The sequence below is a fragment of the Lissotriton helveticus genome, chromosome 9 (genome assembly GCF_964261635.1).
Source record: "Lissotriton helveticus chromosome 9, aLisHel1.1, whole genome shotgun sequence".
Classification (NCBI taxonomy): Eukaryota; Metazoa; Chordata; class Amphibia; order Caudata; family Salamandridae; genus Lissotriton; species Lissotriton helveticus.
Window position 1 is genome coordinate 1071749950 of NC_136070.1, and position 144179 is coordinate 1071894128.

Consider the following 144179-nt stretch of genomic DNA (forward strand, 5'->3'; position numbering starts at 1 on the left):
CACTTCCCTGGTCCCTAAAGGTGCATTATTTGGAGAGAACTGACACTAACGGCCTCCCTCTTTCTGGTCTCTTCTATGTAACGGAGCTGGCCTGGGTCCCGCGAAGAACATACCCGACGTCCAACTACAGACGGGAGGAAACAACAGCCACGGATCCCAGTGCATACTCCCGCGACCGATTGACACAGAGGAGGAGAAAGACATTTGTGTTTAAAAGCTCACTAAAAATAAAACCCTCTTTGCCCGCAAAACCTGGTGTCAAGGTCGTCCCTTCTCCCACGCCCACACTAATATACTTACACACTTACACACCAGTGCAAACCTACATAGTTGATAGAGTGCATGCTTGTTGGATGATCTATCTGGGGAGCCCTGTAAGTTGTCTGTTAGCATCTCAGAACTGTGCACTGGTCTTGCAGCTAATAACTGGCCCTTCACATATTTCTGCCACAAAGACGTGCCAGATTGATAGAGGTGTCCTTACAAACCCACACAGTGTTGGTTCATAGTAATCTTTCACATGACTGTGACAGAAGCTTTGTCCTGCTGAGAGAGCCCTGGGAAAGTGGAAGAAGTGCTTCATATTCCACAGTGCATGGAAAGACTGGGTGGCAGAATTTTACCCAAGTTAAGATTTCTCTTTTGGATGTGTTGAGTTCAGGTGGTTGGAATTCATCCTGGCCAGACTGCTATCACAAAAGCGTTATTTGTGTAAGTAAATCACTGACTATCTCTTTTGGATGGTGGCAGCGCTCTGTGGCTGAGCAGCGGCGGAGTAGGAGCGAGGGCACTGGTTTTCTGATGGAGCTCCTCTAGTTTTCGGATTACCGGATCACCGGTTTACCGGACTATCGGATTACCGCGCAATTAATGTCTCGAGCTGACGGAGACAGAGAATAGATGCCGGTTTACCGAATGCTGCTGACTCCCGCTGTGTTCCGACGGCTTGCGGCGACGGGTGCTGTGCTCTGCCTGGAATCGGAGCCGGGGTTAGCTGTCTGCGGAGCTGCCTGCGGAGTGCACGGAGTCAGTGGGCGGAGCGAATCCAGTGCATGCACGGTCGTCGTCGGTGGAAGAGGGACGCCGTGCCTGGCTTCAAGAAGTAGAAGGGTGAAGGCGTTTTTCTTCAGGTCGTTATACCGCTGCAGTGAAATGGCTCCCAAAGCTAATAATGCTGGGAGGACTGCCAGGAAGAAGAATGCAGGCGAAAACGCAGGTGGAATCATGGAGATTACTGATGGCAGCTCTGGACGGGTTCAAGAGCCGGCAGTGACATCAAAGGGCTCAACACCAGGGCGAACCCAACCCCCAGTGAAGGAGAAGGAGTTCAAGCCTGCAGCGGCCAGGACTCGTCAGAATACCGCCACTACCGCAAACATCAGCATAGTAGAGATGCTACGAGGCGGTAAGGAGAAAGGGGGGAAACTGCCTGCTGAATTGGATATGGCAGCGACTGATGTACTTGAAGCACCGGGGGGAGCACCCATGGGCAAGACATTGCAGGGCACTCAAGAAAACCCTGAGGGCATGGAAGTAAGACTAAGAGACACAGCAATAGCTGCAGCTGATTTACCTGAGGTACCTGTCGGGAATCTAACGCAGAGCGCCCAAGACGTTCATGAGGGCAAGGAAGCCAGAGCAATAAATCTGGAATGTATAAACGGGTTTGGTGCAGCGGGCTCCTCTGGCTCGAAAAAGTCAACAATGATTGAGGTCACGGGCGTGTCTGAGACGCTTCCTGATGTTCAGTCTAATGAAGCCAGCACTCAGGTGGACATCATTACAGATGCTATTGTCGTAGACGCAATGTCGGCTTTAGTAGGGGGTCCATCTAACTTGCCCACAGGCCTTACTCCAGATAAAAGTAACACACAAGTAGTCATTCCTGTGGCTATTGCTGGCTCAGATCAGGTAATACTGATGGTACAACAAGAGGCCACGGAAAGTTGCACTAGCAAAAGGCAAGAGGGAATTGAGGTTATTCCTCCTGTAGCTGATATTACGCTTGATGCCAACACTCTTACTGAGCGGTTGGAGGCAACGAGTAACACTGAAAGTGAGAAGACTTCAAGTGAGTGTTTCCATTCGGTGGCCGAGGAGGCAGACTGGTCGGAAGATGAGGGGGGAAACAGCTCAGATATAGACGGCAGTAATCTAGAATCAGATACTGATCCAGAGGAGGTTACCCCTGCAACTACAGTGAAACCAGCAGTCTCCTTAAAAAAAAACGAGCAAAGGGGGCTAACCTGGGATCATTCACCCACTACATTGCTCCAGGGGTCACCAAACCAAACTCAGGATTTTGAATCCACCCAACGCTCCATGCTGGAAGCAATCCACCAGGAAATAATCGCGCATCGGGAAGAGACCAGGCAGGACAATCGTAAATCCCAAGCAGCGATTAGGAAGATCAAGACTGTCGTGAGGAAACTTTCAAAGGCATGCGCGACAGTGGACGACAGAGTCTCAAATCTGGAAGAGAGAGTGGTTTCCACTGAAGCAGAATCTGCTGCTGCTACCAGTAAGGTGGAATCATATGGGGCACAAGCTGAGGACATACAGTGGAAGCTCGAGGACCTTGAGAATAGGCTTAGGAGAAATAATCTTAGGGTCCTGGGAGTTCCGGAAGGACTGGAGGGGGGACGCGAGAGCCTTCATCGTGAAAGTATTTGCTAAAGTATTTCCCGAATTGGAGAGCTGGTGCTGGGACTCAGAGGTTCAACGAGCACATAGAACCCCGTTTAAGAGGAATCGAAATTTCAGGGAAGGAGATAAACCTAGGGCAATTTTAATTTTCCTGGGGAATTTCCTTTTGCGCCAGTCTATAGCAGAGAAGGCTAGACCAGATGCTAAGAAAACATTTGAGGGGTTTTCATTTTTTGTCAGACCCGATTTCTGCCACGTGGCGGTGGAAAGGCGCTGGAGGCTACGACAATTGATCAAACCTTTTCAGGACAAAAAGGTTCAAGTCTATCTCATTAACCCAGCCCAACTTAAGATAATTCATCATGGAAAGACCGTTTATTTCTCATCAGAAATTAAAGCTAAAGAATTCTTAAACTCTATATAGATTTCACCCTGCGGATCCATTGCCCCTGCAGTAGGGTGCTGGTGGGGGGCTGGCGACAGCAATAAGTATGTATCAGTAGGTACCTAGAAATGAAATAAGTTGGTATTTGTGAATGCATACTAAAGGATGTAGGTATCGCAAGGTTGTCGTTATGGTTTAGGCAATGAAGTGAATTGATAACCAAGGTATTCCGCCATACTAACTATCTGCATTTGGATCTAGGAAATTTGAGCTCAGTGGTCGAGCCCATTTAGGCTACTAAGCGGTTTAAATTGAGTCCTCGCTGCAACGCTGCTCCCATCATATGCACAGACTTAGTCTGAGCACCCCACAGAGGTGGGCATGTGGCCAGGGGGCCAGCAGGGGAGGGGGGTGGGGTGTATGGGCACAGTGGGTGGGGGGAGGTCTGGGGGGTGTGGGGGGTGTGGGAGTAAACAAAAAAGAAAAAAGAGCACGTGTTACTAATTTACATAAAAACTCAATTCCAAAAGGACAAATGAAGAAATGCTGTAATTTTGTTTCAAAAAAGTTATTTTGTTGTTTGAGAAGCTGGGAAGGGATGGTCCAGAAAAATGCCTAAACTCAAGATAGGCTCTATAAACATTAATGGCCTGAACGACTGGAAAAAGAGGCTCAGATTCGAGGAATACCTTAAAGTAATAGATATAGATATTTTAGCAATACAAGAGACTCACCTGCCATGGAAGAACAAGCATTGGCTTAAGTTAAAAGGGTTTGAGATCTTGTCCTGTACCTCTCAAACGTCTACCATAAGGGGTGTGGCTATTATTGGGAAGCTGGGCCTTGGTGGAGCAAAGCGTTATAAGGCAGACGCCCTCGGTAGGTGGGCTATATGTGAACTGAACCTGGGTTGTACTATCTGTTCAATTTATGGAGCTAACTCGGATGATCCTGGCATTTTTGATTCTATCGAGATAGAACTGATAGACTGGCCAGCTCCACTAATAGTCTGTGGAGACTGCAATCTTTCGGCAGACTTTAGTAATGATATCCCATACACCGGACGCAAACCCAGTGTATATAGAGCCATATCCGCGCTACTGCTATCACACGGGCTAAGAGATGTTTGGGGCAATAAGGAACCATTGGATACTGGTTTTACGTACTTTTCACACCCCTTTAACAAATATTGCAAATTAGACTACTTCTTTGTTTCAGCCACAGAAATAAATAAGGTCAAAATCAAGAAACTTCCAATGATAATGTCTGACCATAACCCCTTGGTAATGATAATGGACGTTAATCGACCTTCAAAAGGACCAAGACCATGGACTTTTGATAGGAAACTATTAACTGATAGTGCCTATATTGAACATATTAGAAACTGGTCTAGGGCTTTTTTCGATGCCAACAGATATAGTGCATCCAGGGGGGTAGTCTGGGACACTTACAAGGCCGGCTTAAGAGGGGAAACTATTAGCTACACTACTAGACAATGGAAAAGAACCAAGTTGGAAAGGGAGCTATTACTGGAAAGTTTGAGTATTGCCGAAAGGCAGCACCAAAGGGATATAAGTCAGGGACGGCAAGGACTGGAAACTCTTGAGAGGATTAATGCTATAAGAGCGGGTATTCAGACTCAATTGGCAAAAAAATCCGCGGCGGAATATCATACAAACAGAACTAGGCTGTATGAGACGGGGGAAAAGGCCGGAAGGGCATTAGCGCTGCGCATCAAACAAGTTACGTCAAAAAATATAATTACAAAAATAGAGGAACAAGGGAGAGTATATGAGGAGCCCGCCGAAATCTTGGAGGTTTTCAGAAGGTTTTATCAAGATCTATACCAGGAGGAGGCGGTAACAGATACCCCAATTAACAGTTGGGAAAGTATAGGTCAAAAATTGGGTCAGCAGGAGAGGGAGGAGTTGGGACGGGCTATAACCATTGAGGAGGTAATAGGTGGATTGCTAGGTCTGGCAGCAGGGAAGGCTGTGGGCCCGGATGGGTTACCACTCGAAATATATAAATGCTTGCGGGAGGAAATATCCCCTCTTCTCTTAGACCTATTCAATGGGATTATGACCACTGGAAAGATACCCGAGTCATGGAAGAGCACCAATATTGTGGTGTTCCATAAAAAGGGCAAGCCCAAAGAAAATCCAGGGTCCTACAGGCCTATCTCCCTGGTCAATGCTGATAATAAGCTGTATGCCAAGATATTGGCTACTCGTCTTGGGAGGATCATCGCGGCCCTGGTCTCACCCTGGCAGCATGGGTTCATCCCAGGAAGAGGTACGACGAATCACATTAAAAGAGCGATTACCATATTTGATATCTGCGCTGCCGGGGGGGAGGGGGCCGCGATGGTCCTTCTAGACGCAGAAAAAGCATTTGACCGGGTGAGGTGGTCTTTCTTATGGAAGGTTTTAGAGGAGAGGGGGTTCGGGCCAAGGTTTCGACAGGCCCTACAGGCAATGTATTCTACTCCCTCAGCCAGGATCCAGTTGATGGGTGGGAGTTCTGGGAAAATTAATATAACGAGAGGCACTCGGCAGGGTTACCCCTGTTCTCCTATCTTATTTGCCCTGTATATAGACCCACTAATTACACAGATATTATCCAACACAGAGATACAACCAGTAATTATTAAAGGATTTCAAACTAAATTGCTAGCATATGCAGACGACCTAGCCATTATCACCAAAGATCCGGAATCTGCTATGAGGGAAATCGCGAGCATGACAAATTTGTTTGGGAAATTCTCAGGTTATCGACTGAACAAAGCTAAGACTCAAATTCTGTGCTCTGAGAATATAATTAAAAAGGATGCTAGGTATGTCAACTCAGTGGTGTATCTTGGTATAACACTCAATTCACAACCAGGGAACATAATTGGAGATAATTTTACACCCCTCTTGAAATCAATGGAACAAGAGCTAAGGAGATTGAATACACTTCACTTATCAATAATAGGCAGGGCTAACGTCATTAAAATGACTATGTTCCCCAAGATTCTATATAAACTTAGATCCATCCCATTTAAATTGGAAGATAAAATAATAAAGGAAATCGAAGCAATCTTTATGAAATTCCTCTGGCAATACGGCAAGATTAGAAGATCAAACAAGTATATGTCTTTACCTCAGGAAAGGGGAGGGTTAGGTATGCCTAATATCAGGAATTACCACTGGTCTTGCCTCCTTACAGAAATGGCAATCCTCTTCGATCAAGAGAAGGTGACTCAGGAAGGGGGCCCTGATGATATTCCATCGATATTTCAACTGGCATTGGGTGATCAAGCATTTGGGATACTCTTGAGGAAAACGGAAAGAAGGTATTATAAGAAATCACGGTACAAAATACTCGAAGGTATAGCTGGGGTCTGGGCATCTGTGCAGAAAGTAATGGGTATTCCAAGGTATAACCACCATACTCCTTTATGGAATTCTGGTCTTTTCCCAAACCTGTGCATGGATGGATCCTGGAGACACTGGGAGCAGCAATGCATTGTAACACTTGGGCAAATAATGGTGAAGGATGCATGCAGACCACTGTCCGATCTAAGGTTGCGATATACATTACAGGAAGGGCAAGAATATAAATACCTCCAGGTGGTAAATACAATCAGATCAGTAAGACCGCGAATTATTTTGGGGAAAAGAAGTAATTTATTGGATTATTTGAAGGGAGGTGGGCGGAAAATTAATGGACTCTATAAAATCCTAATGGAAAGCTCCCCTGATGACATGCTCAAGACCGAGGCAGCTTGGGCTGAGAAATTGGAGGATCCAGAGATTGATTTGGATAGAGCTCTTACTTTTGATAAAAGATTTCTGCGCTCCTCTAACCTTAAAGCTCAACATTTTAAAACCCTATTTAATCTGTATTATACCCCATCCAAGCTGTTTGAGTGGGGGATGAGGGTTGATAGTGATTGCCCCAGATGTGGCAAAGGTCCAGCAGACATTATTCATATGTTATATGGTTGCGAGAAACTCAACCCTATCAAAACGGAGATATTGGTTTTCTTAGAGGGGCTTTTAGAAGTCAAAATAACTTTATCCCCAACCCTATTCATTTTTGGATGCGACATTAATTTAAAATTAAGGATTGAGGAGGAAGCTTTAATTTTTATAGCAGTAGCAGTATTCCGGATATTAATAACAGCAGCCTGGAAAGATTTAGAGGCCCCAACATTCCAAATGTGGATATGTAGGCTGTTGGGCATCCACAACATTGAGGGTGCTCTATACGAGCATAAGGGTTTAAAAACAAGAGAGATGGGGCTACGATTGTGGGCACCAGTGGCCAGATGGAGAACTTTAAGGATGAGTGGTCAGGGGAATGAGAGTTAATATTGGTACTAGTTAAGACTTAAAAGGACCTAATTATGAAAGTTTTTCTCCCATGAGATTCCATGTTTCATATATGCATCGTTATGTTTATAATTTGGTTAGGATTGTTACCTCTTGCTATATTGTATGTTCAAATCAGGAAACAAATGGATATTGTTTTGTATTATGTATACACGTGCTCTCAATAAAAAAAAAACAACAACAAAAACTATCTCTTTTGGAATCCTAAAAAGTTCCCAGACGTTGTTCAACTTCAATGTTCGTCCTTCAATCCAAACGATTTGATCTTTTGGTTGTCTTCCTATCTCATATGTGTATTATTTACATCAGGTTATATATCTCAACTATAAAGCACCCAAACCCACTGCCAATCTGATTACATGCCTGTAAGAAGTTCTATTGTGGATGTAGCAAACTTCCTTCAAGCTTAACACTAATAAGAAGGAACTCTTATTCGTTGGCTATGCAATTGAGCACTTTGGCCTAGGAGCATGTAAAAGCCCTTCCTCCTGGTATTAAAGTAAGAACCTTAGGTATTCTTCTGGATCAAGATCTTTCTTCTAAATCTCAGATTATTGAAGTTTCATCCTCCTGCTTTAGCATCCTACATCTCCTAAAAACATCCTTCTATTCATGCCTAGACATCTGCACGTTAGGTGGTCTCAGCCACAATCCTTTAAAGAATTGATTACTGTGATGTCCTCTACTTAAGCCTCTCAGCATCTTCCATTGCCCCAAAATATAAAGAATTCAAGTCTTTGCAATTCAGCTTTTATGCAAATTATGGAAATGTGATCATGTGACCAAGGTCAGACTCTAACTGCTCAGGTTTCTAGTCAAGGAAATAATTATTTTGAAATGTCTCTGCTTCATGCACAGGTTCTTTTGTGATGCAAACCAACCTCCCCTCATGGAGTGATTATCCTGCTACAGTCCTCTAAGAAGCCTCTGCTCCACATCGCAGGTTTTATTTTGGGTTCCCTATTTTAAAAGATCCAGAACAGGTGATCACACATCCTGCTGATTTTGCTTTGACTTCAAATATGGAATAATTTCCCTTAACACATAAAGATCATTTGTCATATCTAGCCTTCAGGAAGGCAGTCAAAATCCCAAACCATTTTATAATATCTTGTTTATTTCTTTTATTGTAACTTCTTGCCAAAAAGGCTATGTTATCTTCGAGCGCTTAGTAAAATAAAACAAATCAAATCAAGTTATTATTAGATTTATTTATTTATTTATTTATAAAGTCTTATATAGCGCGAACGTGACCCACGAGGGTATCAGAGCGCTTTACAATAGAAGAATAAGCCATGGAAAAGGTAGTCAATACAAACAACATGTCAAATTGTCATAGTAGAGCAATAGCATCTGCAGAACAAATTACATTAGACATTGTGCTATCAGCCGCACAGATCTATATCCCATGAAAAACATTAATTAGCAAACAATTGTGGAGCAACATGGGATGTGATAAAAGACATGCAGCCATATAAGTCCCATACTTGGATTTAGGACATTAGTTTGTTCATTAATATACTTTTTACTTCCTTTTTGAATACAGTAAGGGATGTGATTCCACGCACTCTGGGTGGAAGAGAGTTCCAGATCTTTGGAGCAATCCCTGAAAAAGCTCTACAGCCTGTTCTCTTCTTTCTGAAGGATTGGGGTTTCAGAAGTAGAGTGGTCGCACTTCGTAGTTGTCTGCAGCCACCTGATTTTTCTAACTTTAGCGCCAAGTAGCTGGGTGTATTGTTGTGAATTGCTTAGTGCGTCATGCACGCCACTTTAAGGTGTATTCTTGCTTCATAAGGCAACCAGTTCAGTGCTTTCAAGGTTGGTGAGATGTGATTGTTTCTTTTGGTTCCTGATACCAGTCTAGCCGCAGCATTCAGAGCTGCTCTCAACGGTGCAAGCCTGTATTTCGGGAGACCAGCGAGGGTGGTACTTCCGTAGTCTAGTCTAGGTAGTACCAGAGCTTGTACAGCAACTTTTAGGTCAGCCTGGGTGAGGAAGGGTTTAAGTTTTCTTAATATATTCATTTTGTGATTAGCTCCCTTGGTGGCAGTAGAGATGTGCGCCTGCATATTCAAATGTTTGTCAATGGTGACACCTAGGGATTTAGCCGAGTCTATGATGAGGGGGACACAGTCAAAGGAGGTTAGGTGTTTTAACCAGAGGTCTATCTTTGGGGTGTAGTTTGGTGGTGAGATGAGGATGAATTCCGTTTTTTTGGTGTTTAGCATGAGATGGTTGTTGGTGAGCCAGCTTTGCGTGTTCAGAAGCGTAGTGTTAAGAGCAACGAAGTCATCTGGCGAGGAGATTTTAAGGTATAGCTGCGTGTCATCCGCATAAAGGTGATATAGAATGTTCGCAGAATTCAGAGCATTCGCCAGGGGCTCCATTAACAAATTGAAGAGAATGGGTGAAAGGGCAGATCCCTGAGGTACACCAAGAGTGACCAAGGATGGTTGCGAGAGTGAGTTCTTCATCTTGAATCTTTGAGATCTGTTATTCAGGAAGGAGGAGAACCACTGTAGCACAACGCCCGAGAGGCCCATCCTTCTTTCCAATAGGGCTAGGAGCTTATCGTGCTTGACCGTATCGAAGGCGTAAGACAGATCAAGGAGTATTAAAAGGCATGATTCATTTCGATCAAGCATGATTAGTATATCATCCATAATGTGCGTGAGTGCAGATTCAGTGCTGTGCCCACTACGGAAGCCCGATTGGTGACTGTCTAAGAGGTTGAAGCTCTCAATGTGATTGCATAATTGGATTTGAACACATTTCTCCAATAGTTTAGCCAAGGTGGGGATATTGGTTATAGGACGGTAGTTGTTAGGATCAGCTGGAGAAGCATCAGCCTTCTTTAGTATAGGAGTGACCTGTCCTATTTTAAGGCAATCCGGAATGACACCTTGAATCAAGGAGGCGTTTACAATTTTAGACCATATATATAGTGGAGGCCTAGATGATGGCTGCATTTTGTTTGTGAGGGTGATTGTTTAAAGTCTGTCCAGGAAGAATGAGGAGATTGCTGCCAAAACAATATTCCAACCCCAAGTTCCTCTGCTCAGTTTTTAATAGGGATGGCAGACTGTGTCAAATGTTGCTAGGAGGCAAAATAGGAATAGTGCTATCAACTGTTAATGTAAGGTTATACCTGATGGCAGTCTGTGAAGACACAGTGCCACACCTCGCAAATTAACATGTAACCCAATCGGCCATTAATAGGTAACAATTATTTAATATAACCTCAACCAGATGGACCTAATTCTAGTGCTTGTGCAAATTGACTGTGGCTGCGTTCAAATGAGAAACATGAACTGTGAGATTTGTTTGACTCCTGTGGCAGAACACAGTTCAAAAACGTAGGAGAAATTGTTACATTTTTGCTGAGATAGCATTCACTACCTGAAGTTCCCCCCAAAAACCACAGTGCTCTAATATAAAGATGTACTACAAATCCCAAAATTCCCTTTTCAGAACCAGCGGTTCAAGAAATCCACTGCACCACAAACACAAAATTAGGAGTCATTTAGAATTGCTTTCTTCTAGATATTAAGGGGCTATACTCAACTATTGCATTTTGTAGTTCTACAGGACTACTAGTAGAGTACTACACAATGATATTCACAAACCTACAAGTTTAAGTTTCTACCTTCCCCTCCTCTTTTGTGTTGTATATGGGGAGATCCTCACACATGAAAGTTTACTACTAAGGGCCCGATTCCGATCTCGGTCAGAGATGCTCCTGACGGCATCCATGATTTACGGACGACTCCTACCGCTTTACGAGCATGCTAAAATGATGTGAGGATAGCCTCGAGCTCTGACCGACTCGTACCCATCTGCAACGCCGTCTGGACGACTCTGACTTCATCGATGCGCACTACGGAATGGGTCCGATTCCCGAGCGAGTAAGTACTATGCGTGCATCGAGTAGCCGGATCGACTCGGACACTCTGACTCGAACGTGCTCCGGGAAGCAGACTTTGGAGGTCCGTAGTGGGCACCCTTTCACCCAGGGCCATACAACTCGATCACTGGGGGGTCCAAATGGTCCTCCCTACACATGCATGCATGGTGCAGGTGGGACCAAGGCGTACCCGCGACAGGGGGCGCTCTTGTCTGAGGAGTGCGCTGTTTGTCTATTGGAGCCTATGTTTGCAACGTACACCAGGCTCCCATAGACTTCAATTGGGCTCCGAGCGACTCGAGTCCGTCAGCGCTGCAGCGTATCGTACTCTTTTGCTTGGAGCCCAGGAGCACGAGTCGGTCGGAAAGCTTTACGGGTGCGAGTCGGCCTTAGGGCTTTTCCAGCGAGATTGGAATCGGGCCCCTAGAGCCTGACGGCATTTGCTTTGTCCAAACTAGATCGGGAATGTGTCCTTCCGACCGACTTGGGAAAGTTTCCGACAGACCGAGTATGATGCGAGTTAGGCGTTAGGAATATCCCAATCCCAAGCAGACGACATTTGGAATGACCGTGCCGTACGGGGCAGAATCGTGCATCTTTATGGGCCTTGTTTCCGAACAAACGAGTACGATGCTGGATTTGGACAGCCTTTCTGAATCGTACCATCTGACTCGAATCAGCAGTCGGAATCAGATATATACATAGTGGGCCCCTCTGCACCCAGAGCCTTCCCAATCTGGCCCGTGGGGGCACCCATGGCCCCCCTTACCAGCCATGAACAGTGTGACAGGCCCCATGGCGTGCCCGCCACAGGGTGCCCGATTTTCTGTAGGCACCCCTTTCTTCAGTGGGAGCCTATGCATTAGGTCAGAACAAAGGCTCCCAATGAAGTCAATGGGAGTCCAACCACATCGTGTCTGGAAGTATCATACTCGGTCAGTTGGACTCTCCCAATCCAATTTGGTCGGAAACCATTCCCAAACCCATTCGGTCGGGAAGCTTTCCAAACTGCATCCGAATCCTGCACTAAATAGTGAATGTAGAGAGACCAAGGGGCGTGGCTGAAATATGGGGCATATATACTACAAAATAGATCGGGTTTAGGAAGGAGTAAGGAGAGGGTAGGAGAAGGTTAAGATGGGATTTAGAGAGCGGCATGCAACCTTCTACAATATAATAAGACAGTTGCTACTGTAAGGTTAATACTGCCAAAAAACAGGTCCCAAAATAGAAATAGGGGTAATCCAGCTGGGAGGTGGAGAATGTCCGGCACCCTGCATGGCCAACCACTGGTCCTGCAATACCCTCTCATAGAAATCTGTGGAGGTAGGGACTTAAAATATAACCCCTTAGGAAATAATATTAAATGAAATTAAGGGCCTGACTATGAGTTCAGGGGTCCCACCACTGCAGTCGGGTCGGCGTCAGATGTTTTATTTATAGATACTTTTTAACATAAAATGATTAGTACTTATATTTTAGATAGCTTAAATAATTTGGGCCTGAATACGAGTTTGGTGGTCCGACAATCCGTACCGCTGCGGCAGGGGTTGGAAGGAGACCACCACTGCAGTGGTCTTGCGCCCAACGTATTACAAGGTTACCGATGGGCCAGCTGCAGTCTTTCTGACAGCAGGGAATGTTTTTTCATATTTGCCAATGCATGTGTGTATCTTTTCACTGCACAAGTGTTGAATGTACACATATGTATTACATGTTAAAAAAAAAGACATACTACCCCTTGGTGGAGTCTGGCCCATATGTGACCAGTGCAGTCAATGAATGAATAGTACAAAATGGATCTCAGCACCAACAAGGTTGTTTTCTTGGCGATAAAGCAGCTGCTGTGAAGGGGGACCTGGTGGAAGGGCTCCACGTGGGAGTCTAAAGGTAAGAAATGGAAATGGGTGAGAATGTACCTCAATTCCTTTCATTTTGCTGACTCAAAGCAGGTGGTCTTCCTGCGACATTCGGCTCATCGGAAAACCAACTCATAATTCAGTAGCGGTGAGTTTCTCTGTACCGTTCTCTGACAGCGTCTTTTCCCCTACCACCATCGAGGCAGTCGATGAATGGCTAGCATTGGCGGCGGTGCTTCTCCTTCATCAAACCGCCAACATCGTAATACATCGGCAGACTGCCAAATGTGAGGTGGGGTTTCTGATGCCATTTTGACGTCAGTTCGCTAGCTGCCAAGGTCATAATCAGGCCTTTAATGTTTATCACATAATACTAAATGGAGATTGTGCAACCTATTACGATATTGGCGGTCCGACCATGCATTCCAATTTTACCACCAGACTGGCGTTGTTGCAGCAGCAGTGCCACAGCAGCGACATGCTTTGGCTCATTGATAGCCTACAGCACATGCTGCCGCCACTTGCATGTAGGTGCACTGTGTATCATGCACCATGTCCTGCATGGCACACAGTGTACGCACAATAGTGCGTGTATAGGGGGGTACAACATGTGCTCTCATGCACTTTTCTTAATGGGCAAAATTGCCCTTGGGCGTTGTTTGGGGCTCCTTTCCTGCCTTTCTTCCAACCTTTGCATGGCGGGGTCCCCGCCATGAAAAGGTCAGTGGAAACGCAGGTCATGAGGAGAACAGCAACGAGCATTGGCACCGCCTCCCATCCCCACTGCTTATCCCACTGTCGCCGCCGCTGGAGCAAGGATCCTAGTGGTGGCGGCTGTCTTGGGGCAGTCCAACCGCAGTGGTCATGTTCAGGCGGTCAGACCACCACCAGGAACACGGCGATCTTTGGACCACTGTACTCATAATCACGCCCTTTGTCTTTCCCCCACTCCTTTGTTCAGAGCTGATTTTTAGGAAACATGCCCCCACCTGTAAAGTGAGACTAATTCTTAACTGCACTGGCATAATGGGTACTATACCACTCCCCAATTCTGAAGAGTTTGAAAGCAAATGTATATTGTTCATTTTACATATAACTCCCACACAACTCCCACAATAAAATTAACCAAAAGGTAGCCCATTATATTCAATAAACACACTTTCTTTGTGTAAGAAAGTGGCTCTATATATACTGAAACAAAGTAAGGTACAGTGTGTAAAGAGTCCCCAGTCTCCAGAGGTATGACAGAGGTTACAGTTAGATATAACCTTACTCTCTAAAGTGGTAGCCTGGTCGAGCAGTAAGGCAGTATCAGAGGACAGTGTAAAGCATTTGTTGTACACACTCAGTCAGCAAAAGGTTTCACACACTCAAGAACTGAACTCTAGGACAATTGTTTTATGTCAAAAGATATAGTTGTTTTATTTTAGAACCAACAGGTATCAAAATATACTTTTCTCAATATGAGTGAATTTAGGTAATTACTTTGCAAAAAGGCAATAGACTTTGTAAGTACAATAGCTACAGTGGTTGCAATAGGCAACACAACTTCAAACACAATTTAACATTGAGCTCAATGGGTTTTTCTACATAAATGCAGTTAATTACTTTAAGGATTACTTTTCTAACCAAAAGACTGGATCCTGGTTTCAGTCCCGGGACATAAGCTGCAAACAGTTAAGTAAAAGCGTTTTGGTTACAGTTGGGATTTTTAAAGAATATAAATGTATTATCAAAGTTGACAACTTTTCAGTGAAAACCAACCAATGTTATCCTATGGGATGTAATTCAAGTCACAGGTAAAGTAGGTTCTCGTTACTTTTGCAATCCAGTACTGGACTCCTAAGTTCAGCACTGGGACCTCTACCAAAGACAAGTAAGTAATTACGTTTTGGTATTTGGGACGATTTTTAAAGAATATTTGTAGTTTGCAAAAATCGACAGAAGAAATTTCACAGAAAATCAGTCAATGGTTTCCTATGGAAGAAAATGCAGGTTACTGGTAAGTACAGTTATGATTACTTTTGCGGTGCAGTACTGGGCTAAAAGGTACAGTACTGGCTCCTCTCCTGATCACAGGTGTGTAATTTGGAATTCGTTATTCGGCTGATTTTAGATGAATATATTAAAGTTTCGGAAATCGACATGTAGAAGAAATTTCAAGTGAAAACCAGTCAATGTTAACCTTTGGAAGGAAAGTGAGTTATCTGTTTTTAGGTAAGTACTCAACTGGTAGAGTTAAGGTACTGGGCATAGACTCAGGGGTCTCCCAGGGTCGGAAAGGTACAGTTGTTACACCCTCAGTGGCACAGGGGCAGCTGTGTGCTGAGAGAGAAGGCCCAATGCAATTCAATGGAGGGTAGGGGGCCTTTGGTTGGTGGCTGCAAGCAAGCAGGCCACGCGGCTGTGGGAGCTGAGCTCCAGGTCACTTACTCAGGGCAAGTGGTGAAGTAGAGTAGAGTAATAGTTGCACTTCCAACGGCACTCGGGCGGCTGGGTGCAGGGTGCTTTTGAGTTGTCAGGGGCTCAATGTTATCCAATGGGAAAGTTAAAAAGTGGACAAAGGCTGCAGATTCGGGGACGGAGATTCTGCAGGTGCGACCACCACTTCGAGAGGTAAGTTGGGATCTTGGAGAAGAGGTAGGTACCACAGAGAGAGGCACAGGGGGCCGCAGGGCACCGGGTGCAGGGGTGTCTTTTGGTGTCGGGAAATCTTACCCTCTGCTGGTCGCGGGGGTCCCTTGTTCTGAAGTTGCAGGCGTCATCTGGTTCATCATGATGGTCTTTGGGCACTGGGCTTCTGGTCCCAGTCGCCGGGGGGATGTCCTTGGGGTCTTGGATCACTCAGGCACGGGCCGGGCTTGGGGGATGCAGAGTGGGCTAGATTTGCGGTTCCTGGCACCAAGGGTATTGCTGTTTGAGCAGAACCACTGCTCGTGGGAGTCCCAGTCTTTTGGAAGGTTCAAGGCAGGTAGGTCCTCCGGGGTTTTTGAGGTTGCTGTCCGCAGGAGACACCGGAGTTTCGCAGGAGCCGGTTCAAGGTTCAACAGGCCTGTAGGGTTCTGGGGCCATGTCAGTGGGCATTGTCCTTTTGTTAGCAGCTGCAAGGCAGGTCTTCTTGTTTTTTGTTCTTTGTCTTGTTGCAATCGGGATCTGAGGAAGGAAGGTTCAGGGTGCCCCTAAATACTAAATTTAGGGGTGTTACAGCTAGGGCAAAGGCAGGGAACAATGGGTCCCTGTCCTGGGATGTGTACACCCCCTAGCCTGCTCCTCTCCTGGGGGTGGGGGGCAGGAGCCTAGCTGTGATTGGGCAGGGCTCCCCATCTTCAAGATGGCCAGGGCCCGGAGTCGTGCTTCACCTCGCCTCTCCCACCTGAGGGGTGGGGTTGGCATACGCTGGCACACGTCCTTTCCTCACTTAGGGTTTCCCGCCGTTCTTCCCGCCAGAGTGGGGGTCAGAACCGGTGGGGGCCAGTTGCTGAGTACAGCAAGTGGCCTGGAGAAGCTCACAAAGGCGGTATGCCTTTGAAGCTTCCCCTGCCCATCCTGGGGGAGAAGGCCTGGCACCTCGTCCCAGGATGTGCATTGTTTCAGACCCACGAAAGTGGCAGGCTCTCGACCCAGGAGTCCAGAAACATGTCTGGTGGTGGCAGCCTCGGTAGCCACACAGACAGGACACTGGGAGTTGGTTAGGTTTCAGGGGGCACCTCTAAGATGCCCTCTGTTGTGCATTTTACATGAAATCCCACACTGGCATCAGTGCGGGTTTAATGTGCTGAGAAGTTTGATACCAAACTTCTCAGTCTTCAGTGAAGCCATCATGGAGCTGTGGAGTTCGTAATGACGAGCTCCCAGCACCATATACTTTTAATGGCAGCACAGCACTTACAGTGCCCAGGAATGACACCACTGGCATAGGGCACCCAGCTAGTGGGGTGGCATATGGATGCCAGGGCAGTGAGCTGGTGGGCGTGGCACACAGGGATGTGTGCCATGTCGTCTCTCTGTTTATTTCTGTACTTAGACACTCAGCCTGCAAAGGCAGTGTGTGGGTGCCAGGGTACAGGACCCCTAAGGGTGGCACAATAAGTGCTGCAGCCCTCAGGGGCCTTCTCTGGTCGCCATGCCCTGGGTACCTAGGGTACCATTTACTCGGGGCTGGCAGGTGGCCAGAGATGCCAATTGGGTTTTAGTTTCAACACAGTTTTAGGGAAGGAACACAGGCCCTGGGCACCTGGTTGGCAGGAGCCCAGGGCACTCTCAGTCAAAGCACATCAGCAATTCAGCAAAAAGTGGGGGCATACCCATGCAAGAAAGATGGCACTTTCTCACACTTTGATGTTAAAAAATATCATATGTTTTAATATAAATGTTTATGTTTAGTATTAGAGCTCATCTTTCTTTTGAAATTAAGGAGTATAGTCGTTAAGAAGAACCCCAAAACTCAGATACCAGGTCAAAATATCAAATTTGTCATCACCCTTTGATGGGGAAGGTGTTGTAAAATTTAAACAAAAGTTTCATTTTCCAGGAACACACAAATTTAACATATTGGAGTACAGAAATTATTGAAAGTTCTTTCGCTTTGATTACTCTCATCTGGAACATTATTTGATATAGTTGAAGTAACTTTTTGATAAAAAGCATTTTGCAAAAAAAATGGAGACTGTAAACTACTGTTCTGTTACTGAATTATTAGAGGGCTTTGTAATTTATTTTGATCTTTTTATTATGTTTGTCAGTGGGTTCATATGAAAAGGGGAGCCCCCTGGTATTTTAAATGTGGATTTTGTGGTGTTAAACACAATTATTGGTAAAATAGAAAATATTTGCACAAGCACCACAATTAAGTCAGAGTGCTTGGGGTTATATTAACTATTTGTTAAATATTAATGGCTGACTTGGCTCATGTTTATTTGTGATTATTAAAGCTTCATACTCAGAGAGGCGTACAGCAGCAGCGTAGCAAGATGGCCGCTTGCTAGACATCCTCCGTCACACCAGAGATTCCATGACCTTGTACGGAATTGTATTCCCCATAATGCTGGCATATTAATACGGTGGAAGGCGCTGAAAGTCCCCGGGAGCGGCAAGGTAGGTCCACAGACCCTGTAGTGGTCTATTTTGCTTCAAGTTAGCCTTTTTTCAGCCGCTCCCGGTGAGCTCTGTTACGCGTCCGTAATTTAGCGAATTTCTCCTCAGACGCTGATGCTCCCACGATTTTTCTTCATTATTCATCATTCATCATTTGACCAATAATGGTGCTTGGAAACACATGGGGATTTCTCCCCAAATGAAGAAGTTGCTTATTTTGCTTCTCCTCATGATCTCATTATTCTGTGGGCATTTTACGTGGGCAGCACTCCTGTTATAGCTATTACAGATGCATTGTGTGGATGAATTTATTGGCAATTTTTCCTCTCTTCTAAATTGACATATTGGTGAGACTCCGATAATTTTTTATTGCCTTCTCATTGGTCTGCCTCCCTGTTCTTTTAATTAAAATCATTAGGATCCTGTTTTTGTGGATCCTGAGAGAATATACAAGCCATTTTTCTTCAATTCAACAAAAAATGAAGATGGCTCAGTCACCCAAATCTCTATCAGCAATTCCAATACCAATTTTTGCAAAGAATCAGTAGGCAACGCTAACAAAAGAGTGAAAAAAGATCCCCCGTCTCCTAACAAATCACCTTTGCCTTTAACTCTGGAAGACATTATGGATGAATTAAGAAACATAAAAACTTTTATGGCAGATACTCATGCGTCGCTTCAGAGAATTGAAGATACATGGTCTCATTTGGACTCTAGGCTTACAGAGGTCGAACAAAGGATTAGCGATGCTCAAGAAGTGACCGGAAAGGTATATACTCTGTCCAAAGAAGTGTTTCAATGAAAGAAACTTACTGAGGACCTGGAAAACTGAAACAGACGCAATAACGTACGTATCTATGGCATACCGAAGGTTCAGAAGGTAATGACATGATCAACTTCTTAAAGATCCATATACCAAAAATAGTTTGTCTACAGACCCCTGCAGACCCCAGACGGGCCAAGGGCCAGGAGTTATGCCCGACTCAAGCCCTCATCAAGCTACTTTGATTAGGTACACGAAGGATGAGCTTTTATCCCATAGAACTTTGAAGTATGCCACATGCTGCTATATTGCTAAGGGGGGCAAACGTTTTAGAGGATGCAGAGTCTGCCAACCAGATTTTGGAGAAACCATCCCCACTTCCCTGCGTCGTCTTGCCCTGCTGAATTGCAGATCCCTTCCCTGCCACGCTACGGAGATCAACTCCCTACTCCTGGACCACAAGGTTGATGCCTTGTTTCTTACTGAGACCTGGCTATCTGACACCTCGGGTCCGGATGTGGTTACAGCGTTGGCGCCGGGATATTTGATCTACCATCTTGACAGAGGCGCAGGGAGGGGGGGGGGCGTGGCCATTATCTATAGGGAGTCACTGTGCTGCAAAGCTCGGGAGGCAGGGGTGAAAGATTGTGAGAGCTGCCAATTCTCCCTTAAATTCTCCCCTACCTGCACGCTGACTGGCCTCCTAGTCTATCGCCCACCTGGGAGTGTGGGTGAGTTTACATCTTCACTTATGGAAACTACCACTCTCCTGGCCTCGGCTTCGTCCAACTTTATGCTGTTGGGAGACCTCAACTGCCATTTCGATGAATCAACCGATCCAATGGCAACTAATCTGATGAGCGAGTTGAGCGCCCTGCAGATAAACTTGATAAATACCGGGCCCACACATGTTAAAGGGCACCTTTTAGACCCCTTTTTTACGAATATGGTGGGTTTATCAGCTATGCCCCCTCTCGTACTTCCCTGGTCCGACCACTCACTGATCATGGCAAACTGGGAGGAAAAGGATGATGATACCCCCCCACCCAGGAAATTTAGAATGGACAGGGCATGGTCAAGGCTTCCGGTAGAGGCTTGGAAAGCCCGGTTGGAGGGCTCCCAGCCTGAGAAAGGTCAGGATCCGGTGACTGCAGACGCTATGATGAGGAACTGGCTGACCAACGCTGTGGACCATGTGCTTCCACTCAAGAAGATGCTTATTAGGGACAAAAGAGTGGGGTCCGCACCATGGTATTCCTCGGAGCTTAGAACCCTGAGAAAGAATTGTAAACGGGCGGAGAGATTATGGAGGAAGAACCCGGAGATAGAAAGCAGGGAAAAATATTGTATGGAGCTAAGGATATACAAACGTGCAATACGTGCTGCAAAGGCCTCCTTTTTTGGGGAGAGAGTGAGTCATGCTGCGTCCTCATCCAGGGAAGCCTTTCTAGTGATGAAGGAGCTTCTTAAACCGCCGGCTCCCATTCTTGTCCACGACAGACCACAGGAAAAATGTCTGGAATTGGCCACTTTCTTCAAGAATAAAATTGACACCATTATTAGCTCTCTCCCCCTGGTGATAGGAACCCCGACCTTGTCTGAGGACCTGAGCACGTCGGAAAATCTATTGACGTCTTTTGGCCCCGTAACCTCAGGCGAAGTACTGAGGGTCCTTGGGAGCTTGAAGAGTGGCTCGCCTCGAGACCCAGTCCCAATGCGGTATTTAAAGCAGGCTGCCTCATCGATAGGAGAGCCTTTGACCGATTTGGTCAATCTCTCCCTCGCTCATGGGACCGTACCGCCGGACTGGAAAAGCGCAGTCGTTAAAGCGCTTTTGAAGAAGCCTGGCTTAGATCCACATAACTTAGCCAATTTCAGACCCATCTCCCTGCTACCAGGGGTTAGTAAGGTGGCAGAGAAACTGGTCAACCGCCAACTATCCAATTTTCTCGAGGAGAATGGTCGGTTGAGGGACTCCCAGACGGGATTCCGACCGGGTCATGGAACCGACACGGCTCTGCTAGCAGTAGTAGAGGAGGCCAGGAGCACTTTGGATTCAGGGGGGTCAGTGGCAGTGATCCTCCTGGACCTAAGTGCGGCCTTCCATACTGTTAATCATGGAGTGCTGATACAACGCTTAGCAGAGTCAGGTGTCACAGGAGTGGCCCTGGAATGGTTGGCCTCTTTTCTGGAGGGGCGTACCTTCGAGGTTTGGGAAGGTAACGCGAAATCTCCTCCCTTCCCACTTCACCGTGGGGTGCCCCAGGGCTCATCCCTGAGCCCCACGTTATTTAACGTGTATATGGCACCATTGGAGGGAGTGGTGTCTCCGTTTGGCTTTAAGACCATAAGCTATGCTGATGATACTCAGCTAGTGGTGGGTCTGACACAGCTGGAGAAACAACCTGAGACGCTCCACTCATGCCTAAGAGAGGTGTTTGACTGGATGTCCAGGTCATCGCTCAAATTGAACAGCTCAAAAACGGAGCTGATGATCTTGGGCCACTCAAATTTTGCCCTCTTGCCGAGCAGCTGGCCCAACTGCATGGGCACCCCGCCTGACCCAAAGAAGGAGATAAAGAGCCTTGGGGTCTGGCTGGAGCCTGATCTTTCCTTTAGGACACACGCCAAGAAGACCGCTGGCGTGTGTTATGGACTGCTCCGATCGGCCCGTAAGGTTCTTACCTGAACCCTCCCGGAAGCTGTTAGTCCAAGGTCTAATCATCTCACGCTTGGACTACAGTAATGCACTCTTTTTCGGAGCACCGGAGTCAACGTTCAAGATCCTGCAACAAGTGCAGAACGCAGCAGCGAGGCTGTTGCGGAACGTTCCGGCCAGGCAGTCAGCTAGACCTGCTTTAAAGGCACTCCATTGGCTTCCTGTCAAAGAGAGAGTGACCTTTAAGGCCCTCTGTATTGCTCATAAGAGCATACAGGGGAAAGGACCAGCTATTCTGAAGGACATGATTCGGCCCTATAAGTCCACTAGAGCTTTACGCTCCGACAACAAACACCTCCTTCAGATAAAGAGAATCAGGAGAGCCCGTTCAGGTGGCAGGAGTTTTTCTATCCATACTGCTTACGCCTGGAACTCTCTCCCACTCTCATTACGATCTGAACCAAATTTGCTTAGGTTCCGGAAACTTCTCAAAACTCACCTATTCCCAGAATAATTTCAGCTTCTGTTCCGCTCCATACAGGCTGCTTGCTCTGATTCTCTATTAGCGCTGGGATGCCCCTGGGTAACCGTGCGCGGTACAAAATTCTTTAATAATAATAATAATAATAATAATAATATCCAAAGGGTTCATAGGATTGGTCCAATGGGTGCTTCATCCTCACAAAATCAACGAGGGATCAGCGCCTATTTTCTTAAATACACAGATCTTATGTCGATTCTCTCTGTAGCTAAACAACGCAAACACATTCTGTGGTCTGGACAAAAGATTTTCTTCAGCCAGGATGTTTCCAGATAAACGGCACACTGCCGAAAGGAATTCTTTCATCTCAGACTATGTTACGGTCTATGAAGGCTCACTACGGCCATATCAACTCTTGCTTCTTCAGGATCACCTACAGAGACAGAACTATCACCTTTGCAGACCCCTCCGAGCTTAAGAAATTCATACATATGCATAAAGGAGAAGTAATGGTACTTAGTAACCCCTAAAATGTTGTCAATCTAATTTTTCTTTCTTTTGCAGGTCCCTAGCATCTTCTTGTTTTGATGTCAGTGTCTGCGTTCAATAATGTTATCCAGCCCACTGTTTATGTCTTGTCTAGCTATGCTGTTCCCCTACTGTTCAGTAAGTCATAATAGCACTGTGATTTTCTTGTCTTCTCCTTTTATATTGTTCCTGCTTCATTGGATGATACTTCGTTTTTTTTTCTGGTGTTTGATCTCTTTCAGTGGTATCTTTCTTCTCTTCATTCCACCCCGCAACATTAATGTCTCTTTTGTTCGTTTATCTTAAGACTAAAGTCTCCCAGCTTTCTGTCATCTCTCCTTTCAATTTACATTAGGGAAGAACCCCATTTCCTTTTCCTTTTCTTCTTCTCTTTCCCCCATCTTCCTCTCTCCTCTTTCCCTCTTTCTCTTTCCTCTTTTCCTTTTTCCTTAAAATGTAACAAGCTTTCTTTAGGCAATTTTTTCTCGTAGGACTCCTTACGGACGGTCACATTTCATTTTTGTTGTGCTATCTTCTTTCTACTTCTCTTTTATGTATATTACAGTGGCTTTTGTTTTACACAAATTTGTTTCAGTGGTTCACTATTATTTTCTATCTGGTCTGCTCTGTTTTGAAATCATTTTGGCTGTATTGTTTATTTTTTTAAATCTTTATCCGATTATCTCTCAACTCTTCTACTTTAATATTACGTCCTCGTTTATTGATCTTGATCTATATATTCTTTTATTCTTTTCCTCATGAGTAATTTACGTATTGTGGTCAAAGGTCTGCGTAACCCAGTTAACAAGCAAAGGCTTTTGTCTCACTTATCAACATTGAATTGTCAAATTGCTTTACTGCAAGAAACTCACTTGAAAGAACAAGATATAAATTCCATTAAAAAACAATGGGTGAGAAATGTGTTTAGATCCTCTGCTGTTCATTACAAAAATTGTTTTTTATATTGTTTCATAAGTTCAGTTGTTAAATAGATTTAAAGATGATGCTGGAAGGTGACTTTTAATAGATGTTAAGATAAACAATACAATTTGTAATGTATATGGTCCAAATAGAGTGGATCTATTATTTTGGAATAATGTGTCTTCTATGGTATCCTCACACGCCTCAGAAACCCTTATAGTTGGTGGAGGTTGCAATCAACTCATGAATCCCTTTCTGGACCGCAGATCTCAGACCAGATTTCTTCCCACCAAAATGCATAGAGCCTTTCAGAAAGCCATATCCGCTAGAGGGTTGGTTGATGTTTGGAGAGCATCAAACCCTGATGTTTTGGAATTCACTTTTTTATCCCCTGTTCATAGTTCCTATTCTATAATAGACTGCGTATATTTTACCCAACATACACTTCAATTTTTAAAACATGCAGAAATAGGTTCCATTCCCGTCTTGGACCACGCTCCTTTTATTGTAGACCTGGATTATCCCAGTCCCAACCTCCCACTCGCAGAAGGAGATTTAATAATTTCCTTTTCTTGGATCAACAATTCACAGAACAATTCACAGTTGTCCTACATGAATTTTTCACCAATAACCTTCCCTCAGATACACAAATGAATATTGTTTGGGACACCTTTAAAGCAACTGCAAGAGGTTTTATAATAGGCTTTGTAGCTAAAAAAAAAGAAAATGTTTTTAAAGATTCCACACAGCTTTAAAACAGATTAGAACTTTAGAACATGAATACTTCTCTTCCAATGGCAATGACACATTAACAAACTTATTAAGGCGAAGTTGCAATACGATAAGCAATCCTGGAATAATGCTTGTTATATCTCACTTCATATCAATGCAAAAAATGTATGGGGTTGGAACAAAGTCAGAAAATCCTTGGCAAACTACCTTAAAATGAAAAAACTGAAATCATAAATGTTGCCATAACAGATTCAACTGGGGTCTGTCATATCAGTGACTCAAAAATTTTAGATTGCTTCTTGGAATATTATACCAATATATACACACCCCTAAATCATTTCCTTCTACTAAACATTAGATTGTTTTTTTTAATCAATCCCTAAAAACCCTGGTAGTAAGGTTGATTTATCCTCTCTGGATACTCCTCTATCTGAACAAGAATTACTAAATGCCATTAATCAACTCCCCAAAGATAAAACTCCCGGACCTGATGGCTTTACTGTACACTTTTACTCGCATTTCATTCCCAATGTATTACTTCTTGCCAACCATTTTCTGAACTCTGGACAGACACAAGGCTCTTTTACTCAGGCCATGCTCTGCATACTCCCTAAGAACGATAAAGACCTCTCTCAATGTGGTAATTAAAGGCCTATTCTTTGCTCAATACGGATTGCAATATTTTGCTAAATTACTGGCTCTCCGTATTAATTCTGCCATTCCAGATTTAGTTAATGTGCATCAGTCAGGTTTTGTGAAGAGAAGATCTATTTCAGATAACTCTAGAACTTTCCTTAACATCATTCACTTGGCTACCAAGCTTAATTCCCCCCAAGCTGCTATAACGCTCGACGCTGAGAAGGCTTTTGACTGCGTGAATTGGGAATTTATGTTTGGTGCTTTGAATTGGCATGGTTTTAGTCCTCACTTCATTCAATACATTAAGCTATTATATTACACACCTTCTACCTCTATTTGGGTCAATGGCATACAATCCCATTACTTCACTCTACGTGGAGGAACAAGGCAAGGTTGCCATTTTTTTCCTCTTTTATTCATTTTAGCATTAGCACACTTTCTCGAAACAATTTGCAGTTCCCCTACATTTCCTTGGTTTTATTTTAAAGATCTGAGTATTAAATACACAGCTTATGCAGATGATATTTTATTATATATATCCAACCCCTCTACATCTTTACCAGAGCCTTTTTCATTATTAAATACATACTCCGTCATTTCAAGTTATAAACTTGATATTGATAAATCAGACGTTTTGCCACTGAATAAATATTGTCTTCCAGATATGTTCAAGGATTCTAGTTTCAAATGGAATTCAAAGGTATTACATTTTTAGGCATCCTGTATTCCAACAATATTAATTGACATTTTTAAGATTAACCTTAACAAGATTATGACTAAAGTTAATGCTTTAATAGATGGTTGGTCCCCTTTATTTTTGTCATGGTGGGGTAGGCTGGCTACAATGAAAATTATGTTGTTACCTCATTTTTTCTTTAAAACCATTAATCGTACTATTATTCAATTTTTATGGAACAAACGCAAACCCAGAATTTCCCTAACCTTAGAGATACCATTCAGGCTTCACATTAAAACATATTGGGGTTTCCCTTTGTGATACTCAGACAGACTCATCAACAGTTTGGGGCAACTTGAACACACACACGTTTCACCATTTACTTTCAAGGATACGGTCCGTATCACCCCACCTCCAAAAGGGGTTATTTCCCCTATACTCACCCATTCCATAGCTATTTCCAAACCTTTGATTTTCTCTTCTAATGCTACTTCAGAAAATACTTTACAATCCCCTATTTTGTTATAACACACACATTAAACTAAATAATAGAGTTCTTGTTTGGAAAGAGTGGATTAATAAAGCTATTATTACCGTTGGACATTTAGCTTCTAATGGTTCTCTGATAGAGTTCACTGAGACACAGAGAAAATACGACATATCCACCAAATATGCTCCTCTTCTGCAGCGATTTAAACCACTTCTCTCCTTTAAATCTCAACAACCAGATATAGCTCCAGACACGCATCCCCCCCTTCTCCGAATGATTTTTCCTCACAAATGAGAGCTCCCAGCATATACAAATTATTGCTCAGTTCCTCTAAATTATGTACAAAATCTAAAACAGAGCTTTTAAGGGAATCAGATCTACATCAAGAATTTCCTGCTCATATTTGGAAATTACTATGGGCCAAGATTTATACCTCGTCCTGTTGGGCAAGCAGAACACAAACACTATATTCTTTTTACAACAGATAATATATCAGCCCCATGAACTTATACAAGACCTCCTACATATATATTTCGAATGCCCTCTAATCAAAATGTTCTGGTCACAAATATGGGATAAACTGAATAATATTTTGTCCACAGGTTTTCCTTTTGATGTCATACATATTTTCTTGGGAAGTGCCTCCCCCTTTGGACTTCTCAGCGGATGGTCGAGAAATTTGCCCACCTAATGTTTGCTTAGCATTTCAAATAATCACATCTAACAGGAAAGATACAACTAAAATGTCCTATTTGGGATGGGGTAATCTGTTATATCATCACCATTGTATGGATCGAGCCCATGCTACGTCTCTCCCTTCAAAGATTAAAAAGACTTATGGTCACCCCTTACCTCATTTCTCTCTAAATGTATGGCTCGACCCGTATCTAAGGTACGTAACTACGAACCTACTTAAATAATAGAGTTGTTTATTTGTTACTTATTTATAAACCACAATAATTAATTGTCTTATTTAATTCTAATCAATACATTATTTCTCTCTCTTATCTTTCCTCCTTTATCTCTTTTCTCTCTACTTTTTTGCTCCCTTTTCCTTCTTTTCTTTACCGTCTCTTCTCTTTCACTCTTATAAAATAATTAAAATGCACTTATATTAACATTGCATTCATGTTGTTTAATCGAATTTACTATGTACATAATCAATCTTTATAGGATATGTTTACTTTGTAATAATACTTACACTGTCATTTTCTTCTCTCTATTTTTAGAATGCTTTATTATTACACTTTGTATACTCTTCCATTGCTTGGATTGATCTTCAGATGTTTATCTTTATCTGATGTAATTGCCTTTTGTTATCTAACGTTCTTCAAAAAAGCATTTTTAAACTTAAAAAAGCTTCATTCTCAGTCACACCCCATACTTGAGTGGCAAGCCCAGAACTCAACCTGGTTTGGGCATCAGAGAGGAGTTTATTTTATTTGAATATGTTTGATATTTGCTGGAAGCCTCCTCTTTTGATCCTTCTGTCTATGAACTGTTATTTGGAGATGGGACTGAAGTTTGTTGGATTGGCGGGAATATGTTTTTTAAGATGTTCTAAGAGTTGAGGTGAGCAGGTGAGCCAGACTTGCCACAAGATTTGACAATGCCTATGAAGGTTTCATAGGGCTAAGGAACAGAAAGATGCATCAATGCTGGGAGAGATGTTTGTATAACTGTGATGATCTTAGAATGGATCACAGCTTTGTGTGGGTAGATGGCTATTGCTTTGGTAATGAAGTGTACTGCTATTGTATTCTTGAGTGGTTGAGTAGGTGGCATCTGTGATGGGGTTCCCTTGGTGCGAACACCTCATGATGATCTTGTGCTGTTCAATGCAAGGATAGGTAGAATTACTGGTAGATGCCAAATAATGCTCTCTCTTTCATTTTCCGATGGGTACCATTTATGCCTTTGAGTGACACGAGAGCTACAGCTTGTCATCTCCATCATACACTTTCTTCCATGATCTGTCATGACCTTTGCCTTTGCTTTGATTTCCTTGAAACTTGTATTAGCCAGTCACAGAAGAACTGTCTTACAGAGGGCCTTACTGTTTTGTAGGTATCCCAGCATTGAGGGTTGAAGTTAGTCATCTATCAAATAAATCTGCATGTATTCTTTTGGCATGTCTTTTCCCGGCATTGATGTTCTCCTTATTGGCCCCTTCTGTGTGTCTCACTGCCATAGCCTACTCCATTGCCCAAACTGTCATAGGCCCTGTTAAAATGTCACTTGCAGAAATAATACATCTCACTCCCTCTCGAGTCAATTTCCTGCTCTTCACTATCATATTCCTCATTCACAAGGACCAGAACATTCCTCAAATGAGTCCTTTGTCTGCTTCAACTCCGGTGGATCTAACAATATTTTCAGCTCCTCCAAAATCTGTGCAGGACTTCCCGGTTACAGTGAGAATTGGTGACCATCTTGGGCACGGTCATTAGTATTCAAACCACACCCAGGAAAACATTCTCCTTTTGGATTTGAAGACTGTGGATATCTTCAGCCCTGGAGTTTGCTTCTGTCCTCCCCGTTACATGGTTTCTGGATATCTTCATAGTTCTTTGCTGCATCAGTGCAGCATCGGTCCTTCACAATATCAATGCAGCACTTTATGTGGAAGAAAAGAAAATGACACATAAGTAAGAGGCACTGAATGGCAGCCCCCAACTACAGCAGTGCAAACTAATACCCAGCTAAGACCAGTGTCGCTCTATGGGTAATGCCAGATGCCTTGTGGATAAAGTTAAGAGGTGCTAAATAGGCAGGTGGTGATTAGAGCTTCTATTTTTGAGGAAAAAATGTGGGGCATATTTACAAGGAAATGACAGTGTGGGGATTTGCAGCAAATTTTGCAGCAATCCACCATTTCCAAAACGCAGGGGTGCGCCGTATTTACCCCAATACAGCGCACCTATGTGTTTTCCTTAGCGCTGGTGCTAAAATAGCTGCCTAGCGCCAACACAGACACCCGTGCACCATAGTCCAAGGGTCCCTGCGTTGCAGTAAATTATTGTTTATGTGCAGGAAGGTGTCCCTTACTGCTCATAAACAATCAATAATAGCGATTTGCTGCTTCTATGTGTGCCGCATTCTGCAGCACACACAGAAGTAACAAATTGTCATTATTTAATGATTCTTCATGTGCAGGCAGGGACACCTTCCTGCACATAAACAGTCAATAATGGTGTTTTGCTCTTTCTATGTGTGCTGCAGAATGCAGCACATATAGAAAAAGCAAAAACGAGGAGAAATAAAAGTATTTCTCCTAGTTGGGTCATTCTAAATCCTGCTATTGCATAGCATTAATTTTTAGCACTTCCTCAGATTTACAGATCCTTGTAAACCTGAGCTAGCGTCAACAAGCAATGGGTGTTGCAGTGGAACGCCCACAGCAACACCCATTGCACTCCACTTTCATGCAGATACGTGCGTGAAAGGGTCCCATATTGACAAAGTGGTGTAAAAGTGGCTAAATGGCACTTTATAAACAGGGTGCAGCGCATTGTGCCACCGGAACGTCAGTGAAAGTGATGTTCCGGTTGCGCAATACCCTTGTAAATATGCCCCTTTGTTTGAGGAAGTAGGAGTTAGATTCTGTGGTCATGCAAAAGTTTCAGATGCTTCTGTGAAGGTTGGGTTGGAAAGAGAGAGTTTACATATTAGCAGGAACAACATTACAGCCATGTGTGATAGCGTGGATATAGCTAATAGTGACTCAAATTCTTCAGGTGAGAACAGTGAAGCGCAAGTGTCAGTGAATGATGCTGTTCATGTCGACAACAGCAAATCCATCACCAGTTTCTTCGGATGTGCCGCCCTGTACATTGATGTTATATTGTGGAGGCGAGTGCAAGGTGCTAGGACAGATTAGTACCATGCGTCCTGTAATTCGATGACAACCACACATGCCTCACATCTCACCATGGAGTTCTTCTCTCAGAACTTGAGAGTCGTGGGCAGGCAGCGAAGGAGCATTCAAGGTTGAAGATCTTATTGTAGAGGGTCATATTTGATTTGGTGGCGTTAATACAGAATAGGACTCAATTTTGAGTGAAACAGCAAGTCAGTAAACACTGAAAAGTGCGAATCTGGAACTCCTTTCCGCCTCAGCTCCGGACCACCGCCTCCGCCCAGGCCTTCAAAAGGGACCTCAAAGTTCTCCTCCTCCAGAGACACCGCCAAAAGTAACTCACGTCCTCTCTGTTATCTGAAGGAAGACCTCCGACTACTGAAAATTTCCTCTTTCCATGACCATGGAAGTGCCTTCCCAGTGTGTTCTTGTGGTTGGAGTGTTTGCCTTTTACTGCAGTATTATCCATGTCTTGTGTTTGGTACCCTCTTGCAACATGCACTCACTACTTTGCCCTATTAACACACAGTTTTCTACCTCGTTCATGTTTTTACCTTTGATACTTGCACAAGTACCTCCTTTGCCTACCTAACGTTTGTTCTTGTGCCTGAGTGTCTAGCATATATTGCAGTTTTATACCTTAAATCATACTTTGTTTTCTCTTGTAACCTGCACACTTGTCACTTTTTATTCTTGTGCGCTTTTTACTACCTCATGTATTTTTGGTTGCTCACAATTTTTACTACCTCATGTAGTTTTGTTTGCGCACAATTGTCACTGTACCGTATGTTACTTAACGTTTGCTTTTGTAATCTGTTCTCGTGTAATGTTTTCATCCTGTATCATTTCTGTTCCTATTGTGAAGCGCTCTGACACCTTCGGGTAAAGTCCGCGCTATATAAAATTGCATAAATAAATAAATAAAATAAATAAATAAATTCACCCAGAATCCAACCTTTGTAGTTTACAGAAGTGGTGTGCCATCTTTCCCACAAGGGGTACATATGCTGTTTAGACTAGAGCAAGGGAAAACACCTTATATGTTCTATCCATGAATTCCTCCTTTTACCAGTGCTGCTTAAAGACACAGGGGCAGATATATGAAGGCCTTGCGCCGCCGGTGCGTCACTTTTTCCCATGTTAAAAATGACGCACCGGCGGCGCAAGGCCTTCATAAATCTGCCCCACAATACTGTCGTTTATTTTGCAGCCATTAAGGCCCTGACTCCGTATTGTACAGGAGCTAAAGTAAAATTGCATACATGTTTACTATTACCGCCTGGTAAAATTGCCCCAGTACTATACATTCATCAGTAAAACCCCATGGAATGGGGAATTGGGGTAAGGGACTGATATTTCTTGATGTAAAACTTCACAGAATTACGATTCCTTGCAGTTTTACTGCTTACTTACCACTTGCTCTGAGCAGGTGGTTAATCTAAGCCTGGACCTGTTAGTAGGGTGGGGGAGGTGGGTGGGAATAAAAGATTAGGAAACGGGAAGTTTTTTTCTTCTGAAAAAAATGCGGAATGAGTCTTGGCTGCTGTCACATCCAAAGCCTCGTGTGATTTATCCAGCCAGAATTACCGGCCAGACACCAGACAAATACAGGTGAGGAAAAACCAAAGTTGTCATCATCAACCAGAGTAAATTAACATATAAAAGCATGCGTTAATTTCGCTTCACATAACTTGTAATCAGGGCTTAATTGTTTTAACTATTTCTAGAGTAATACATTCCCTGATGATACAGTGCAGCAAACACAATTGGTGATTGAGCGGTATTTGCTATTCTACATCCTCTTTCCAGGACATACAAGTGGACTCCACCATCTGTTCATGAAAAAAACTATTTTGGAATATAACCCTGATTATGGAAATGGTACACATGCTTTCAATACAAACATGCTCATCTTTAATAGGACATTTGGCAACCCTTTCCCTAATATAAGCTGAAATTGTTTCATAATTCTGCAATGCAGGCTACTATGAAATAACAACTCTGCTGTATTTGGTTTTTGTAGAGATTTATAATTCATGCTGAAATATTGCCATCAACTATTTTCGAACTTTAGACTTAATAGGAGAGCAAATCACATAACAAACTTCTATTTGTTGAACAAGTGGCCCAGCAGGTATACTTATAGCCTTGGAGGACACACTGAACAGACAACAGTATTAAACTCACTAGGTGCCCTTCCTCGTTAGGAATTTATTATAGGGCTGTGTGGGATCTTGCCCACTGTCTATTTCACAAGCATTATGAACTGTAATGTTTTTTCTAAGGATCTGTGCCATCACTCCCTTTTGACATAATCAGGCAAACATTCTGTCATATATCACGGGTACACACAGTATTAAAACTTGCATATAATCAAAGACCCTTTAAGCTCTCAGTCTCAGTACACAAATTGGGCCTGATATACAAAGGTAAACGTACACTTTTTTGTAAGTTTACGATTTTTTGCAATTCACAAAGCAATTTTATGAGTATTATTGTTACGATTGCATATCTTTCTATTTTCAGAGACTCCACAGTCGTAAAGATACTACTCGTAAAAATCATTTGTGATTTGCATCAAATCGTAAACTTACACAAAAATGTAAGTGTGTGTTCGCGAATCAGGCCCGTTAAGTGCCAGATTTGGGGTCGAGTCTCCTGTATATCAGGCTCTCAATCTGCCTGCTCTGTTATGAGTGGGGCAGACTGTCATCTTTCTGACTGCAGCGGCCCTTCTGTTTCATGATCTGGGACCCCCCTCGAGCTGTGGGGGTTGGATATCTAACCTCCTGGTGGAGGGACTTGGTTCAGTGCAACAACCCATATTAGAAATCCAGTTGGACTGTGACCCACACACAACCTACTGAGCAATACGGCACAGGTGTTCTTTTTCTGGTCACAATTATTCCCTCTAGATGAGTTCAGGAACACAATGGAACTCTAAACTCAACAAAACACTAAGATTGTGTCTACTGCATTGCTCATACTACTCCTGAATGGTCCTGCTGAAAATGGGCAGGGTTGCCTCTAGTCTGTACTTGCAGGAATATGGGAAGATAGGCTCCATCTTTAACATCCTCTGAGACTGGCCGGTAATACATGTTTTTAGGTGAAACTCGCGGTTACATGCGAGGGGTGGTAGGAGGGGACTGATGAGCTTAGCAAAGAGATGCATGCTTAATGTATGGGTGTAAGTGAAGGTAACTATATTTCAGAAGGTGGGGATGACATTGGGTCTGCTGGTAGCAAAAAGGAATATTGCAAATGCCTGGGAAAGTGGATCCTCTCTGGATTTGGATACCAGAAAGCCAGATGAGGACTAGTGTATGCTAGCGATAAATAGTGATCTATGAAGGCAGGGGCTGTCCCAGGATATGGGAAGAGATCTGGAGCAACTGGAACTCCATCATGGGCTGATTAAGACTGGAGAGAATATGAACTGCAAACCTCAATCGACTGCGGGGGCGCTCCCACTTCAGCGGAGGCCCAGGAGGCCGAGGAGGGGGGGAATGGTGATATGGGGGGGTAAGACTAGGGGGTCCAAAGATGTCCATAAATGCAACCATTGTGTATGCAACAGTGAACGTTGTAAATGTCACGGTTCCATCTGTGAAAACTCTAATAGAAAGATGTAAAAAAGTAGCACTAACGGCTAGGAGATACACTTTAAATGTTTATTTCTAAAACCCCAGTTTAATGCATATGATACATATGGTACCACACAGAATGAGAGCAAGAAGTAATGCATGACATAACCAGCAAAAACAATAAGAGCATTCGTACATGGTTAGTAAGTTCCTAACTTCCTAACATCCAATAGCTACTTCAAAGCACTATACTAAGAGTAGGCTTTCCTGTTTTCAGTTTCTATTTTTGGTAAATTCTGGTGGGGTTTTTTCCAGTGTTTTCAAGTGATTTCAATACCTTAAAAAACAGTGGTTTTCAGTGGTTACACATTTTCGCGCCATTAAAAGCTACAGAAACAGTGTTTTTCCGGTGTTTATGGAACTTTTTGCTTTTACTATTGCTTTCTTTCTGCACTGACAGTGCATGGTATATAGACAGTGTATGTACAGTGTAAATGTCGTCCAAATACATTTTTACAAACCAAACTTATCATAGTATACCATACAATACTTCAGTGAGTCTTTGGACGTGCACACTCATTCTTTCCTTCCCATGTAAACTTTTATCTGTGAAAAGGCCCTTGAGACAGGCAACGCCAAATTAGCAAGTATACAAGTTGCTAACTCTGGCCACTGACATAACTTTCCATGCCAATACTGGTGTACCTGAAAATTGTGATTCTCTGCGACAGGTTCTGCGACATATACGTTGAACTGGGTGCATATGCAATCAGAGTTATTGAAGAGGTAAAAAATGAGGCAGCACTTTTGAAAACTGCGGAGAAAATTTCCCTTTACAGAAGGGTTCTATAACTTGTGCAGAGTACTACAGTGAGGCATCAATGACTTCAAATGCCATGGTTGGTGAAGGGCTATTTTTCATACATTGTAAAATAAACGTTTCTGAATTGCTCCTCAACATTTCTTTGCTTACCAAGTGGCAAGCACTCTAACATGGAATATGTTGCAGTGCCAAAGACACTAAAGTGTCACCTAGCCTACTCTCAAGGAGATGTTTCACATCTACACCAATTATGCTGAACACGTGGTAGACAAGGGTGTTTTCAGACTCTAGTTTTTGTATTATGTCCACTATAGCAGCCATGCTTTCCTGTGAAAATCTAAGAATTCAGTAGAGTGTACTTTGTTTCAAATCACTATCCATATGTGATCGAAGATCCTCACATTTCTTGCCTTTGGCATCATTACTCAGCAAAATGTTCTGTAAACAGTTGCCACATGGATAATGTAGCATTCATGGCCTCTAGGAATGAGAGCCACCAGCTAAGTGACACAGTTGGGATGACTCTTTCTTTGATGCCAGACAAAGCACAAAATGTGAAATATTCGCATTTTAGTTTCTGTGCATAACAAAACAGTGCACCGGAATGGACTAAAAATTCAAGAGCATTCTTCATTAACTCTGAAGATTGTAAAGATGTTTTCAGCATACCATCTAACAAGTGGCAAGGATCTCTTACAGGGAAGCACTTAAGCTCAGGTATCGATTGTGAAAGGTTATCACACAAAATTTTCATGTGCGTAGCTGAATCACTGCAAATAACAACAAAATCACTCCAATCTTTGTTGAACTTTGTTAGAACTGTTTGCAGCAACATTCCAAGTGACACTGCGTTCCATGTTTTCCAAAAGTTTGGTGCCATATTTTCACCAGTATCCCAGATGCTGTGATTGCGCTCTTTTCACATATACCTGCCACTATACCTTGCATTAAATGTTTAAAGCCTGGGGTGTTTGGAAACTCACCTACTATCAATACTGACTCACTAGAAAAGGGGGCTCATATATCAAGGGTTTTACCCATTCTCTGTGGGTAAATGTGATGTTACATATTGTTAAAGATTCTCATGAAACCTAATTTTTTCCTATCAGTGAAAAACTCAAATGTAGCCAAAAAATCAAATATGATTTTGATATTTCCTGATTCTCTACAGTTTGTAAAATAAATAAACAACACCTAAAACATGCTTCTACCCCCTATATCTTTAGACCAAAGACCACAAAACTGAAAAATGGAAGAAGAAACAATATTTTAGTGACATCCCTAAACAACAAAACCCAAACAGAATAATCCAGTCTTTCTTACTGCTACCTATTATAACAAAGTTACATTGTATTGGCCTCTTCAGGAAGAAATAAAAATGGCTCTTTCACTCTCCTTGTCCTTTCTTTGAATGGCCAGAAACCGGTCCTTGGGTGCTTGATTCCGGTCTGGGAAAGACATGGCTTGGTAGTTCGGACTGGACTGCTCCCATGAGGTACAGGGTCAGAGCTGATTTGCATATAGCCAGTGTCTAACCCAGGGTGGTGTGGAGTGTAAAAAACGATGGATTTAGGCCCAGATCCTTGTACTAGGGTGAATGTATGACATTGTTCTACATTCTGTCCATCAACTGTGTTTTTTGCAATTTTCACCCCGAGTGGGCTGGGTTTGCTCAGACGTGAGTCCCAGGCTCTCCACACCACTGGAGTCAAGCTATCCAGGCTGATGAAGGCTGATAGCCAGAAACCGGTCCTTGGATGCTTGATTCCGGTCTGGGAAAGACATGGCTTGGTAGTTCGGACTGGACTGTTCCCATGAGGCACAGGGTCAGAGCTGATTTGCATATAACCAGTGTCTAAACCAGGGTGGTGTGGAGTGCAAAAAAACGATGGATTTAGGCCCAGATCCTTGTTCTGGGGTGAATGTATGACATTGTTCTACATTCTGTCCATCAACTGTGTTTTTTGCAATTTTCACCCCGAGTGGGCTGGGTTTGCTCAGACGTGAGTCCCAGGCTCTCCACACCACTGGAGTCAAGCTATCCAGGCTGATGAAGGCTGATAGCCAGAAACCGGTCCTTGGATGCTTGATTCCGGTCTGGGAAAGACATGGCTTGGTAGTTCGGACTGGACTGTTCCCATGAGGCACAGGGTCAGAGCTGATTTGCATATAGCCAGTGTTTAACCCAGGGTGGTGTGGAGTGCAAAAAAACGATGGATTTAGGCCCAGATCCTTGTACTGGGGTGAATGTATGACATTGTTCTACATTCTGTCCATCAACTGTGTTTTTTGCAATTTTCACCCCGAGTGGGCTGAGTTTGCTCAGACGTGAGTCCCAGGCTCTCCACACCACTGGAGTCAAGCTATCCAGGCTGATGAAAGCTGATAGCCAGAAACCGGTCCTTGGATGCTTGATTCCGGTCTGGGAAAAACATGGCTTGGTAGTTCGGACTGGACTGTTCCCATGAGGCACAGGGTCAGAGCTGATTTGCATATAGCCAGTGTCTAACCCAGGGTGGTGTGGAGTGCAAAAAAACGATGGATTTAGGCCCAGATCCTTGCACTGGGGTGAATGTATGACATTGTTCTACATTCTGTCCATCAACTGTGTTTTTTGCGATTTTCACCCCGAGTGGGCTGGGTTTGCTCAGACGTGAGTCCCAGGCTCTCCACACCACTGGAGTCAAGCTATCCAGGCTGATGAAGGCTGATAGCCAGAAACCGGTCCTTGGATGCTTGATTCCGGTCTGAAAAAGACATGGCTTGGTAGTTCGGACTGGACTGTTCCCATGAGGCACAGGGTCAGAGCTGATTTGCATATAGCCATTGTCTAACCCAGGGTGGTGTGGAGTGCAAAAAAACGATGGATTTAGGCCCAGATCCTTGTACTGGGGTGAATGTATGACATTGTTCTACATTCTGTCCATCAACTGTGTTTTTTGCAAGTTTCACCCCGAGTGGGCTGGGTTTGCTCAGACGTGAGTCCCAGGCTCTCCACACCACTGAAGTCAAGCTATCCAGGCTGATGAAGGCTGATAGCCAGAAACCGGTCCTTGGATGCTTGATTCCGGTCTGGGAAAGACATGGCTTGGTAGTTCGGACTGAACTGTTCCCATGAGGCACAGGGTCAGAGCTGATTTGCATATAGCCAGTGTCTAACCCAGGGTGGTGTGGAGTGCAAAAAAACGATGGATTTAGGCCCAGATCCTTGTACCGGGGTGAATGTATGACATTGTTCTACATTCTGTCCATCAACTGTGTTTTTTGCAATTTTCAGCCCGAGTGGGCTGGGTTTGCTCAGACGTGAGACCCAGGCTCTCCACACCACTGGAGTCAAGCTATCCATGCTGATGAAGGCTGATAGCCAGAAACCGGTCCTTGGATGCTTGATTCCGGTCTGGGAAAGACATGGCTTGGTAGTTCGGACTGGACTGTTCCCATGAGGCACAGGGTCAGAGCTGATTTGCATATAGCCAGTGTCTAACCCAGGGTGGTGTGGAGTGCAAAAAAACGATGGATTTAGGCCCAGATCCTTGTACCGGGGTGAATGTATGACATTGTTCTACATTCTGTCCATCAACTGTGTTTTTTGCAATTTTCAGCCCGAGTGAGCTGGGTTTGCTCAGACGTGAGTCCCAGGCTCTCCACACCACTGGAGTCAAGCTATCCAGGCTGATGAAGGCTGATAGCCAGAAACCGGTCCTTGGATGCTTGATTCCGGTCTGGGAAAGACATGGCTTGGTAGTTCGGACTGGACTGTTCCCATGAGGCACAGGTTCAGAGCTGATTTGCATATAGCCAGTGTCTAACCCAGGGTGGTGTGGAGTGCAAAAAAACGATGGATTTAGGCCCAGATCCTTGTACTGGAGTGAATGTATGACATTGTTCTACATTCTGTCCATCAACTGTGTTTTTTGCACTTTTCACCCCGAGTGGGCTGGGTTTGCTCAGACGTGAGTCCCAGGCTCTCCACACCACTGGAGTCAAGCTATCTAGGCTGATGAAGGCTGATAGCCAGAAACCGGTCCTTGGATGCTTGATTCCGGTCTGGGAAAGACATGGCTTGGTAGTTCAGACTAGACTGTTCCCATGAGGCACAGGGTCAGAGCTGATTTGCATATAGCCAGTGTCTAACCCAGGGTGGTGTGGAGTGCAAAAAATGATGGATTTAGGCCCAGATCCTTGTACCGGGGTGAATCTATGACATTGTTCTACATTCTGTCCATCAACTGTGTTTTTTGCAATTTTCAGCCCGAGTGGGCTGGGTTTGCTCAGACGTGAGTCCCAGGCTCTCCACACCACTGGAGTCAAGCTATCCAGGCTGATGAAGGCTGATAGCCAGAAACCGGTCCTTGGATGCTTGATTCCGGTCTGGGAAAGACATGGCTTGGTAGTTCGGACTGGACTGTTCCCATGAGGCACAGGGTCAGAGCTGATTTGCATATAGCCAGTGTCTAACCCAGGGTGGTGTGGAGTGCAAAAAAACGATGGATTTAGGCCCAGAAACCCATGTACTGGGGTGAATGTATGACATTGTTCTACATTCTGTCCATCAACTGTGTTTTTTACAATTTTCACCCCGAGTGGGCTGGGTTTGCTCAGACGTGAGTCCCAGGCTCTCCACACCACTGGAGTCAAGCTATCCAGGCTGATGAAGGCTGATAGCCAGAAACCGGTCCTTGGATGCTTGATTTCGGTCTGGGAAAGACATGGCTTGGTAGTTCGGACTGGACTGTTCCCATGAGGCACAGGGTCAGAGCTGATTTGCATATAGCCAGTGTCTAACCCAGGGTGGTGTGGAGTGCAAAAAAACGATAGATTTAGGCCCAGATCCTTGTACTGGGGTGAATGTATGACATTGTTCTACATTCTGTCCATCAACTGTGTTTTTTGCAATTTTCACCCCGAGTGGGCTGGGTTTGCTCAGACGTGAGACTCAGGCGCTCCACACCACTGGAGTCAAGCTATCCAGGCTGATGAAGGCTGATAGCCAGAAACCGGTCCTTGGATGCTTGATTCCGGTCTGGGAAAGACATGGCTTGGTAGTTCGGACTGGACTGTTCCCATGAGGCACAGGGTCAGAGCTGATTTGCATATAGCCAGTGTCTAACCCAGGCTGGTGTGGAGTGCAAAAAAACGATGGATTTAGGCCCAGATCCTTGTACTGGGGTGAATGTATGACATTGTTCTACATTCTGTCCATCAACTGTGTTTTTTGCAATTTTCACCCCGAGTGGGCTGGGTTTGCTCAGACGTGAGTCCCAGGCTCTCCACACCACTGGAGTCAAGCTATCCAGGCTGATGAAGGCTGATAGCCAGAAACCGGTCCTTGGATGCTTGATTCCGGTCTGGGAAAGACATGGCTTGGTAGTTCGGACTGGACTGTTCCCATGAGGCACAGGATCAGAGCTGATTTGCATATAGCCAGTGTCTAACCCAGGGTGGTGTGGAGTGCAAAAAAACAATGGATTTAGGCCCAGATCCTTGTACTGGGGTGAATGTATGACATTGTTCTACATTCTGTCCATCAACTGTGTTTTTTGCAATTTTCACCCCGAGTGGGCTGGGTTTGCTCAGACGTGAGTCCCAGGCCCTCCACACCACTGGAGTCAAGCTTTCCAGGCTGATGAAGGCTGATAGCCAGAAACCGGTCCTTGGATGCTTGATTCCGGTCTGGGAAAGACATGGCTTGGTAGTTCGGACTGGACTGTTCCCATGAGGCACAGGGTCAGAGCTGATTTGCATATAGCCAGTGTCTAACCCAGGGTGGTGTGGAGTGCAAAAAAACAATGGATTTAGGCCCAGATCCTTGTAGTGGGGTGAATGTATGACATTGTTCTACATTCTGTCCATCAACGGTGTTTTTTGCAATTTCCAAACAAAAGATGGCGGCACGGAAGTGACGCTATGCTGGGTGGCTCTCGGCACGTTGGTACATGCAGGCACTACTCGGCAGCGGTGAGGAATGAAGGAGAGAGGATGTATTCAGGGAATCAGTTGCTGCGCACGGCACCAAGAAGACGGTAAAGTGTGTGAGCAGTAAATTAAATGAATACAAAAAGTAACTTTCACCACTTGCCTTAAGGTAGTCACTCCAGCACAGTAAAATAAAAAAATGCAGGACAGAAGCTCCGATGACTGGCGTAACGTGCAACTGAAAGTGAAAGTAAATAGGCTCAAAGTTAAAGTCTGTAAAGCGCAAGCATGAACAGCGCACAACATAAATTCCATACTTCTTGAGCGGGTTGCACCCACAAATGAGAAAAGGCAAAGCAGGCAAGGTGCTCACACCACAATTGGCAGAATGGCAAATTAGATCTCCAGTACACTTGGCAATATACAAACAAGGAGGCTGTAACTTGAGAGACCTCTGGAAACTTCACCAACGGTAGGCACACTCCCTAATCAGAACGACAGAAAGGGAGGCAGGCAGGTGAAGATGTCACAATAACTAGCACAATTGATTGTAGCCGGGAACAACTCATTCAACGTAGCAGGCAGCTGAAAAAACTACAGGAGAACGAGCAGGAAAACAAAAGCAGGGCCTGGCACAAAGAAGTAGGGGCGACCGTTGGAAGGTCAATGGTGGGGCTCAGTGGTGCTAGTATGCTATAAATATATTTATCATGTAGTTTTAAAATGTTCTTTACCTTGTCTTAAAATTCATAGGTTGTAGTTTCAAGGGATTCTTGTAGTTGCCTTCTTCAGATTACAACATTTGTTCTCCATCAGGTACTCATAGATTTTTCCAGATTGTCACCAAATGTGGCAATGATAAATAGTAAATAAGTCCATGTAGCTGAGGTGTAGATCAATGAAGCAGGTTTATTTATGAAGATCATAGTTGGTATTGAAGGTAGAAGTAGATCATAAGGTGAGCCCCACCAGGAGCAGCTCCCTTGCTGCTCAGCCCATACTCCCATCTGACACTCATCCACCAGGCATCCCCAACATTTCATTACCTCACATGCACCAGTATTCCATAACACATCCACACTAGCTGAGCAGCAAGGCATAGAAGCAGGAAAGATGCATAGCACTGAGAACCTGATATCACAAACCTCTATCTACATGCCCATTAAAAGCCCTTGGGGAAAAAGGGGGTTTGGGATTTATGTATATAATAAGTTGTAATGCTGTGGTCCACTTTCAAATTGTTGGTGAATGAATACAAACGTTATCTGACAAACAGTAGGCCTATTTGGAACAAGTTGTGTTGAGCAAAGCCCTGAGGGATGTCTTTAAGTTACAAAGAAGGTACACAGAAGGATGGGATACCCAATCTACATCATGGTCAGATCACTTGCACTATGATAGAGGTGACAGCTAGAATAACAGGACAGAAACTGCTCACATCTTTGGTCTCCTGTCTTCCATACAATGAATAATTCTCACCATACATATGTGACAAGCTTATGGTAGTTAAAGGGAGAGCAACTATAAGGCATTACAGGTATGTTGATAGGTACCGGCGTAAGAATATTTATGTATTATACACAGCATTTTACGCAGAGTTGTATTCTGCTACAAGCAAATGAGAAGCTGGATTGTACATCTTGTTATCCAACCCAAGAGGAAAAGCACAATTTCTGACCTTTCTTATCACCTTCTCAAACTTCCTAGCTTGGTTGGATGCATTAAGAATCTTAATGCATCTGGGACTGAACCTAAATGGAAATATATTCAGCTGTGGGAAGACACATTGGACAGAGCACCCATCGATGAAAACTTGTGCAATTATTTTAAGGTGTAATAAAAAATATATTGCCTGGCAGTTCAAAACAAAGATTGCTTGCAAAATTATGAAGAGGTGGTCTGTAACATGAGATAGGCTGAAGAATATGTATCTCCATAAAAGTGGCTAGTGCTGGAGGCAATGATGGGGGGTGGGCGTCTCCATCATACATATATAGTGAAAGTGTTTCCAACTGTGCATTTTTGGATGGAGATCTTGGTGACAATTAGACAGATTAAGGGCTTTCCCATTTCGGAAGTCTTAAACCTTTGCAATGGGAGAAGGTGAAGAGAGCTAGTTGGAAACTTGTGTATTAACTGTTTATATCAGTTAAGCTAATCATAGCTGGGTAAAGGAAGTGAGTGGCAACCCTGACATTCGCGTTATGTGTTCTAAATGTATGGGAAGTATAATGACGGCAAGGCTACTCATTTTCCTGAGCAAAAAGCAAAGATAAGTTCTTACTGATATGGCTCCCTGTAGCTGAGTTAGAAGTACCTCTTCTCTTTCCTGGTTGTCCTATATTTTCTTTCTGGCGTTCGCTGTTTATCATGCATGCTTGTCTGACCAACTGGTGTGTACTGGTGTACTCTGAACGTTTTGTCCTGTGTTCTTATCTCTGCTTGTGCTTGTATTACTGCGCGTTTGGTGAGAATTATGCTTTATTCTCATATTTTTCTTTCTCATTTAAGTGTTTCCTTGCAACATTTTGTTCTCCTTCAGCCTTTAACATGTAAAAATTAGTTTTTTATTGTTTGTTTCAGGGTTTGTATTTTGCATTTTCTTTTTATGTTTTACTACGAAAAAGGGAAAGATGTGTGTCATGATTTCATCTTATGTATTTATTGATTGCCTTCCCGTGATTTCATCTTATGTATTTATTGTTCTCCTTTTCATTAAATGGTTTGTGCTGTCTATTTTATATTACATTGATGGCAGCACACTCTCTTTGTTGTTGTTTTGTAAAGAGGGAAGATGTGTGGTATCTGGTTCTCAGTGCTATGCATCTTTACCGCTTCTCTGCCTTGCTGCTCAGCTAGATTGGATTTGTTATGGAATGCTGGTGCATGTGAGGTAATGGACTGTTGAGGATGCCTGGTGGATGAGTGTCAGTTGGGAGTATGGGCTGAGCAGCAAGGGAGCTGCTCCTGGTGGGGCTCACATTTTGATCTACTTCTACCTTCAATACCATCTATGATCTTCATCAATAAACCTGCTTCATTTATCTACACCTCGGCTGCATGGACTTATTTACTATTTACCATTACCACATTGTTTCCTTGTCATAAAAACCATAAGATTCCATGTGTAGGGTCTCCATGAAACAATCTTAATTGGGAGGGCTTCAAATGCATAAGGAGATTGAAGGGTTATGTACATATTCAGTATTCAACCCCACCAAAATGTGAACATCTTTTGTCACCTAATCACGTCAGTCCCAGAACAGAAGTAGTATTCCATACATGACACACACCATTGTTGTCAAGGAAATATCCAGATACAGGGGCGAATTTATTATCATACGTTAGGGAGTGGCCTCCAGATCTATGAGTTCAGTCTTAAACCCATTAATCTTAAAACCCAATATCTCCCATAGTTCTGGCATATCCTCATCAGAGTTGGGAGAGATGTTTCCATGTCTATGCATAAATCCATGTCCAAAGCATAATATTATCTAGACAAAATCTATGAAAATAACAACCATGAAGAATAAATCTAGGAAAATGTCATGGAATCTTATCCGGAAGATCGGAGGTTCAATTGCCATAACAAATAAAAGTGGAAAGGGGCACACCCGTTGAGTGCCTCTACCAAACAAGACTGGACCCAAAAATATTCCATTATCCACAACTCTTAAGGATAGGAAGGTAAACCCCACCATAACCACGGAGATAAAATATATTGGTAAAACAAATCCTGCCAGTCTACACCTCACAAGGATTCAATCTACAATGTTGAATGCCTTTTCCGTATCCAGTGAGATAAGTGCTACTTTCTTCTTATGGTTTGTGACCTTTTCAACAAGATGGGTCAGCCTCCTTCTATTATCAAAGGTCTCACTGCTTTTTTTTTTTTTAAAACATGGAGCGAGGTCCATCAGGAAATTTGCAGGAAATGTAATCTTTATTGTTTAGTTAATTAAAACCATAACAATTTGATTTACATCACACAACCATCATTAAAATATTTAAGATTCTCTTTAAAAAGGAGAAAGAACATTTAGTAAAAGAGGAGTTAAAACTAAATTATTATCCTTCAGATCAAGATAAAAAAAAACAGTCAGGCAAAGAGTAGATCATTAACAGTTAAAATCTTCCTGTTTGTTTTTAGACGTTTCTCGAATGCCTGCAAGAACTTAACCAACTTGCAATGTATTTTGAGGGGCAGTCGCATGCAAGCCTCCAATAATGGCAGATCTACATGTTCTTAGCCTCTCAATCTGGAAGATATGCTTCAAAAAATATATCCGTTCCTTGGTCATCATCTTGCAATGACAAATTATATGTATTAGATCTTCTTTGGGGCTACCACATAGTCGGCATGTGACGGCAGCGTGCTGTTTCCAAGCTGGTTCCTCAGCCAGGATTGGAAATTTACCAAATCTCAATGCCATCAGCTTTTTCTTAATAAAAATGGAGTAAGTTGTTTCCAAATAGAATGCTGGTGTTAGTGATTTGTAACCATTGATCACAGCCCAAGAATGAGAACGATGGGAAAAAGTTTCTTTGTCCGTAACCAATGAGTGAAATTTGGCCACTTTATTTAGTGCCTGCTTTAATGCTGGGAATGGCAGATTTTTATCCCAAAGATTTATTGAGCATGTAACCTTCAAAGCATATGTAAGGAATTGATTTGCTTTTGACTTTTTGTGTGATTTCAACTCTTGGCATAGGTAGGTATTAAGATTATTGTCGGTTGCTTTTTGCTTAATCTGGTACCACACCTTAATGTATGAATATAGTCTGCCCAGCCTTTAATTTTTTAAGCCAAATTCACGTCGCATTTGCGCTGGTGAGTACATGATGGGTAGTCGAAGAACTTTTTTATAAATTTTATTTATTACATTATTTAGTAGGTCCGCATCCTTTCCATGCATTGCCACACTTGCATATGTCAGGGTGGGAAGAACCTTGTTCACCATCACAATTAAAAGAGGTTTTAATGATGGACCCTCCAATTTCTTCACCAGAGTACTTAGACCAAATATCAATGCTCCTGCTCTTTGCGTCAGATATTTCTTCTGGTCTATTAAATCAAGCTTGTCATCTATAAAAAAAAGCCCAGATATTTATAGTTTGAGACTTTCACTAACAGTTTTCCGTCTAACCAAATATCATGTTTTGATACACAACGATTGATTATCAACATTGTTTTAGTTTTTGTGACGTTTAAGGCCAATTTATTTGCCGACAGGAAAACTGGCGGTTCTTTTACTAATCTGGTTAGGCCCACCTTTGTTAGGCTCATGAGAACAATATCATCAGCATAAGCCAGGTGTGTGAGCTGTAGATCACCTAGTTTTGGAGGATGTGCATTACAAGCATTTAAATGGCCAGAAAGATCTGAAATAAAAAGATTAAATAAATGAGGCGCAAGGACACACCCTTGTTTAAGACCAATCGATGTAAAGACTTTTCTCGACAGCCGTGAACCATCCCCTATTTTGACTTGGGAACAGGTATCAGAATAAAATAACAGCAAACCCCTCAGAATATTCTACGGTATCTCCCATGTTCTCAGTTTCGACCATAATAGGTTACGATCTACACTGTCGAAGGCGGCTTGAAGATCAATGAAACACAAGTTCAAGTCCTGTTTACTACTCATGCACTTTTCCGCTATCATAATTATGGATAGGATATTTGATGTTGCGCCAATCCCCCTTCTGAACCCTGTCTGGTTAATGGGGATCAGCTCTCTTTCACCTGTCCAGGTAACCAGGTCGTTTAAGAGAAGCGATGCAAAATATTTTGCCTCAACGTCCTGCAACGCTATTAAACGATAGTTAGTCGGGTTTGATCTTTCACCACCTTTATAGATTGGCATGAAAATGGATCCTTGCCAGCTTTCAGGTACTCTGTTGCAAGTTTGCACATCAGCAAACAGTTCGGCCAGACGTGGACCTCAGAATTCTGGTGCATATTTGTACGCCGCTTGGGGGATGCCGTTCGGGCCTGGCGCCCCATTAGATTTCGCTTTTTTGATTATTTTAATTATCTCTTCATCCGCGTATGTATTATTCTGGAGCTCAGAACTTGATGCGTTGTGAAGATTACTAGTTGATGGCTGACTCCCTTGATCTTTAACAGTGCATATTTTATTGTAATATTTTGAAATAGGATCATCGCCTGGAATTTTTGTCAAAGTATCAGTAAACTTTGTGGCAAGAAACGTAGCGCACTCGGATTCCTGCACATTAGATGCAAGTGCGTTACAGGGTCTTGTTAGCTGATTTATTGTTTGCCAAAATATATTTGTGTTCTGAAGTTTTGAGCTGAAGATTAGTTTGGACCAAAAGCTCTCATTGGTTATCCTTTTTTGTTCCCAGACCTTATTTTTATATATGTTTCTTTGCGCACGAAAGGTGACCCACTGACATCCACCGCGGTCAGCAGACTGCAACTTCTTACGAGTTCGTCGAAGTGACCTTCGCAGCTCTTGTAACTCTTTCGAAAATGTTCTCTGTGATCCGTCTATTCCGGCTTTTATGACAGGTGGCTTCATATTTTGTTTTAGTTTTATGAGGAAGAGAGACCATGCATGAATCGCATTCATTACTGCATTCCCTATACCATTCAGTGTATCCTTCATTATCATAAACCACTCGTTTTCATTTGTGTTGGACCAATTTATACGTTTCAAATTGACAGACCTTAGTTGACCTTCTAGTATATATGATGGTTGCAATCTTTCCTTGTTAAGGTTGAATTTGGTGTGCTGCATTGCATGATCGCTCAACAGAGAAAACTCGATATGAAAACTAATTACTGAAGGGATTAATGAAAGGCAAACAATTGTAAAGTCCAAAGTTGATTGAGCATGTGGACCATAGTACGTTTTACTAGGGGGTTGATCTTCAGAGAACCTTCCATTCAGTACACGCATACCGAGAAATTCTAGTTCTGACACTAATTGGATTGCTAGTTGGTCCTTCTGTGTTCCTGCTACACCTTGTGTCTGGTGAGGTACACCCCAATGGATGTTATCAGCTGTTAATTTATCGTCTTCTTCCAGAGTGAGAATCAAGTTGGAATTAAAGTCGCCAGTGATTATAATATTAGATAATGGGTCTGTAGTACGTAGGTCCATGATTGCGTTGCGCAATATTGCATTCTTTGTTTTTTTCACCCAAAATTTGGGTTGCGTATACTAGTTAACCAAAATTTTTGACTTGGTATTGGTGGTATTTTGATCAGTTAGTTTAATTAATAGGATACTTGGATCTGGGGATTGTAGTTGTTCCAAGTTAATTTTTATAGACGTTGACACATATACTGAGAGACCAACGATGGCACGGCCATAGATCTTGCATTTTTCAGCTGCTACACTATGATGTTTAAACCCAACAAGAGCAATTTCTTCTCGTAACCAAGTTTCCTGAAGCGCAATTATGTCACATCCGCTCCATTCTTCCAATGGTGTTCCTCCTTCTAACAATCTTTTTGCACCTGCTATGTTCCAGAATAACACATGTATGTCCTTGTTAGTATTTTGTTTCTGTTTACCTTTAAACGGTCAGATATTCCGTTTATCATTTAACATACCAGGAAGCCATTTCCAGTTATCCTTACTACTTTGCAATTCCCCATTACACAGTTCTGTTCCTACACATGCAATGGGGGCTTCACTTCTGCCCTTTGCGTTATATAGAATTGAATAGACTGGCTTTTGAGTATTTGGAAGAGCCTCATTGATTTTCCTAATAATTTGAACGCCACCTGACCTCTTCAATGGGGGCGGGTAGCGTGGTGAAATTGGGTGTGATATTTGAATACCCCAAGTTAGAAAAATGTCAGATTTCCCCATAATTGCTTCAGCTATTATCGGTGTTTTCCATGTTGTCAAAGTTTGCTCGGTTGATGTGTCATTAGGGCCTTTAAGGAATTGAACCAGCTCAAGGTCGGTTGTTTTAATTTCTTTTAGGTCCTCAAATTCAGCCAAAAGCTTCAGGATGTTGCTACTCTTCAATATGTCATGGGCTCCCTGTGTCTTATACTCTGGAGACCAAATAATTTTATGCAGCTCTGTGCCGGTTTTAGGGCTAATTGACCGTGTCACGATGCCGGATTCCTTCATTACTTGTGCCACGTCTGTATTCATTACACAAAATTTTAGAGATCCTTGTGCTGAGGTACTTAATGACTCTACGGAAACTCCTTGTTGCTCACGGTAAAGAGTATCCATTCTAACTGGAACTTCCAGATCAGTTTTCATTTCAGTAGTTGAGACTGAAATTGCCTTTGCCCCTTCTTCGCTACACAATGACCGTTGTGCATGGCTGATTAAACTATCTGGAGCGATATTTTTACCTGCTTGCTGATCATCAACCTTCAGTTTGAATGGTATTGTTTTCAATGTAATGCCACTTTATTGAAATTGCCCCTCCTTGTTATCATTATCCGAGCATTGGACTGGATCATCAGAGGTCTTGATCTTATGCTTTACTGCTGACTGTGTGCACTGTTCACCAATTGTATTGCACTTTTTGACAAGAGTTGGTGTGGACAATTGATTTGTGCCAAACATCCCAATTCGCTGTTTTTTTGCAATGAGTGAGGGATTGGCCAGAGTGCTTATTTGTTGGAAGCTTTTAGGGGCATTTTTTAACATCGACTCTCCTCTGTTAAACATATCATCGCTTACTATTGGCTCGGAATGACTTTCACCAGTGTCAGCATTTTTAAATGATCTTTGGTGCAAGTTAGAAAACATGTGATATATTCCATTACCTAAGTTTAAGACTGCCTCACTTTTCTTGTTTCTAGCTTTCCTCTCTTTTTTCCTTTGTCTTTTTGTTAAGGTTTGCTTTACGGACTCAACGTTTCTGGACTCTTTCTCGGCTATTATATTGGTGACATCGCTCGTGTTTGACTTTACAAATGCCAGATTGTCCTCAATGATGGATAACGCGTTTGAGTGATTTTCATCATTCCGTATGTTTACTTCAGATTTAGGACTGATCAGCCCATCCAGCTTGTTGTCCGCATTTATCAATCTTTGATTTAAGGTGAGTATCTGTTCTAGGATAATAGGAAGAGAGCTCAATTTGTCCAAGACGGGTCCACAGGGGCAGGAAGATTGAAATTGATATGTATGTGCTTGTGCTTGTGCTCTATTTATTAAATTATTCATATTGTCCAACTTTGTGTTTATCCCTGCAATATTGGACGCAATAATGTTCATTAAATCGATTTGTATGTCCAGCTTATCAGATTGCATTATCAAAGTTGATGTTGACATTTGCAATGCTTTTAAAAGAGGGGCGGCCAGATTCACAAACGCCGTATCTATTTGGGATTTAGACATAAGTTCCTCATTTGATGGTTCCTTAAAGCTTGAATTGACTGTTGCCATTTGTACCTCCCTCTGGCCCATTGTCCTTTGTGAGTGCTCAACATGGCACCGACTGTCCAAATGCTTATTCTCTTTGGGACTCTCATTTACTACTCCCCCCACTAACTCTCCGTTGCCTGGACAATGCTCATCCGGATCAACCTTCCCTTTATTTTTATCAAAAGAGCAATTTGTGATTGGACAGAAGAGGGCCAACTCATCCGGACCCGGTTCCATTAGAGCCGCGCCTTCGTGCTCCAGATTTATTGTTGAGTATGTTTTAACTGAGCTTGGATTATCAGTTGTTGGAGTTTTTGAATACTGTAGTTTGGATGACATCATAGGTTTGTCCTCGGGGGTAGTGTTTATTAATGCTGCTGTCGTTAATCCACATTTTTTTCCCCCAAGGACCTGTTATGTTTTCAGTGATTTTCAAATGATCAGTATATTTAACGGAATCACAAGTGTCGCTAGTTTGAAAGCTTTGACTCCCTAGGGCTGTTGTGGAGGTTGATGTTGAAAGGGCTTCATTCGGTTTTACCTCCACATGGTCCCCCGGGAACGTCATAATATTGGGGGCGATAGGAGATGATAAGCCCGGACTCCCTCCGTTGAGGAGAACATGACTGTCCCGGGGTCTTTCCGAAACTGACATTGCAAAAACAACAAGTTTTTATTTAGAGTAGACTTTTCAAAGAGGGAAGCAATTGGTGAGATTAATGGATTTTGCAATGGACTATTTGCCTTGTTAGCATTCAATTTGTCAAGTCTTTTCCGCTTTAGTGCACCTCTTGAGGCTGGTATCTTGTCACCTGGTGCCTTCCTCACTTTGCCTGACCTCATAGTGTATCCTGAGGATGCTAAATCTTGTCTTGTCTTGTCTTAATCCAACCTTTAGCAAACAATATATGAGATTAAGCGAAACTCTTGCTGCACTCTCTTTTATTCCTTACGAGGATTTTCACAACAAAGGGCTCACCGGATCTTGTGCCGCTTTCCAGATGGTGGAACAATTTGCCGGCAGGCAAGGCAATCACACTCGTCAGCTCGCCAGCTCACCAGCTCCCCAGTTCACCAGTTCACCAGCACACAGGACACTGGACACTGGACGCTGGATCACTGGATCGCAAGCCAATACCCGGCCGGTCCTTCCCTCAGCCCGCCGCACGCACCGAGCCCGACCTGCTGACCCGACCGGTGCTGCACCGGGGTGAGAAAGACACAGATACGGGTGACAGGCACGAGGAAGACAGCCGGCAAAAAGAACAAGCCAGCAAAGGGAAAAAGCCAGGGGGCTCTTGTGGGTTTTCCGAGGACTCGGAATGAGGAGAGGGCACATCGACTATCGGCTAAACAGCGGCTAAGTATTTAGCGGAGCAGAACAACTCGTTTGCTGCTACTGGTAGTTCAAAATGGCGATCTCTGGCGTCTTCTCTCTACTCTCTAGCGCACTCCAGTGGCGAAGTATCACTCGCCAGCCGCCTGGTACTACAGGCTGTGTGCAGTGCCGCGATTCTAGAACCGGCATCTAGTGCTGGGCACCAATATAACACCAGTGCGACTGCTTCTCTCTCAAGGCTCAGGGCTCGGAGCTTGGGGGCTTGGGGGCTTGGGGCATGAGGCTTTTTGGGGTTGAAACTCAGACTTGCTGCCTGTGCCCCCACCTTGACTGTGCCAGGCCTCCCCCGGCCAGCCAACACCGTGCTCCGTGCCACTGACTCACCGGCTCACTAGTCCTCCGGCTCCTGGTTTCCAGACTCTCCCGGGTTGCTCAGTGCCGCAGAGCCTCAGCGGTGGAGCTGATGGGGGGGCCAAACCCTTGCATGGGACGGCAATGACCCCCCCTCCTGCTGCTGCAGCGGTGTTGTTTTCACAGCGCTCGACTCAGTGCTCACACATGATTGCCGCTACCAAACTGCTGCGAACATGCCACCATGCAGCGGGACTTTCAAAATGGCTTCGACGGCTCCAAAAACGGCTTCTCGGCTAAACAGACTGTGAGCTTGTAGCCGGTAGCCGGTAGCCGGTAACCCGTTCTTTTTCCGCAGCAGCAGCAGCCCGTTCAGTCCGTTCGGAATGGCGTTCAGGCGTTCTGGCGTTTTTCGCAGCTCTCCGCGAGGTCCATCAGTTCCAATAGCACTATTAGCAAGGACTTTCAGGTAGAAGTGTGATAATTATGGCGTAGTCAGCCTTGTTCCTACCTTTTCTACAGATTACATAAATTTTAGCTTTAGGCATCATAGATGAGATTGCTCCCTTTGAAAGGAAATCATTGAACAGATCCATCAGCAGGTTATAAACATCCGGTCAAAGGTTTTATAAATATTGCCTGGTGTTTTGTTCAGTTTCAGAACTTTCAACAAAACTCAAACCTTCCTCCTGGGATATCACAGTCGATGGAGTCTTCTTCCATTCTGTTTCCATCTTCGTGATGGGCTGAAAGTCCTCCTCTCAGTTACTGTTTTCCCTATTTCAGCATAGTGATTTTTATACGATATTCTGAATATGCTGGCTGTACTGCAAGAAATGGGATTACCAATATATGGCATTAAATTGTTGTTATAGGATCTATTCATTCTGTCTTTCAGTTTGTCGGCCAGGATGCCCTGCGTATTTTTGTCTTTTTCATGGAACCTTTGTTTGCAAGGTAATAACTCCCTATCAGATCTGTTAATAAGCAGAATACCCACCAGTGCCTTGAGCCACCTCATGGTCCTGTGTGTTTTAAGAGCACTTACAGTTTCACAGGGACCTCAACATATCCTGTCCCTCCTCTAATTGTAAAATGTATCCTGCTTCTGATTCAGCCATGTGCTCACATCCACTTGCTCATCTCATCACCCACCTTTCCATGATCAGACCTCTATTTCAAGTATTCTTGTAATAGTTGTGAACCATTAACCCACAAGTAATAGCCTAATCAGAATTACAAGGACCACAGGAAGACACTGGGTATGATGTATTTTATTCAAGGCTTTGGCTGCAGCAATCTTCTCCTGGTGAAATATGTGCCTGCGTATTTGGGATCAGAATTACTTATTCTCTTGGCAATTATTAATTTCTCAGGAGAGCCCCAGCGGCCTACTTGTAATATCTTTTACCTCTGACTCCCCCCAAATCACCAATACTTCCTGCTGTTGATAATAGTGAGGTTGCCAGCCAGGTACTGTACTGGGCACTTCAAATAAGGCACTTAACATTCACTGTGGCAAATTGCCTATCATAGACAACTGAGGTGAATAAAGAATTGCCTATCATGCTCAACCAAGGAGAATCGTCATGTTTCCTCTTTTTGTAAGACTGAGAAAGGGTCCCAGTGACTTCACCACCAGGCCTTTTCCCAGGACGTCTCAGCCCAAGCATCAGCAGAAAGGGTAGAGAGGACAAAGGCTGCTCCCTGTTTGGTCATGTACCTTGTGACCCCCCCTCCACAGGATCTATCATCTGGGGACCACGACTACCATCCTCAGTACACTATGAGACACAACTGCAGGTAAGAGGAACACTTTACTCCTTATTTTAATGTGGCCTTAAATCAGGTCTGACTGTTTGCAAAATATCCCAAAGTGTAACACCTGCTACTTTCAGCATTTCAAGTACCATTCACAAGTCCATTTGGACTCTATTCCTGTTAGCTCTGCTCTCTCTTGTTGCACAAAAAAATCATGTTTTGCTTCCTGGGGTTTGTAAGAGCCCTATCCTTCCCCTCTGCAACCTCTGCCTTCCGCTGTGCTCCCTTAATTTTCCCTTTCTACTCACTCCTTGTGTGATCTCAAATTTCCCCCAACCCCAACCCCCACTCCACTTACTGCCTCTGCTCCAATTTCTTTGATCTACTTCCCTCATCCTCATTGAGCTCCCCACCGGCTGTTCTCTGCTTTCATTGCTCTATTTTCCGCCTTCTCTGTTTTTTTGTCTTTAATTCTGCACTATTTCTCTCCTTTCCCTCTGCACTCACTCCATGTGATCCTGTGCACTTTGACTTCACCCTTGCTCACTGCCCTCTTTCTTTCCCCTCTCACAGGCCATGCTGACTATCAGAGTCTGCTTACTACCCCAGTGGCTGTGTACTCCTTTGTCTACAATCAAAGTGACATCTAAGGCATCTGCTGAGTCACAGCAGAAGGAAGGGATATCAGCTTTACAATAGCTTTTGTGACACATTTTGCTCCTGTTTACTGAAATGGTTTATGAATTTTGCGCAATTCTGCTTGTCTACTGTCTACAAATCTTCATTGATGCAAGACCCAAGCTTCCTACCTTCCCTCCCCCTTCCTCCATTCACCTCTCCCTTCCTGCTATCTCAGACACAAGTTGTTTGGTGTGTAACTACTAAGATGGCCTTCAGGTGAGCCTGAAACATGGTCATGTGATCTCATCACCAGCCTATACTTGCCATCTTCCCAGGGCAGCTCGGCTATGGCATGGAGGCAAAGAGTGGAGAGGATATTCACATCTTCCCTGTTTGAGTATGTTCAGGAGTGTTTGGGCCTAGTAGCACCTATGGCCAGAAATGCTGCCTGTTTTTCAAACTATACAAATTAGCCAGGAAACATCCACACAATCTCTCAAAGACTCCCACCTAGTACCAAACAAGGACACTCTGACCAACGCTCACCCAACCACTATCCACCTCTACAAACCACTCCTACATACTATTGTACCCCTCCAGCCACACAAGGGCAATTGCACTTTTGTACAAACCAAAACTCTGTGCTATGCTCCAATCCAAAACACCTATCCCCACTATGCCACCACCCCCTAACTACGAATATACACACTCCTCTCAATCTCACACACATCTCTCTCTTCTCCCTAAATATTCCTCTACCATTTGCCATCTCCAAACATTGCCCATGCCAACCCTTTTAACCATTTACTCAACCCACGATCAGACCCTCCCACTACCCAACATTTCTCTTCTTGCCACCTGAAGTCCATGACACTACTCCTTCAACACTACTTTCCACCAATAAGCCTACCTCTTCCTCTATTCACCCTAGAATTCTCCCTCCTATGCCTTGTCTATCTGCTACCACACTCCCCAGAGACTCTCCTTAAGCACCCAACTCTACTCCCTTCTCCTGCAACATCTGCTCCAACCTAATCCTTTACATTCAAACCTTACATTTCAAGTCACTACATCAATATCAGACATTATTACGCCACCAAAACAACTCCCTAACACCTACACAACCTTTATATGTAAAATATCTCAGACATTCCCAAACTCCCCTATCCCTAATTATCAACACACATCCACTATGCAATTAATGCCAACATTAATAACTCAAATTCTCACCCATCCCTACCACACAGTTTCACACAAAGACATCAACCACTCGGTCCACAAATATACAAGATATCTCACACACCTATCTATCATCCATTACAGAACAGAACTCAGAGCCATAAAACCAGTCCCACATGTTCCACCAACACCTCACTCACATCATTTGCATTTTCAGCATACACAAAAGAAAGCCATTCCACAGCATTGTTCATAACCTCGCATCTCCTTTTCTACCACACAACAGTGCTACTAGTCAAAGACAACTCCACAACCCAACCCCTCAATTATAATCAGTCTCCTCACCACCCACACACATAGACCCTACAAATGCCTTCTAACCTGATAAGACGAGGATAACAACACCTTAAAACAACTCAATTTCACATACAAAATGGAAGCACAATACTCATTCTCCCGCAACATAAATCTGCACCACCTCTAAATCTGCCCCTTAAAACAGCCTACTAATAAATGCTTGTTCTATGTCCAAAAACAAGTACTACATCTTTGACCTGTTCACAAACATAGAACCTGGCTCCCTCTTCATAGCTTAACCATGGCTGGGGGAGACTTGGCTCCAGTTTTGCATAATGCTATTCCACCGGCCTATCAAGCCATTACACAAAATCTTATAGCAAAAGAGGAGGTGACTTAGCCATCATATTTAAGGATAAACAACTCCTACCAAAGCTGAGCATGTTTCCTTACAAGGTTGTGAGTCCCTTCTTGTTAGATGCACCCCCTACTCCAACCTTTACTGATAACTTCCTCTTTCTTTACATGCCACCACGTAGCAATTGAACAATCCCAGACACCTTTCTATATACAGTTTCAAACCTACTAACCAAAATATTCAAAACTATACATCCTTGGTGACCTGAACATAAGTTTTGACAAACAAAATATGCCCCATCCCAGAACTATCCTCACAGGTTTAGGCACACTCAACCTACAACAGCTCATTCCAAAACCCACACACATTGCAGGACAAACCTTAGATGTAATTTCCAGATCCCCAACTTAGTAGCATGCCAAAGGATTACCCTGGTCATGTGGTCAGACCACCACCTAGTTGGGGCCAACACAAGACACCACTCACCTCAGCAAAACTCAGCTTACTCATAACTAACTAAATTTGGAGTAACTAGAAGCCTTACTTCCAAGACAAATTTTGGACACAATGAACTCAGTTAAAAAACTCTATGGATGGCTCTTTGAGGTTTTTGATATATTAATTTAAAAAAATAAGAACATAACAAAAGAAAATAAGCCCCTTGGATGAATGCAAATTTTAAAAGATGAAACAACAAAGCACAAAGATTCAATGGACCTGGTCCAAAACAAAGAACACTCAAGACAAAATACAGCTGCACAGATATAACAGAAGGCGCAGGTCATCAATCAAAAGAGCTAAAATAAGCTACTACTCTAGCAGAATCCACAAAGCAAAATGTCCTAATAAAGAGTTTTTTAAACTACTCAAAACATTTTGCAATCCAAAATACACATAAGGAACCCATCCCATATTTCAGGAATTTTGATACAAACTGGCATCTCATTACACAACCATAACAGAAATGTTGGATTCTTACTTAACACTAAAAAAACGCTTCCAGGAATTGTTAACACAGAATCTGCTCTCTGTGGAATAATTCTTACCAACAACATTTCAGGATCTTGTCAACCTAGCCAGCCAGCCCATTGCCCTACTGACCTTTGTTCCCCACAAATCTTAAAAACATTCTCCTATCAAGTTCAACAAACCTCCTAGTCAGAACACTGATCAACAACTTCTTAGCAAAAGTTTCCAGAAGACTTAAAAAAAGGCTTACATACACCCATTATTAAAAATAATAAACTTGGATCCTCAAGACCCTTACAATTAGAGGCCAAAAGCAAATGGGCAAATTGCCCAATGGTACAAACAACAATCTATCTTGTCCTATCAAAACTAGTTTAAGCTAAAGGTTTATAGCATGACTCACCTTTATACTGTGACAGAGTTATTTTAACTAGATTTAGACTTGGAATTATAAGGTGGCATCTGAGTTTTCCTTTGGGCCAGTTTGACTCCAATAAGGTGTTGATCTGTCCCAGTGATGAGTCTTTACCCCAGAGTTTGCTTCAACTTCTATTCTCCCATACCTTGTGCCCCTATTTGTTTCTTCTTGAAGAGTGCTATTGTCAGGAGAAAACAGATGTTGTTTTAAGAGCTTGATCATGCCAACTTGATCTGTTTATTCAATGACAGTGGGGCATAGTGTTCTATGGCAGGTCTTCTTCTTAACTTGTTTGCTGGTTTTGATTGTGTTTTTATTGATTATATGTATTTTATCTGTCAATGTGAGATTTGTCCTATTAAGGCGATCATGAGATGTGTATTTTTAACAATGTATTTTATCTTTATAATATGCATTTATGGCTGTGTCTCACTGCCGAAATAAAGTTTATCTAAGTCCAAGACTCACCTTTATCAATCATGTGAAGATTACTGAGGATTAACTCTTCTGCTAGGCTACGCCTATATGTAAAGTCAAAAGTCCATATCTCCCCTGCATTGAAGGCTAATAACTGGGTACCAGTTGCCAGAAGATCCTCTTTCAAGTTGTTTTGTATCACCCATAAGGCAATAAATGGCAACAGACCACTTTTCATTTGGAAGAACATCACAAAATACATCCAACATAGGAAACTATGCTTTAGACGGGCACCCGGACTCCAAATCCTGGCATACAAGAAAAAACACACATCCACAGCATATCTTTCTCTGTAGCAGCAGCTATGCTATTGAATTCCTTAACACTATCAATGCTACAGCAATTCATCCTCTGTGCTGCAGATCATTGAATCCCATTGTTCATGACGAGCTCAGGTCGTCATGAGCACACAAGCAGTGTACTGCATGACGAGCTGAGCTCGTCATGAGCATGGAAGGGGTTAAGGCCAAAAATAAGGGCCATATAAAAAGCTTGCTCTTTCCTACATGATCACAATGCTCACAATACAACAATCTACAGCCAATAGCATGAACAAGACATTAAAAAGAAACTTCTGCTATGCATATAAGAATGCATTAACATTTATACCTTGCACAGATATATATATATATATATATATATATATATATATATATATATATATATATATATATATATATATATATATACATAAAGATAATGTAATGTGTATAAACATATCTGTATGTCTCTGTACTTTGTATAGGGATGCACTGATATATGTATGTATATGGGCATGCATATATATGTGTAAATGTACGTATCTGTGTATATATTTAAAGAAAATGCTATGCATATGACAATAGATTTATATTTTTGCATTACATGTATTTGTGTATCTGGATATGTAACTTTTGTGTGCATGTGTGTGTTAATGTGGGTTTATGCTCTATATAGAGATGTATCTTATACATGTGAATGTATATGTATGTCGAACTGTTGATATGAATATGTGTGTATAGATAGATAGATAGATATATTGACTCATCCATACAGCCACTCACACACCCACTAACTCACCCATATAGTCACTCATACACCCACTCACTCACCAATACAGCCACTCTCACATCCAGTCATACAGACATAACGACACTTACATACCCACTCATACATCCTTACAACCACTCACACACCACTTAATCATCCATACAGAAACTCAAACAGCCACTCATTCATCCATAAAGGTACTATCACACCCACATACTCACCCAAAAAGCCACTCACACTGCCACTCACTCACCAATATAGCTCCTCACATACCTATTCACTTGCCTTTACAGCCACTGACAGCCAGTTACACATACAACCACTCACACATCCTCAGAACCACTTACATACCTATTCTCACATCCAACCACTCACATGCCAACTCACTCACCCTTACTGCCACTCATGTACTCTCCGATACAGCCCCTCACACCCACTCACTTACCTACACACATACTGAAACACCTACTCACTCACCCATACAGTCACTCACTCACCCACTCCCTCATCCAGTCACTCTCACAACTGCTCAGTCACCAATACAGCCACTCACACACCAACTCCGTCACACACCTATGCGGCCAATCCCACAGCCAGTAACATACCCATATAGCCACTCACACATCCATATAGTAACTCAGCTATCTACTCACCCACTAATACAGACAGTGACACCGCCACTCAGATTAAATAAGTTAGAAATAGTGTGGATAATTACTAGTACATAAAAAATAGTAATTTAAATTGTGCTGTAGCTTAGTATATATCTTTAAGTCCCAGAAACGTATATGACACACTCTCAGGATGATGTCATTAGTGGTGTTATATGTGATGTCATTTGAGATGTCATCAGTGATGTCATCACTGATGTCACTGACTGTTATGTATGATGTAATATGTGAGGTCATAAGTAGTGCATTGCAGGGGTGTAAGTTATAATTAGCTCAGGTAACTATGCTGAATTGCTAAGGTTTTATACGAGTGAAATCTGAGCCTAACTTTAACATCCTTGTAACCTTTGTTTTTTTCAGTGAATTTTATGTTTTTTTTATTCAGTTTCCAACTTATAACATCACTGTAACCTTTGTTTTTTTAGTGAATATCTATGTTTAAAAAAAATTCTATTTACTAATTGTAACGTCCAAGAAACCTTTGTTTTTTAAAGTGAATTTCAAAAGTGTTTTAGTTTTATTTCCTAATTTTAACCTGTAACCTTTGAGAGTGAGTGTGTAAGTGAGTGCATGAGTGTCTCAGTGGGTGTGTGAATGTGCGAGTATGTGTCTCAATGGGTATGTTAGTGGGTGTGTAAGTGCCTTAGTGGGCCTGGGATAGGCTGCATAAGTGTCTCAATGGCTGTGTGAGTGTCTGAGTGGGTCTCTGGTTAGAGTGGGAATGTCTGAGTGGGCGACTTTTAGATTGTGCTCTAGGTGCACAGCTTGTTTTATATTTTTATGGTTTGTTAGCACTTGTGTTTTCTCTACACGTAGTTTATGGGTGCTCTCAAGTTGACGTCTTCTGCCGGGTGGCGTTTAATGAACAATGGAACAGAACGTGCCTTTAATGGAGCATTATCGGCATCCCTCCGAGTCACACACTCTTCTCCTTTGAAAAGGATTCCACTTACAAGATCAAATTCATTTTTTCATCAAGTTTTTATTAGTTCATTTGTTTTTTCCACATTATTTCATATTTATCAAATTTCATTCTTTGATAAGATTTTACCAATGGGTATCATTGCTATTCATCCTCCTATGCATTTCGGGTATGAAATACCCTTCCTCAGGGAGAGGCACTAAAATACAAAATCGTAAATTAGTATATCGTGCTAGCCTAATAATGGATGCAAAATTCACATGTCTTGAAATGTGCTTTCTATCACCAAGTGAAGTGTATGTTGTGCTCAGTTCAACCCATTTCCCAAAAACCAAAAGTAAAAACCTCTACTCACATAAACATGCAGCTCACAGACAGGGAGCTGATAAACATGCAGCTCCCTGTCTGTAAGAGCAATTATTTCATCTGTTTCCATGCTGGCTTGAAGTGGAGTGGTGTGGCTCACTGGTTAGAGGCGGCAGACCCGGGAGCAGAAGTCGGCCCGGGACCAGGGTTCAATTCCCGACGCGGCAGGGTCATGGACCAGGGTCAGCGGACTCGACAATTCTCGCCTCGGTGCCTACTCTAACCTGGGGTCCCACTCGGCAACTCTGGGCATTAGCTTGCCTAATCTCCACAACGGCCCCATCAACGCCGGGGATGCCTGGCTCCACCTTGGGGATTCCCAGTAGGGACCATCCCACAGGGAAAGCCAGGACGGGTTCTCCAGCGGTATACAGCGCCGGGACGCCCCTTTGCTGGGGCGGCTGTGCGCTTTACAAGTATACGACATTTAACATAGCGGGCAAGGAAACAGGTTAAAACTCCACTCTCAGCAAGCGGGAGCGGTTTCACAGCTCTGGCTTGCTGAGAGTGAAGTTCATGTTTGCTCTGACTTGACAAGAGATGTCAACGCTCCTACCAAATCAGAGCAAACAGCTATACCCTGAGGGTGGGCACTCTGCGACATAGCAGGAGCTAACCCTGGGTGGGTGGTGGTCCCCAGCACCATATATGGCTGTAGGATGGGGGGGCCACGCAGCCCCCTTCCTTCTATTTGCACAGGTTTAACCCCAGGGAGGTGGTGATCCCTGGGACCATATATGTCCCCGGAGGGGGGCCGCAGAGCCCCCATCTTAGTATTATTTATTATGTAGGATCAGGGAGGTGGATGTCCCCATGGTCAAGGGGTCCATGCGGCCCCCCTCCACAATTTGCAAATTGTTTTGCCCCAGGGAGGTGGTGATCCCTGCAGCTGAGGGGGTCTGTGCAGCCCTGCTCCACGATTAAAATGAATGCCCAGGGAAGGTGGTGGCCCCCCAGGGCTTCGAGAACACCCAGGTGATGTGGTGCAGCGGCCAGAGCAGCTGACTCAGGAGCACAGGGCTCAAAGTTCGATCACCAGCACCAATGGCAGCTCAGCATCATGTGACTCTGGGCAACAGCTTACTTAATCTCCCCGACGGCTCCTCAGCGACTAGATACCCTTAGGGATGAACAGTTTGTGGTTTAGAAATGTGGAATTAGGAGGGGGAGCATGCAGCCCCCTCCTTTATAAAAAATAAAGCTTTGGGGATGTGGTCATCCCCAGGGCTTTAAGAGCCTTTGGAGGTGGGCCCTGTGCCCCTTCTCCATTTTTTAAAATCAGGCCCCTGGGACCTAACCCATCCGGGGGCTCATTTCAAAATAAGCACTGGAGCCTGTGCTTGTTTTTATTTCATTTTTCACCAGAGCCATAGATCTGCTGCGTTTTTCAGCAATAATTTAAAAAAAAGTTTTTTTGCCCTGACGGGGTCCGTCTGTGACCCAACACCAGAGACAAGGGGTCAGGTCAGGGTATTCCTACCCTGCCCCCTTTTTTTAACGTTTTTTCTGGGGCTTGGCTGAAGATGAGTCCCAAGATGGCTGCCACGGATGTATGACATTACAACGCATGCTTTTACATCGCATGCTTTTACAACGTGGTTTTTACAACGCATACCATTACAACGCATAGTGCTTTTAGGCGCTGGATAGTGAATTGTTTCATTTACTATTCTAACTCCAGTCCCTGTGGATAGTAGGGAAGGTGTTGGATAGTACATTAAACCTATTCCCTATCCTAGAGCGCCCCACAGCGCAATGCGTTGTAAAAGTTGCGTTGTAAAGGCACTGCGTGGTAAAAGTTGCGTTGTAAAGGTTGTTTACCGGCTGCCACCACTTCAGATCTCCATTAGTAGATTAATCAGGCAGCTCATATTCCGCAACGCTGAATAGGATACACGTTTAAACTGGGTCCCAGCCTTTTTTAATCCAATTAGTTCTTCTCTTAACTGCTCTATATATACATACAGATGCACTATATATAGAAGAGATACTTTCACATTCTAACACACTTCGTAAATGAATTATTTTGAATATTCTCTTTTTTGTGGCTGCTGCAATTCCAAATAGCAACATTGACCAGTTCTTAAACTTGTGTTAAAAAATCGCAGAAATTAATTTTGAATTGACCAGCTTTAAATATTGCTGAGACCCAGCCGAAACCTGTCTCCTTTTCAGTGTTGCAAAATATGAGCTGCCTGATTAATCAAGTAATGGAGTTATCCTTTATGCTGGCTGGCAAATTAATATATGGATTCTCCAAACCTTCGAGTGCAGGCTTCATCTTCAATTAGAGGAGTGCTTTATAGAGATAGGTAGATATAGATTGCCCAATGGTCGTCACCACTGGGTAGTTCTAGTTAGGCCAGCTGTTCCATAGGAAAAGCCTTTGTTGTGCTGCTAATAATGTTGGCCCATTTGACAAATTTCCACAAAACATTTTAAAAGCTGCTACCTTTTGACTAGTTTGTGCATGGATAGTTTTGGGCTGATCCGTCAAGTGGGGGCTGAGAAAAAAAGGGTGGTCCCAAAATGCAAAATCCCCATGTATTTTTGATAGACTTCTTGATGATGGGCTACTGCAATAACTGCTCTACAGAATAACACCAAATTTGGCAGGAAGCTTGATCTTGGTCTGCAGATTGTGATTTGTGTGATTTGGTGTAAATCAGTTCAGTAGTGTTTGAGAAATTGAGTGTCAAAAAAATTTAGATATCCAGATGATTGCGATGCAAGAGCTTTGAGAGCCTCTTGCGGGAGCGCCGATTTAAAAATAGAGTATTTAGATTGGCCCAGAGAGCCAATCAAAATTGGCTCTCTGGTAGAGATACCCTGCCACCTAGGCCCCATGCGTCCCCCCCTGGCCAAAAAGAAACAAAAAGTGGGCAGTTTTCTGCCGCAATCTCATTACACTCCAGTGGGATCCAAAAAAGAAGAGGCTTCTGGGGCTGCTTTCATTTATTAATGGGAAGGGGTGTGAAGCTCTCATCTCCGAGCCATCACAGGCCCCATGGAGCCCACACCTGGCACCAACATTATTCAATATGGGGAGGGAGCATGCAGCCCACCCTTCCCGGGCATTCTCAGGCCCTGGGGAATCGACTGAAATTTGTCACAAAAGGGAGAAGATCCATGTGGCCTCCGACCCTGAGCCAGCAATTTATTTATTTATTTTGAAATTTATAGAGCATGCAGCTACCTCCAACGGAGGTGTCCCTGCGCTTAGATAGCAGATTCACACTAGAAGGCACAGGAAGAAGAGCTATGTACGGTTAAAGAGCCAGGTTTTTAAAGCTCTCCTAAAGGCCAGTTCTGGGTCCATCATGCGGAGGTGGAGAGGCATGCCATTCCAGAGCTCCGCACTTCTGACTCCTATCCTGGCCTTACAGAAATTAGAAATAGTGGGCAATTTTCTGTGATTTGCTCTCAAGACCCGGTCCTGTTGGTAATTTTGCAATCTGAGTCTAAGTTAGGCCCGGGCCACGGCCCCCTGTGGCTCTGTAGGCCAGAGTAAGTGCCTTGAATTGAAATTCTTCTGCTGACAGGCAACCAGTGAAGGTTCCGCAGATGGGGAGAAATACAATGGAGGAATGGCCCATTTCCGATCAATCTGGCTGCAGCGTTTTGAACTATTTGCAGCCTGTGGACCAGATAAGCTGGTAGTCCTAGGAAGAGACTATTGTAATAGTTCAGTCTAGATGTGACCAAGGTATGGACTACAGTCCTCCGGCAATCCATTGGGAGAAATTTAAGGAAATTCCTCAAGACTTGCAGCTTTCAGAAGCATGAGGAGGAGACCTGGCGACTTTGGGTTTTTTAGGAAAGATCGTTGTCGAATTTAAACCCTAGATTTCTAGCCGAATCTACCGGAACCGGTGGAGGATTCAGTTCTAATGGCGACAAGAGCTTAGAGGGTGGCGGGAGCGGTTGGTTGAAAAATAGGACCTCTTTTTTCTCTGTGTCCAACTTGAAGCAATTTTGAGTCATCCAGGCCGAGATGTTATTCAGTCAATGCCTAAAGTTGACAAAAGCCACCTCCGAGTGTTCTTTGAACATCATCAGTGCAGGAGATCACTTTCACACCGAAAGTCTCAACCAAGGTCACGAGCGGGATGAGGTATACATTAAAAAGTAAGGGACAGGTCTAGCAGCACTAGCATTGCTGCGGTGCCCTGATACACAGTCTCATATACACTCTCCGCAACTTCCAGGAGTATATTCTCCATGCTATGTCCTGCTCTAATGCCAGATTGAGAGTCATGGAACCGATTATCTACTTCCAGGATTTTATCAGGAGCAGGCAGAAGAAAGATGGGTCTAAAGTTTTTATGTTCTGCTGGTTCGCCATCCGGTTTCTTGAGGATTGGCAGCAGGAAGGCTTATTTTCATATCGCTGGGTAGATACCAGTAGTCAAAGAAGAGTTACAAATTTGGTTCAGGTGGGCATTAAGACAGGGGGCCAGTAGTTAAAAAAAACTGAGCTGGGCAGGGATCTCCCGGGGACCAGATTTACATTTATACAATTCCTTGAGACACACATCCAGTTGCAGTGGGCGGAATTCAGACCAAGTATCGTGAAAACCAGGAGTTGGATTTTGCACAAGCTAAGACATCTTGGAGGGGAAGGTGGAGTAGATGAATTGGATCTTTTCCTGAAACAACTATGACTAGTTAGCACAGAGCTTATAGGAGGGAGTCACAGTACTATCTAGAGCTGTGGGTTTTGTAAAAAATTGGACAATTTTGAATAGTTCTTTAGCTGACTTGCTTGCCAATTTAATTTTGTTAGAAAAGTAATCTTGCATAATGTTATTCTTAAGTCTATGGACATTTTTAAAGCCTCTCTATAGGAGCTTTTGGCCACGGGTTCATATGATTGTCCTCAGGAGCGCTCAAGTTTCTTACGTGAACTTTTCTCCACCCATAGTTCCATAGCCAACCAAGGGGCGGAAGGTTTTTTCCTAGAGTATATCACAGATCTAGGCAGGTTTGGGAAACAGCACTTTCTGGGCACGGTGGATTTCACATTAGGCAGGCACATCAACAGTTGACATTTAACATGATAAATGTACTATAAAAACAGCTCATACCTAAATATATTTACTTGATTTATTTTTTCATTTTTCTAATTATTCTCTTTTTTTAATGCAAAAATATATATATCTCCCAGTATTAACACTTGTTTCTACAAAAGACAGGATGTACTTTTTTCAATTAATACACATATTTTCTTTAGTACTCTGTAAACCAATTGTCAGAAAATCACTGTTGTCATATTTTTCATTTTATTATTACATTAAAAAATATTTCAATGATCTCTCTGATCAAATAATCAATATTTTAAAACCATTAGTCAAATTAATGATGTGCAGAGACTGGCAGCTTGTTGAAAAACTACGCGCTTTACCGGCATAGGCCTTCGTCAGGACTCCGTCACAGTGGTTACTAAATGGAAAATAGACAACCATGTAGTCTAGAGTTAATATGCCTGCTTGATTAAATATAATAATATACTAAACTGACAGGTACCCAATGTATTATCATAGGATTCCCATCTTAGGTGTATCACGTTGAACCAGTGCCAAAAATGTTAAAAACAGTGCTCAGGAAAATAGAGATGACGACCAATCAAATGGCCAAAGAACAGACCCAGAGATCCCAGTGTGTACTTACTAATAGGTCAATGATATGAGACTTATCTCTGTCCTGTGTCAAGCATGCATAGTGAAATTAGCATAGATAAGACTTAGCCTTCTCTGAAAACCTGAACAGACCATGTTCAGACATTATTTGCGTCGTAAGATGGAACAATATTCTGAATCCGCATACCTAATGGGTGTTTATGATACGAAACAACCCCACGCATACTTTGGCAGGTAATGTTTCTGTTACTGCCGTGTGTTGGCTGTATAGACACAGAAAGAAACAATATTTTAGGACATTATTATTTCTATTTATATCTGGTAACTAGTTATTGTACGGGATGATAGCCATTTTGATTTTATAGTACCGTTCTAATTTTAATTTCTTCTCGAAGGTAAATAGCCCTCTGTAGGTTCTTTCCACTATCAACCACGTTAGTTTAAAAACGGCGATTCTTAGATCACTAATTAAAATATTGTGAAAAGAATATATAGAGAAAAAACAGGGAATTTATTTATGTTCAATCGTATCTTAGTAAACCCGTTCCGGGTATTGCTACCGTACATTAAATCAAACCATAGAGGGATGAGTCCTTTACCTCCCAGTGGATAATCAAGATGCTCCTCCCGGGTGGAGTTAAAGTTATAAAATACTTAATGCGCGTGTATCAGCATGGACAACAATCTAGAGGTGTATAAAAATATTTTATTTGCAATTGTAGGGTAAGCCTCCTTTTGAATTCATTGTGAGTTAAATGGCTTATTTTATACTGACCCTTAGATGTAAGGATGAAGTGTGGCTCAATGGTTAGAGCGGCGTACCCTGATACAGAGGTCTAGCCTGGGACCAGGGTTCAATTCCCCGCCTCGGCTGGTCTTGGGCTCAAAATTCCACGGACCTCACAATTCTCGCCTCGGTGCCTATTCCAATCATGGAGTCCCACTCTGCAACTCTGGGCAATAGCTTGCTTAATCTCCACAACGGCCCCCACAATGCTAAGGATGCCTGGCCTCCACCTTGGGGGTGCCCAGGAGTGGACACCTCACAGGGAAAGCCAGGATGGGTTCCACAGCAGTATTCGTACAAGCGCATTGAGGGTGAGTAGTGCGCTATATAAGTATCAATTTACATTTTTACAATTTACCTCACCATAGATATCACTATACATGTTTTTGTACAAGTTATTCAGGAAGCGTGTATGTCTGGAATTCACATCTATCTATTTAGGCTCCTCCACAATTTCGAAATGAAAAGAGGATATTTTGCCCTAAGCACTTTCAGGAAATGATCGAGATGATTTTAGGTGAAAGATATGCATAAATTTAATACTCTGAAGGTATAGGTATTATGATCATGTAAACCTCATCTATTTAGGTACAGCAGAGATACAATGGCACATTTACGTAGCTGTTATCCTTGTGTCAGACCCAAGAATGAAACAAGTTGGTCATTATTGTTTGTAAAAAAAACTAGCTTAGTGCTGCTTGCATGGCATATGGTCAAAAGTTGTTAAACCCAATCGCTCAATATAAGATACTTCTGGGGTTCTACAGCACGTTAGTGCTACTTACATTACATATGCACAAAAGATTGTGAACCCAATCGCTCAATATAGAATACTGTTGGGGTTCTATATCACGTTAGTATTCACTATCTTGAGATATGAATTCCCTATACCGGCCAGCAACCTATCTGCTGGCTACTTGAGGTCCTGCTCAGAACAAACGGTCCTAGATCTTAACGATAATCTCGATAATGTGCACGTTCCTGTATAAAAGCTAAAGTGCTTAATATCTCACAGAATTCTTATTACATAGTCAGCTGTCTAGAACAGTGCTTACCGGCTGTGTCGATCGCTATCTTTCGCCTCTTCAATAACGCCGATGGAGCCATGAGTGTGGTTTTACACTTTAAATAATGCCACTGCCCATAACGACCCCGGAATCTTGCACTTCCGGGTTACGCTACATGGCGTGGTCAATTTTACCATTTCTACGGGCGCGATCTTTGTATTCCTTGAGCTCTGTATTCTACGTTAAATATTGACTCAAGAACGGGTGAAGCTATCAATCAATCGATCATTTGTAAAGCGCACTACATACCCGCGAGGGTCTCAAGGCACTGGGAGGGGGGGGGGGGCGCTACTGGTCGAACAGCCAGGTCTTGAGTGTCCTCCTGAAGGTCAGCAGGTCTTGGATCTGTCGTAGGCTCAGTGAGAGGGTGTTCAATGTCTTGGCGGCGAGGTGGGAGAAGGATCTCCCACCGGTGGTTGTTCTTTGGATGCGCGGGACGGTGGCGACTGAGAGTTCGGAGGAGCTTAGATGGCGGTTGGGGATGGAGAAGGAGAGCCGTCTGTTGAGGTAGGCTGGACCAGTCTTGTGGAGTGCCATGTGTGCGTGGGTGAGGAGCTTGAAGGATATCCTCTTGTTGACGGGGAGCCAGTGCAGGTTTCCCAGGTGGGGGGTGATGTGGCCGTGATGTGGTACGTCGAGGATCAGTTGCGCCGAGGCGTTTTGGATGCGTTGTAGTTCTTTGATGAGCTTGGTCAGGGCTCCCATGTAGAGGGCATTTCTATAGTCGAGGCTGCTGCTGACGAGGGCTTTGGTGACTGTCTTTCTTGTATCTGCTGGGATCCATCTGTAGATCTTGCGGAGCATGCGGAGGGTGTTGAAGCAGGAGGAGGAGACAGCGATGACTTGCTTGGTCATTGAGAGCGTTGAGTCGAGGATGATTCCCAGGTTGCGTGCGTGGTCGGTCGGTGTCGGGGCTGCCCCCAGTGCTGTCGGCCACCAGGAGTCATCCCAGGCTGAAGGGTAGGAGCCGAGGATGAGGACCTCCGTCTTATCCGAGTTCAGCTTCAGACGGCTGGTCTTCATCCAGTCGGTGACTGCCTTCATTCCTTTGTGGAGGTCGGCTTTGGCTGTGATGGGGTCCTTGGTGAGGGAGAGGATCAGCTGAGGGTCGTCGGCGTAGGAGATTATGTTGAGGTTGTGCTGTCGGGCTACGTGTGCGAGCGGGGCCATGTAAATGTTGAACACCGTCGGGTGAGGGAGGATCCCTGGGTACGCCGCAGATGATCTTGGAGGCTTTGGAATGGAATGGGGGAGGCGGACGCTCTGGGTTCTGCTGGAGAGGAAGGAGGTGGTCCAATCCAGAGCCTTGTCTTGGATCCCTGCTGCGCGGAGGCGTGTGCGTAGTGTGCGGTGGCAGACGGTGTTGAAGGCGGTAGAGTGGTCTAGTAGGATGAGTGCTGCGGTCTCGCCGTTGTCCAGCAGGGTCCTGATGTCGTCAGTGGCGGTGATAAGGGCAGTCTCAGTGCTGTGGATGCTGCGGAACCCTGACTGGGAAGGGTCCTGGATTCTGTTTTCTTCGCGGTATCGGGTTAGCTGTCTGTTGACGGTTTTCTCGATGACCTTGGCCGGGAAGGGGAGCAGAGAGATGGGCCGGAAGTTCGTGAGGTCTCTTGGGTCTGCCTTAGGTTTTTTGAGTAGGGCATTGATCTCGGCGTGTTTCCAGATCTCTGGGAAGGTTGTGGTCTCGAGGGAGAGATTGATGACGTTGCGCAGGTGGGGTGCGATGGTGCTGCTTGCCCTGTTGAAAACGTGGTGCGGAAATGGGTACGACGGAGAGCCGGAGTGGATTGAGCGCATGGTCTTGATGGTGTCATCGATGCTCATGCTGGCCCAGGCTAGCAGGGGGCCGTGGTCAATGGTGTACGGAGGGTCTGTTGTGTTGCTGTCTGTTGGGGCTGTCTGGGTGTTGAAGCTGTCGTGGATGTCTGCTATCTTGTGGTGGAAGAAGGTGGTGAGGGAGTCGCACAGGGCTTGCTACGGAGGGATGTCATTGGTGTTGGAGCTGGGGTTGGAGAGTTCCTTCACAATGTTAAAGAGCTCCTTGCTATTGTGTGCATTGTTGTCGAGGTGGTCTTTGAAGGAAGTCCTCTTGGCCACCCTGATGAGGTGGTGGTGGTCCGGATGGCATCCTTGTGTACTGCGTGGCTGTCCGGAGTTTGTTCACTGTGCCATTTCTTCTCTAATTTCCGGCAGGCTTGGTTGGAGGCTGGGAATTCTGGGGTGAACCAGCTGGCCCTCCTGCTGGTGTCTCTGAAGGGGAGGTTTCTTCAGCGGGGCGAGGGTGTTGGCGCAGTCCTCGATCCAGCGTCTGAGGCTGTGGGCAGCGTCGTCGGTGTTGGAGGGTTCGGTGGGTGGGCTGAGAGTGAGGTTTGCGTGTAGTTGTCTTCAGTGATTTTGATCCAGCAGCGGCGGGGGATCTGTTGGGTGTGGTGGTGTGTGGTGGGTTTCTGGAAGGAGAAGTGGATGCAGCAGTGGTCAGTCCGGAGGAGTTCGGTGGTGTGGCTGATGGAGACGTATGGGCTTGAGGAGAAGACTGGGTCGAGTGTGTGGCCGGCGGAGTGGGTGGGCATTGTGACGAGTTGCTTCAGTCCGAGGTTGGCGAGGTTATCGATTAGGGTTGTGGAGTTGTTGTCGTTGTTGTTGTTCTCAAGGTGAAAGTTCAAGTCTCCGAGGAGGATGTAGTTGGTGGAGGTCAGGGCATGCGTGCTGATCAAGTCGGCAATGGAGTCGCTGAACTGGGGGAGGTGTCCGGGGGTTCGGTAGACGAGGGTGCCTCTGAGGGTGGAATTAGGGTCTCTGTGGATCTGGAAATGCATGGGTTCGGCGGTGCTGAGCGCGTCGTCGGTGCTAGTTGAGACCCTGATGATGTTCTTGTGGACGATGGCGATTCCTCCCCCGACTCTGTTGGTGCGTTCTCTGCGGGTGATCTTGTAGCCGTCTGGGATGGCTATGGCAATGTCAGGTGCAGAGAAGTCGTTAAACCAGGTCTCTGTCAGGAAGGCAACATCCGGGGATGTTGTGTCGAGCAGGTCCCAGAGCTCAACGGCATGCTTGCGTGCAGAGCGGGTGTTCAGTAGTATGCATCGGAGGTGGTTGGGGTCTTTCTTAGCGGGTGGTTCGTCGGCTCTGAGGCTGGTGTAGCTGCATTTCCGGCAGGTGAAGCGGCCGTATGTGCGTTTCGGGGCAGCCTTGAAGCAGGTGTGGCTCCGTTCAGAGTTGAGAGCGTGCAGAGTGCTGGCGTCGTAGTGGCGGCGGTCATCATGGCTGGTGCGGGTGTCAGGGGTTCTGGCGCTGGGCGCGGTCCATGCGCGGACGGGCACAGACGGGCTCACCTTAGGCGCGCCTTCTGCACGCCAGCGGAGCGGCCGCGCAGCGGCTGGCAAATATGGGGAGGTGGGAGGGAGGACAGCAGGTCAGAAGGGCTGGGAGGCAGCAGGTTAGGGGCAGCGAATGGGCAGTGGGCAGTCAGGGGGGCAGGGCCGCAGGGGACGCAGCGGCGAGGGCAGTGAGGGACAACAAAGGTAACAGAAGGAAAAGCGGCACAAAAATCGAGGGGGAAATGAGTGACACAGAAGGCAAAAGGGCACAAAAAACAAGTGGAACAGAAGGCAAAAGGGGCACAGAAACGAGGGAAAAATGAGTGGCACAGATGGCAGAAGGGCACAAAAAACGGGTGGAACAGAGGGCAGAAGGGCACAAAAAACAAAGGAAAAACGAGTAGAACAGAGGGTAGTAAGGCACAAAAAAATGAGGGGAAAACGAGTGGAACAGAGGGCTGAAAGGCACAAAAAACGAGGGTAAAACGAGGGCAGAACGGGCAGAGAGGCATGGGGGCAGCGAGGGGAACAGAAGGAAAGACCGGGCAGAGAGAGCACGAGGCCAGCGAGGGGAACAGAGGGAAGAAAAGGGGCATGGACCACGTACAGGCAGCAGGGGAAGACAGACAACAGCAGTCACAGATACAACAATGAAAATACAGGCAATACAATAAAAGCAAGAAAGCGGAGGATGAACAAACCTACCTACGGCCTACCACTGGCCACCAGGGATGAGGCGCAGGTGGTAGCCTGTGGGTGGTGGAGGGCCTCGAACTTCCTCAGCAGCGGCAGCTGGGGCAGGGAGGTACAGGCGGTGCTGTGCGGAGGGGGAGCGACCTACCTGGTGGGGTCAAGGGGCGCTCTCCTTACCACGCAGCGTCCGGCCTATATGGGGAGGTGGGAGGGAGGAGCAGCTGAGAGGCGGGGGCAGCGAATGGGCAGTGGGCAGTCAGGGGGTGGGGCTGCAGGGGGCACAGCGGCGGGGGAAACGAGTGGAACAGAGGGCAAAAGGGCACAAAAAACAAGGGAAAAAACGAGTGGAGCAGAGTGCAGAAAGGCACAAAAAACGAGGGAAAAACGAGTTCAACAGAGGGCAGAAAGGCACAAGAAATGAGGGAAAAACGAGTGGAACAGAGGGCAGATAGGCACAAAAAATGAGGGAAAAACGAGTGGCACAGAGGGAAGAAGAGCACAAAAAACGAGCGGAACAGAGGGCAGAAGGGCACAAAAAGCGGGGGAAAACGAGTGGAACAGAGGGCAGAAAGGCACAAAAAATGAGGGAAAAACGAGTGGAACAGAGGGCTGAAAGGCACAAAAAACGAGGGAAAAACGAGTGGAACAGAGGGCAGAACGGGCAGAGAGAGCACGGGGACAGCGAGGGGAACAGAGGGAAGAAAAGGGGCATGGACCACGTACAGGCAGCGGGGAAAGACAGACAACAGCAGTCACAGATACAACAATGAAAATACAGGCAATACAATAAAAGCAAGAAAGTGGAGGATGAACAAACCTACCTATGGCCTACCACTGGCCACCAGGGATGAGGCGCAGGTGGTTGCCTGCGGGTGGTGGAGGGCCTCGAACTTCCTCAGCAGCGGCAGCTGGGGCAGGGAGGCACAGGCAGTACTGTGCGGAGGGAGAGCGACCTACCTGGTGGGGTTGAGAGTATTAATGAACCTGTATGCACCTCAAACACTTGATCGATTGTATACATTTTTCTGCCCAATTTTTACCAGTTTTAGATGTCTTCTGAAACGGGATACTCAACGCACTGAGATATCTACCCATGAGTATAGACGCCATGTTCGAAAGGTCTACACTTCATGTTACTTTTGAATTAATGATTAATAAGCGTTTATGTTTCGATCCCTAGCCAATTCTATCTTCTTGGCAGTAGCCAATATTAAGTGCTCTAAATACTTGACTCAGATCTAATGAAGATCAGGGGTTTATAATCATATGTCCCTTGACTTTATACGATAAACCAAAGCATATGGGACCCTTATGTGTTTTTTACAAATTTCTGTAGCCGCTAATTATATTTTCATATGAATCACTAATCACAGGTCATGGTACCAGATAGTGCAATTTAAGTATAATACTTAATGGCTTGATCCCAGGATATTTCTTGATTGAGACCCTTTATGGCTGCTCCCAAAATGAAAATCCAATATACCTCCCTCCATTTTCTGGTTGCTTCAGTGCTTCAGCTGTCTTACTGTAGATTTTCTCAAGGATGTACCATTGTATTTCCTTCGGTGTGTGGTTATTGTCAACATAATGAACGATAAGGGCTGCAATTTTACGGTTTCTGATCGCCAATCTATGTTCAGTTAACCGTGTGTTCACTGCCCTGCCGGTCCCCCCCACATATCCCAATTTGTATGGACAGATGAGTAAATATATCACATCAGCTGTTTTACAGTTAGTGAGACTAGTAGGTGATGTCGAATGACCATTGAATTGAAGAGAGGGAGATTCAATGGCATAAGCACAGGATTTACAGGTATTACATTTGTAATTTCCGACCACTGGTTTTGAACCCTCAATACTCCTTTGTAGGAACGTATTTTTGGTTTTCATCCTTGATCGGACTACATGGTCCTTTGAGTTTTTGTTTCGCCTGTACGCGAAAAGTGGTCTTGGTATTATTCCTGTCGCGCTAGACTTGTTATTGTTGAGAATATGCCAGCTCGAGCATACAGCTTGACAAATTCTCTCATTAATCATAGAATGACATGTGACAAAAACAATAGATGGATTGACTTTAGCTGCGGTATTATGTAGCAAATGTTGCCTAACATAAAACCAAGCTCTTTTATAGGAGTCCCGAACAAGCCTTTTGGGGTAACCCCTTGACAAAAATGTGTTCTTCATAGTGACTGATTTAATGTCAAAATCTTTGATATTAGTACAATTGCTCCATAGGCGTAGAAACTCCCCAAAAGGTATACTCTTTTTGTGTAGACGGGTGAAAACTATCATAGTGTAACAGTGTGGTCCTTGCAGTGGGCTTGGTATACAAATCCACCGCTAGAGTACCCGCGTAATTTTTAATGACCACATCCAGATTTTCAACTTGGCTATTACTGATGTTGTTGGTGAAATGAATATTTGCATCACACAAATTAAGCCAGTCCAAAAATTAACTGAGTTTATCTAATGTATCTGTCCAAATGAAATAAATGTCATCTATGAATCTTGACCATTTAACTACAGGTTCAAAAAAGGGTGCTATTTCATTATAGGTGATTTTTTTTTCTCAAACAGAGGCAAGTATATATTGCCCACTGTTGGGGCACAAGATGCCGCCATACTGACACCCTGTTTTTGGTTATATAGTTAGTTGTTAAACTCAAAGATATTGTCTTCTAATACAATTTTCAGACATTCCAACACAAAGATGGTGGGACAGGTGATCTTATATGCACTGATAAACCAATGAACTGCTTCTATCCCTCCATCTATAGGGATATTACTATATAGAGCTTCAATGTCCATCATGACAATGTATTGCGTAGTGGCACAAAAAGGTGTATCTTCAATCAAATTTATGATGTGCCTGGTGTCTTGAACATACACCGGTGTTCGCGACACATGTGGACATAAGATGGCATCAATATATTTAGAAAGTGGTTCCGTGACTGAACCAATAGTTGTTACAATGGGTCTCAATGGTGGGTTAAACTCATCTTTGTGAATTTTTGGGATGCCATAAATGCTGGCCAATTTTGGTTGTTCTACATTAAGGAATGTCCATTCCTTATCCCAGATGTCACCATCTCTAAGGGCTCTGCTGGTCAGCCTACGTATTTTATTAGCAATACTCGTCGTGGGGTCTCTTGTTATTGGACAATAGAAATGATTGTCTCCTAGCACGGTCTCCATTTTGGAGAGATAGGTGGGAGTGTCAAACAAAACAATACCCCCTCCTTTGTGACACGCTTTGATGGTAATAGCGGGTGTCTGTTTGAGATCTTATAGAGCTCTGTATTCCTCTCTATTTAAGTTGAAAGGGGTTTTTTGTACCTGTTTGGTGATGTTATTGATCTCATTGTAGGCCACCTGCTCAAAAAATGCCACTTCCGGTGGAAGCTGATCCACAGTGGGAGTAAATGTTGATTTGGGTGTAAGTCCTGACAAATTCACATTTTCTGAATGTGTCTCTTGGTTGGCAAAAAATATTAGCAACCTGATTTCTCTGAAGAAAGCCATTAGGTCTCTGAATAGCTCAAATTTATTCAGACCTGAGTGGGGGGAAAACGTAAGTCCTTTTGACAATAAAGTATAGGTTGACTCAGTTAGGGAAGAACCACTTAGATTGAAAATAGGTATGGTTTCTATTCCCTCCAGTACTGGGCATTGCGGGTTACCAGGTATTGATTGTAATCCATCTGTTGATTTTCCTGGAAACGTGGCTGGTATTGTGGCCTCCAATTGTTCCGCCTCGTGAAACGCCTCCCTCAAAATGGCTGTGCATTGCGTTACCTCCTAGCGTTATTTCCGTTGCGTCTAGATTCATAATGGCCAGACGGATCTTCATTGTCCGAATCTGATGTATCGGAAAAAGTGGTTACTTTACGACCATATTGTTTATTAGTAGTCTGGTCATTATAGGCTCCCTCAGACTGTATGTAATAATTATCCGATAGATAGGGATAAGTGTTTTCCTTACTACAAAAGCGGATATCTTTTTTCAATTTGTATACTTTCGTTTATTCAGATATTCAGTGTATGAATGGAGGTCTTTTTTTTATCTCTTTCAACTTTTTTTAGCCTCTTCCACTGTACCTGCGGCTTTAATTTTGTTTTCCAGATCTAATATTTCTGCTGCCAGTTGTTCTATGACCTCCTTAGCAGTTTCAACAATAAGCATCATAAAATCACGCGAACACCGGTTAGCTATCATTGACCATCATTCCGAAAATTGTTTAATTTGGATAAATAGTCCAGGTATATTCCTCACTCGCAAGCCTTTGGAGATTACCCCTGCTTTGAGATATTCCAGCATGTACTGCCCATGTAGCTCTATACGTTTGATATTTTTTCTAAGAGCTAACAATGCTATTGTATCATTGCTTTTATCTGTATTAGTTGTCATTTGGTGGCCAAAATTTACTGTACTACCCACCATATTTGCAAACTGTTCATCTGTGAACCCGAAGGTCTGTAGGTTTGCCATTATTCTAGTTGATTTAAAAGTATCAGGAAATTTGTAGAAAATCAAGAACAAAGAATATTTACAAGAATCCGTTTAACCACACACCCAGTGTACACAATCTTTAACAGAAATGTATGTGTAAAGTGCCTAGAAAGAAATTGTATATAGAGATAAAGATTCAACAACAAGAAATCACCACAGACAATATATATAGGATTACCTGAAATTAAACAGTCAATGATGTACTAAGCCACCCCTCGCAGCAAAGTTGTATTTTCCCTGTCAGGGTACATTCATCCTAGATTCCATGGGCCCCATTCCATTCCCAATCGACAGATCTAGGCGGGGCCACTCTACCTAAGGCGTTGGTAACCCAGCTTCTAAATATGGATGCATCTTCGCTTGGGTTCCCCGTCAACTGGAGGGGGGCATTTTGAAGCATAGGTATCATAGAATCAATGGTAACCTTCCTCCAGTTTTTCCTTTTCTCTGGGATAAAGCTGGGACTACAGCCAAGGTGGTCAAGTTTGAAGCTGAATGGTATTAATAGGTGATCGGTCCAGGTCAATGGTAACAGGTCCTCTACAATAAGGTTAGGGTCACTGGATAAAATAAGGTTCAGCATGTGGCCCGCTATGTGAGTAGGGGCGGTGACTCTTTGCGTCAGGTTGAGGCTGTCAAGGGTTTCAGCCAGCTGTGAAGCTTTAGCGCATTTTTCACTATCCATATGGACAGTGAAGTCACCTAGGAGAGTGAAACTAGCATGCTTCAATGTGAGGTCAGTGACTATGTCGCAGAACTCTAGCAGATGGCAGGCTGGAGTGTCAGGGTCTGTATGTCAGAATCCCAGCTACCGATAGGGAGGGTGAGACTCTGATGCAGAAGGACAGAGCCTCCATGATCCCTATGTGTTCTACCGTTCTGCAGGAGATCTCCCAACCACGCCTCAGAATGATAGCCACACCACCCCCAATCCTGTTGCCTTCCCTATTGGCACTAGTCATCCGGAAACCTGCGGGTACATCCAGCATCTGATTAGGATTAGAGCTCTCCTTAAGCCATGTTTCAGTGAGAAACATTAGGTCCCATGAGTTAGATGCAAGCCAAATGTCCTCTGCATGTTTGGGGTGGGATCTACAGTAAATCAAGCAGGCCCTGATATGGATGCCCTTAGTTCAAGGGTGTTTCATGGGGGGCTTTTGTAAGGTTGGACTATCATTGGTCCTCCCTTTGCCACCCACTAGTTTAAAAGGGCAGTTGTTACAGCAATATTCATGGTTGGCCGTTCCAGGGTCTATCTTGGTCCTGGTAGCACAGGTTTTTTTATTCATTGTTAATAATTAATCTCTTGACCAAGCAATACTGCTCCTAGAGACGGGCAGCATGGTTGGCACTGGCTGCAGTCCAGAGGCGGACGGCCGCAGTCGGGTGCACCTTTAGCGCGCCAGCGGTGCAACCACGTCTCAGACCCATTTATGTAGTCATCCATTACTAAGAAGCTAAAGCGCTGCGCCTCCTACTGCGCTGCTTTCAGTGACTTCTTGTGACTTCCTATTGCATGAAAGCTAACTTGCGGTATGGCAGCTTCCCACCCTCCCGAAATCTCTCAGAATGCAGGTGAGTTAAGCAAGCTTTCAAAATTGCTAGATGTTCTAAAAACAGATTTAGGACACATTCCAAAACACTTCAAAATAAATAAAAACAATTAGGCAGTTAGGTTTCTAAAAACGTCTAATCGTGATGCTCAAAATTAAAGTGCAATTGTGCAGAAACAGCAGCCTTCCCCTGGAAACCTCAGCTCCAGGGGCTGGCTCAATAGCTGTGTCCTAGGCAGCCCACCCTCTGGACATAGTGGCTTTCCTGCCCATACCAGCATGGCAGGGAAACCTATGTTTGCTTTTTTTTATTCTCCCGCCATGTGGGAGCAAACACAATGTCCACTCCCAGCCGGTGGGAGCTCTAAAAATGTTCCAGCCAGCTAGGAGCAGACTTTTCATCTGTTTCCCTGCCTGCAGTGATGTGGGCAGGGAAACAGATCATATTATTGCTCCCACAAACAGCATAAGTAGCTGCTCCCTACGGGAAGGGGCAATGCCAGCACCCATTGCATGCGGGTAGCCTGCTGGGGCCACAGGGACCCTAGGGGTCCCTCTGCAGTCCCAAACAAGTGTATGGTATGTGCCGTGGATGGTCATGAGGGCACCCATATTTAATTAATGTGGCCCCTGGGGATGGGGTCGGAAAAGCTTCGGGAAGGGTGGCCACGAGGAGACACTCCCCTTTATTTTAAGTAGTGGCCCTGGGGATGAGGACCCCAGGGCCTAAAAAGGCTTAGGGAGGGGCACGTAGCCCCCACTCTCCTTTAATTAAAAGAAATGGCCCGGTGCTGGGGTCCTCAAGGCCTAATAAGGCTGGGGGAGAAGGGTCTTGCTGCCCCCTCCCCTTAAATAAAAAAGTCTAGGGGATGGTGTCCCCAGGGTCTAATAAGGCTTGGGGAGGCCCCCTCCCCATTAATTAAAAAAAAGTCCCAGGGGATGGGTTTGCTAGGACCTAAAGAGACTCTGTGAGCACCGCAGCCCCTTCCCTTTTTTGTAACTTTAGGCCCTGGGGGGCGGACTCCACTGGGCCTATAATGGCTTGTTGAGAGGTGACCCATGCCCCCCCTCCCCTTAAAATAAATGTCCTGAGGATGGGGCATGTTCCTAAAAAGGCTCAGAGAGGGGGCCACTTGGAGAATGGGGTCCTCAAGGAAAAATGAGGCTTGGAGAGGGGGGCATCACAGCCCCCCTAAAAAGAGATATGGCTCTGAGGAATGGGTTCCCCTGGACCTTTAAAAGGCTCAGGGAGGTGGGGCACACAGTCCACTCCTCTGAACCAAACAAAACAGACCTGAGGATGGGGTCCCTAGGGCCTAATAAGGCACGGGGAGGGGGGAGCCACTTGGTCCCCATGGGATGGGGTCCCCAAGACCTTTTAAGGGCTCAGGAAGGGGGGGCTGCATGCAACATTAACCCTGTCAATACACTTCAAGGGTAGCAGCGTAGGTCACATTAACAATCAACCACAGATAGATGGGAAACCCTCATTGTATATGGTGTTCAATTTTGTTATTATTTGTTAAGAGAATTGATTACATCAGTATCTTTGCAAAGAAGACAATAAACCTTCTCCTAAATTGGACACCCAAGGGCACTATAATTCAGATTGATTTCTGCTCATCTCTGCATAATTAGAGTTAACAAATGCTCTGGCTAAGGGTGTTTAAGCCTTGAATCTTAGTGCCTAAGGCCTAGTAGGCTCATTTGAATTTTCCAAGGGAAGTTCACCCAATTGGCCTACTATAAGCCATTCCTGTCACCATGATACAAGAACACCCTTTTGTAAGAGACTAAAGAGTCTTTTCTCAAACTGCATTTTATAGTAGGTCTTGTACTACTACCGTAGTACTACAAATGTTCTACAAAATGATATTCACAAATTCAGGTGCTGAGTTTCCACCTTGGTCTCACCTATCTTTTCCTGTGCAGAAATCTCCACCCGACTGCAGAGTGTCTGCACATGTAAGTATACCTTGTATTAGGTAAAGTAGGAGGGACATGGAGGAGTGGCTAGAAAATGGTGAATACTTACTACTAAAGTTTAGCAAGGAGTAATGAGGCTTGAAAGAAAGGCTATGGAGGGATTTGTACTCTCCACAAAAGAGTAAGCCTAATGATATTCACAAACTGTCCCTCCAATGTTACTACAACTAAAAGGGGAAGGGAAGTAAAAACATAAAAGATCAAAATATTATTATGCATTAATATTAAAAATGTGATTCTATTTTTATAAAATGTATTGTTACCTAATTTTTTACTTTTAAAAAGATTAACATATTGCATAACTACATCATGAATATGCACACATGTCATATTATTTACAATAAATTACAATTATTTCTATTCTTAACCATTTTAAATAATTTAATTTAATATTATTTCCTATGGGGCATAAATGTTTGTCTCTACTTCCATTATTTTCTAAAGGAGAGCACCAGTGGTTGGCCACATGTGGTGCTGGGCTTACTAGTGCCTTTTTCTTCAGCAGAAACTTACCCTCCTAAGCATGGTGCCACACCGCTTTTGAGGTGGAAGAGACATGTATGTCTACACTTCTGATTAACTTTGCACTCTGGTTTTGTGAATAACTCAAAGCAGTACAATTACTGAAACATTTAAAAGTAAATTACTTGTGTAAATTATACACCAGGAAGTCAGTACTGTAATAGAAGGCTAAATGGTTAGGCAAATGTGAGTCAACGAGGGTGTCTTCATGTGAAGGACATCAGCAGTGCTGTCAAAGGTTAATTGTAACCAATATATGAAATAAAAATGTCTTTGAAACTTCACTGTGCATCAATAATGTATGACAAGCACATGCCTTTTCACAGGTAAAACATTGTATCCACCTCACATGAGCTGGGTGTACGCTGGCGCTGATACACTGAAAGACTAGGAGCATTGTACAACTTGACTTTTTTAGACCCAGTACTAGATTATGGGTTAGATGTACAACCCTTACAATTTGCCAGTCGTAAATTGCATTGTTTTGCGACTGGCAACATGTAATTTACAACAGTGTCTCAGACACTGTTTGAGATTCCTAATGGGGTTGCAAATTACCTGCCTAATTAATAATCATAAGGCAGGTGCAATTTGGGAATTGCTAGCACTCCAAGGGATGTTGGCCTGCTGGGGTCAGCAGACCACCATGTCTGTAACTGCATTTTAAATACAGCAGGTTTTTTTATGCAGCTGTTTTCCTTAAAGAAAAACAGGATGCATTTAAAAAAGAAGGAGCACTGCCTGCTCCTAAAAAGTATTTTTGCATACATTCACAAAGGGGAAGGGGACCCTGGGGACACAAAGGGGAAGGGGACCCTGGGGACCCCTTCCCGTTTGTGAGTGGCTTACCACCTACTTGCAGTAGTGCTAAAGTGCGAGTGTTTTGCAACCGCAATTGTGGTTGCAAAGCAATTGTAAATTGAAGTGCAACTCGCTATTTAGAGAGTCGCAAACCCTATTTTGCTAGTCAGTAATAGGTTACCGACTCGCAAAATAGGGTTTGTACATGGAGCAGACCTAATTTGCGGTCGCAACCGGACCAATTGCCTGTTTGCCACTGCAAAAAACGGTCGTACATCTGGTCCTCTGTGTTAAAAATAGACGTCTTCAATATAATAAACTATAAATTAATTCAGGAAAGCCCATGATGTTTTGTCATCTGTTTCGGGGTAACTCATGCTGCCATTTGCAGGCCGGAATTTCTTGACCTGACATCAAATGGTTTCTTGATGTTAATTGACTTCTCATAGTTTTCTGACATGGCGTCTTGAACCCTGAGCTCCATTTTGGAGAAACCCAAGTTGTAAACTGTTTAAGAAAATCAAATAGCTTTTTGTTCCATTACGCTATGTCGTTTCGTTCACTCCTAGCAGGGTCAGATTGGGTAAACTAAATTATGTGGCAAGAAAAGTCAAATTACACAATGCAATGAGTCACATTTTCTGGAAGTATTAATTCAATATTGTGTCTTTTCTGCACATGTCAACACTGTCTAGGGAAAGGGTTGACCTCATTAATATCAGTTTACTACCTAATTAAAACAATTAGTAACTGAACTGCCACCTGACACCCTGCGGCAAACTGCCTGCCACAGTGCTGCAACACGTGAGACAGTGTTTTTTAGTAACTTCTGATTCATTTGAGCAAGAAACAATTTGATGAAATCTGTAAAATATGCAAAAAAGTATGGATTATGTTGCAAGTGCATCTAATCCATATTTTTGCAGAAATCACTGGGGCAGCAACATTTTATAATTTCAGTGGTCCTGATTATAGGTGATATCTACTACATGCCTTGCTCCTGGTTGCACTAGACATCCACTTGTATAACACCTATTATAAGGCGTACATTGAGCAGGGTCACAAAAGATTTTTCACTGGCAATATGTCATGCAATTAATATTAAGTTATGGTGGTGTTTGCTCTAAATACCTGTTACTGTGAGTTTTTGAGTGTTTTATTTGTCTGTTATGTTTTCATTGTAATGTTATGGTGCTTTGTGTATTTTATTTTAATATGTTCCTAAGTTTACATTAGATATGTCAATGAATGCTGTAACAAGCAACTATTCAACACTGAATGCTTACTTACTTATCCCTATTACCCCTCCTGGGGTATAGGCAATCAACCAGGACTCTCCAGCCATCTCTGTCCTAGGCTTTTCTTTCAGTTTTACTCCACGTGTAAACCATTTCCTTGCAGTCAGCCTTGAGGACTAGGCATCAGGTGTTTCTTGGCCTTTCTGTTTTCCTTTTCCCTTGAAAATTCCAGATCAGGGCGTAACTGGTGGTGTTTGATGTGGGCTTGCGAAGGGTGTATTTATGGACCCCGGCTTCTTTTCCTGATTTCTTCATGAGCAGGGAGTTGGAACGTCTGCTGCCATAGATCATTGATGCTGATTGTGTTTGGCCTAGAAACAATTGCCTATGCCTCCGAGCTTAATTAGAGTACACACTGATTCATGTACAAGTAAACCACAATTTATTAGTTTACCCAAAAACAGTTTATGTTTCCGTGAAGGACAGCGTGTCTTTGTCTGCCATACTTTGCAGGAGTGGACACTCCTGCACAGCAATTAATGCTCACGGGAAAAATCAAGGGACACCTTTTGAGTGTCGTTCCCAAGCCACTCGGGCAAATGCCCGCACAATTAATCAGAAAAAACAAGGGTGGCTGGGCCCAATGGGAAGGAGGGTAGGCAGGGCCACACTAATATGAAATAGAAACAATTGCCTATGCCTCCGAGCTTAATTAGAGTACACACTGATTCATGTACAAGTAAACCACAATTTATTAGTTTACCCAAAAACAGTTTATGTTTCCGTGAAGGACAGCGTGTCTTTGTCTGCCATACTTTGCAGGAGTGGACACTCCTGCACAGCAATTAATGCTCACGGGAAAAATCAAGGGACACCTTTTGAGTGTCGTTCCCAAGCCACTCGGGCAAATGCCCGCACAATTAATCAGAAAAAACAAGGGTGGCTGGGCCCAATGGGAAGGAGGGTAGGCAGGGCCACACTAATATGAAATAGAAACAATTGCCTATGCCTCCGAGCTTAATTAGAGTACACACTGATTCATGTACAAGTAAACCACAATTTATTAGTTTACCCAAAAACAGTTTATGTTTCCGTGAAGGACAGCGTGTCTTTGTCTGCCATACTTTGCAGGAGTGGACACTCCTGCACAGCAATTAATGCTCACGGGAAAAATCAAGGGACACCTTTTGAGTGTCGTTCCCAAGCCACTCGGGCAAATGCCCGCACAATTAATCAGAAAAAACAAGGGTGGCTGGGCCCAATGGGAAGGAGGGTAGGCAGGGCCACACTAATATGAAATAGAAACAATTGCCTATGCCTCCGAGCTTAATTAGAGTACACACTGATTCATGTACAAGTAAACCACAATTTATTAGTTTACCCAAAAACAGTTTATGTTTCCGTGAAGGACAGCGTGTCTTTGTCTGCCATACTTTGCAGGAGTGGACACTCCTGCACAGCAATTAATGCTCACGGGAAAAATCAAGGGACACCTTTTGAGTGTCGTTCCCAAGCCACTCGGGCAAATGCCCGCACAATTAATCAGAAAAAACAAGGGTGGCTGGGCCCAATGGGAAGGAGGGTAGGCAGGGCCACACTAATATGAAATAGAAACAATTGCCTATGCCTCTGAGCTTAATTAGAGTACACACGGATTCATGTACAAGTAAACCACAATTTATTAGTTTACCCAAAAACAGTTTATGTTTCCGTGAAGGACAGCGTGTCTTTGTCTGCCATACTTTGCAGGAGTGGACACTCCTGCACAGCAATTAATGCTCACGGGAAAAATCAAGGGACACCTTTTGAGTGTCGTTCCCAAGCCACTCGGGCAAATGCCCGCACAATTAATCAGAAAAAACAAGGGTGGCTGGGCCCAATGGGAAGGAGGGTAGGCAGGGCCACACTAATATGAAATAGAAACAATTGCCTATGCCTCCGAGCTTAATTAGAGTACACACTGATTCATGTACAAGTAAACCACAATTTATTAGTTTACCCAAAAACAGTTTATGTTTCCGTGAAGGACAGCGTGTCTTTGTCTGCCATACTTTGCAGGAGTGGACACTCCTGCACAGCAATTAATGCTCAAGGGAAAAATCAAGGGACACCTTTTGAGTGTCGTTCCCAAGCCACTCGGGCAAATGCCCGCACAATTAATCAGAAAAAACAAGGGTGGCTGGGCCCAATGGGAACGACGATTTGAGTGTCGTTCCCAAGCCCGAGTGGCTTGGGAACGACACTCAAAAGGTGTCCCTTGATTTTTCCCGTGAGCATTAATTGCTGTGCAGGAGTGTCCACTCCTGCAAAGTATGGCAGACAAAGACACGCTGTCCTTCACGGAAACATAAACTGTTTTTGGGTAAACTAATAAATTGTGGTTTACTTGTACATGAATCAGTGTGTACTCTAATTAAGCTCGGAGGCATAGGCAATTGTTTCTATTTCATATTAGTGTGGCCCTGCCTACCCTCCTTCCCATTGGGCCCAGCCACCCTTGTTTTTTCTGATTAATTGTGCGGGCATTTGCCCGAGTGGCTTGGGAACGACACTCAAAAGGTGTCCCTTGATTGTTCCCGTGAGCATTAATTGCTGTGCAGGAGTGTCCACTCCTGCAAAGTATGGCAGACAAAGACACGCTGTCCTTCACGGAAACATAAACTGTTTTTGGGTAAACTAATAAATTGTGGTTTACTTGTACATGAATCAGTGTGTACTCTAATTAAGCTCGGAGGCATAGGCAATTGTTTCTATTTAATATTAGTGTGGCCCTGCCTACCCTCCTTCCCATTGGGCCCAGCCACCCTTGTTTTTTCTGATTAATTGTGCGGGCATTTGCCCGAGTGGCTTGGGAACGACACTCAAAAGGTGTCCCTTGATTGTTCCCGTGAGCATTAATTGCTGTGCAGGAGTGTCCACTCCTGCAAAGTATGGCAGACAAAGACACGCTGTCCTTCACGGAAACATAAACTGTTTTTGGGTAAACTAATAAATTGTGGTTTACTTGTACATGAATCAGTGTGTACTCTAATTAAGCTCGGAGGCATAGGCAATTGTTTCTATTTCATATTAGTGTGGCCCTGCCTACCCTCCTTCCCATTGGGCCCAGCCACCCTTGTTTTTTCTGATTAATTGTGCGGGCATTTGCCCGAGTGGCTTGGGAACGACACTCAAAAGGTGTCCCTTGATTTTTCCCGTGAGCATTAGTTGCTGTGCAGGAGTGTCCACTCCTGCAAAGTATGGCAGACAAAGACACGCTGTCCTTCACGGAAACATAAACTGTTTTTGGGTAAACTAATAAATTGTGGTTTACTTGTACATGAATCAGTGTGTACTCTAATTAAGCTCGGAGGCATAGGCAATTGTTTCTATTTCATATCAGTGTGGCCCTGCCTACCCTCCTTCCCATTGGGCCCAGCCACCCTTGTTTTTTCTGATTAATTGTGCGGGCATTTGCCCGAGTGGCTTGGGAACGACACTCAAAAGGTGTCCCTTGATTTTTCCCGTGAGCATTAATTGCTGTGCAGGAGTGTCCACTCCTGCAAAGTATGGCAGACAAAGACACGCTGTCCTTCACGGAAACATAAACTGTTTTTGGGTAAACTAATAAATTGTGGTTTACTTGTACATGAATCAGTGTGTACTCTAATTAAGCTCGGAGGCATAGGCAATTGTTTCTATTTCATATTAGTGTGGCCCTGCCTACCCTCCTTCCCATTGGGCCCAGCCACCCTTGTTTTTTCTGATTAATTGTGCGGGCATTTGCCCGAGTGGCTTGGGAACGACACTCAAAAGGTGTCCCTTGATTTTTCCCGTGAGCATTAATTGCTGTGCAGGAGTGTCCACTCCTGCAAAGTATGGCAGACAAAGACACGCTGTCCTTCACGGAAACATAAACTGTTTTTGGGTAAACTAATAAATTGTGGTTTACTTGTACATGAATCAGTGTGTACTCTAATTAAGCTCGGAGGCATAGGCAATTGTTTCTATTTCATATTAGTGTGGCCCTGCCTACCCTCCTTCCCATTGGGCCCAGCCACCCTTGTTTTTTCTGATTAATTGTGCGGGCATTTGCCCGAGTGGCTTGGGAACGACACTCAAAAGGTGTCCCTTGATTTTTCCCGTGAGCATTAATTGCTGTGCAGGAGTGTCCACTCCCGCAAAGTATGGCAGACAAAGACACGCTGTCCTTCACGGAAACATAAACTGTTTTTGGGTAAACTAATAAATTGTGGTTTACTTGTACATGAATCAGTGTGTACTCTAATTAAGCTCGGAGGCATAGGCAATTGTTTCTATTTCATATTAGTGTGGCCCTGCCTACCCTCCTTCCCATTGGGCCCAGCCACCCTTGTTTTTTCTGATTAATTGTGCGGGCATTTGCCCGAGTGGCTTGGGAACGACACTCAAAAGGTGTCCCTTGATTTTTCCCGTGAGCAATAATTGCTGTGCAGGAGTGTCCACTCCTGCAAAGTATGGCAGACAAAGACACGCTGTCCTTCACGGAAACATAAACTGTTTTTGGGTAAACTAATAAATTGTGGTTTACTTGTACATGAATCAGTGTGTACTCTAATTAAGCTCGGAGGCATAGGCAATTGTTTCTATTTCATATTAGTGTGGCCCTGCCTACCCTCCTTCCCATTGGGCCCAGCCACCCTTGTTTTTTCTGATTAATTGTGCGGGCATTTGCCCGAGTGGCTTGGGAACGACACTCAAAAGGTGTCCCTTGATTTTTCCCGTGAGCATTAATTGCTGTGCAGGAGTGTCCACTCCTGCAAAGTATGGCAGACAAAGACACGCTGTCCTTCACGGAAACATAAACTGTTTTTGGGTAAACTAATAAATTGTGGTTTACTTGTACATGAATCAGTGTGTACTCTAATTAAGCTCGGAGGCATAGGCAATTGTTTCTATTTCATATTAGTGTGGCCCTGCCTACCCTCCTTCCCATTGGGCCCAGCCACCCTTGTTTTTTCTGATTGATTGTGTTTGGCCAGCAGATTTGGAGGAATTTCCCCATACAGGTGTTGATGAAGGTCTGAACTTTATTGGTGGTGGTCACTGTTGTCCTCCTTGTTTCTGCTCCATACAGTATGACCGATTTGCAGCGTTTGTTCTTTGGAGCTCCAGATCTACTTAAGCTGAATGAAGGTAGCCCTTGCTTTGCCAATTCTTGCCTTGGCATCTGCGTCTGTGCTGCCATGCTTGTCTATGACACTGCCCAGGTAGGTGAAGGCCTGAACCTCATCCAGTGCATTTCCTGTAAGATTGACTGCAGTTGTGCTGGCCGTGTTAGCCTTCAGGATCTTGGTTTTTCCCCTTTAGATGTAGAGGCCAAGTTATGCTGATGTGGCTGCCACATTGTCAGACTTCTTTTGCATCTGCAGTTTAGTATGAGAGAGTAGGACCAGGTCATCTGCAAAGACCAGGTCATCGATCTGCATCCAAGGTGTACCATGGATCTTATTTCTACTCCTTGCTGTGGATGCCTTCATGATCAAGTCACAGGCCATCAAGAAGGGAAAAGGCAAAAGCAAGCAGCTTGGATGACTCCGATCGTCACGTGAAAGTCTTTTGTGAGCTATCCTCCGTGAACTATTTTGCAGGTTGTTTGCTCATAAGAATTCAATGATGATACTTATGAGTTTAACTAGCACATCATAGGGGCGGAAGAGTTTCTAAAGGGTCTCTGTCCACGTTTTCCCATAGTCGATGAAGTTGATATAGAGGGGTGAGTTCCATTCCATCGATAGCTCAATGATGATGGGCAGTTTTGCACTCTGGTCTGTGCAAGATCTATCTTTGTGGAAGCCAGCTTGCATGTCTTGGAACTGAGTGTCAACATGTTCCTTCATTCTGTTCAGGGTGACTCTGTAAAACACTTTGTCTGGAGATGATAGAAGACTTATTCCTCCGTAGTTTGCGTAGACACTCAGGTCACCTTTCTTGGGGATCTTGGTGGGATATCCCTCCTTCCAGTCTGAAGGCACATTTTCCTTTTGCCAGTCCCTTACAAACATGGGGTAGAGAATGTCTACTGATGTTTCAGTCAGTCAGTCAGTCAGTCAAAACAAACTTTATTTGGTTTGTTACAACCATAAAAGTACAATCTACATCTTATCTTACTAAAAAGGATAAAATAAAAACAGCGACAGATACATAGCACGGCGGTATCAATAGACATATTACTTCTTGGTATAAATATGAGTACTATCATTTTTAAAATCGGAGTATTATATCAATAAAATTAATAAAATCACTTAATTCAAACTATACAACACCTCCTTAAACATGCACCACTTACTATTTTAAACACTAATTGGTTCAGACTTATTTAATATCGAGGACTTATATAATTAGATCTTACTCTGTGCAGTTGAGGAACCCCTTAACTTTTTTCATATATTTCCCCAAGGCACAGGCTATATCTAAGTTCCCCATTTCCATCAACAATTTAGCGGCTTGCATCCTGTTTGTAATATTATACTTTTTAAAAATCGGGCATAAAAACCCCTTTCGTATATCTAAAAGCCACAAACAATCTAATAAAATGTGAGTAATATTGCAGGTAGTGCCTAAAGTGCAAGTGCAATTCCCATTACATCCCATCATTTGATTTCGAGCTCCATTATTAGCGAAACATGGGTTTATTCCAATTCTCATTTTTAGGACTTCCCGCCTTAAGCTATGGCTTGGTAGCCGATCTACATAGGGAAAATGTTGGTCAAGCTCCCAGGCTGATGTCATATGGGCTACCGAGCATTTTTGTCAGAGGAACTCCCGGTCATAAGTACGGGACATATCGGTTCCTTGAAGCCTTAGTTCTTTCTTACCTATTATTATATGGTCTTGTAGCGGGCAGACCTTCAGTTCGAGCACCCTGTAGGCATTCCTTATTGATACTCTAGACTCTTTTGCCCAGGGTAGCTCGCTCGTGGTAATTTCCTTTTTGACCCATTGGGAAATTTTGAGCGACTCTTCAGCTCCCAATCGCTGCCAAAATCGTACAAGGGCCATACAGGCGGTTATCGCCCACGAGGTAATTCCCAACTCAATTCTTGCCGCCTGTACCATAGAAGATTTAGGCAGTACGAATAGTCTTTTTAATGTATTTCCCTCCTCTCTATCCCAAGAGGTCTTACCGCTTAGGTAAATGACTTCGGCTCCATACAAGAATTGAGGGGGCACCATTGCTTGATAGGCTTTCAGGACCGGTCTATCCAACATTTCTCCAAATATATTATTGAATTTTTTTAAGCCATTCACGGACGATAATGCCCTCATTTTTAATGCTTGTATATGAAAGTCTTTTGTGAGCTATCCTCCGTGAACTATTTTGCAGGTCGTTTGCTCATAAGAATTCAATGATGATACTTATGAGTTTAACTAGCACATCATAGGGGCGGAAGAGTTTCTAAAGGGTCTCTGTCCACGTTTTTCCCATAGTCGATGAAGTTGATATAGAGGGGTGAGTTCCATTCCATCGATAGCTCAATGATGATGGGCAGTTTTGCACTCTGGTCTGTGCAAGATCTATCTTTGTGGAAGCCAGCTTGCATGTCTTGGAACTGAGTGTCAACATGTTCCTTCATTCTGTTCAGGGTGACTCTGTAAAACACTTTGTCTGGAGATGATAGAAGACTTATTCCTCCGTAGTTTGCGTAGTCACTCAGGTCACCTTTCTTGGGGATCTTGGTGGGATATCCCTCCTTCCAGTCTGAAGGCACATTTTCCTTTTGCCAGTCCCTTACAAACATGGGGTAGAGAATGTCTACCGATGTTTCAATGTCTGCATTCAGTGCATCTGCAGGAATATTGTCAGGTCCTGCTGCCTTCTCATTTCTCAGATGTTTGATGGCTTGCCGTTTTATTCCTTGGTTGGTCCGCAGAAGTCGATTTGTAAGTCCTTGTCAGCTGGCTGTGTTATGTTATGTAATTCTGAGTAATTTGTAAAGTGCCTGGTTACTTCCGGCCGAAGTGTCCCCGTGCTAAGAATCCATTCTCAAGTACAAACCTGTGCTGTCACCAAAACACGTTAGCAATTAAGGCTGTCTAAAGAAACAGGTTTTGAGTTTTTTGCAGAAGGCCATTTCCAAATTTTCCTAAGTCCCCAAGGCAGGATGTTCCACATATTGGAGGCTAACAAGCTGAAAGAGCAGTCGCCCATGCGTGCTTTTTTTACAATAGGGATCGTGGCTAAAAAGGCTCCTGCAGACCTAAGACTTCTGCCGGGTATGTACGGTTTAACAAGAGGGTGAAAATAGTGATGTCCTTTTACATTCAGAATAAGGTGGCAGAAGCATATAGCTTTAAAGGACACTCTCTTTCCCAGAAGCCCCAATGCAGTTTGACAAGAGCTGGGCCCGTAGCTGACTGCCTCAGGAGATTAAGCAGCAGCCAAGCTGCTGCATTCTCCACCTTCTGCAGTCTCACCAGTCTAGATTGTGAGGCTCCCAGGTATAGGGCATTGCAGTAGTCTAGTTTGGACATTACCAAGGCCTGGACCACTAACTTTCTTGTGGTCTCTGGAAGAAGTCCCAGAATCTTTTTCAGGGTCTTCAAAATTCCAACACATTTCGCCACTAGACTGGTAATATGACTGTCAAACAAGAGTTCAGTGTCAAATCAGATGCCGAGGTTCTTAACTTTCAGCTTAGGGTCCGGTAGTGACTCTAGTGAATCTAACCACCAAGCGAATGACCAGATTGATGGCTGCTTCCCCAAAATAATAACCTCTGTAGTCCCAGTATTAAGCTTGAGACAGCTGTGGTCCATCCACTCAGCCAGTTCAGACAGACAGGATCTTAACAGAGCTGCAGTGTCTCTTTCACCCTGAGCTGGGGTGATGATAAGCTTCATATCATCTGCGTATAACATGATGTTAAAGAAATGACAATCAATGATATTGGCTAGAGGGCACATATAAAGACTGAATAAGGTAGGGCTCAATGCTGAGCCTTGTGGCACCCCCTGCTGCAGTGGAAAAACCTCAGCTAGAAAAGGCTCATGAGCCACCTGAAAAGTGTGGCTCTAAAAGAAATATGCTAACCACCAAAAAGCCTTCGCTCCAATATCAAAATTCCAGAGCCATTCGAGCAGATGGCTGTGTGGCATGATATCGAAGTCTCCACTGGGATCCAACATTATCAGTGCTGCAGTGTTACCCCTGTCAACAACCTACCAGAGGGACTCTGAGGCCACCAGCAATGCCTATTCTGTACTAAACTGTGGGTGAAATCCCAACTGAGTCTCATGAAGCAATTGTCTGGTCTCAATAAAACTTGACAGCTGTTTATTTATGTGCGTCTCATCTACTTTGGAGAAGAAGTGAAGAAAGGAAATAGGCCTAAACCTTTCAAGTTTCAAGGGTATTAATTGAGGGTTTTTTAAGAATGGAACTATGATATCGTGATAGCTGTATGTCGAGTGGAGACTGCTGCACAAGCCGGTTCAGCAGTTTTTTAAAGTGCTCCACCCATCTTCTTTGTGGCCTTCGCTAACCATGATGGTCCTCCAGTTTGTCTTTTACAGGTCTTTCTGACTTGCAGTATATATAGGAGAGTCTCCTTGTTATGTTCTTTCAAGTTTTCATGACATGCTGCTTCCTGGCCATCAGTGGCAAGACCATCGCCTGCTCTTAAGCTTCTCTTTGGTTCCTTGTTGATTTTGGTGTATTCGCCTTGAGCTTTCACTTTTTCTGCTCTTGTTCAGCTGGTGTTGACTGCAGCTTTAGTTTGCTTTCTCTCTTGGATTTTGCAGAGAGTCTCAGTGGAGATCTATTCTTTATGCTGGTGTTTCCTGGGACTCAATAATTTCTGGCAGGTTGATGTCACTGTTTCTTTGAAGTGGAGAAGTGTGGCTCACTGGTTAGAGGAGGCAGACCTGGAAGCAGAGATCTGCCCGGGACCAGGGTTCAATTCCCGGCTCGGCGGGGTCTTGAGTCCTAAAATGTCCATGGACTCGACAATTCTCGCTCCGGTGCCTACTGGATTCACGGGTTCACACTCTGCGACTCTGGGCAATAGCTTGCTTAATCTCCACAACGGCCCCTCGCGGCAGGATGCCTGGCTTTCACCTTGCGGATACCCTGCCGGGGTTATCTCACAGGGGAATACCAGGACGGGTTCCCTAAGCAAGCACTTAGAAACCGCTCGGTGATTTGCGCTATATAAATTCCTGTACATTCACATTTACATTTACATCTCCTCCCACTGACTTTCTACTAGGTCTCTTTTGTCCTCTAGTTCTTGCAAGACTTGAAACTTGTCACTGAGGGTGAATGAGTATTCTTTGAGGAAGGTGGTGTTACATCTCTGACGTTGATTTTTCAGTTCCAGAAATGTTTTCTTCATCTTTAGCCAAGCCACAACAAGGTGATGGTCTGATTCCAAGTCTGCGTGCTTATCACTCTCACATCTTGCAGGAACCTTAAGAACATCTTTCCAATGCAGGCATGCTCAATCTGATTCTCTGTTGAATGGTCTGGAGACACCTACGTTGCCTTGTTAATTCCTTTGTGTGGGAATAATCTACTGCCTATTACCAGACTGTCAAGGGCACAAAGAGATCTGCAAACCTTTCGCGATTCTTGTTCATGTTGCAAGAGGCCATGGTTGACCAAAACGTTTTCATACCCATTGTTGTCGCTATTATCTTGGCATTGAGATCCTACATCTGTATGGTAATGTCTCTCTCAAGCACTTTCTCCAAGATCGACTGTTGTCTTTCGTAAAACCTCTTTTTCCTCTTTGTTGCTGTTATTTATAGGTGCATAGTACTGGATAACATTCATGTTTTTCTTTTTTGTGGAAAGTCAGTGTTATGATTCTGGGACCGTGGGCTTCCCATTCATTCAGAGCTCTGTTGGCTGCTTGCGCTAGCATCATTGCTACTCTCTGAGTATGTGGGGTGTTCTCTTCCTCATGTCCAGAATACAGCAGCATTCCTCCTGAAGCCAGTCTTTCATGTCCAGACTCTGTTAATCTGGTCTCGCTGATGCTAAGCAGGGCAAGGTTGTATTCTTTCATCTCCACTGTCACTTGAGCTGTCTTGCCTGGTTCGTACATGATCCTCACGTTCCATGTCCCGATGGTGATGGACTTAGTCGAAAGTAGGTGGATCAGCTTGGTGGCATCCAGGGATCTCTGGATTTCACCACAAGGTGTCATAGCTAGGATTTATTTACACGGTTGAGTAACAAGTACCACACATAACCCTCCTTCTTTCGCAGCTGACCTTGGGACCTGCCATTGCGCTGTATAACATGGAAAATGTGCAGCTCCAGCTCTTTGCGATTCCAGTGATCATTTCATGTGATACAGCCTTGTTTGTAATTTAAAATACACCATAGGTTAATATTAAGCTGCATCACCAAGCTACGTGTAAGAAACACGTCAGCATCAGGTTATACTGTGTTACAGTAACAACTAAAATAAAAGACTGATACATGGCATTGTCACTATCCTCAATAAAAAAACAAACTAATATTCCTTCAGCAAAGCAGGAGACAATGTAGTAAGTGCATCCTCTCATTCATCAGTACTGATTTTTGGTACTCTTCCCTGTGTGCTGAGGCTTTTTACTTAACAAGAAAAGATAATTTTCTAAGGCCATAGTAAAAAAAACTCAGTGATTCACCGATCAATGTATCAATTCTTCTAATCCTTTTCCCATCTAAACAAAGTCACCCTTTTATTTTGTCCTCACCTATCTTACTCGATTAGAACATGCTGTAACAGATGTCTGTTTTCAGTGGAATAGTTTTAAAAAGTGACGGAAACTACAAGGACACTCAATTCTCAGAACCTTTTTTAAAATATATAGTATACGCACTACAATAGTCTTTCGTTTGAGTTTGTTTTAATCAACTAGATTTTGGTGTTGAAGGAATTGCTAAAATATGTAAATGGCTGTAATAAGCAATCCAAAGGTGAAACTGTTCTGTTGGAAATATATTATGCTGGTACACCTATTGCTTTACAAGGCTGAACCGCAAACATGGAATGATATTCATTTTAGAATGATATTTTAAATGCTCGTATTTGTTTATATAATATATCTGCAACATAAGACAGATGTGGAAGCATAGGTATAGTAGAAAACAGATTAAAAAGACATGAGATGTTGCAATGATGAACATAGATACTGCTACCTGTAGGAGTTAGCAAAAACAGACAATGGGCTGAAATATCTAAAACTGCTATGGTACGCAATTAATTTATACATTTTGACGGTGAATGAAGGCAGTATAAGATGATATGTATTCTTTACCTTCTAGTACTTGGAGAGATCTTTTCAGGGCTGTTGTAATATCCTGCCTAGCTCAGATTACTGGGGAAGGTGGGTCCCAATGGAGGAGTCCTAGAAGAGGCAATGAATCAATGGCTGAAGATGAAAATGGACGTCCCATCTCGTCAAAAAAAGCTTCAACCACTTCTTACCAGTCCTAGGGTATCTCTGTTTGCTTTCTCTTGAGGCTAGGATAACATGTAAAACGTGCTGCTTCACTTGCAAAGCACCCCACCTTTGCAAACCCAACTAAGTCGAACTACCACTCGTCTCTGGAGGCTCGCGAAAATCCAAAAGCAAAAGCTCTCCCTACTTGGGAATTCCAAAATGTAGGTCCACCTCTAGCACTGAAATAATCCTTCTCCGGCTTGACTCCAAGCGCACTGGAACTCCATTACCCACAAACTTGGGATTTACACCTGACATCCTATCTTTGAGAAACGCTCAGAAAACGCATCGCTGCAGAATCCACAGCAGAAACCTTAGACCCTAAAAACTCTCATTTTATTGGCAACAACAAAGACATTCAGATGAATCATTATACCCCAATCGGAATTCAGTCAAGGATACGTAGTTCTTGATACTGAGTTATATATATCACAGTCCCCCTACAATATTTCCGTGTTTTCCTCCCTCTTTCCATCCCTCTCTCCCCAGTACTCTGAAAGTCCCCCTGTTATTAAACTGTCAGAATGTACTCTGTCCATTGTGTACCGGTGTTCTTTATTATAAAGCACTTGAATTCCTATCGATGACTAGGCACCATAAAAAACGACTGAATACAAGAATAAAAAGATGTAATATATGGAGGTTTGATTAATGGTAAAAGATTTGTATTGGCAGATCTAATCTTGAGATTAGGAGTGTAGCAGTTTATGGAGTTGCAAAGGTACCCTGGAGGTGAGTAATGTATATAGCTTTGAGTACTAGTACCAGCTTTTGGATGGATCCCTGTTTTTGAAAGAACCAGACAACTTATTAGGAATAAGCAGGAGCAGCCCATGGCTGTGGGGAGTTGTGTAGGGTTCTAATAGCAACTTAAGACTTCATTCCAGTTGGAGGTAAGAGTACGGGAGGAGCCGAAGTAGTACATTTTTTTACTAATTTATTGTAGTGAGTACCAGTGAATTAATCAATGCTTTGATTGTGTGGAATGGAATAAGGGGTCAAATAGTCTGTATATTTTGAACTTGATACAGTGCTGCAGTGGCTGGGGTGGTGAAGGAGATGTCAGGTGCATGAATGAGTTAAGAGAACCACAGGGTTACTGGCAGTAGAGTTAAGCGAGGGGCCTGAGAGCCAGGATGGCAATAGTTTGAGTTGGATGGTGGATATGAGGACAGAAAATACAGGAGCTCAGTTTTTTATGAGTTTTTATGAGTTGGGACTGATCCTTGAGGGATTTCATCAGGTAGAGATGTGGGCGAAGTTAGTGTGGAAAGAGTGGCCATATAGGCAGTGTGAGAACCAAGAGATGAACTATTGATATCTACAGTATTAAACAAGGAAGGTAAGATCACTGCAGAACTAACCAGACTGAAAGAGACTAACCTGAAACTGAAACTGAAACTAACCACATTGTTAAAGGGCATTTGTTTCTCAGATTTCTGTCTCAATCACTTCTCTGTTTACTGTATGCTTGTCACCGTCCGTGTCCATGTTGCGATCATTCTCGTGTACTTGCTTTCTCGCCTGTGTGCTTCTCCCCACATCTGCTCCACATTGCTTTCTCAAAAATTCCTTCTCCCCAACTGTGCCATTTTCTCTCCTGGCCATTACTTCTCATTCACCTAAAACTGTGTTGCTTGCCCCTCCCACGTCCTCCTCTCTCTTCTGTTGATGCTTTTCCCCACCCAAAAGCTCAATGTTGTTTCCCAATACCACCATTCCCCCTTCTACCCAACCCTTGCCACATTGCTTCCCCCAACTCTTGCTTCCCTACCCCCCATACATTTACATTGCTTACCCCTATACGTGACTTTTGTGTTGCTTTTCCTCACTGTGGTATATTTTACATAAACAAATTGTTTGCATCATTTGCAGGCTTGGAAATTAATGGTGCACGGACTCACAAAATGACACAGCCATGCCGGTCACAGTGCTTTCTTTCTTTTTTCCTTTGTACTGTGCAGCTTACTGAAACACGTTGGCAAAGCCAATAGGTACCAAGAGAGGGATGTATGTCAGTACAACGCGATCATTTTGATCGCGGTACTTTACATCGCGGATTTTACAACGCAAGTCGATACAACGACTTGCGTTGGAGGGCGCGGATTGAGGAATATTATAATTTTATATTCCAACACCAGTCCACGTAACAGTAGGGAAGGTGTTGGAATATAAAATTACAATATTCCTTAACCAACAGCGTGATCCAGCGCAAGTCGTAGTAACGACTTGTGTTGTAATGGCAGCGTGGTAAAGGTTGTGCGGTGTAAACACCGCGTTTTAAACGACGTTTACCCCAAAAGAGAGACCCATTGGCTTTTCCAATGCTTGCTTGAATTTTGAAGAGACTTTATATATTTTTACGTGTTGGCTGCATGATGTCTTTAAACACAAAGTTGCTCCCAACGATAAGAGATGCATGACATCTTCTATGCTTCTTTTCCTGTTCTTCAGTTAGCACGTAAAGAAATGCTTGCCCACTTGTTTAACATCTTTCTAAATGTTAGTTCTCAGTTAAGTAAACAGCAGCCCAGTGCTGCTGGTCACCTAGGGGCCAAGTGTGAAGGCTAGGAGGGCTACACAAGGCCCCCGGGCCATACACTTATTATTCCCGATGTTGTTGTACCTTTGGGTAGAGAACACCTAGGTAGTAAGCTACACCGTACCAGTCTTTCTATGGTTTAGTTTGATGTTTAAAGAGGACTGAAACAGCTGACATGCAGCTTGGCCTACTGTCCACAATTGTGAGCATGACTCTGTGTCACCTGCCCTTGTCCAGAAAAATGGCTGTGGGACAGGAAGTACTTGCGCTGCTTGCAGTTGTGGACAGGACATGGGGAGTAGTCACATACCATGATGTAAGTTGCTTCAGTTTACTGCCATACTGTTTGGCAAGGTGGAAGGTCTCAGGGATAAAACGCTTGGGTTAAGTAGGTGTGAGAGTGAAGCCTATACATTCCTGTGCTGCCTTTCGAGACTGTTGGAGGGTAATTATTGTATAGTGGTTCTAGTCAGGCTATAAGGGGTTGGGGTGAAAACTGTTTATTTAGCTCTCACTGCCCATTATTTGGGGTGAAAGCCCTTTTTTAGCTCTCTCTGTCCTTTATTGCAGGCCTGGAAGATAACTACAAATGTGGATGTATAAATTAGTTTTATCTCTCCAGTGGTGCTGCTTATGTTTTTTTTATCCTTCTCGACGATCAGGAATATTGTGTAATTTTTCTACAGGAAAAAGCAAATAGAATGTTTTCTCTCAAAAACAGAACATTCTACATTATATGCACAATTTGTGACGGTTGCAGCATATTAGGAGGAATAAATAACCCACTAATTCGTTTTCCCTTCTATTCTGTGAAAATGTAGATGTTCATATTCAAGTGTGATTACTGCCCTTTAGAAATTGTTCTGTGAAATTCTAGGCAATTAGATTTTCCATGCTGGATAACTTTAAGAAATACAGCCAGTCCAATGTTTTTTTTTTTAATCCTTTTTGGAATTCTCTTGATGTTGTCAAGCAGAGTAACTGATACATTGAAAATGCAATCAAGGTATTGGAAAGATACATTTTTGTTTTTCTCAAAAATAGCAAACCTAAAATTCAACAAGCCAGGAAAAAGCATGAATATGGCCAAAAACAACGTGTTTTTCAATTCTGGTATATTTTCTTTCAAAGGTTTTTAATTTTTTTGCAAATATAGTTTCCAGGAGGGATTCCATTGTATTCATTACAAACACCTTTTTGTGACTCCAATTGTTAACTTTAATGCTTCCACCTGCACCACATTTTTCACTATCAAAGTACATTTCTTCTACTTCTTTTAATTTGGGAAGAGTAAAGCAGATTGCTTAAGAGTCAGAGAAATTTCAGGAAAACACTCAAGACCTGGCTCTTCAACTGAAGGGAGCTGCCTGACCCCACACCCCCTCACTGCAGCGCCTTGAGACCCTCACGGGTAAGTAGTGAGCTTACAATTCCCCTGACTGATTGATTGATTGAAAGTTATTATGATCCCAGACACACAATACCTTTTCCACATTTCACAGAAATTACATAATTACTGTGAAATATGGATTTCTTCTAAAGAGAGACCTGCTCACAGTTTGATTTACTTTCCTTCATGAATCATAAAAGTGCTTCTAGATTATGATCTCCCCAAACCATGTGTAGAAGCTTTATTATTGTTCTTTGTCGACTCGAGTCTGTTATTGAAAGGCAAAATCTGAGTGTAAAATTACTACTTGTAACTTTTCACACTTAGGTGGAGAGCTTGGTGCAGATCGCAAACGACACAATAGAGATCACCTTAGGTGGAAGGAAAGGGAAAATGATTAAAGTTTACTCATTTAAAAACATATATTTCATTTATTTTATTATCTACACATTGCTTCTTCTAAGTAACTCTTTACTAAATAATTAAAATATATCTTTGTATTTGTGAATTATGTTTTGTATTTGTCGTGGGCTCATTAATGCATTCATCCCATGACTAGAAGTAATGGTATTTTTCTCCAGATGAGTCTGCAGTGGAAATGTTTCATGAAGGCATTGGCATATTTACAAACTTTTGTCATCTTGATACATCGTTCAGTCAAAGGTGGTATTTCTTCGCCTACTGGTGCATTTCAGATGTTTCAAGATCATATATCATGGCCATACCTGTGTCCCCTTAATTGTTATTTCCTTGTTAAAGTTTTCAAATCATTCCAGCAACAAATCTGGTTGCCGTAGAACAAATTTCGTAGCATTAGGAAATTTGGATTGGTATCTATTTCAAAATCAGCACTGAGGTTCCGTGGTTTTCGGGACCGGACTCCATTTTGTTTGCGTTGTTCATGACGCCATTTTGTGTTGCCCTCACGTAGGTAACCGAACGAACAAAGTTGCATGGGCCTTGTTGTTCATGTAAGCATTAACAGGCCCTTTTCGACTTGCGAGTGAACTGCAAGATGCTGACCCCGTCACCTGAAACTGACCCTTTGCGAAGCCAATTTCCCTGGCTGATCGTTGTCTAAAATTGCCAATCAATGTTCAGGATATCGTTAACTTTTAGTTTCTTACACATATCTTATCCTACTCAACATCTGTTTGTTTCTTTTCTTATGACTTTTCATTACATGGGTAGTGCTTTCAATTATGGGTTTGTCCAGCTTGTGGTAATCGAATTTAGGACAGTCCTAATAATTAACTTGTGGGTTGGTACAATGTAAAGTGAGTTTTTTTTTTAATGTAATAATGTGTGTGAAAATGTATTTCATTGGTCAGAATTTGCGGCAGTGGGTGTGCATTTGTAATTAATCGAAAACAGCATAAAAAGTGATGTCTTGCTCTACGAAAATTGAGCAGTTTCCTGAGTTGTACACCGTGTTGTATTGCTGGGATTACTGTTACTAGCTGCAGCTAATAAATTTGATCTCTGACGCCACCCAGAAGTATTCCGTGTCTCTGTATACGAAGACAGGTGAACTCGATGACTACGGGTGTGTCCCTGGCACCGCTGGGTTCTAAGAAAACCTGGTTCTTCAGTTGGCGCCCAACATTGGGCGACTTCAGCGGTACCGGTCCAAGCCTGAGGATTGTGAGGAGCCCCGTGAGAAAATTCTGGAGGAAGGCCAACCACTTCATCGACCCCTGCATGTCGACGTGGACCGAAGGTTTTTGCTGCGAGGCCTCCCGCTTTCGACGGCTACGAAGGACTGCTGCCCTGACTGTCTTGGACCCTTGATTGATCCTTTGTAAAGCGAGACGATAGACGGTCTTCTGGTGGCGTGACAGATACTTTGGTTAAGTATAGGTGGGTCGCACCCACGATCTTTGTTTTGGTCCTTGGTTTTGATTCGGTTATTGCAATAGTCGAAGCCGAGGGGCTCGTATATTTACGAGTGTATCGATAGTTGATAACCCCTTGAAGTTTGAAGCTAGACTAGTGAGCTATAAGATGCCTGATCTTAGCAAATTTGGGAAATTGTTTAGTTGTGGTTGCAACAGGGATTCCCAATTGGAGGATTCGTGTCCGATGCCTCCAGTTGGAACTCCGACTTATGAGCTCTATTCAAAACACGGAGTGGGTCCTATTACTTATAATGAAGTATGGGTTCGCTATACGAAGAAAGATGGTGTTTTACGATGGCCCCAATATGGTAGTTTCGAATTAAATATTTTAGATAATCTGGAAGTTGCGCTATTTAAGAAGAAAGCCCGTCCGGCAATGTTTGACTCTTTCCGCCTTTGGCGAAAGGATGCCAAACAGCGAGAAATTAAGCAAGCAAAAAGAGATAGGAAAGATAAGAATATGTCAGTACTACAAGCTGCAAGGCAGTTTAGGGAAGATGGAGAAGAGCGTGCGAGTGAAGTTTCAGATAGACAGCGTTGCATGGCCATAGATAAATGTTATCCGGCCGTGCCGTCTTCTCCTCCGAAAGTAATTGAAGACCTGAAAAAGATCCTTTGATCTCTCATTTACTGAGATTGCCACCCCCTTATGTGCATGGTGCTACTGCGCCTCCATTACCCCCGGTTGTTCCACCCTTTGTTGTTCAACCTCCTGCTGTTGTTCAGCCACCCGGTGCTCCACAGATGGTTTTGCCTCCTACTGCGCAACCCACTCTGGGGTCGCAAGCTTTGCTACCAGCTTTGCCTTCTACTTCTGCATCTTCGACTCCTACTGTTTTTGTCCCTACACCTCTTTTGCCTCAAAATACTTATTCTCCTGTTCTTATGTCTGCTTCTTCTCCTTCTGCTCAAAAAGGAATGACTGAGACTGTTGCTAATCTGTTGTCTCCATTGTTTGGGTCACTGAGTATGACCCCCGTTTCGGAACGTAAGCAGAGTCGTAGTCAGCTTCCTAGTTCCGAGGAACGGACAGTGTTGGATTTGTTGGCTCGTAGATGGATTTTAAATGCTTCCAGGTATAATTTGCCAGCGGTTATGGATGTTTTCTTTCAGTGGGATCCACCTAAGCAAAGGTATGTTTTTGATGTAATGTGTACTTTTCTGCGTGAGGAATGGGAAAATAATGAGTTGGGTCCGATTCCGCAGGAAGTGCTCGATGTTCAGTCAGAAATTGCTAAAGGGACGATGGTAGAATCTGATGTTACAGATGCCGTAGAGACGATACTTGCTTTCAGATCGAGGCTTCCGCCTCAGACATTGTACGAACCTGATTCTTCTGTTAGGAGGAAAGTGAAGCAGTGTCCTATGAGAGAGGTTCCCCCTGTATGGAGAGAGGCAATTGCTGCTAATGTTAATCAGGGTATTCAGGCTGAGCCGTCACATTTTCAGCGAGTATGGGTATATGTTCCTTGGAAAAGAGCAGAGGTCTTGGCTCTTAAGCAGACCTTGCCTGACCCCCATAAGAATCCTGCTCGTGATTACAAGGAGTTGTCTCAGACAGTTGAAGCGTGTATTATGAATTTAGCTGACATAGATATGTTGATGGGTAATGTAGTTCCTCAACCTTTGTGGGCGAAGATTCGTCATGAGAATCATGCGCAAGAATTAGGCGATACTTGGGCTAATATTGTTGCTGCAGATGGTCGACAGGTAGGAGGTGCCAAACCTGAGCCCTTGGTTGCAGAATTACCAGGTAGAATTATTAATTTGATGAAAACTATGATACCTCCTTTGCGAGTGAATTGGGACAAGTTAGAAGCTGCAAGCAAAAGAAAGACGAAAGTGTGTCTGATTTCTTCACGAAGTTTGAAGAAACATTCATTGATCATAGTGGTCAGGACATGAGTACAGAAGGTGGTCAACGGTTGTTCGTGGACAAATTTGTCTTTAATTTGCTTCCCAGCTTTCTAATAAGTTAAAGGACTCTGAGAGTTCATGGGCTGTTTCTTCATCGGCCCAGATATTGGCTACTGCACAATATTATGAGAATAGGGATAAAGATGAGAAGGATAAAGCAGAGAAGAAAACTAAAGATCTGAAGACGAAAGTTCTTTTACAGCAAGCTTATCCGCCTCGTCAGAATCAGCCTCAGTTTCAGCAACCTCCACAGTTTCAGAGATTGTTACAGAAGCCTGAGCCTTATGCTCCGCGATTCTTTCCTGGTCCTAATCAGTGTGCTTATTGCAGAGAGGAAGGTCATTTCAAGAATAGTTGCCCGGCTTTGTTACAGCGTGCGAATGGCGTATCTGGTCAGAGAGGTCGTGGTGGTTTCCAGCAAGCTCCTAGGGGTAGGGGACATGATGTGTTACCCCAGAATGAGCGTTCCTCTTCCCATCAGAATTCTGCGAATTATTGTGACAGACAGAATGTTCCGAGTGGTCAGTCTGCACAGTACTATGTTGATGATTATTATGTCGAGAGTGAAAGTGCTGGTTATAACGATAGTTAGGACAGCCATGGGCAAAGAGAGGGAATAGTGTCAGTTCCAGTAGACCAGAGTGGACCTTATGTTGAAGTGATTACATTAGGTGTGGCAGAACCTTTTCTTTTGGATACTGGTGCGACGAAGAGTTCTATTATGCACTCTAAACTTCCTGGCGCACCCAGCGTCCATGTGCGTATTTTTCAGCGACGTTAGATCCGGTAGCTAAAGCATTGCCGAGTTGTTTGAGAGCTACAGCGGCAGCGGCTGTTTCTATTCGACAGTCTGCTGGTTTGGTATTGGATAATACGTTGATTGTGATGGTCCCACATGCAGTGGATACCTTACTGAACAGGACCAAGACTCAGCACCTTACTAGTGCACATCTGTCAGGTTATGAGTTGACGCTTTTGGCTAGCCATGTTCACATTAAGAGATGTAATGTGTTGAATCCAGCTACGTTGTTGCCGATTTCTGTAGAGACAGATGCTCAAGAACAGCATGATTGCTTTCTTCGGACAGAGGAGGAAACAAAGGCTAGAGTTGATTTAAAAGATACTCCTCTTTCGAATGTTGATGGTACCTTATGGGTAGATGGTTCGTGTTTCAAGCTTCCGAATGGTGAGACGACTGCGGCATATGCTGTCACAACTTTACATACAGTTGTTGAAACATCACGCATAGCACAGAATTCTGCGCAAGCAGAAGAGTTGATTGCATTGACTAGAGCGTGTGTTGTCAGAAGGAAAGCGAGTGAATGTTTATACTGATAGCCTGTATGCGTTTGGTGTGGCCCATAGTTTCGGACGTTTGTGGAGAGAGAGAGGATTTCTTACTTCTCATGGTACGAAAATTCAGCATGGGCAGTTGGTGAATGAACTTCTGGAATCACTTACTCTCCCAAAGCAGGTTGCAATTGTGAAGTGTAGTGCGCATAAGAAGGTTGTGGATGATGTGGGTCGAGGGAATGCATTTGCAGATGAAGTTGCGAAAGAAACAGCGAAGGATGTGACGAGTCGAATGTATGTTGCGGGCCCTGCTAATTGGGTCATGGCAGGTGGAATGTGTGAAGACACAATAGAAAGTGTGAAGTTGATTCAGGCTGAAGCTACGGAAAAAGAAGTGAGTGTGTGGAGAGAAACTACGGGTATGTTGGATCCGACAGGTTGTTGGGTTGAGTTGTCAGAGCACCAGCGATGGTTGTTGCCTGATGCGTATGTGCTCCCAGTGGTTACTATGGCTCATGGAATGGCTCACATCAGTTCGAAGGGAATATGCAAGTTGTTGGCCCCAGTATGTCAGAATGCAGGAATTCCGAAATGTGCTGAGAATTTGGTGAAGCATTGTATGATTTTCTTGATGCATAATCCTGGCAAGGGAACCCCAACTCCAGCTGGTCATTTTGCTCCTCCGACGTATCCGTTTGAAGTGATACAGTTAGATTACATTCACATGGAGAGATGCAATAACTTAAAGTGTGTCCTTGTGGTTGTTTGTGCCTTTTCCAGATGGATAGAGGCTTACCCCCGAAAGGATAATACTGCCTTGTCTACAGCCAAGGTTTTGCTCAAGGAGTATTTCACTAGGTATGGTTTGCCGAGAATTGTATGGTGCGACAATGGAAGTGAATTCGTGGGCCAGATCATGAAGAAAGTGTGTGCTGGTTTGGGTATCAATCAGAAATTCCATGCTGCGAATCACCCCAGTCAGCAGGCCTGGTTGAGTGCTATAATGGCACTCTGAAGCTAAAGTTAGCTAAGATACAAGCGAGCTCTGGTCTTACATGGCCAGATGCCTTGCCATTGGCTCTTTTGTCAACGAGGACGACAGTACATTCTCGTGTGGGACTTAGCCCATATGAAATAGTTTTTGGTCGTCCAGCAAATGTTTGGGGTGTGCCTCGTCCTACGAAATACAGTGAGATTGAGTACCCTATGTTAAGGGGTGAGCCGCGTATTGACATAAGGTCTGTGGTTCATGGTCGTTAGTACGATCTTGACGCACACTTAAGTGAAGAAGGTAATAGCCGTGAGCAGCACGTTAGAGGATGGAGTCTTTTGAGTCTGATAAGGGTGTTAAGAGAATTGATCCTAAAGTGAAGACGTGTATATCGATTCGTAGAAAATGTTTTTTATATTGTGTTTCTTGATGCTTTTGAATATTACGTTAGCTTGTGTGGGATGGATTGTCTATGTTACACAACAGACGCTTGCATCTACCTCCCAACCTACTCTTTCTCTTTCTACTGTTTCCCCACATGAGTTTCATACGTTGCCTGAACACGAACAGACACGAAGATCAGAATTTGTGAACAATTCGTTTATACAGATGTTGCATCAGCATCAGCTAGTAGTAAATACAACGAACTGTTGGGTATGTGGTCTTATGCCGCATACGACAGATAAGGGAATGCCATATTTGGTTTTGCCTGTTTCGCCTAATGGGTCAGTATGGGCACTCCAAGCAATGTTTATCTATGCGAATGAAGCATCTCCTTTACGTTCCGTCAAAGATAATGTGAGTAATAATGCCTTGATACAGGGAATAGTAGATATGATCAGAGATATTGATGCGTATAATGCTATCCCTAAAGATGAGGTACGAGCATATATTGGTTGGAACAAGACTGGATATAGCATTAGTCTGACAGAGAAGGAAAGACGAAAAAGGTCTCCTCCTATTTGGATTGTACCCCACAGAGGTCATTTTTGTCTGCAAGGTAATGGTCGGAATCCGAGAGCTCAGCTTGGTAAGAGTGTGTGTGTTCACACCTATGTCCATACAGAGCATATACATGGTTGCCTTCTGATTTTTCAGGCAAATTTTATGTGGCATTTTTGCTTCCCCCTACGTATACAGCTGCTTTCAATTACCATAAGACAAGATATGGTAGAGGTGTTATCGATGCGAAAGATACTGTCGCACAAGAAGTTGGAGACTTCTTTAAGGGTTTCCTGCCCTTTTGGGGTCCTATGGCCAATAGTAGGAATATTCGTCAGCTTACGAGAGTGGTCGAGGCCACTATAAATGAAACTGCAGGTGCTCTTAGCAATATTACAGCTGAGCTTCAAGCGGATCGCCTTATGACATTACAGAACCGTTTTGTTTTATATATTATACTTGCAGATAGAGGTGGGGTATATAAATTGATCGGGTCTAGTTGCTGTGTTTTCATACCAGATAATGCCCTGACAGTGTACCATGCCATCATGAAGTTGCATAAGTTCGCTGAGTCTATACATGTAGACGAAGGGAACTGGTCATTGATAGGATGGTTTTGGGGACTGTTGTCTAAATGGGGATGGAAGATTCTGATGTTCCTTGGTATGGCTTTAGCTATCCTTTTCTCGTGTTGTTTGTGCATCCAGTGTGGTCCCGCCAATTGTAGTCTTTGTGCTACGATCTGTGTGAGAAGACCCGTCCCGAGAGAAGTGAAGGATAAAAGATGGTGTTACAGCAACACCTTGACGACCTGATGAGAATAGATATAGACCTGGATTCAGATTGACGTAAGTTTAGGTCATTGTCTACGTAATGGCAAAAGGAGGGACTGAGGTTCCGTGGTTTTCGGGACCGGACTCCATTTCTTTTGCGTTGTTCGTGACGCCATTTTGTGTTGCCCTCACGTAGGCCGTAGAGGTAACCGAACGAACAAAGTTGCATGGGCCTTGTTGTTCATGTAAGCATTAACAGGCCCTTTTCGACTTGCGAGTGAACTGCAAGATGCTGACCCCGTCACCTGAAACTGACCCTTTGCGAAGCCAATTTCCCTGGCTGATCGTTGTCTAAAATTGCCAATCAATGTTCAGGATATCGTTAACTTTTAGTTTCTTACACATATCTTATCCTACTCAACATCTGAATTGTTTCTTTTCTTATGACTTTTCATTACATGGGTAGTGCTTTCAATTATGGATTTGTCCGGCTTGTGGTAATCGAATTTGGGACAGTCCTAATAATTAACTTGTGGGTTGGTACAATGTAAAGTGAGTTGTTTTTTTTAATGTAATAATGTGTGTGAAAATGTATTTCATTGGTCAGAATTTGCCGCAGTGGGTGTGCATTCGTAATTAATCGAAAACAGCATAAAAAGCGATGTCTTGCTCTACGAAAATGGAGCAGTTTCCTGAGTTGTACACCGTGTTGTATTGCCTGGATTACTGTTACTAGCTGCAGATAATACATTTGATCTCTGACGCCACCCAGAAGTATTCCGTGTCTCTGTATACCAAGACAGGTGAACTCGAAGACTTCGGGTGTGTCCCTGGCACCGCTGGGTTCTAAGAAAACCCGCCTTCTTCAGCACAACAATTCATAAGACTACACATTTAATCAGAAAGTCTATATATAAATGTTGAACTCTCTCTAGCCACACTGAGGCCCTCATAATGAGTTGCCTGGAAATTTGTTGGGGGGATATGTGGCACAGGAAACTCGATCTCGAACACTATCCCTGCACCGAATTCCACTCTTCCAAGTTTTTTCCACAGAATTTGGAATAGTTGCATGCACCTCAAAACAGGGCCTTTCCTTTGCTTTTTTCCCGATTCCAGAGAGAAAGCTGCAGCCACCTGCTCTCAGTAAGTGGAAAGTATATTCAGGAGGAGTGGTTGGGGCACTTAGGTTTAGGGCTGGCTGCTCTTTGTGCAGGATGAGCATTGTCTGCTCCACCATACTGCTGCAGGAGTCTTGCTGGACCAGGCTGTGCTGCTAGCAGTTCTCCTTTAGTCTCTGTAGCAGTGAAGGAAGACTCAGGGTCTCCGGACCCAACATTTTTGGATCCAGAGATTGCAGAGTAGGTCGGAGCCCCAGAGACACTTGGACTTGTAACTTGCTTCAGGTGAAATATCCCTATCCGTAACATGAACCTGAAACATACAACCTACATTCAAGAAACAGTGAAAGAAATTCAACAATAAGTTGGCTTAATAACTGTTAATTTTACTGAGGGCCGGCTTTAGCGCTCATGGCACCCTGTGTAACAATCATCTTTAGGTAGAAAGGAGAAACCCCTTGGTGGAAAAGTAAATTTAGGAAATAGGTTTTTGTTTCTATTCCCAAAAGAAGATTGAGCCCATGCGTTAGAACATATACACAACAAAAAATAAAACCATAACAAATGTTATATTTCATATACAAAAGTTACTCGAATTTTATTAAAACCCAAAATGACACAATTAAAAATAGACATGAGCTTGTCTATACCATAAAACAAATTCATATAACACGTATTTCACGTACATTTGATAAAAAACCTATTTCGTTTATGGACAACACTATTACAGGATAATAATACAAAATTCCTCTCACTATAGAGAAAAACAATGTGGCCTAGACTCTATATTCCTACACACAATTTACAGAGAGACAAAGACAGACAGCATTTTTTGTCATTAAAGAACACACCCGTTTTCACAAATTTTTCCGGCTCTTCCTAGATCCCTTTTAATCTTTTTATCTCTGTAGGAGAACCTGTTCACACGGATTATGTTAGAAGCAGTAGTACCCTAATCTCCTGGTTTGGTCAAATGGGTCCCTCTAATTTCTTTTGATATAACAATAATTGTTGACACCCCTCTCCACAGTCCACACCTCATGACTGCCTTCTCGGATTCTCTCACTGACACAGGGCAAAAGAGGCCCTCATCTCTCCAATAATAAGTTATTGCTAAACACAGCGGCTCCCCCTGAGGTGAGCGCCCCCTCCACAGGTCAGCACCCTGTGCAACTTTACGAGTCGCACTGCCCTAAAGCTGGCCCTGATCATACTTGCCAATTTATAAACAAACACTAAGGTGATTAGTTAACAAACTTTTGCGCAAGAGCTTACATAACGCAAACGTATCCAAAACATTGCTTGAGTTTACTTACCATTTAAAACTGAATCTAGGGCAAAGACTTTTTTTTTATTATTTAAGCAATGCCTCAGGACAGGAAAAAAATATAGAAAATGACATTTAAAAGAGCACGCAAATAGTGCACATAAAACAATTCGAGGAATACGAATTAAAATGGCAAACTAATTAGCAAAGATAGAAAAAGATAACAGCAAAAGATACACCAGCAGAATACACGAGCTCTTTGATGTCAAAAGTACACAGTATTTCATATCAACATAGGAAAAAATAAGAGAAATCAAAAAAAGACTAGGTATGCCAAACATGTATTGAACAGTCTGGATGGAATCAAATCTACATGAAAAATCATTTCACAATGCCAGCAGTGTTAGAATTGAAATGCGTTGTTGTACACACATAGTATGAGGAATGATGTAGCACAATTTATATGGAAATTAAGTACCGATAGACTGAAAAAGAAAAACTGCAATAGGTATACATGCAAGCATTCTTGAAACAAGCGTTGGCAAAGGCAATAGGTTCCGGACTGGGCATGCTGGTGCAACTGTTAATGTTTTCAAAAACGTATTGCAATCATATGCCACAAAAGCATAATGAAAAGACAATGTGTCTCCGCAGAAAAGTGCCAGCCATATACTTGCAATGAAAAAATTGAATTAAAAAAAATAATCCTCACATGTAATTTTATTTGTACATTACTGCTACTTCCTACCAGGAAGGTGCACTTAGATAAGGAGAAAAAAACTTTTTTATTTTAAACGTATAACCCACAAGAAGGGTATTATTTGCTTTGAATTGCTGTAATCTGAAGGTGTATTGTACTCTTACAAGGATGACTAAAAAATAAAAAAAGGGAAAGAAGGGAAAGAAAAAAACATTGCCAAAGTTAATTATTGGCTATCAGTTCGGGCACGGAAATTGATTTCTTTTAAGGATGATGCGTATGTGAGCAGGGATACGCAGCATATATCACAGTGCAATAGAGACAATGGCTGAAGCGGACTGACACACTGCCGTATGCGGCATCCTGTGGTGGGTGGAAAGAAAAAGTGAATGACAGTTGGACAGGCTCTTGGGTGACGTGGGCTCACCCAAAGCCTCCTTATGCATGTATATAGTGATGTAATTAAAATGTATGTTTTTATTATTATTACATGAAACTGTCGCGAGACAGCTTAAGCTTTCTCTGGATGAGCACAAAAAAATTGAAAAATAAAGATTAGGAAACATGCAATGCCTGCAGTGGCCAGACTTCAGCTACTAAAGGTACAGACGAAGTGCAAAGCGCAAGATCTGTGCATGTAATACAAGCACTACTTGATGCTGTCAGGTGTGAGAGCGGAAGTTTGGATGGATGGAGATGACTCTACTATAAAGGTGTCAATGGGTCTTTCATTAGTACTGCTGACGCGGGATTTCTGGTCTATTGTTATCCTACCAGATCCCAGCTCAGGTCGACTGAATCGTTGGTACCTGTCATTGAGTAAAAGGCAATCCACTACTAGGTTAATCAAGAAAGAACTTACACCACTCTAAAGAACCACTTACCACTGGAAAAGGTTTAAGAGTTTATTATGAAGCCAAAAATATCTGGAGATACAAACATCTCAGAATAAGATTCAAAAGATATACGGGTATCAATATTAAAACAAATTCTCTAAATGCTCTTAATCGGCAAAAGGAAATTATCAAAAATATCTCGAATACCATGAGAGTTGCAATAATCGCTATGAGTTGCAACTTGAGAGTCATTTACAGAAAAGAAAAGTTCAGGTTAGGCTGTCCCTACACTGGACTAAGTGACATCCCTACTTAACAAGATCTTTACCTAAAAAGGTGTCAGCAGTGGTGACTTCCAAAGAGGATCACACACTTCCCTTAGTCTTTGTCTCAAAGTCGAAGTCTTGCAACTCTCTATCTGCCTACCCATCCGCTCTCTTAGGTTCCTCAGATCATCTGCCCTAGCTCCACCCCGGGGTGCTTTCCCTAATACAAAATCACATTTCCAATAGGAACGCCCCTGGAGACGCCTCTCACGTGGTGTAGTTTCTGGCGGCAAATTCCAGTCTGATCCTCTTCTGGGCCCTTCGTTAAAGTTGACCTTGCTTCCCAGGCTTCTTCTCCAGCGAGACGGTACCCCCTAAAATTCCTGAAGACTCCTACAGGCATGTGCCGGGCTCTCTTGAACAAGAGTCCATTCATCACTTTCTGATAAAGGCCCCCTCGCACCTGCAAACAGACACTTTCTCGGTAGGCCCCAAATTCCGGCCTCCACCATATCTTAGGTCGTAAACTATTTTTGAACAGGTTTTACATTCGTGTTCTGTGCGACCTCTCCTTAACGAGCACATGCAGATCAAAGAAGCGACTTTATCTATTCAGGCCTACTAGAATTACATGAAACGGGCCTCTGCAATATGCACATTTAATTTCTATGTTTAAACAGTATTCTAACTAACACACATTACTATAATGTAACACATCTATTTAAAACATAACTTCAATTCTATGATTATCAATACTCTATAGTAAAATGACATTAGAATCCAAGTTACCTAAAAGTGTAACAGCATCTTTCGTTTCTTGTGAAATGCCATGTGGCCTACACATTTCCATGGTTTGCAGAATTACATTTCTTTTTCACACAGCCCCATAACGTGAGATTCCAACATCATTCTAGCATTTCTACATCTCTACATTAGTTTTTCACACTGATATATGTATCTCTATTCTAATTAAACACTCATGTATATATTTTCTCCATATAAGTCTGACACTCTTGTCTATTATATACTAGACTAATACAACGTGCTTGTAAATATGGTGCACTTCTACATTTTTTAGATTTGTGCTCTCTCAATCCCCCCTTTGATGACTTACAGTAGTCATCATCCTCACAACACCCCCTCTAAGGTATGGAGTATCAAACTGAAGTCGTTGCAATATTCCCTCGTTTCATCTCCTCTAGAGCCCTCAGACTCCTGTACTGATTCTCCTGCATCGCAGCTAGTTTCCTCCCCTGCTTTCGCATGGATCTCTGCAACCTGTTTGCTCTATACCATTTGTACAGTCTCACCAATCCCCACAAAGTGATTACACAAATCACTATTATGATGATATGTTTCAATATGTACCAAATGATATTCTTTGCCAGGTTGGCAAACCAACCTCCAACTTTACCCATTCCTTGACCTACTTTTTCCCACACTGTTACCTTTGTCAAATCCTCTATTTCCTGATGTATTTCAGTAATATTTCGAATGTACTTTTCTAAAGGTTTTGAATTGTCTGGAATGTAGGTGCAACATTCCTGGACCTTCAAAGCCTTACAGACTCCGCCCTCTTTGGCTAACAGAATGTCTAGAGCAAGTCGGTTTTGAAGAACCATTGCCCTTATCGATTGCATCTCTCCCTCCACCAGCATTAGAGATCTAGCAGTACTGGCGGATAGTCTATCTACAACTGTTGCCAATCTTCTTATCTTGACATCATTTAGTGCTATCCCCAAAATAGGGAACATAGCACCAAATACATCTCCAACTACCTCCTCAGCGCTTACATCCCTTCTTCTTCTAGTTTGTTTTCCCCTGTTTTTGGTTTCTAAGTCCTCAGCATGGTATATTTTGGGGAAGACAATAGCTAAATAACATGATCCATACCAATTATCTGGTAGTTTCACATATGCATTTCTTCCACAAACAAAATATACATTTGGAATCACCTGCATTTCCTTTAGAAAGTCTTTGGAGTAATACTCTAATTGGAAAGCATGTTCACAACTGACTGCTCCCACAAACACATTCTCATAATATGTTTGACTTCTATGTATACACAGCTTTCCCCTTTTCTCTCGGTCTAAAGCTATTGGACCACTGCTACCCTTTCTTTGGTGTTCCCTTTCTTCCTGGGTCCAATCTGTTTTCCATTGTCCTGAAGCTTTTAGGATCTTTTGTCTTCTATATCGATCATCCACCTGCCCTATAAACTTTTTCTCAATTTCGGATACTTTACAAGTCAAATTATTTCTTCGGGCATGTGAAGTATCTAAAGTTCTCCAAGGAAGGAAAAATTTCTGTAACCTGTCTTCCCTCTTATAATAGTCCCATCTATTCAGGTGTTTATAATTTGGCACCTCTGGCAATACCGAGTCAAAGTTTGAGAAGTAATACTCAAACCCCTCACGTTCATAAAATATGCTCAACAATAAACTACATGAGATTCCATAGGTCAATGGAAGATGGTGATATCTGATGCCTTCATCTACAGAAGCTGGCAACTGCATACAGACGTAGCAGTTCTTCGCCTCCATGACATCAATATATTCATAAAGCAATTTGGCATAAGCATTTGTTTTAAAATTCCCCTGTGATTCATCTGCATGTAATCTTTTTATTTCAGCATCTAACAAAGCTTTCTCCTTCTCTGTGTTTTCCCCCTGTTTGCCAATCGTAGGAGGCTTCTGTGTTGATGCACTTTTTGCTTCCTTTTCTGTTTTTACATCATTTTCATGTCCTACTACATATGATACAGTAACCACTAAAACTATAAGAGAAATCACTACCACTAAAAGTGTGCCTATTATGCATTTTGCCCTGCGGTTCGGGTTGCCAGCCTCCATGGTCTCAAAACAGTGTAGTTCTGTTTTTCTTTCACAGCACAAGTCTCTTTTCTTTGCTTCTCCAATCTTTCGAACCACACCTGGAAGCTGAAAAAAATCCCCTCCGCAAAACAGTCTCTGAGTTCTGTAGCAACAGGCAACTTTAGTCCTTCTCCATCCTCTAAAATGGAAATCCCTAATTTCGTCTTCTTCTTCTTGGCACTAGGTTATCTCTCAATCTGTATTTACAAAGTTCTTTGCAAAGTCTTTAATAATCCGAAACTATGCGTGTTCCAAGAAGTTCCACCACTTGCTCGAATATTTCCATACGAAGAAGGATTCCCTCAAGTATTGGACACCTTGAACAACAACATGGAAATTCAACTGTCTCTAGGATCAATTTTCTTATTCCGCTCAGGAGAGGAGGATAGACGATATTAAGTGTCAGCAGTCTCTCAACCTCCACTCCTGGTACCACCAACTCTACTTCCACTGTTATGAAGGGGTCAGTTCTGGTCAGGGTCACTTTCTTCACCCTGCCAGTTCTGCGTCCCGCTGAGGACATCTGTAGCGAGGTAGGTCCACTCGGGAGTAGCGTATCTTCTGCAAGGCACTCGCACCCTCCTTGACCTTCTCGGACCCTCCTGCTCTTGTCCTTGTGCACTTTCTTCTTGATCTGAGTCTTCGGATATAGGAGCAAGAGTTTCCTCTCGAGCTAGCTTCAAGCTTGGCCTCCTTTTTCTTTCAGGCCAGGTAGCTGCTCCACGCCTTGTTCTCCTATCTCTTGTCCGTTTACTCAGTTCTCGATCACTCTGGATTTGTTCTGTCTCTGAGTTGGTTTCACAACAGCTTTCTCCTTCAGTGGCGACTTCGGTTTCACTGCCGTCCTGCCTTTCTTCGTCTTCTGTGACACCCCCAACTTCTTCAGACACCCCCACAGCTTGACTGATCCCCTCTTGTGACTCTTCTTCCACTACTGGATATTCGTCTGTGAGAGGAGCTGTTTCTTCAAGAGGTGCTGGAACTCTTCGAGTATGGGAAGCGTGGATCCAATTTGGCAGACCTCCGCACTTCACGGCAGTGTTGGTGGTTAAGATTATCTGGTAAGGACCCTTCCAGCGCACGTCCAAGCAGTTCTTCCGGACGTGCTTCTTCACCAGCACCCAGTCTCCTGGGCACAGGTCGTGGCACTGATTTCTTGAAGGTGGAACTTCTGCGGCCTGTCCCTGAAGAGACAGAGAATGAATGGCGTCAGACAACCCCTTGCAATAATCCAGGATCAGGTCATCTGTAATGTTCAGTAATGCAGTTGTTGGGACAGTTGGAAGTCTCATTGCCCTCCCCATCAGCACCTCGTGTGGAGAGAGACCTGTCCTCCTGTCGGGTGTGCTACGCATACTCATAAGGACCAAAGGAAGAGCATCAGGCCAACTTAAGGAAGTTGATGAACACACTTTAGCCATTCGACATTTCAACGTCCCATTTATCTGCTCCACGATACCTGAAGCCTCTGGTCGATAGCTACAATGCAATTTCTGATCAATGTTCAATGCAGAGCAAAGCATCTTCACAACTTCGCTGTTAAAATGTGTCCCTCTGTCCGATTCCAGAGAGGCAGGCACCCCGAAGCGCGGTATCAACTCTCTAAGCAACAACTTTGCTACTGTGAGTGTATCGCACCTGCGTGTAGGGTATGCTTCAACCCATCTGGAAAATATGCATACTACCACCAGAACATACCTAAGGCGGTTAACTTTTGGCATTTCAATAAAATCCAATTGCATTCTGTTGAAAGGCCCCCCAGACCTCCCAATGTGACTCAGTGTAACTGGTGTTTTTTCCCTATGTTCAACTGCTGACAGGTAACACATCGCTTACACACTGCTTCTGCTGCAATCCTAAATTTTGGGCAATACCAAGTCTGCCTGAACACCCTCAGCATGGCATCCCTTCCCAAATGCACTGGACCATGTATCTGTCGTGCCATTGGACTCGCTAACTCCTCAGGTAACACTGCCCTTCCATCTGCTGAAACCCAAAAGTCCATTTCGCTTCTCACACACCCTGCTGTTTCCCATGCCTGCTTCTCAGATTCAGGTGCATTGTCTTGCATTTGTTTCAAATCTTCCCAAGTATCGACCGTTTCTAACATCATGCTTAATTCTGTCCTTTCCTGAGCCCCACCTACTTCCACCTCCGTGAAAGAATAACCATGCTCCGCACAATAGCGGGCAACTTCGTCTGCATATCTATTTCCTTGTGACACAAAATCTGTATTTTTCGTATGAGCTACACATTTTACAACCGCGATTGCAGCTGGACCCTGTAATGCTTCTAACAACAGCCGCACAAATTCTCCATTTCTGATTGGCGAACCAGAGGAGGTCATGTAACCCCTCTGAGACCACAATTGCCCGAAATCATGAACTACACCGAAACCATATTGGCTATCAGTATATATGGTGACTCTAATTTTCTTGCCTGCTGTACAGGCACGTGTCAATGCAACAATTTCTGCTACCTGTGCGGAGTGTACTCCTTCCAGGCAAGCGGCTTCCACAACTCCAGTAATGGTGCAAACAGCATAAGCTGCTCTCAACCGACCAGTATCATCTCTTAAACATGAACCATCGACAAAGTAAATTTCATCGGGGTCGATCAATGGTTCATCCACAATATCTGGTCTTGGCTTCGTACATAGTTCAGTCACATCAAGGCAATCGTGATCTTCACAGTCTTCGCTCTCAATGTCATTAGGGAGTGGCATCAGTGTAGCAGGATTCAAGACAGAGCACCTCTTAAGGGTCACGTTCTCTGTAGCAAGAATAACTTGCTCATAGCGCGTGAGCCTACTGTTAGTCAAGTGCTGGGTCTTGGTCCTGGTCATCAACAGTTCCACAGAATGAGGTACATACACCACTAACTGGTGTCCCATCACTATGCTTTCACAACGCTCAATGCTGACACCTGTTGCAGCAACGGATTTGAGACATCCGGGCAACGCTGCGGCTACAGGATCTAGAGTAGCCGAAAAGTATGCAACTGGTCTACGGGCATTTCCATGGACTTGCACTAAAACTGACAAAGCACAGCCCTCCCTTTCGCAGCAATAGAGGGAAAATGGCTTCTCGTAGTCCGGCATTCCCAGAGCCGGAGCACGACACAAGTCATCTCTCAGCTGCAGGAACGCCATCAAGCACTCATTGTCCCATGGTACCGGATCGCTCACCTCCTTGTGCGTCAGTTTCTGTAAGGGTTTTGCTTTCAGTGAAAAGTTAGCTATCCACTTTCGGCAATAACCAACCATTCCTAGAAACATCCTGACTTCTCTCTGTGTTGTAGGCGAGTTCATCTTCATAATTGCCTCTATTCTATCTGGTGACACCTTGCGCTTTCCTTTCTCTATCCGGTGACCCAAGTACTGTACTTCTGTCAGACAGTACTGCAATTTGCTCGGGGATACCTTGTGTCCATTTTCAGCTAAATGGTTCAGCAAGGCGATGGTATCTGTCTTACAAGCCTCTTCTGTTTCTGACGCAACAAGTAGGTCGTCTATGTACTGGACCAGAACCGAATTCTGGGGCAGTACCAGACTTTCAAGGTTCTTTTTCAACAGCTGGTTGAAGATTGAAGGGCTATCTGTGAACCCTTGTGGGATTCTACACCATGTTAGGACGTGACTCTCCATTTTAAACGCAAAAAGATACTGGCTATCTTCGTCTAATGGGATTGAAAAGAAAGCCTGACAAAGATCTATCACTGTGAACCACTCAGCTTGGAATGGTATCTGAAACAGTATCACTGATGGATTCGGTACCACTGGACAACATGAAACAACAATGTTATTAATTTTCCGAAGGTCCTATACTATCCTAAATTTCCCACTAGGTTTCTGCAAACCCATAATCGGGGAATTGCATGGGCTTCCCACGATTTCCTTCAGTATTCCCTGTTTAATCATAGAGTCGATCACGGGTTTTATTCCTGCAATCGTCTCTTGAGACAGCTTGTATTGTGGCGTTCTTGGATATTCAACATTTGGTTTCACTATGATCTTCACTGGCTCTACCCCTTTGACCAATCCTATCTCTTCTCCTGTAAAATCCCATACTTCTGATGATACTGCCTCGCGTAAGTCCCAAGGAAGGTCCTCCACAGTCAGAGTGGGATACAATTCTATGCATGTTCTTGAATTCACAATTTTGAAGGTAGCATCATCATCTGTCGTTTCTACCTCTACTCCCTGTGGTGTGCAGTATATAGTACAGTTCAGTTTGCACAATAAGTCCCTTCCTAACAGACACACAGGACTAGAATCGCACACCACAAACTGATGTTCATTCGTGTAGTTTCCGATTTTTACTGACACTGGTTCCGTCAAAGGGCTAGTCATTCTTTTGTTTGCGACTCCTACCACCTGAATTGTTTCCCCCGACATTGGTAGATCCGGAACCACTGCTGATCTCAAAGTTGATCGAGTAGCTCCGGTATCCACCAAGAATGTTGTGGGACACCCTGCCACTTCTGCCTCTACAAATGGTCCTCTTTGATCTACTTCCAGAACTGCCCCGAGGGTGCAGTCCTCTTCTTTGCTTACACGTTGTCCCGTCAAGGGATCAATGTAGTAACATTTTTCCTCATCTACGAAAAGAGGCATTTGTCTAAAAATCTTTCCCCCTGTTGAAATCTTTGGTGGCTGCGGAAACTGAGCTCGTGGAGCCGAAGTCCCCCCTTTGGCCACCTTGATTCTCGGCACTGGCACCCCTTGAACTGGAACCTCTGGAACCTCTTCCTCTACTTCTAATTCTCCGTTTTTCAGGGTTATAGGGACACTCGCGTCTCCAATGTCCCACCTGATGACACTGGTGGCACTTTGTCGTTTCCTTCAACGTAGCAAGGTCTATTCTAGGTCTCGGGTTTTCCTCGCTGTCTCTATTCTGTCCGTTTGGTTTTCGTCCCATTGTCCCTGTTCCCTGTTGGCGCTGTCCACCCTTTCCAGCTGACTGCATTTGTACTACCATCAGCTTCTCTTTTAGCTTCTTTGCTTTGGAATCTATTTCGTCACTGCAGTACCTGGCATACCTTAAAATCTCATCTAATGGTCTGTTCTTTCCAACAAATTAAATGTTGCTGAATCATCAAACAAATATCAGGTCTCAACCCCAAAACGAACTTTGACACAAACTGCCCTATGTCTTTGGGGTCCATTACATCGAGTCCACTGTATTGTTTGAATGTTTTCAGCAATCTCTCATAAAATTCATGAACTGTCTCCTTGGGTTCCTGTCATGTTCGGTCTATTTTTACCCAATCTATGTCTTGTGGTGGGACCTTTTCCTTCAACCAAGTGATTACTCTTTCATATTTCAACATTACAGTTTCAGACGGTCCATTTGTGGCAGCATTCCTTTCTGGTTCTACAGTTGGCCACTCGACACTAGTCTTGCATGCTGTCCACAAATCTCCTGGCACCACAATGTCAAACAAAGTGTTCAAATCAATCCACAATACCTTGGAGATTTTCACAAACCTTTCTACCTGCTTGTACCACTCAACGGGATTGTCCCTTAACTTCGGGAATGCATTGGTAAATGCAGCCAAATCTCCTCTACTCCAGGGCACATGTACATAGTTCCCATTCGATATTTCTCTCAAAGGAAATGCCTCCATCTGCATTACCCTTACTTCCGGAGACATCGCACTCGTGCTCCGCCTGACAGTGCCCCTTTTGGACCACCTCTCTTCCCATTTGTCCAGATCTCTCCACACTCTTATTCCTGTTATCAGCTCCCTTATGTGTGTTTTTAATCCTGTAGTTCTCTTCTCGTCTAAGTCTTGGTCTGAATACTGCAACCTATGGTTACTCTGTAATGTCCTTGTTCTGGACAAGTCTACCATATACTTGTCTGCCAGTCCAGACAGTTTCTCATGTATTGCTCTTGCCTTTCGGGTAATATCTTTTGCTATAAACAGTAACTCATCTTGTTCGTACAGGTCAATCCTTTCTAAAGGCAACGTCCCATCTATTATCTCATCCAGGTCAGATTTTAAGCTAGTGACATCGAGTCTTTTGGCCTTTACTGCAGCTTTCAGTATGCTAGCTCTAGGGGGTCCATTCACATCTCTCCCATCCCAGCTCCGAGTCCTACGTCTAGGCTCAGGCGAGTTATGGGGAGTCCTCCCATGTTCCCATCTCTCCAGGTCCCATGCAGTTCCATCCTCTCAGGGCGTATGGTGAAACACTTTCCCATTTCTCATAATCCCACAAGTCCCATTCTGCATGGTTTCCCTAGATGCATGGTAAGACATTCCGTTATTCCCCCTTTCTTCACCATTTGTCGGTGGTCTCTGATCTCTCGACCCATGGCAAGATCCTTCACTGTTCCCCATGCTCCCACGACTCCAGTGCTGTACATTCTCATTAGGTGCATGGTGAGTACATCTAAACCTATCCCTGTATTCTTGTGTCCTTCTGTCTCCCTCACTGGTTATGAGACGGGACGTCTCTCCACATCCTGTACTTCTCTCACGTCTCTCTTGCTCATTTCCACCGTCAGTATGACGTATAACTCCTCTACTCTCCGGACTGTTACCATCCCACTCCTGACTACTGGCGCTAGCCCCGCAGTGAGACAATGTTCCATTGCCTCGACTTCCCCAATCAGCCTCTGTTCTTGACCTGTGGGCTGGTGCTTCTGTGGACCCATCCCATTCTCTCAAGTCAGCTCTCAGCTCCTTAAAGGATTTCGGCCGTGGTCCCCTCAGGTCCATCGGTCCTCTCTGACCCCCCTGTTCTTCTGCGGGACCCACTGCTGAATCAAATGGGGTGCTCCACGTCACTTGTCCTGGCAATTGCCTCCAGGCATTTGTCGTGTTATTTCTCCTTTCCATTTCAGCTCTCTCTCTATCTAACCTCAGCTGTTCTTCCCCTCTGTCTCTCTCGGGGTTGTAAATCGATACTATAGGACCTATGGTAACGGGTACTTGTAGAGCGTCTGGCAACCCATAGGACTCAACCCTCTCTGTTTCCGGTACTTTCTGCACCACAAACCTTCCGACTACACCCTGTACTGTACTAGGCTGGGGTGTCTCTTCACCTTTGGTAGGTGTCCACTCTGATATAGGGAGTGGTACATACCCCTCTATGGCAGGCCCATCTTCCCTTGCGAGTCCCCCATCCTCCATTCTCCCAACGTTCGGAGGCAGTCTATCTATCAGCAACCTATTTATCAAGTTGTCCTCCGACTCGCTCTCCTCATCCTCTTCCATGAGCCTTTGTTCTCCTGTCACCTCTCTCACTGGGTATAACTTATCCACCTCAATAGCCTGTACCCTCCATCTCTTGGCGTCCGCATCCCATTGGGCATCTCGCACTGCCCTTACTGATCGCTTCAACCTTTCTTGGCGCCTGTTCAGATTTCTGTCGTGTGCCGCCCTAAGCCACGCATTAAGGGCCTCAAACTGTGTTGGCCTAGGCGGAGGATTCAATGAGGACATAATTGATTTCAGCCGATGTAACGCCTCTAACCTGAACGTTCCATACCTAGGAAACGTCAGTACCTCATTCCCTTCCGAGATCTTACTCCATTCACCAATCCATAGTATCGTATGCAAGCCAACATTCGTTGCCATAAAGTAAGCTGGTGTACCCTCTGGCGGTGCCTCTTGCCCATAATAAGAGTCCCTTCTTTTTCTCTTAAAAATCCCTCTCAAACATTTAAAACACTTCATGTTCGAAACCTACAAAATTTCTATTTTTCTCCGCGTCTGTTTACTTCCTGATGACAATCCACCAATCTCAGCACGGTTCTTGCTAACTGCCCTATCCGAACACGGCTTTTCACTGACGTCACACCAGCCGCCCAATCACGTCGCGGCTCCTCACTAACCGCCCTATCTCAGCGCAGCTCTTGCCGACGTCACTCGTCCCCCTTTGCAGCAGTTCCCCTCCTTTCTCAGCTCGTCTCCGCGGTCATGCACGCGTCCCATTCATACTCCGAAAAATGATTACTTCCGTCCAAGCGATCACCTTTCTTTGACTGTACGTCCACAGTCTAACTGTAATTGTCACCTTAACTGACAAAATGTCTTTCCGTTTACGTCCAGACAATCGCCTTCTCTGATAGGTTACTTACACACAGTAACTTTCGACCAGCGTCCGTTACTCACACACTCACTCTTACACTCCCCCTATCTCGGTCCTGCGGCGGTCAATGGTACCTCATGACCTCCTTACTCTGGTCGACAATTACTCTGGATGTTCGATACACCCGAACCACTTAAGCTCTACCCCGAACTTAAGATTTTACCAGGTTGCGCGCGCTCACAACCTTCTCACAATCACACTACAGGCATTCAACTCCGCATGACATTACAATACAAATACAACACAAAACACCGCAATCTGTTCACGCATGACCCTTTTTATACTCACTCTCGTCCGATACTGCTGCTTTTCTCTCTCCGTCAGTGCCTTCTTCGGCAGGCCACCTCTCGAACTCTAGGGACCTTGGGGTAAACTAACCTAGTCTAGATCACCTTCCTCAAGAAGGTAACCATCCTAATCTGCTACCAACTGCTGACGCGGGATTTCTGGTCTATTGTTATCCTACCAGATCCCAGCTCAGGTCGACTGAATCGTTGGTATCTGTCATTGAGTAAAAGGCAATCCACTACTAGGTTAATCAAGAAAGAACTTACACCACTCTAAAGAACCACTTACCACTGGAAAAGGTTTAAGAGTTTATTATAAAGCCAAAAATATCTGGAGATACAAACATCTCAGAATAAGATTCAAAAGATATACGGGTATCAATATAAAAACAAATTCTCTAAATGCTCTTAATCGGCAAAAGGAAATTATCAAAAATATCTCGAATACCATGAGAGTTGCAAGAATCGCTATGAGTTGCAACTTGAGAGTCATTTACAGAAAAGAAAAGTTCAGGTTAGGCTGTCCCTACACTGGACTAAGTGACATCCCTACTTAACAAGATCTTTACCTAAAAAGGTGTCAGCAGTGGTGACTTCCAAAGAAGATCACACACTTCCCTTAGTCTTTGTCTCAAAGTCGAAGTCTTGCAGTTCTCTATCTGCCTACCCATCCGCTCTCTTAGGTTCCTCAGATCATCTGCACTAGCTCCACCCCGGGGTGCTTTCCCTAATACAAAATCACATTTCCAATAGGAACGCCCCTGGAGACGCCTCTCACGTGGTGTAGTTTCTGGCGGCAAATTCCAGTCTGATCCTCTTCTGGGCCCTTCGTTAAAGTTGACCTTGCTTCCCAGGCTTCTTCTCCAGCGAGACGGTACCCCCTAAAATTCCTGAAGACTCCTACAGGCATGTGCCGGGCTCTCTTGAACAAGAGTCCATTCATCACTTTCTGATAAAGGCCCCCTCGCACCTGCAAACAGACACTTTCTCAGTAGGCCCCAAATTCCGGCCTCCACCATATCTTAGGTCGTAAACTATTTTTGAACAGGCTTTACATTCGTGTTCTGTGCGACCTCTCCTTAACGAGCACATGCAGATCAAAGAAGCGACTTTATCTATTCAGGCCTACTAGAATTACATGAAACGGGCCTCTGCAATATGCACATTTAATTTCTATGTTTAAACAGTATTCTAACTAACACACATTACTATAATGTAACACATCTATTTAAAACATAACTTCAATTCTATGATTATCAATACTCTATAGTAAAATGACATTAGAATCCAAGTTACCTAAAAGTGTAACAGCATCTTTCGTTTCTTGTGAAATGCATTGTGGCCTACACATTTCCATGGTTTGCAGAATTACATTTCTTTTTCACACAGCCCCATAACGTGAGATTCCAACATCATTCTAGCATTTCTACATCTCTACATTAGTTTTTCACACTGATATATGTATCTCTATTCTAATTAAACACTCATGTATATATTTTCTCCATATAAGTCTGACACTCTTGTCTATTATATACTAGACTAATACAACGTGCTTGTAAATATGGTGCACTTCTACATTTTTCAGATTTGTGCTCTCTCAGTACTTACATTCCACGTTCACTACTAAAAATGTAATTTTTTCTTCCCTGTCCATCAAAGAGTATTCTCCAGCCCACTACAACCAGGGGCCCAAGTTAATGGCCATCTATCTGTTTTACCAGATCATATTCTGAGCAACCCTTGCACTGCCAAATTCCCTGTGCTCACCAGAAAGGTGCCACAAATAGCTTAATATTTTTTCTGTATTCACTGGAATGGTTGTGTTTGTGGGACAGGCAGAGCAGAGGATGTACCATGAGTATCCCAGAGCAACAAGGGCATTGTAGATTACTGGAGAAGTCCATAAGGCTTCCGCCAGGAAAAGGTTTATGTATGTGAAACTATTTGGATAAGTTATCGCTTGTCATAGGGGTTGTGTGCCTGGGAACATGTGGTCTTTAAGGTGTCTTATTTTGTGGTGGCAGTGTGGGGACTGCTGTCAAACACCAGCACTGGATTTTGGTCAAAGGGTGTTTTTGTGGGTAACGTTTGACTGTGGAATAAACATCAGCGAAGCACACAAAGGAGCAAGGGACTGAAATACCTGGAAAGGGTAGGAGGACCAGTGGGTATATAACACATAGGGGCAGATTTACGCTTCTGGCGCATCTCTGCTAATCAGCAGAGATGCGTCAGGAGAGTTGCAACGTATCTGCCCACCCGTGCGCCACCACTGATGCGCCGCATTTACAATGCGACGCACCGTGTCGCATCCCCGGCGCAAATGAGGCACATTGCTGGAGTTGCAATGCAAGGGCGACGCAGCTCCAGCAAGGTTCAGGGGTGCTCTATCGCTAACATGCTGCGTCAATCTTTACGCCTGCTTCAAGCAGGCACAGGGTTTTGACGCAGCATTGCCCTAAAAGTGACTGAGTGAAATCTTGTAGATTTCACTCAGCCACTTTTAGGAGGCGTTCCTTCACCGGAACGCCCTCCCCTGTGCAGGAACGCCTTCTTGTGGCACAGGGCTTTACAACGTGACACATCTCCCAAATGCGTCACGTTGTAAGTAGCCCGCACCATGGCGCTGGATTTGCGCTGCCACTGCGTCACACAAGTGACGCAATGGCGGCATAAAAGAGGCGCAAGGGGCTTGTAAATCTGCCCCATAGTGCCAAGAGGTGCACGGGCATGTGCGCCCATTTCTGCACATAGAGACACCTTGGTATTGCAAAAGTGACAGCATATGTCATGGCCCCATGCAAGTGAAGGAACACTTTCCCTCTGCACCTGCTCTGTATCATAGACAAGGGTGCAGAGGCAAGGCAGCTGCCAGGGCACAAAGAGGTTGTGCACAATCTGTGTGCCTTGCAAGGGCATCCCCTGTAAGTGAGGAAAGATGGTCCCACGGACCCCGAACATGCCTCTGTGTGAGTTCACTGGCTGCAAGCACCTGCAGGGACATCATTGTGCTACTTGGAAAGGCTTGCCTCATTGCTGCCTACAAAGTGAAAGGTGGCCCAGCTGTTTTAAACAGCCAGTCTGCCCTTTACTAATGTACTACCCTCAGGGCAGGTACGCATTGGGGCTTGCCTATGGGCAGCACATTTACCGTAATAGGGAGCACTGTCCAAGTCTTCAGCAAAGTACACCTATTCAAAGGAGTGCAGTGGTGCAAACCAGGACAGTGCACCCTTTACATAATATGGATGCGGAAACTAATGTCCCCCAGCCTTGATTCACGACAGGAGACTGCAGACTTACAAGCAGAGCAGGCGGATTATTCACTCGATAACTAACTACGCCTGGCTTCAAGAGAAAACCTTGTAGCAAAGAGAGTTCGCACGTTTTATAGTATATAGGCGTGCTCTCTCACGATCAAGGGGTCCACCACTTTAATACATTTTCAGTCCTGAAGATGGTCTGATCGACGAAAGCCTAGAGACCAAAACGTCGACTTGTACGCTTCTTTCCCAGATATTTTTTGATTATCATTGTGAAAAAGTGTATACAATTGCAACAGTGAAGGTTGTAATATCAGATTAGTACCTTCTTTTTTCATTGTATGTGTTATTTATGAGTACCCTTGATGAAATCTTAAGATAAAAAGTTACTATTTTTATACACACCCTTGTGTGTTCTTTGCTGTATTTGATTCCACTGGATAGATATTCTGTTTGATATATATTTTTTGGTATCTTTTCTCAAGTATAAAGGAATTGTTTTGTGAGAATAATTTGACATAAGAAATCATTCAGCAAGTAAATAACAAACCTTGCATCCAACTGTGAATAACATACCTGAGTATTTTAATCAATCTTTTGAAGGCACACTTACCTGTCCCTTTACACAATATGTCCCCAGGTCTGCAAAAGAGCCTAGCAGCAGTGATTGTTTGGTCTTTTTCTTCCGCCACAAAAGAAGCACGTTTTGTCCTCTCAAGCAGAGTTTGTAATATGTTGAATACATCGATCTCTAAAAAATCTTCTAGAAACTCAGTTGACAATTGCTTTTTATCAAGTTTTTGAGTCGCAATATTCTTGAAGTATGTCAACGAGATTACAGCTGTCCGACTTGAATCCTTGTCTAAAGTCCCATCATTGAAAATTGTCAACCCAATGATATTGTTGAAAAGTTTGGACTGTATTTTACTTTGGCAGACTCATTATTGAGGACATCACTAAAAGAAAACGTTCTATTACTTTTGGAGTGTGAATATGAAGATGAGGTATTCCTGTATGGAATTTGCTTAATTGAAGAAGTAAGGCTTCCTAGATTGCTTGGAGCAACATAAACAAAATATTAACCAATACATGTTGGAGATCTGGATTTCAGAACATGTGAGATCCCTACAAATGTTTAGCCATTATCCAGGAAGCAAAATGGCATGGCCCCTTGCACTGCTTTGTAAATATTATTGAAGCCTTTGCGCTGTCCTTGCGTTGCGTGCACAATAAGAGGACAATGCAAAGGCGTGATAAATCTGGGCCTGTGTGTTCGACTCAGGAATAGGGTATGGCTCAGCATGGCTCAACATTTGTGAGACCTACCTTGAAATAACTCATGGAATGTTATTTTGTTTTTTTACATGAACATGTCTGAATACACGGAAAACACAAATCTTATCCATACAGGACTCAAGGCACAGCATGTTGGAATCGGAACTGGACAAAGCAAACCAGTTGTCAGGCTGGACTCAAAATAAAGGTTGCAGGCTACAGGTCAGGATAAAAAAAAAAAGAGTCTGCAGGACCAATAACTTAAACTGCTTACAAAGCTCAGCAGCATGGCAGAATGCAAAATGCCACAGTTGCCAGAAAAATTCAATGCGTATGAGAGTTTTAATCAAAGGATTTCAGCTATGACCTGGAAGATGTAATTATCTATTTATTTATGTGTTTACATTTTAAACATCCTTATAGTGCAGGTGCACCAGACGATAGCACGCTTTACGTGTAACCTTCTGCATTTCTTCTTAGACACAGAATGGGAAAAATCCTTTGACACATCAGGCCCTATTAAACTAAGTTGGCTCAAATATGTACCAGCCAATTAGCGAAAAAAAAGGATAGCTGAAGAGAACTGCATTAGACACGCCCAACCGCTGCCTTCTTGAAAAACAACAGGTTTTTTACAGGTCGACTGCATGCCATCATAAAAAAATATGACCAGAATCTAGCAACACCAGCACTATATTCTCTCACACGCTATCACAGTTGCTTGTGCCACTTAACCGTGCTGAGCATTCATCATATACAATGCCACAAATAAAAGTCTGAAATGCTCATAAGAAAATTAAAGGGATAAAGTGATACTGCAAATTAGAACACTGGAATGTTGAGAGCTTCATTGAAGACAATGGAGTAGCTCCGGGCTCATAACGGCTGGTCAAATCCTGGAGCTCCAACATTCCAATGTTTGTCTTCATGTTTCTTTCTTTTTAATTTAGAACATTTTACCCTTAGTGGGTGGAATGTTCTGCTACCCTTATAGCCCTTCTGCCTCAGGCAGGCTCAAGCAGCCCTCACCAGTAACTCTGGTCCAGGGCCTTTAACAACCGGTATAGCCTTCAGCAGATGGCTAAAAGACTATATTAGAACATAGGAATGTTGGGAGCTTCATTCAAGACAATGAAGTGGCTCATGGCTAACAGTAGCTGGGATAAACCTTTTGCTTTCTGTTTCTTCCTTTTTATTTTAGGCCATGCTATCCACAGTGGGGAATGTTCTAATAGCCTTCTAACCCCTTTGCCTCAGGCTACACCAGTAGTTAAAGGCCATCTCCCTCGTAACAGGCCCCCGCCTGCGGTCTGGTCTATAATCTTGGGTCAAGGCATTTAACAACTGGCATAGCCCTCATCTGCAAGCTATGAGGCTATAAAAAAAGTAGTTTTATGAATTAAAAGTTTTTGAAATTTGCCTCTGAAGCAGGCCCAGGATCTTCACAACAGAACTGCCTATCTAGAAAACAGCAAATACACTACCTCTCCTATGGAAAACCCACATGGTTGAAAGGATATCACACTTGGTTTCGTAGAAGTGCCAAGTGCCACCCCTTCCTGACAATTATTGTCCACAACAACAGGAAAGTTACGTTTCAACCCAACCAGGCAAATCTGTCAGATTTTGATATTAAACCTGGTTCCCTAAATGATGCCGCCTGCCAATTGTGTGCACAACCTCACAACCTTAGGTACGTTCCGAGTTGAAAATATTTCAATCCCTCTTTTCTCAAACAAGCGCCTACCCTTGTGCACCCTGAAAGTTCTTTCTAGCCCTAAAACTAATCCAGAATACTTTTGTGCCTCCAACACATTGGTCTCGCGGTACCCACCTGATGACCTCTCCTCTAACTACTTATATGCACACACAGTTATCCACTTTAAGGAAAGACTCCCTCTGACACCCTACCTCATCAGGGTTTACAAGGATCTTCACCACTGAGCACCAAAACCCACTCCATTGTCACTCCACCCACCTGCTGTTTACCTTCCAGCGGTGCCCTAATCATTGCCACGTCTGCAATCAAAAATGCCTTAAAATATTCATGCTGTCCTCTTCAATCACAATCTAAGCATACTTATTGAAACATGGTTAACAGAATCAACAGCTCTGGTATGTTTGCAGAAAGCAATGGCATCCTTTTAAGAAACGGAGCATCAAGCGGAGGAGAAAGGTAGCATCATTTCCATATGAACCACAATGAATTGAAAGACCTGTGGTGTGATCCTTTGGGGGCATGTGTGTATAATACATGACTGGCCCAATCTTATTGTACACCTGTGTAATTGTTTACCATGCTACACAACTGATTGAATACTTTTCTGAAGACATCCTGCATCTCCCACAATCCGGGATGTCTTCTTTGATGCGGCCTTTCTTGCTAGCTGAACTCAACCTATGGGTGCAAGGCCATCAAAATATTTATATCATAATAACCCAGTGGTCTTCAGAAGATGGCTCTAGTATGAAAAGTGGAAAGCTAAATCTGCTAAAGAAGTTAACAACAAATGGCTTACCTAAGAGTGTTAGTGTGAGAAATGCAGAAGCAGGGATCTCGAGGATGTCTAGAAGAAATCATACCTTAATGCTTACTGAAGAGTGTGCCATGCCCATGGCCATCATTACCAGGAGGCTATCTTTAAAGCAAAATACTTATTTGCAGTCATGCACTACTGAAGAGGGGACTTTTTTTAAGGCTATATCAGGTCTATTTACAAAATATTATTTCACTTCCTGCAGCACATAATGCTACTCAATTTAAATGGCTATGCAATGACCTGTGGTCATTTATTTGTTATGATGTCTATTTTGTCACCACAGACAGGTACTCACTAGGGGTGGGTGGACCTCGCAGATTTTCACTCCGGCGAAATTGAGTGGAGGTACATGAAAACTCCATGAGATTCCACGGAGTTCCATGAACGTGTAGAATTAGGCACATCGCGCAGCTCGCGCTGACTTTTAGCGCAGAGAGCTCGTTCCATGCTGTAAAATCTGCGCAAACTGAACCACGTGGTGCACCAGAGTGTTCTGCTTCTCGAGTTGATTTGGCTGCCGCTCAAGTAGATTTCTACTCGAGCGGCAGCTTTCTGACTGCGAATGGTTGCAATCGCCTGCGACTGCTTCCGACCACCTGCAGTTGGGAAATCTCGCTGGGTGCCCTCCTAGCACCCGAATATCTCACTAGGGGATGCGAAATCCCACTCCTGCTCGCCAACTTACTGTTGGCCAGTCGTACGCGAGAAAAAACTCTGCCACACAGTAGTTGGGGGAATCGCCGGGAACTCTGTGTTACATGATTAATGCAGAGTGACCAAAACTCTGCCAATTCGCGGAACGGAATTTAGTGCCCACCCCTAGTACTTACTGCTACAATTCATAACTAATCTGTCCCATACAAACTCCTGTCTATCCATGATGGGTCATTTATAGATATTATGTTTAAGATGACATGATGTATCTTAAAGTCATACACTCAGTGATAGAAAACTAGTGTAAGTACACATCAGGTGCACACTATGGATTTGACTGAAGGTGAGTGGCAAAAATGCTTGAAGACATTTGAGTGGCAGGGTATTATAAGTGGAAAGAACATTAAAATAATTTTAAATAAGATGGTTGTAAAAAAAAAACACAATCCTTCACTTAGATCGGAGGATGTTTTGCAGATGTTCTAATTCTAAAATGTTCCCACCAATCCTGAGCTGCTGGCAAATTACAGGCCATTCCGAACCATCAAACACTGTGAAAGTTCTTCAAAGTGTGCTCCCTAGAGACCAACATGGGTTTTGACAATTTACAGTCAATGAAAGACTCCAAAGAACGGGGCTCAGAACTGTGCCTTAGTCCCCTAAATTAAAAGATCAGAACAATAGTGGCTCCTGACACTCCTATAAAATAATAATCAGTGGTATGCCTGTCAACCTTAGGGTGGTCTTCCCCCAAACCTTTTTCCTTCCCTCCTCTGTTTTTGCTGATCTCGTTTTTGCTGGCTTTAGGACTTTGTGCATCTTACCACTGCTAGCCAGTGTAAAAATGCATGAGCTCACTCCTTAAAACTTGGTAATATTGGTGTATCCCCTATTGGTATATTTATTTCCTTATAAGTCACTGGGGTATACAGCCTTTACAACGAAACTTTTACAACGAACTACCATTACAACTCAACTTTTACAATGCAAACTATTACAACGCATAGCGCTGGGGGGCGCTCTAAGATAGGGAATAGGTTTAATGTACTATCCAACACCTTCCCTACTATCCACGGGGACTGGAGTTGGAATAGTAAATTAAACTATTCACTATCCAGCGCCCAAAAGCATTATGCGTTGTAATGGTATGCGTTGTAAAACGTGCGATATAAAGGTAGGCGTTGTAAAAGTATGCGTTGTAACGTCATACATCCGTCACTGGTAAAGTGGTATTACATGTACCCAGGGATTGTAGAGTAAATGCTACTAGTGGGCCTGCATCACTGATGTGATTTTAAGCTTTACATCTCCTGGTAGTGAAAAACTCATACATTTGTTTTTCACTACTGCAAGGCCTACCTCTGTCATAGGATAACATTGAGGTTAGCTTATTCCATTTAATAAGCTGTAATATCTATGTCGGAACAGGTAATCAGTACAGGTGGGCTGAATTTGTAATTTAGTCAGCAGACCTGAAGTAAATTGGTAATTCTTTGTTACTCATGTAAGGCAGAGTTACTAAGTAATTCCACTGTTCTGCAGACAAAATTAATCAGCACTGTAATGGTAATTAAACAGAACCAAGAGGTAGCAGAGTCCCTCTCCTTTTCAAAACCACTGCAGATTAAACTTTAATCTGCAATGATTTTTAGACATAGAGGGACTGCACCCTCTTTCAGCCCTGTTAAGTACCACTGCAGGGCATATACCCCTCGGTTCCCCTCAATATGTATGTAAGGGCAGCGAGGCTTATGTACTGAACTGGATACCCCTTGGTGCCTTACATAATTATGTAAGGGCACCGACGGTTATACACTGCACTACATACCTCTCTGTGTCCTTACATAAGTATATAAGGGCACAGAGGAGTATGCACTACATACTTATGTAAGTGCACCGAGGGTCATGCACTACACACAAGTGCACTTCATATCTCTCGGTGCCCTTACATACTTATGTAAGGGCACCAACGGCTATGCACTGCACAATGCAGTGCCCACCCTGCTTCTTGGTGGAATTCCACGAAAGTCCATGAAATGTAAATGTAATTCTGCAGAATTCTGCTGAATGAAACTCCTCCCACTGCTAGTAACCAATTCATGTTGGAGTCTTCGTAGGCTGCCACTGGGTCACGACTGAGAGTAGCTGACAATTGGGCTTTGTATATTTCTCCTAGACAGCAAAAACAACAAGGTAATGTACGGAATAGTTGAATTAATCTCAGCCACTGGCATTTGCTCGGGCCACATCCCAGTCCATTGGTTTTCTCCCACCACGTCACTTCAGTTTGGACCCAGACATATGAAAATCAGTCTTGACCCTGTTCCTCATGGGCATAGTCAAGCCCAAACTGCCAGGCCAGGCCCGGCCCTCCTGAACCAGAACACAAGTGAACCCAGGATTGGCTTTGCCCTTGTATTGGGCTCTTCAGAAGGGTATATCTTGGTTCCAGTGGCACAGTGAGCCCGGTAAGCACAGCATACCAGGCGCACTCAGGGACTCAAATGCAAATGTTTTGAAATGCATAAGGCTGGGTCCAAACTGAGGTGGCATGATGAGCAAAATGTTGATGGGTTGGGGTGCTACCCTAGGCCCTTGCCATAGGTTAGACTTATTGTAAGAAGCCTCCCATCATCTCTTGTGTGTTAAATGTACCTCCCTAAGTGGCATGGGTATTTCCAGTCATGGATCCAATGCTCACGGTGTCAATGGAACCAAGCTGTATGTGGCTGAGGAGCCCATAACTAGGGCAAACCTGTCCTGGGATGCTTGTGTTCTGATTAAGGGAGAACCTGGCTTGGCAGTTTGGGCTGGACTGTTCCCATGAGGAATAGGGTCAAGATTGATTGCCATATGGCTGGGTCATAACTGAAGTGTCATGGTGAGCAAAAGAATGATGGGTTAGAGTGCCACCCGAGCATTTGCCAGTGGTTGTAACTATTGCAAGCAGCCTCCCATCACCTTTTGTGTGGCCTACCACCTTTCACCTCGGAACACAAGTACATCATTTGCGGCGCCCCTCAAGGCTCCTCCCTCAGCCCTACACTGTTGAACAGTTTTGGAAGTTTGGGCTTGACTGTTCCCATGAGTAATAGGGTCAAGATTGATTGGCATATGGCTGGGTCATAACTGAAGTGGCATGGTGAGCAAAAGAATGAAGTGTTAGTGTCCTACCCCGAGCATTTGCCAGCGGTTAGAACTATTGCAAGCAGCCTCCCATCACCTTTTGTGTGGCCTACCACCTTTCACCTCGGAACACAAGAACATCATTTGCGGCGCCCCTCAAGGCTCATCCCTCAGCCCTACACTGTTGAACACCTACATGATTATCTGGGTCCACATAGTCAGAACCCATGGATTTAACATCATATCCTATGCAGAAAACACCCAGCTCATCCTTTCGTTCTCAGAAGATCCCCGGACCACGAGATTTAACTTCTGCAGGTGCATGACTAGCGTCACCAACTGGATTAAAATCAACTGCCTGAAGCTCAATGCAAACAAAACAGAAGTGCTGATCTTCGGGAACAACATCTCACTGTGTAACGACTCTTGGTAGTGTTCCAAGCACGGACCCTCACCCACTCTAAGACCAGGAAACCCAACCATCCCTGTGCATTTCTGAAAAGTAAATATCCAGGGATTTCCCCTGGAAATAGGATGTTTTCTTATGCAGAATGTCCTGCAAACATATAAATTGCACCTAAAAAGCCCAATTTCGTCACATTTTCGCTGGAGGGTTGCTTCAGTATTCGGCACAGGGGCAGCTAGCACCCAGGCAACCCTACAATTTCTTGTCTGAAACCTAGAGACCAGGGAGAATCGAGGGTTTGGCCCTTAGCAGTTAGGGGGTTAAATAGTCTCTGTTTTCCGTTTTAGCTTAAAAAAATGTGCCATGTCAAACACATTTACAGATCACACACAGTCCAATTTTCAGTATCTAGGGCGGCCAATATTTGAAGGGCCTGCCGCAATATTTACTTGGTTGGTTTCATGTGCTTTCTTTAATGCTGAAGAAATAATAGGGCCTTTTCCCCTCTCGAACCTTCAATGAACCCAAAGTGATCGATACAAACAGCAAACATCATTACTAATGGAGAAGAAGGCCGCAGCAGTGGTGAGAGTTCCCTCGAGTAGCAGGGGGCTTATGTAAATCATGAACACGAGACAGTCTTTTTATTAATACTTTATCTCAGGGTCGAAGATAAATCTCACCCGGAGGAACAGCTACACAGCAATTGGCAATAAAAGAAAACACGTTCAATAGCAAAGAAACAACGATGTGGATTTAACTATTCACAGAGGGGTAATGTTTACGCCCAAAAATGAAAAACAACATTTATTTTAACCTAAGAGTACAAATATGCAGATTTGGCAGCCATGTTAGATGCACTACGCACAACAGGGCTTCCATTAACAGCCTTGCTCTCAAACAGCTAATCTAGAACATACAGGTTCAGCAAGCTCTCTCTTTGGCTCACCTCAGTGACATGCAGAATGCCTTTTGAAGTAAGTATATGTCACATTTTGGACGGCATCTTTGTTTCAGTTTCTCAGTTATTTAACTTCCAATTTAGCAAATGGTATTCTTTATTGATTATTTATATTTACCATTTTATAGTAATTCAGTTGACATGTAATGTGCACACCCAGGATAAATAAACTACATCATTTAACGTTCACATCTCTTTGTGCAAGAAGTTTAAATCTAGACATTATAAATCTGCTTTGACAATATTCATACAATAAGGTCATTTCGAGTTCAGAACAGTTGCATTTACTACTGGCCAATAAAAACTGTAACATTATAATCCCATCCCCCTGATATATCGCCATGAAAAAAATATTGTCCAGAGATTTTCATTTTTGATTTGGGTTTTTGGATCATTAGAGAAGTAATTTAGCTTGGTTAGACCTTGCTGATGCAGGCCGAATTTTTCTGGATGACATTTTTAAAAATTATGAATGTGTTTTGCAGTGATGATGTAATATTTCAGGAACCATGAGACCTCTATACTTCATTTTGGTGTGAAAACACAGGTTTTGGGGGTCAAGTAATCGTATAGAGACAGAAAATGATTCCTAAAAAAACCCTTCCACCATTTTCAAAAATGGCTGTAATAGAGGAAGGAGAGGCATATATAGACATATATAGAAATGAAACAAATAATAATGGCTTTTAATCCTTTTATGTATACACCAAACAATATTCATGATCTCAATATGAAAAAAAATAGTAATGTTTATCGTTCCTGTGATTATTTTACGTTTTCATTAATACAAACACATGCATGAATATATGTGCAGCAGTCCATAGTCACAGACTGTCTCGTCATATAGAATCGGTGTCTTAAGCAGCATGTTAATATGTTCGAAGAAACATCAAATAAGAAGACCAATGGCATTAATAATTGCTAGTAACAGTAGGGTCCATAAACCAACCTCACTCACAGTTGCCAACGAAAAGGCATTTACATCTAACAGTTACTTCTCTTCCTCCCACACAACAAAACTGCTATTCAGTATTGTGTACTTACATTTTGCATTTACAAAAATTAATCAAGCCAAACGGTGTGACGTGCTCACCCTACTCCTGCCTGGACAATTCCCTGTTCTAGCTTTCACTCAGTTTCTTGTCTAAGAGTCTCGACAAACATCTTGTAGGGTACCCAGATATCGTTGGGGCGTGACGTGCTGGGCATCATACTTGGGTAGAGCTCACTGTTTACATTACAATAGTCGATACTACACAACCAATACTGGACATTTGGGGCAGTTTTTCCACCCCAGTGCAGTGCCACCTCCACCTTAGCCAATAAAAGACCTAATGCAGCAAACCTATGGATTTTTGGGGGGAAAGTTACAGTGTAGCCTAACAGGGCAACCTCTGGAATCGGGGTCGATGGGATGGAAAACATTTGTCCAAGCGGGTGGTGTACTTGCACCCAATAGTCGTGAAGATTCTGGCATGTCCAAGTGAGATGTGCGAAGTCCGCATGTGGTGCAGAACATTTTGGAGAATTATGTGGCTTAGATGAGTCTATTTTGTGTGCTAGTGCCAGGGTAAAATAGATGCGATGTAAAAATTTGAATGTAGAAGTTTGTGTCTCCTGTTAAGAGAAATGTCTTGCGTGACCGAGCAGCAGTGAGCCCATTGTTCATCAGTGATTGTATTACCCAGGTCCTGTTCCCAAGCACTGCGAGTTTTGCTGTCCTGCACAGGTCTCAGTGCAGCGCATGCTCTGTAAAGTTTTGATATCAGGTGCGTACCATCTGCTTTTTCTATGATCATCGTTAGGGAAGGAAACAAGGCAGACTCTAGTGGGAATGTCGGGAAAATGGAGCGCAATGCGAAGTGGAGGCGGCATAGTACAAATTTGTCCATAAAATCGACTGCGTTAAAGCGTGCATCATCCGAGGGTGAGAAGATATGGCCATCACAGTACAAGTCTCCCAGTTTGGTCAGGTCAAACGTCATCAGAGTGCACTGCACCAGTCGCTCTGACATGATCGGAATTAATCAAGGATTAATGACAAGTGGGGCAGAGGAGTATAACCTCTCCATTCCAGTGATCCAGCACAATCAATGCCATGCCCAGCTCCTGGAGGATACAGTCTGAATATCGAGCGGGTCTCTGGGAAAACCTACAGGTAATACAGCCGAGAGGTGCCCGGGCAGTACCAGGTGCGCCTCAGGCCTCAAATAGGGGATCCGGGCATCTGGATGGTACCAGGAATATTCATACCTACACTGTGTCACCAAGTAATAGAGCTGAACATCTGGAACATTATAACCCCCTCTCTCATATGGCAACGTGATGACTGCCCATCGGACCCATGCATGTTTACCACTCCAAACAAGACGACTCATGAGAAAGCGGAGTGTGCTAAAAAAATGATTAGTGAGTGGAATTGGTATGTTGTTGAATACATATACAAATTTGGGGAGGACAACCATTTTTATAATAGCAACTCGGCCTGCCATCGACAAAGTCACTTTTAACCATTTTTCTATGTGAGTAGAGAGCATGTCTACTGCCCTACCATAATTAAGACTGAGAATTTGGGCTGTGTCTAGATGAATGTGTATACCTAAATATTTTACTGACTCTGTGCACCATTCAAGGGGAAACTTAAGTTCCCATGGTTGTGTGCTAGTTGTCAGTGGAAATATGACCGATTTGTGCCAGTTTATGCCCAGTCCAGAGAAAATGCCAAAGGTGATGATTTCTCTAATCAATTTGTTTAAGTTATCTTGGGGGTGTCTAACATACAATATTGTGTCATCTGCATATAGTGATACCAATACGGGGCCGGTGTTGAATTGTAGTCCCCTTTGTAGATGCTTTTCTTGGAAATGATGTATGGGGGGGTGTGAGGGGGCAGGGTCAGGGGAAGCAGTGGTTGGCGAGCCATACACAGGGGGAACAGGATCCAAAGAGACAGAGTCAGGAAATAATGCTCTAAGCGAAGGTTTTATTTTTAGATAAGCTTTCCTTCGTTTGGTAGTCACTCTCAGTTTTGCGAATTCAGAGGGTTCCGTCCTGACGCCTCTGGTGAATGCTGAGCTAGCCAGAATGAAGCAGGTGCGTAGAACAGCGGATCCGCTCTCTCAGGTCGGGAGGGGAGAGGTTGGTAGGACGCCGGTGCACTGGGTCGAGTCTCCGTCCGGAGGTTCCCGGAAAGGAAAGGAAAGAAAAGGAAACAGTCACTGGGGCGTCCGTAACGGACTTGCAAGGGCCCGGGGTGTGTGGGAAACCAAGTGCTCAATTATATACAATCGTCCGATGTGCTCGTGAGGGGAAGGGTTCTCAGACTATACAAATTTACACTGGTTCTCTGGGGTTCGACTGGCCGCTCCGTCCCACCCAGCCCGCAACTGCACCCCGTACCTTGTCCAGCCACGCTCCTCCCGTGGGACCGTGACAGGGCGAAGCGCCGAACCGGTGACCTCCTGGCTTGCCGAACTCAGCTGGGCTCTCCTCGTACCCTTCTCCTCCGCTGCACTGATTCACCGCTCTCCGTCTCCACTCCAACACGCCTTCCGCCTCCAGGGAAACGCCGTCCGTCGTCTCTCTCGTTCTTCCTGCTTTTGGCTTCTCCTCGCTCTCAGTGGGCGGGGTCTCGTCGTCTTCCTGACCCGGGTTAAAGGGACCCTGTACATTTACCGGAGGGTTGTTCCATGCACTGTTGACGTTCGCCGAGAACCAGTCCCCTTGGTCGGACGCCTCAGTCTGTGCAGGGACGATAGAAAGGGGTGTCAGCGGCACAGCGGACCACCAGTCCGAGGAAACATCAGCATCGACATCCCCAGGGCCCACCACCCCATCACAGGGGGCCATGGTCAATATGAACAATAAAGGGGACAGTGGAAAGGCCTGCCTGGTTCCTCATGTTAGCTTTAATGGACTGGAAAGTGTGCTATTTACACGCAGACGGGCAGTTGGTTTATTATATCAAAAGGATGTTGTGGCCATAAACCCACGGGCATGCCCATGCGGCGCATTATAGGGAGAAAAAAGGACCATTCCAGAGAATCAAATGCCTTTTCTGTGTCCAACAGAATGGCGGTGGCCGGGGTGACTGGGTCAATCCTATGGATTACTTGCGGAGATTCAGAGAGGTAGAGCGATGCGGCACAAACCCGGATTGAGCTGGGGAGATTATAAATTGCATCAGTTGGGACAGTCTATATTAGATAACCTTCGCTAATATTTTATCATCTAAATTTAGGAGGGATAATGGACGGTACGAGCCGCAAAGCGTAGGGTCTTTGCCTGGTTTGGGAAGCAGAATTATGATCGCCTCATGTAGAGTATGGGGGAGAATCTGCCTTTCCAGGGCCTCTGCATAGACTTCAATAAGTTTGGGAGCTAAGATATCTTTAAACATTTTGTAGAATTTCCCCGTGAATCCATCCAACCCCTGTGCCGAGAAATCCTGAATAGTGTCTATAGCACGAAGCACAACTGCAACAGAAATGGGTTCAGCTAAAAAGTCCTGCATATATTTTTCAAGATACAATAACGCAACTTCGTCTAAAGTAGCCCTCTTGCACTTCTTTATCATCTCCAATAAGTAGATGATATAGTTTGGTGAAGAACCCCAGAAAGCTACTCTGAATGTCTTTCATGGTGGTGTAAGTGTGTGCGTCGGAGGCCCGCAGTTCAGTAATGTATGTTTTGTGGTAAGGTGGGCACAACAATTGAGCAAGAACTTTACCATGTCTCTCCCCTTCTCCATACCGTCTGGAAGTCTGGTACTTTCCCATAAATAACATTTCCCTATCTGCTGCATCTCTGTAATCCTCCAATAGCACCAATTGACTCTGTTCATATGTAGTTGTAGGTTGTTGTGGAGTGGCCTTGTCCAGCGTTTTGAGGTCTTGTTTGAGTCTCGCCAATCTGTTACGTAGATCTTTGAGGACGTCTGCGTGTTTCGCAATGCATGCACCCCTAAGAACCGCTTTGAAACCCTCCCATAGAACTGCCCATGAGTCTACTGAGCCAGTGTTTATATCAAAATGATCTTCAATGGGCTCTTGCATCTCGCCCAGAAGACCTCATCCTGTAAGGTGGGGTTAGGAAACCGCCATTGGCGCTCAAAGCCCTCTTGGCGGGGAACTGTAACTGCAATTTAACCGAATAAGTCCTCTGGAGAGTCTCCACCTGCGAGCACCAGCCATCTATGTCAGGCAAGAGCAGCCAAAAATGGATCCTCTTCCACGTGTTGTATTGTCCTGAATAGTGTGTGTATTCTGTCGTGTTTGAGTTCCGTTTACGCCATACGTCTAATAGGAAGAATCGATTGCAGAGCTCCTTAAGTGCGTGCCGAGCTCGAGGTTTAGTGTCTTGTGCCCCTGAGGTACTGTCCCTGACAGGGTCGGGCAGTATGTTAAAATCTCCACCAACTACCAATGTCTGTGGGTCAAGTTTATCGAGCTGTGAGGACAGAGCATGGAAAAATTCTGGGGTATCCACATTGGGGGCATATATGCATAATAATGTAACTTTCCAACCAAACAGGGTCCCAGATACTGTCAAATAGCGTCCCTCGCAGTCTTGTTGACAGGAGCTTAAGCAGAATGGAACTGCACTGTGTACGAAAATGGCTGTCCCCCTGACGTAGTTACTATAGTTTGCAAAATATCTATTTGCCCCCAGCTATACCCAAAGTGCGCCTTGTCATTTTTGGGGAGGTGAGTTTCTTGTAAAAAAGCAACATCTACCTTGTGTCCTATTAAATAATTAAAGACCTGTCTTCGTTTTCGAGTGTTATTCAAGCCCCTCACATTCCATGAGAGCAGAGTAAGGTTCGATGGACCCTCTACATTACCAAACTTGGTCATCTAGCTGGTGTAACGTTTCGGGAAGTGAAGACAATTGAGTGCGAACATCAGTGATTGATTTGGAATGCTGCAACCATATGAAAAGGACTGACTGGTTAATGAAATTACCCTCCCACCACCCCCACCCAGCCGAATCCCCAACAGGGGAAGGGCCATACCCCAAATGTAAGTGAACGTGAAGTGCCAAATATCTTTACACAGAAATGACATACCCAATAAACAGTACCCTAAGGTGGACCGAACCATACACAAAGGATACACCATGGGGGGGCAGCAACACCCCAGCCAGTCTCCAGAAAACTGTAATAGCAAAACAAAATTATGTAACGTGTTTCTGCAGAGTGAAACAAAATATCATGTAATATAAAATAGTCCAATCATCCCGTGCCAGCACTCGAGAACAGTTCTGCACTTGCATCTGAGACGCTGTGCAGGGGAGAAGATCTTGACTCAGCCCTGCTCGTAGGAATGTTCTTCTGTTTGTATACATTGCAGAACTTCTGTGCCTCCGTCGGGTTATCAAATATGCGGGCCCTGCCATGTACATCAACTTTCAGCCTGACAGGACACAGCATACCATAACATAGACCCAAGTTTCTCAGGGTGGCCTTGACACCGTTGAATTTCTGCCTAGAATCTTGTACCATGGCGGTAAAGTCTGGATGGAAGGACAGTTTGGCGCCTTGCCAGTCCACATCTCCATTTTATCGCACCATACGGAGAATTGTGTGTCTGTCCTGGAAGTTCATGACACGTGCTACAATGGGCCTTGGAGGAAGACCGGGGTTGGGGCGAGGGCCTAGAAATCTATACGCCCTATCTATGACAAAGTCAGGGGTGAAAGCCTCTTTGCTGAACAAACCCAACAGCATTATTTTCAATGCACAGATCCATGCGCCCGGTGGGAGTTGTCTCGGGGCCGCCAAGAATGTGCATGTTATTTCTGCGACTGCGCGCTTCCAAGTCCTTATTTTTAATGGTCACTTCTTTTAAAATGTTCTCCACTCGCTCCAGGATTTGGCTGACTGTGCCATTCCATCTTCAATATCAGAGATGCGGGCCTCTGCCACATCCAACCTTCTATCATGCGCTTGAACTTTGGCGTCAAGGCTGGTGATGGTGTTGTTGAGGGAATTGAAGCAGCCGTCTAGCGACTTAAATCCCTCTTGCATCTCTTGGAGTAGTGAGTGTGCAGTGTCAGTGGATCTGTCACCTATCACTGGGCCTTGTGCAGATTCCACCATGATGGAAGTTTGCTCTGGGGTGATGTTTACAATTTTTCCAAAAAGGAGCGTTCTCTGTTTAGGGTTCTTGCAGCCCATGCCGCAGAAAGTGTATTTGTCGCTACCAGCTAGGTCTCAGTGGGTGTTTCCAGGGTGAACTGCCCTCCTTCTGCTGCATGTGGTGGAACAGTCAACCACCTCAGGCCCCTAAGCGAAGAGTCAAAAGGGCCAGTGGTCGATCCGTGAGCATTCTGTGGCTGGATGAAACACCTCACTTCAAGTGCCTGACTGCACAGTAAAGAGGGGGGCACACTTCACCTCGGCTGGCTGTGTCTCAGTTCCTGTGGCCTCAAATATAAAGCAGGCACCCAATTGCAACAGGGAACTAGGCGCCTTTATATATAGGCCATATAGTATAGTGCAATGACGTTTTTGCTGGTAGCATTAGATTAATGGGGTGTTCACCCACAAAATCAAAAAGGACCTGGGTATTTATGATATAATAACAGTGGTCCTTGACTATAGATTTAAAATGAAATCATCAGTAAACCAATATACAATACGTAATGCGAATCAATCTGCATTTATAAAGACTGCTGAAACACGACGGCCATTCAACCAGCGAGTACACGCTGCAACCTGATCTGCAACATAGGAGTGGTCTGTCAAAACTAATACCGGACGGCCCGTGGAGGGCGCCGGTAATCCACAGCCTACTAGAAAAATATATTGGTAAGTGCAATTCCACATCTACCACTAAAACTTGAAGGTAGATAGGCTTTATGTCCCACTTGGAATTAACTAGGGTATTCCTCTCCTATAGATTGGACCCCCAGGCTGTCCGAGTCCACTCACCGGCAATTAAACTGCCTCACAGACAGGTGAGTTGACGGATACTCCTCACAAGGAGGTTTTGTTAATTGCAGTTAGTGATTTGTAGGGAGCAGATCACTGACCACTATCCCACCTTGTACCCAACAGGTGACCCACTCAAATTGACGGAATCTGGACCAAATAAGACTAATTGGTAATGTAAACCCCCCCCCAAAAAATGTTTTTTAAACAAACCAGTCTTTTAAGCAACATTTGGGCTAAAATCCACCATAATTCTGTCTTACAGGTGACTATCCAGAATCCTAGTGAATTGTGGCCAAGCCCTTCTGTCCCCCCCCCCCCTCCCCCTTATTGTCCTGAAGAAGACCCGCCGCCGAGGTAGTAAACTCCCCACGTGCAATAGGGTCGAAACGTCGACGCCCAATTTGTAAACTGCCTGTATCATAGTTTTTCCCAACCCCCCCCTTCCATTATTCTTCCTGGAAGGAAGTGAACAGGTTTTTTGTTTGTATTATTAATTGCGGAAAGCTATCGCTTGTGTATATTGTTGTAAATATTGGAAATGTTTTTTAGCATGATTTCTTCACTTTTCACTTAAACACTTGAGCACCCCTTTTCTGTCCTTCTTTTCTAGCACTTGCGCCGGATATCAACAGCACTGTCCCTGTTGGTATTGTAAATAAATGTGATTGTTTGCTTTTTTGCTGATAAAATCTGAAATTGAGATTATACCATTATTGTTTGGTTCGTTTCCTTGTAAATTTAGTTGTTCCCCTTGGGTACTGTCTCTGTAGGCCATACAGAGAGCTTAAGAAGAAGTCATTTTTCTCCCATATAGATTCAGTCTTTATAAATGCAGATTGATTCGCATTACGTATTGTATATTGGTTTACTGATGTTTTTGCTGGTAGGCTACTAGGAGGGGATATCACCATGTGGGTCGGTCGTCAGTGATGCGGCAAACGTTGCTTGTCGGCCCGCGGCGCCGATCATATGCATCAAGTTTCAAATTAGTGGTGTCCGAAGGAGGGCCATGCTCCTTGGCCCCGTTTGATTACAGTGCCCCACACCAGACAGCAGGCAGCATGCATCAGGCATGAGCAGAATAACGTTCCGGGCAGGAGTTAGTGAGGCGCATGTTGTTTCGTTGTGCACCCCTCCCCCTGCCGTCCACGCAGCTGTGACTGGGCCCCGTATAGATGAATCTCCCGGCTAGCAGCGATATTGTAAAGGGGCTGCGGGCAGTTTATTCCATGGGGGGGGCTGCTGAGGCACTCACCAGAGTCTGTTGCGGCCGGGCCGTTCTGAGTAGATTTAGGCCTCAAGCATCGGGTCAGGAGATGAGAGCCGCACCCGTGGGGGGGAGCTGTGTCGCAGGGCCAGAACGGACGTCTCCGTGCACCAAGCGGCTCTGTTCTTTCACTGGAGGGTGCAGCATTGCTTCAGGCGTCTTTCACTTAGTGCTCGCCTCGCGGTGCTGGCACTGGCAGCAGTAACACGCCATAGTTGGTTCAAGTTAACCTGGCTGATGAGGGGTATTCCCCCAAACCAGTCACAGGATGCTTGTTTCCTGTCCAGGGAAGACTTGGCTTGGAAGTTCAGGCTGGACTGTTCCTATGAGGAACAGAGTCAAGACTGATATGCATATATCAGGCTGGGTCTGAGCTGTGGTGGCGAAGTGAGCTAACGAACGATGATTGATTCTACCCAGATCGTGACTGGGGGTGAGTGTCTGAAAAGTATAGCTTTCCTTCCATCACCTTCTTGTGTTCTCTTTGTTCGAATTAAATTGTCAGGG

At 43.9% G+C, this 144179-nt stretch overlaps 1 pseudogene; it reads right to left on the reverse strand.

The window, feature by feature from the left end:
* Window positions 1-28664: 28664 nt before the first annotated feature.
* LOC144783369 (uncharacterized) lies at window positions 28665-93756 on the reverse strand (annotated as a pseudogene).
* Window positions 93757-144179: the final 50423 nt, after the last annotated feature.